The 144,179-nt window shown below is 39.8% G+C and overlaps 2 protein-coding genes across 2 annotated transcripts; both read right to left on the bottom strand.

The window, feature by feature from the left end:
• Positions 1–35,574: 35,574 nt before the first annotated feature.
• On the bottom strand, positions 35,575–108,951 carry OMA1 (OMA1 zinc metallopeptidase). The gene is made up of 9 exons (XM_036911231.2): positions 108,802–108,951; positions 94,560–95,078; positions 92,022–92,250; positions 89,740–89,913; positions 89,536–89,643; positions 86,865–86,993; positions 83,677–83,751; positions 55,492–55,641; positions 35,575–36,021 (listed from the first exon to the last, which is right to left on the bottom strand). Exons 1-9 carry the CDS (start codon positions 108,873–108,875, stop codon positions 35,836–35,838), a joined length of 1,644 nt encoding a protein of 547 aa, XP_036767126.2. The 5' UTR covers positions 108,876–108,951; the 3' UTR covers positions 35,575–35,835.
• Positions 108,952–127,297: 18,346 nt separating this feature from the next.
• Positions 127,298–129,193, bottom strand: TACSTD2 (tumor associated calcium signal transducer 2). Its single transcript, XM_036911232.2, has one exon. It carries the CDS (start codon positions 129,028–129,030, stop codon positions 128,062–128,064), a length of 969 nt encoding a protein of 322 aa, XP_036767127.2. The 5' UTR covers positions 129,031–129,193; the 3' UTR covers positions 127,298–128,061.
• Between the last annotated feature and the right edge of the window lie 14,986 nt (positions 129,194–144,179).

Consider the following 144,179-nt stretch of genomic DNA (forward strand, 5'->3'; position numbering starts at 1 on the left):
CTTGTTTAAATTTGGGATGGCTGGGTCTGGGGTTTAGGTGAGAGGCCTGAGTGGGGTATGTGAACTTGGGATTCATCACCATATAGGTGGAATTTAATGCCATAAGAATGGGTGGGGTCTCTAATAAAGTGCATGTCGAATGACGCTGAGGATCCATGATATCAGGTGTTCAACACTGTTCCATGAGCATTCCTACCTTTTTGAAACTGTCTTCTCCAGAATATAAGTAATAACAGAGGACCACAAGGACTCATAACTTTGAAAGTTAGACCCTGTGGGTGACATCATTTGCTGGCTGACTTCACTTTGAGATATTAGTAGGCAGAAGGAAAGAGAAGTCAGGGTATTTTTTTTCTCTCCTTTCTCCCTGTTTTCTTTCCCCACATCTGGCAATGGCTGCAGCCTCCGTTTTCCAGTCCTCACTGGGCTGTAACAGAACTTTTTCTTCCCCTGGTTCTTACCTTCCTGTCTCAGTCTCTATGACTGGATCATCCTTTCCCTGTCAGCTAAATGCTGGCATTCCATCTCACCGATTTTCTCTTCTTTCCTCATTCTACATGCTCTGACCTCACTTTATCCCATGGTTTTAGCTACCACTCGTGTCTTATATATTATTAAATACTAAAGCTTCAACTCTTTCCCATACCTTCCCAGTGGAGTGCTAGCCCGTGGGCTCAGCTGCTCCCTGCACACCTCCACTGTATGAAATGCACCAAGTTTCTGCTTCCATAAAACCGTTAAGACAGGCAAGGTCATTCCATTTTCCTTCTTTCTGTCATGCTTTCTGCCTAGAATTTCCTCCGACCTAACTTCTTATCCATTATTTTCATCCTGGCCCTCCTCTCTGTCAGCTTTCTCTGAAATGAGGAAGATGCTTTCCTTCTCTGCTACCATTCCTGTGGTTTTGCTGCCTCTAGCCTTGTGTCCTGTCACTAAATAGACAGTTTTTGTTATTTATATCTCAGGTCTAACTTGGTTAATCTGTTCTGTGATTTATAAGACAAGTAACCTTACCATGTCTGAGCTATTGAACAAATATCGGTGAGAATTTAGATTGGGTCCCTGATGAGCACAGGGTCTGCCATCTGTGGCACAGGCAGGGCCAGCATGGGGAGAGGATCAGACTGCTGCCTCAACGTAAACTAGCATGGTCTTCCTCCCTGGAATAGAAGACACACCCAACTCCAGCCTGTTTAACTGAGGTCCTGATATCTTGTCCAGCTCTTACCTGCCCAGTGGTGAAAAATACAAACTTTAGAATCCATCTGGCCAGGATTCGAAGCCAGATCTTCATCTTGGCTGTGTGCTCTCGGGCAAGTCACTTCATTTCTCTGAGCATGGAAATGGGGCTTATAATACCTGCCAAGCCTCCTTCATCAAGAAAATATGTCGATTATACTGAGTGCCAAGAACTTTACCAGCATTATCTCATGTAATCCTCATACCTGATCATCAGTCAGTTTTACATGGGGAACACTCACTGCAGTTGCAGGGAGAGTGAAGGAAAATAAGAAAGTATTACCCTTTGTTCTACAGGATTTTGTAGAGGGGTGAGAGAATGGGAACAAAGCAGCCAGCTTCACCCAAGATTCCAATTTGAACTACCAAAAGTCCCGGCCACCATATTCTCCATCCTTCAAGTCTCTTGGCCCTTCAGTATCATTCACCATCTCTCACCCACTTACAAAGAAGCTGACTCCTTCTTAATGGTCTCCCCATGGTAAATGAATCATACCAGAGATATAAATTAGGAAGACAAACAGTTAATACCAATCCCTTTCAACATCCAGAACCTCAAAAAAAAAAAAAACAGGAAGAGGAAAAGCAAAAGAAACAATTAAGAATTTTTTATTCACCTGCTGAAGAATCAAATGACACCATTGTAACACGTGTCTCTAAAACCACTCAGTGAATATAAAGTAGTTAAAGAAAGAAGTGCAATGTCATGATGTCCACAGTTCATTGTTCCTGATGATCCCACTACCCCCGAGCGCCCAAATCAGAGCATAGGGACCCTCTGAACGCTCCGTCTCCTTCACCTCCACACCCTGCCGGGCTCTAATTCCTGCCAGGTGACCACCTGAGCTTTCTCTTCTTTTCCACCACTCACAGCTCCATGTTCTCTCTGTGTCTCTGAGACCTCCATACCTGCCCAGTCTCTGGGCCTCCAGCCCATCCTCCATGTAGCCTCCAGGGTTATCTTTCTGAAACACAAATGAGATCAACTTTTTTCCCTGTTCAGACCCTCTCACATCCCTCTACTGCCTCAGACTGTGGTTTTCAAACTTGAATATGTGTAAGCATCGCCAAGAGAGCTTGTTAAACATACAGATTATTAGGTCCCACCCCAGAGATGCTGAATCTGTGGGTCTTGGAAGATGCCTGAGAACCTGCATTTTTAACAAACACTCTGCCCTCACTGGGCATTCTGATACATACAGTCTAAAGAATACATTTTAAGAAAACCTGGGAAAGAAGGAAGAAAGGGAGGGAGGAGGGAGGAAGGAATGAAAGAAGGCAGGCAGGCAGAAAGGCAGACAAGCTGACAAGCAGGCCAGGTGTGAGAACTTAGTTCATATCCCTCCAAATGGAGGAAGAGATTTGCCAATTTTTGGCACCTATCAATGCCATCTTCCAAGCTGCCATCTCTGACTACCCTATAGAATATAGTGCCCCCTCAGCATGCCCTATCTCCTGTACTCTGCTTTGTTTTTCTCTAGAACGTATTTCAACACCTGACACATTTGATTATTAATAGGCTTATTTTCCATCTTTCCCCACTTAACAATAGAAGCTCTAGTGTAAACAAGTACTTAATGTGTTTCTTTACTTTTGTATCTATTACCTAGAACAGTGGCTGACACACAATAGGTAATATTTGTAAATACTTGTGGAAGATATACCATAAAGTGAGACTGATCTGCACCTCCAGCCCCTCCCCCGATTCCTTTGGGAAGTAGCACTGCGCCTTTAAGTCGTGTAACTCTGGGGGCGCCTATCAGTGGCAGGGTCCTGATCTCCGCTGAGCTGAGCGAGCCCATGATTAAGGCCTGGCCAATCACATGGCCCATCTCCGTTTCCTCTGTGGTAATAGATCAAGGAATGGGTGTATGACTTAGGCAGGTCAGTTGGTGTTTTTTCCAATAGTTACAAGAATGTGAACCTACAAGTATCAGTGACCATGTTCCCTCCACAACTTCAGTAGCATAAAAGGAAGCCAAGCAAAAACCGAGTTTAGAAATAGGAGAGTGAAGAGCCTGGCTGTGTGGAGGCTTCAGGTCCAAGCCTTGAAGCCCTGGAGTCTGCAGACTGTCTGTCCTTCCATGTTTGAATCACACTCCATGCCCCCTCCAGCTGCAGAAGACATTCCCCTTCTTTTGCTTCAGCTAGTCTGAGTTGTTTTTCTGTCATTTGCAAATGACAGAGTTTTGCCTAATACATAGGGACTAATTACATACATAATTAATTACAATTTGTTTTGAAGTGCTAGGAAGGAAAATGTAGGGTGCATTGAGAACAAACAGTTGGTGGGCCTAACCCAGTCTTGAGGGTCAGACAGTTTCTCTGAGGAATGGCATTTAGCTTTGGTCTGAAGGATGAGGGGAGTTAGCCAGATGAAGGAGGGGAGAGAGGGTTCCAGGCAGGGGAACAGCAGGTATGAAGGGCCTCGGGTGGGAAGGAGAGCACTGTGAGCATTCAGGCCATGAAATGGATACTGCTGGTCCTCAGCCCTGCCCTCACGCTCTGGGGTCCTGTTCCTGTGTCATTTGCTGTGGCAGATTACCTTTCACCTGTGACCTTCAGAGGCTGGAGACACTTCACCTGTACAAAGAGCCAGCAACGCCTGAATTTACATCCTCGTCAGGGGCCCGGTCCCAATAACTGTGTCGGAGAATCAAAGCTGGACAAACTCTGAGGTATAATTTACACTCCAGAGCCTCCTGTGGGATCTGGAACCATCTGGAACTGCACCTGTAATCACATTCCTACTCAGTTTCCTCCTGTCACCAATCCTGTTTCTACTGCTTCCTTACAGGTTCCTCCTGGGAAAGCTCAGAAAAGAAACCACCTGTGTTGAGTCTCTGGCTCAGCGTCTGCATTAGGGGGAACTTAACCAAGCCAGCCAGTGTGGCTAAAGCGGTGAAGTGGGGGGAGATGGAAGGAGGTAAGACTAAGAAGGGGGTAGGGGCCACGAAATGGGACTTTCATAGGTCACATTTGGGTCCCGGTCTGTGTCCCAAGGGCCATGGGAGACCACAGAGTGTAACCCTTCCCCACTCACCCACTCAATGCTATAGACCCAAGCTTTTCAACAGTCCTCAAGTGCTCAGTCCAGTTGTCAGCACTGGCCCAGGGTGTCCCCTCTACCTGGAATCCCTCTCCTCCCTTCTCTACTCAGTTAACTCTGATGTGTCCCACGAGACTCACTTCAAGAACTGCCTCCTCCAGGAAGACTTTCCTGACCCCAGGTCACCACCCTGCCCAGGGCTAGTGCTAGATGCTGCTTCTCTATGCCACCCCAGCACCCTTTCTTACATCATGTATCTCCCTTCGACAAGAGGATATTTACTGGGGGGACCTGCTCAACATTTTATTAAACATGGGGCACATAATCAAAAAAGTGTAGTGGCCTCAACCTTAGATTCTGAGCTTCCTGAGACAAAAGCTGCACACCCTTTATTCCCTAGAGTCTTATTCAGTACCTGATAAAAACTACCAGTTGCCTCCTTGCTCTCTGTATGGTAGGCCTCTGGCCCAAGCACTTCACATGCTAATTTATTTGTGATAGTCCTGTGAGGAAGGTGTGTGTTATCCTCATTTTATAAATAAGACAACTAAGGCACAGAGAGACTAAACAATTTGCCCAAGATCACATAGCTAGTGACAGAGCAGGATTCAAACTCAGGCAATATTGACTCTAAAACTTGGATTCTTAAACAATATGTTTAAGCCAAAATACAGCACAGCCACTCAGAAAAGGGAGGTATGGTGATCATTATCACTGTCATTATAAGATCCTTGCCTTTCCAGTCTCCTTTTGGTCTCTCCTTCCCCAGTGGACATCATCTAGTCATGCCAATCCACTGCTCATCTCCTGCCTGCCTTTTCTCATACTGCTTAACAGTCCTTGAAAGCTTCTGGGGTGCCACCATGGCCTCAAGATAGAACAGCTAGTGGGACTGGATTCTCACTTATCTCTGGGTGGTGACATATGAGATCCTTATCTTCCTGACAAGATTTTAGGAAGGACTAGATGCCTTGATGAAATTTTGGAACCCCCAAGTGGCCCATCAACCACATTTAAAAATCTTCTCTGAAGCAGGAATGAGAGGAGAAGAGTATTTCCTGGGAAGATTTCCAAGATGATTCCAGTTGAAATATGAAGACCTTGAGGCCCACACATAGACTCACACCCGAGGGTTTGCTCTGGGCCCCACCTCCCCACCTTGATTGCTGGTGTCTCCATTTGTGCGCTTACTCATTCAGGGCTCACTAGAAACCTACTTGTGCAGGGCATCAGGCGGGATGCCGAACTTACAGAAATGCTTGCAGGAAGGTCCTGGGCTTTAAGGAGCTGGAAACCTAGGGGAAAAGTCTGACAAGCATGGAAGCTATTTTAATACACTGGGGCAGGTGCTCTGACTGAAGTCAAAGGAGCACCAGAGGAAGGACCCTTGACCTTGACTCAGATGGGGAGTGGCAGGGAAAACCTCCTGGCAGAGGTAAAAATGGAAAGAACTTCAAAGACGGATTTGCATTTGGATCTTGCCATTATTCTTTACTAAGCTGCTTGACTTAGAGAAAACTACTTAACCTCTCTGAGCTTGGATTATCTTATTTGTATAATGGAGTAATTGTGTGTAAAATATGGAATTAATGAGATAATTAATGAGATTGGTATTTATCAGCCACATAGCTATTTGTTGAATTTTCACTAAAGATCAAGCACTGTTCTTTGATTTTTAGCCTGTTTAACCTGAAAAAGAATTCTTTGATATAGAAACTATCATCAACATCATTTTATAGATGAGAAAGCTGAGGTTCTATCAAAGCTTGAGATGCAGATCCTGAGACAAGGGTTTGAATGCTAATAGTTTGATTTGAATGCAAATAGGTGCAAAATACACAGGTAACTGGGAAAAGGAAGGTGGCAATCACAGATGCATTATTAAACCAGCTACTACAATGGGAAAATAGAGCTAAATTCTTCAAGAAACATGGTGCAAAACACATGCCTGGGAATTATCCTGGCAAAAGGCAAGGAAGTTGGGGCATTTATAACCCCACATCTGTCAGTCATTGGTCAAAGGCTGCCCCAGGAGACTCTGGGCCTGCAATGCACATCAAAAAAGTAGGTTCTGGAGGCCCAAGGGTTGCCATCCAATAAAGATGGAGCTGGTTGATGTGTAAAGTTGGGCTGGAATAGGTGGAAATACCAAGGGGATGTGAAGGGATAGGCACCAAGAACTACAATGTCTGTTTAAGGTCACAGAGGTTAAGCAACTTGCCCAAAGTCACAGAGCTATTAAGTGACAAAACTGGGATCTGAACCCAGGTAACCTGCCTCCAGAGCCCATTCTGTTAACTCCACACTGACTGCCTCTCCTACATTGCTGGTCATGTGCAGTGTAGCTCTTGCAGTGGTTGTCATTGTCATCATGATTATTGTTCTTTGGTTCTACCTCTAGAGATTAAACCCAAGGGCAAATAGTCTTGGCATTCATTTTACCTGGTGTTGTGTTGGAAAGATAGAGTTTGGGAATTGGGGTTCTTCATTTCAAGTCCTATCTCTGCTCTGCCTAGCTAGACAGGTTATTTCCTCTCTCTGGCCCTTATTTCCTCATTTATAAAAGGAGATGTCAGATTGGATGATCTCCAAGGAAGTTTCCCCATCTCACATTCTTTGCTTCTCTCCTATGGCTTTTCCACAAAAGTGCAGGGTGCCCTCTTGGTAACTCCAGGTCAGTGGGTGTCTCTGGCCTGACCGTCTCCACCCCTTCAGACAGCAAGCTCCTGATTAACCAGGACTGACAGTAATTTATGTACTTACAAAATCCTCCTCATTGGGAACAAGAGAAAATTAAATTGCTCGCTGGAGTCGGTAACAGATGGTTGGCTCCATCTTCTTCTGACTGGGACCCCCCCAGAGAGAGTAATTGAGGGCATCCTGTCACACAAAAGGGACTAAGGGGGTGAGGGAGGTGGAATGATGGTCGGGAGTCTTCTCTTTGGCACATAAGTCATTCTGATGTCTCCCCATTTCTCAGTGAAGGAGAAAATCAAATACAACTCAGAAGAACTAAAGCAGTTTGTAAATAGGGCACACTGGGGTGCCTCCAGCTTTTTAAATCCACTTCATTTATTTTGTTTTCATGTAACTGCAAAGCCAAGTTGGAGGTTTCCCAAGCATCTGGCCCAGGAAACTCAACTTGGCCAGTCCCAAGGAAACCCCCCAGATGGATCTGGAAGTTGAGTGGGCCCTGCTTATTCCTACCAATGCTGGCCCCACTCCAAAACGCTTGCTTTAACTGAGAGCTGACACGGGATTCCTTATTATCACTTAACTAAGGAAGGAGAGGTTGAAATCTGTGCTTCAGACAAAGGTTTGCATCCAGCAACACAGCTGACAACATTCACATGCACAACCACTCTGAATTTCCTGAAACTTCTGTCTCCCTCCCTGGGTTCCCCTTCAGGCCCCTTAACCAAATTTTGCTTAGCAGGATAGAAGGTCCTCATCTGATGCCAAACTCCAAAGGGGGTTTTTTTTGAGAGGATGTCAAAAGAGTACCATTTGGGGCATAAAAGAACAATAGCATCACGTAGACACGGGTTCTAATCTTTAATCTGTCACCGACAAGCTGTATATCCTTGGGCAAGGCACTTAGCTTCCTTGACCTCACTCTTTTGATCTTTAAAATGGAAGTAATACCATCTTTGAGGTAAAGCAGCCAACAGAGTATCTGGCACACTATTGATACTTAATAAATCATTGTTTGAAAATCATAGAAGCTCAAAATTTTAGAAACCTTTGAAGTCACCCTCCTAGATTTCCAGTCACTGGATTATGGACCCATTAGGCAGAATTTCAGTGCATTCAGTCTCTCCTTCTTCTTGTCCCTCCTCTTAACAATGGTGGTGGCTCAGCTTCCCCATCACCTGCCTCCCTCCGACACACACATACATGCTTCTTCCTTACTCCATGGGGGCAGCAGATAATTTAAAGACGTTTCCAAGCCACAACCTGGTTTGCACTGGACAATGCCAAATGCTCACACTATAGGAACCTTCCTGTAATAACATTTTCCATGTAGTTAATGCAACAAGGGTGTTGAAGTTTGAGCATAGGAAAAAAATCACCTGTATTCTACTGTCCTAATATCAAATCCTTATTCCCTTAACAAACAAGCTTTTCTGTAATTGAAAAGGTTTTTCTTCACTTTGAATTCGGTAAACCCTGGATTGGATCCTGGGATAGACAAAGGACATCAGTGGAAAAACTGGTGAAATCTGAAAAAAAATCTGGAATTCAGTTAATAAAAATGTTTCAATAATTAAGACTAATGTACCATGGTACTGTAAGATGTTAACATTAGGGATAGCTAGATGAATGAGAATTTGGGAACCCTTGTAGTATCTTTGCAACCTGTCTGTAAATCTAAAAATATTCTAAAATAAAAAGTTCATTTGTTAAAAGGCAAGCGGCAGGTGAGGAGAGTCCCCCAAGGTACACAAATCCCATGCAAGTCTGTTCTTTGGGCTATGGGGCAGGCACTGCCCTGGCCCCACCTGCCCAGAGGCCCGACAGCAGGTAAATGTTGCTGGGAAAGGTTTGCTTGCAGCTCCTTATGGTTTTCCCTTCCGTGGTTTATGCTCCCCCATTGTGAGCTCACGCCCACGTTCCTGTTCTTGTATCTGTGGAAAACGCCTCTTGTTGGATTTAGAAGCCTGGATAAGTGGCTAGTGAGGCTCACCGAGAAATCTCTCCTGGAGGAATGGGGTCTTGCCTTCAGGAAGTGAGGAACTGCAGTTCTCCTGGAGGAACAGTAATCCCTGACACTTAGGAAGCCCATGATGCCTGGCAAACCCTTCCATAATAATCACTCCACTTGCTATTCTCAAAACCTGTGAGAAGGTAGAACAACCAACCCTGTCACTCCTCAGCTAGGGAAGGTGAGACCCAGGGAGGTGAACCAGCTCCAGAACACAGGCCTCCACCTTACCAGAGTTCCCTCTGCCAGAGTCAGATCCTCAGATAGTACCTGAGAAGTCACACTCTGCTATGGTGAGCAACCAACCTGGTTTACCTGAAACTGTCCCCATTTTAGCAGTTAAAGTCACCCAGCACAGGGCACCCCAACTCCTGGGCAAACCAGCATAGTTGGTCCATGGCTTCCCAGATTGTTTCCCAAACTTCCAATCTTATCTTGTTATTTAAATGCATATGCATCCTTTGCTTCTCTCTTAAAGCACTTATCACAGCTGTAATTAAGCAATCAATTGGTAAACTTGTTTTTTAATTTTGTCTTGTCCACTAGACTGTAGCTTTAGGCAGGCATTGATCAAATTGGCACCCCTTGCTCCTGGCCCATTATATTGTGCAGAGTTTTCTCTCAGTGGATCTTTCTCAGATAAATGAATGATTACATGAATGAATGAATGGATGAGCTAGTTAATTAACTAGCACAGTAAATGTTTGTTACATAAGAATACTTAGTAACCACCCTTGCTCAGTTCTGCATTTCCCAAAATGTCTTCCTTCTAGGAGTTGTTAATATTAGTTACAAAAAATAAGGGTTGCCTTGGTGAAGTGAGCACCAGAATTCTGGGTTAAACAAAATCAGTGGGGTTTGTTTGTTTTGCAGGAAACTTTGTATTTACTAAGTGAAGTACATACTGTATTTTCCAAATAGTTAACCATGAATTCTTAGAGCAAAGAGCATTTGAAGGACTTAATGCTCTGCAAACTTTTGAGAAATGCTGGACTAGATAACTAAAAATGTATACTTGCTTCCAACTCCCATTCCAGTCTCCTATGAAGCTGCAATTATTATTATTGTTGTTATTGGTGCCATCATTGGTGTTCCTTGCCAATGGATAGGGGAAAGCTGAGGCTAATCTCTGCCTCTCTCACTATAAGCCCTGACTCTCCAAACTCCCACCTCTTCACCCTCCAAGGCAAACTAATGCTTCATAATAATAAATCACATGCTATGCTGGCTTGCCTCCCCAAAATACTCATTAGGGATGACAAAGCTGTTCCAGACTGTTCTTCCCAAAGGCCCCATATCACCCTCCAACTGTGAGCGCTCATGATCCCTATTAGTGAAAGGCAACTCTTTGGATACCCCATTAGGATGCTGTCGGTGACAAAACTGCCTTCACTCCACCAGCTAAGAGTTGAGAGCTCAGTGGTGAGGTAGTCAGATTCCTACATGCTTTACAACCTCCCTGGTCATTATTCACAAGTAATGACTGATCAGACTCCTACAGCCTGTGGAAGAAGAAAAATCAAAGAAGGGGTTTGCTTAGCTGTCATGAATGCTACAAGAACAGGAGCAAGGAGAGGGGGTGGGAAATAGCACCTGTTCCTGAGGGGCTGAAATAATGGTGCATTTCAAAGTAAATTTAAAACTGTCTTGAAATAAATCAACCAATGATTGGGTACAAAGTCACTTGTCAAAATGAAAACTAAGGAGAGGCTGATCACCTTTTCAGTCTCAGAAAGGGCAGGAAGGTAGACTTTTCTGGTACATGCCAGCTCTTTACTACATATGTTCATATTTTAATTCATTCTTTCATTCGACAAATATTGATTGAGGTTCAATCATATGTTGGACACTCTACTATCCATGGGAGATACAATGGTCCTCAAAAGGAACACTGCCTCTGCCCTCACAGCCCACAGATCACTGAGGGAGGGTGTAAATAATCAGGTAAACAAATGGGAACAAGTGCTGTGAAAGAAAAGACAGAAGAACACATGAGGCTAGTGACTAACGGGATGACATGACCTAGTGTGAGCAAGCAGGGGAGGCTTCCTTGGTGATGTTTGAGCTGAGATCTAAGGGATGAGAAAAACTCTGTCATTTAACACTTTCAAGACCGGCATTATAATACCACATACCTGAATGGTTTGGGCTGCGAGGAGCAGCAAACTCAACTAGAAATGACTCAAGCAAAGTCCTCTCCCAAGCCCCCAGCGGACCTCCCCGCATGCCTCATTGGTCAGGATTTCACCCCCTGACCTTTCCTACCCAATTGCTGGCAAGACAAAAGGAATCTCCCTGATCTGCTGAGACCAAGATTAACTCACTAGAGGCTTCAACTCCCTGCAAGTCTGTGATTGCTTAATATGGAAACAAAAGCAGGGTTCTATGAGCAAGGTAGAAGACCAGAATTTTGCCCAGAACCAATTTTACAGTTAGAAAACTGATATCAAAGAGTTAACTTGTCTCACGCAATTTTAGATAGGAACACAGATGAATTTAATCCCAAATTCATGCCTTTTTTCCCCCTCCATCTTTAAGCATTCAGTGAGGACTGAACCAGATCTGGGGCCCCACGGTGCTGATACTGTGTGCAGCGTGTGACGCTCGTCCTGGTATTAAGCGTGCAAGTGCACAACTGCAGGGACAGAGGCCACTGGTTGCTCATCAGAGGTGGAGGAAGGCTTGGCCACAAAGTGGCACAAGGGAGTCTCTGAGGGGATGAACTGTTCTGTGTTGTGGTTGTGATGGAGGCTACATAAGCCTGTACGTATATTAAAACTCACAGAACTGCAAACTCAGAAAAACAATTTGGCTGTATATAAATTTGTATAGTCATAACAATAACAATAATAATAAAGCACGTATTCATATTTCCATGTGTTTGCTCACACTGTTCTCATCCCGAAAAGATTTTTTTCCCTCCTCTCAGCCCACCTGAATCTATAGCCATCTCCACTAATTCCCTGGAATTTCACCTCTCAGGATTCCTCTCTTTTTCATGTAATCTGTCCCTATAACCTGAGGCATGCTGCAAAGACTCTGGGAAGACCTGGTGCAATAAGCTCTCTGGAATCAGCTTCTCTGGGATGCTACTGGGAGTCCATGCTCGCCTCCCTAGGGCCGCTGTCCCAGGCTGCTGCATGTCTGTGACAAGCCACCCTCTGGTTCCCATCCAGACTGGACTGTATGGAAGAGAAACCCACTCGAGCTGGGCAGGGCAGAAAGCACTTACCATAGGTCTTCTCAGAAGCCTCACAGAGCCTGTGGTAGAGAATTCAGCAGAGCCAGGAGGACTGAGAACTGACCTCCTTCCCACAGGGCCTGCAGGTCTCTGCTTCTCTCAGTGGGTCTGCTCCATTCTCCAGACCCTCCCTGCTTTCTTTTGCTTGCACATCAGCTTGTATATGCCCCTCACAAGTCCTCCAGCTCCTGGTCTACACAACCATCCTGCTCTAGCGCCTACCACATACGGCAGCTGTCTCATCAAGTTTCCAATTCCAAACTTAGGGGAAAGAAGTCAACAGGCTCAGTGCTACTTTTTAAGTCTGCCACACAGTTCTGAGCTTGAGTTCTGGTCCACTTCTGGCCCAGTGAGCGACTGGGTGAAGTACAGAGTCAAATGGCTTAGGAGGTCCCCTTCCAGGGGCTGTGGCAAGGGCAGGCACTTCAAAAAGTGCCTTTTCAATTAGGGCAGGGGTATATCAGACCATTAATACACAACACTCTCTGGGGCACAAAGTAATGGCCATGCATCCAACTACAGGGTCAGCTGCATTTGGGGACAGCGAGTGAAGCCTCAGTATTAAGACACACTGTCTAGCTACCTGACTGGTGACCAGAAATTCCCGTCTGACTAGCCAGAGCAAGAGGAGTATTCCGAGAGGGTGAGGCCAAGAGGCTTCTGGTGCCAGAGGAGGCTTGGAAGAGTCGCTGATCCAGATTCAAAGTTCACCTTGAGCAAGGTGGCCAGGGTGACAGAGAACAGCTTTGCAGACAGATGGAGGGGCTGGTGAGGGGAGGGTGCAGGCAGGCCTATCTGGGAAGGGCAAGCAGGCTCCAGGACCCTCAGGGAGGAAAGGAGAGGAAACCAGCCTCTGAGGGTTTCCTTTCAGAGTGTCAGCCTCCTCCTACCCACCACTTCGGGGCCCTCCCTCCTCACCCGAGGCTCGATGCAGAGGCTCCTGCCCTGGCACCTCTGTTCCAGACCTTTCCGAGCCTTCCTCAGGTCTGCCTGCTCCTAGGCACAATCCCCCAGTTTGTGACAGTAACCTGCTGTCTGCCTTTCTGAGGGAAGGAAATATTTGTCACACACTCTTCCAACCTTCACTTATTTGTTTATTCTGTACAACTCAAATCTCTCTCCTTCCCTACCACCTGCAACGCAGAGCTCATCTGACCTGCCCTTGGCACCTTTGGACCTGCCTCCACAGTGACTCGCTTGGACCATCAGAAACACCAAGTGTGTTTCCCTCTTTCTTACTAGATCATGAGCTCCTCACAGATAATGCAGCCTCTTCATGTTTCCCCACCACCCAGCGCACTTCTGGGGAGGGTCTGCAATTGGGTTGCTGCAGAAGTGACTCCGAGATACGGCTTTGCAGGCAAGTAGTTCATTTGGGAGGAATCCCAGGAAACACCTGTAGGGAATAGGGAAATGAGAGAGGGAAGAGCAGGTGGCCAAGGAGGGGGTGTTAAAACCCAGCCGCCACTGTGACAACAACCTTACTCCTGCTGGGAAACATGGGGAGGGCAGGATGTGCATCTGTTAGCCCAGCAGAGGGGTGAGGAAGCGGACTTGCTATACGCAACACTTACCCACCACTGGGCCAGGGCTGCTTCTAGGGGCCTTATTCCCTGGCATTACAGCCCACCAGTGGGACCAAGCAGGCTTCAGTGGTGAGAGAAAGCCCTCAGCAAAGGTTTGTGAGCACTGGCCCATGGAACTTGGTGCAGCTGAAAGTGAAGCAGCGAGGAGGTGGGGATACGGGCGAGGTACACAGCCTAACAAACGTCTATGGAATTATGCTCAGTTACGATCAGTCACAGCTCTTTGGGAATTGGATGTTTATCTTTTCTACCACTACAAAGTTATATACAAAAGAAAGAAGGAATACTATTATATTTAATTTTTCATTTAATTCTGTTGCTATTATATATTAATTTCTGGGAAATCTCAGGCTGGTTCCTAAGGAGTTCTATGCCTTCCTACCTGTCCTTCCTCAAAAAGAAAAAAGAAAAACCACACACACATAAATATATCCCCCAACTTGATACCTGTTTCCAGATGACAGTTGATTCAGAAGGTGTAGGTGAGCAAGGATCCGCACCCATCCATGCTGCCAGTACCCCTCCCAGAGCTGTGAGGTCTGTCACAGCAGAGAGATGTCTGCAAAGGGATGGCTTTTCTTCCATCAGAAGCGCACAGACTCTGGAGTCAGACAGGCTAGGGAGGCCCTGGCTCGGCCTCCACCCCTGCCTGACTTGGGGCAGGTTAACTAACTTTTCTGTGCCTTGCTCTGTCATCTATAAACTGGGCATGTCTGCCTCACTTTTGTGGGCATGAAATGATAAAAGGTAAGAAAACATTCAACATTGTGCTCAATACATCTATTTCTTAATTTTCTTTCCTTCCCCTAATCAAATAACACTGTAAGAGGGTCAAATTAGGAAGAAAAATTGATTTCAAACAAAGAATTTTGGGGTTTCCAGTAAGCTGATGAAGGAATTGAGGACAGAGAGGTTAAGAATATCATTCAAGGCCACACAGGTAGTAAACGGTTCAGCTGGGATTAGAACCCAGGCAGTGTGGCTCCAGAGTCTATATTCCTAACTATAATGTCTTACTGATTCACCTGAGAATGAATACTGGAAGGGGGAAGGTAATCTAATAGCCTACTGAAAGAATCCAGAAGTGCAATACTGATGGCCAAGTGCAGAGCCGGCCTGGGTGGGAGTGGGACGGAGGTGTGCATAGGGGAGGCATAGCAATGGAGGAGGCTGGGTACTGGGAAAGGGAGAGGGAAGAGGAGGAACTGATAGGAGTTGGATTTTATAAGCCTAGGGCTGTTTTTTGGCTTGTGTAATCTATAGCCATAGAACCAGGTTTGGGGACAGATGGTGACACAAATGATCTTAAAAATATCCATTGAATAACCAAATACTAAGTTTCTGCTTGATATGAACTCCCACCCAAATAGGCCCTGATTCAGAAGCACCTGAGAAGTTTATTTTTAAAGGTCCAGTACTTAGACCTCACCACAAACAAATAAGTCAGTATCTCTGGGGGTAAGGCTGTGGACATTGTTGTATTTTAAAAGCGCCCCAGGTGATTTTACTCTGAAGCCAGGGCTGAGACCCCTGAGATCATCTCATTTACTCCTTGCAGTATCCCTGAGGTTCTGTTATCATTGTGTCAGAGATGCTGGGTAACAGCTAAAAAGGAACAGAGCCAGAGTTCAAATTTTAGTTTATGTAAATGCAAAGTCCATACCGATAACCACTATGCAAGCTTAGTGCTTAAAGGGTTCTTAATGATTGTCACATCCAGTCCCCTCCTTTTTGCAGGGTAGAAAACTGAGGCCCAGGAATGGAAAAGGAATTTCCAGGGCCCTACCTGTACTGTGAGAGTCCAGACTCCTGACTGATTCTCCTGACTCCCAGCCAGAACTCACTGTTCCCAGCCATTCCTCATTGTTGTAGGTGAGAATATTGATCTAAACAAGAGGTAGCAAGGAAAAGCACCCCCGTGCTGGGTCACAGATTCAGACAGCCGTCCCTCACTCCCAGAGCTGCAAGGACAGATGCTGTCTTACAGGGAAGCAGCAGGAAGGAAGCCCCAACAGGCCACCCTCACCCAAGCACCTCTTCATGTCTGCACAAGAGCTGGTGCTCAGTGACAGCCAAACCCCTTATTAAGAGGCCTGTGCCATCTTGTCACTTGGCCCCGCTGAACTTACACTGCTCATGTTGTAGGGATTGGGGGAAAAAGTCCCTCCACCCCGAGGCAGAACAATAACAACATGGAAGCTGACTGGGAAGGCAGTTCGTGGTGTTGGCTTGAAAAATAACGAAGCTGACATTTAGGGGGCTGCTCTGGCCTCCCTGTCACCAAGCCTCATCATTAATTTCACCATCTCTGTTACAGACAAACTTTCTAGTCAGCCTTGGGGGGATGAGGAGGGGGTTTCCTGTCCTCTGTGGCCCATTAGAGATGTAGGGGGCTACTCTCCCTCTGTCTCCCAAGTCACCTGAAATCTAGTCTCTCTCCAATTCCTGGCTCAAATGACATTTCTGCAAAAGAGCATAACTGGCTGCTGTTGACAAGGAGAGAAAAGGCAAGAAGCACATGAGTGGGAGGGGTCTGCTAAACAGTGTATCAGCCCAGCTGAACGACACTATTTACTGAAAACCCACAACGGATTACCCATGCATTCATTCATTCAACAATGAACCACAGGTGACTCTTTTATTCAGGTGCTGTGCTAAGTGCTGAATTTGCCATGTGAGCCAAACAGGCATAGCCCCTGCTTTCCTAAGGCTTATAGTCTGGTGCTATGCTCTCCAATATGGTAGGCACTAGCTGCAGATAGCTACTTCAATTTAAATTGATCTAAATTAAGTACTATAAAAAATTCAGCTCCTCATTTGTACTAGCCACCCTTCCAGTGTTCAATAGCCACACATGGCTAGTGGTTACCATCTTGGATAGTTAGGATATACTTCCATCATCACAGAAAGTTTTATTGAACAGCACTGGTCTAGGATGACAGGCTGACACTTTGTATATGTTCTTGCATCTAACCCTCACAGAACATTTTGAGGTGGGTTTTGTTTCCCCTATTTTAGAGAAGAGGGAACAGTGGTCGTCTGGTCAGTTGTGGAGCCAGGATTTGAACCCAGGTCTGTTCTACTCCAAAACCTATAGGTAAGTGAAAGGAACCAGGATCAAAGATACAGGAAAATGGCAAAGTGGTTTAGAGCATACGGATTGCAGTAGGACCTATCAAAGCTTAAGTATTACTGTGGGTCCATTTTTTTTTTAACTTCTCTGAACCTCAGTTTATTCATCATGTGGGGATAATCATATGATCACCCCATATTCTGGTAGATGAGTGGCAAGATGATTTATGTGTGCACATCCCTGGAACGGGATAAATTGATCAATATTTGGTAGCTGTTATTGTTTTGGATGAGGAAGCTGAACTCTAAGTAAAAGAAGTAACAACAGTAGTTTACAACCACAAATAGGAGATAAACTCAGAAATCATTGGATTTGGAAAACTCATGAAGGCAAAAATTAAAATCAGTGAGGAACAAGGAAAGTGGGCACGGGATTTTGAGCATTATATTATTTATCTATTGTTGTGTAACGAATTACCTAAAAACTTGGCACCTTAAGACAATGAACATTTATTGTCTCATTGTTTTTTGAGGGTCATGAGCCTTGAAACAGTTTAAATGGGAGGCTCTGGCTCAGGGTCTCTTATAAGGTTGCTGTCAAGCTGTTGTCTGGGGCTGCATTATCTGAAGGCTTGACTGGGGCTGGAGAATTAACTTGCAGGAGGACTTAGTCACAAGGCTGTTGGCAGGAGGCCTTGATTTCTCTCTGGCTGTTGGCTGGTCATCTTGGATCTTGGATCTTCAACATATTTGGGCCTCTATACAAGGCTCCCTGAATGTTCCTAAGACACAGACTTGGCTTTTCCCAGGGCAATTGACCCAAGGGGGAGAGAGAGTGAGTGAGAAAGAGAATCTAGTCTTTTTATAATCTAGTCTCACGAATGATATACCACCACTTCTGCCATAGTCTATTCATTAGAAGTACGTCACTAAATCCAGCCCAGACCAGACTGAGAGAGGAATTAAGCTCCACACCTTGACAGGAAGAGCATCAAAGAATTTGCACAAGCATGAACTGGCAGAATGTGTGGATAGATCAACCAGAGTTAAAGGTGCAAAGTCTAGGCATGTGAATACCACTTTAGCATCCAGAAGCTTGAGTCAGATCTAGGAAGGCAGCAAAAGGCCTGACCTTATCAGATGAAGAAATCGGCACCCGTGAAACCTATCAGCAGTATATATGCATACATGTGGAAGAGAGGAAGAAGAGCCATCATCTGCATTAAAATTGGATATAAACTTGTTGTACATAAAGATTTTCTCCTCACTGGGGCATTGTGTTTGGGGAGGGCAGTACCAGAAATACCTACTAGGAAACACTTTCAAAATTGCATTGTTTTATTTCCCGCCAGAACATCTTCCCTTAATCCATCTCCTTTCCTTCACTTGGCCTAGATTGAACAGCAGGGAAGGGGAAAGAAGGAATTGATATTTACTGAACTCTTACTATGCCATTTTATTTATTTCTCACAATTATCCCATCAGATAGGTATCACAAGTAGCTTATTAAAATATGGTGCTCTCTCACTTGTGTGTGTGTGTGTGGCTGTCCATAGTGCTGAATCTCATTGTTTTCTAGTGGAATGGTCTCCAAAATAATGGTTGACCTACTCAGACAACAGGCATGATTGATCCCTAGGAGCTCTGAGGGAAAATGTATCAGCCCTTTATTTACATACATAAATTTAAAATAAGTAAAATATTCAAGTTTACTAAGATGTGATATACAGACAGAAACTCATGCTCTTATTAGGTCTATTTGTCACCTCCTCTCTATGAGGGATCCTGAGGAAAGTGTAAGTGTCCCACAGTGCAGAGGGCCTACACATAGAGTCCTCATTCAATTTCTGGCTTTCAGCATTACATGGTTTATTGTAGTTGGCATATGCACAGTTAAGTGGATTTAAAGATTATATTATCTGAAATACTTGAGTTGGGTGAAAATGATAAAACTCTTCTATACCAAATAGAGGCTCACTAGTTATCCTAGAGTTGAGTACTTAAGAGTTGTCTAAAATAAAGATGAGACATGCAGTTTTTTTTCAAAAAGACAAAGGTTTGCAATTTGCTGAAATTTGCTGTGATGAAACCAGCTGTTGGTAGTTAGGTACAGCCAAGACAATGATTAAATCTGACCCCTGATATAAACTGACTTCGGACTAGACCTTTGAATAACTACTTCATAAAGTATTAAACCAAGGTTTTCAAAAACATAATATTTTAGTATAAGCAAGCATTTTTGTCTCATTAATAAATTACTTTGGATAATTGTTTATCTCATGCTTTAAAAAAGTTTCCATCTTACAGATCTCCATTTATGTATATCTTACACATAAAATGTTAGTAAAGAAGTAACTATATAATATGTAAATGAAGAAATGTATACATTTGTACTGGATGCTTAAAATTTCCAATGCTGATAGAGGCTCATGATCCAAAGTATAGATCTAGAACCTTGGTGCTTCTCCCAACACAGTGAGACTTGAGATCACTATGTTGGAACAATTCTATGTAAGGAGAGAGCAAAGGCAGAGACACAAAAGAGATGGAGGCTTTGGAGAGCCAGAGCCACTCAGCGATTGCCATGGGGACTGTAAACTTGTTGCAGAAGTTGTTTGCACATAAGCACGGTGTCCAAGGACAAAATCACAACTGATCCCCGCTGAACTACTCAACAGCTGAGGAAGAGTCAGAGAGTGTATGCCAAGGGAAACAGAGGCAGGCAGCACTGGGATGAACAGTTCTGTGGGCACCCCAATAGAGCACCCATGAAAACAATGACCTCTCTGTGGCTGAGTTACTCCAAAGGGCTCCTGGTTTTACTCTGTTTTCATTTTTCTATCTTGATGAGAAATGTGCTGATTTCCACCCTGTCTTAGGACAAATAGAACTTTGACATACTGTTCACAATTTACGTAACTGATTTCATATACGTCTGCCAGGTGTATCATGTTTCTGACAATTGCACATATTTCTTTCTTTACCCTGAGGCATATGGGGCATCCATGGCCATCCTTCTGTGCCCTTGACATTATGGGTGCTATTGTTTCAATCTGACACTGCAGGGAAGTAAACTGAGGCTCAGCCAGGTATGTTGCTTGCCCAAGGACATAATAAATGGCAGAGCCAGGACTTTGATGGAAGTCATTCTGAGAAGGTGCCTTAACTAAATTCTCTTCCCAATCTCAAGGCTCTCCAGCCTGGATCCCCTTGATCCCAAAGCATCTTAGCCAGTAGCAATGTTTTGAAATTCAGAGCAGTCCCAAACTGTTCTTAAAACTGCAGAAAATCTCATTTTAAATGTCATAAGGCAGGCTACTTCCTAATGACTGCAGAGTTCACACTTGATAAAATCTTTCAAAAGTGGAGTCAGTGATGTGTGAAAATCACGTATGGTCATTGGCAGTTAGAATATGGCAAGTCATTGCTTTAGATTTTTGCCCAAAGACCCTTTACCCTATGTCAAGTCCCTTCAACTTCACATAGCATCTGATGAAGCCATAGTAGGTATGTGACTTCAGGCTGTTCATATGACCTTATTGTGCCTCAGTTGCCTCATCTGTAAAATAGGGATAAGGACAGATCTACCTCTTAGTGTTATTGCAAGGATTTTCAAAAATTAAAACATGCAAATACTTAGAACAGTGCCTGAAACATAGGAAGTCAGTGACAATTGTTATTTTAGTCTCATTTCCCTCATCCATAAAATGGGCTAATTCATATAACTGGCTACCCTACAGGCTTACTGCGAGACAAATGAAATAGTACACAAGGGCCTTATGAACTATAACATGCTCAAAGATGAGAGGATGCTGTAATTTTTACTCTTATGACTCATACATGAAACAAATCTAAGAACAGCACATTCCAGCTGGGAAATTAAAAGCTTTTTTCCTTTGGAGTCAGAGTGTGTCCCCGTACAGATTAATGTTGCTGAAGTCAAAAGAGATTTAATTACCTTGAGCCTTAGCGCTTCCCCACTGAGAGCAGAGGGCTCCTGGTGAGAGGAGTGGCCGAGTGTGGAGGGGACAGGCCATCGTGTGTGGGCACTTGGGGAATCCTAGACCACAAGCTCTGGCTCTGTTCTTAGGGCCAAATAACCTGCAAAGGCAGAACTGACTCTAAGGAGAAGGTGTGAACTAGTGTCTTTGAAAAGGCCAGAAGCTGTGATGGAATCCTCTGTGGGGAGAAGGCAGCTAAGGCTGCCTTCCTTGCCCTTACGTGCATGTCTCCATGTAAGGGCACATGGTGCTAGGTCTGCATACACTGGTATCCACATACAGAGGGGTATGAGCACCACACTCATTCTCAAACACATGGACCACGTGCACACATTGAAGTCTGTGTATGTGATGTACCTGAGCATCTGGGCACACCTTGCATGCAAACATTAGTGGGTTTGCAAGTGGACCCTGTGTCTGCCCCTATGGGCACAAATCCCTATCTGTGTCTCTGCTTGTGACCCAGTGGACATGGATCTGTGTGGCCAGGTGGACCCATCTGTGCAAGACTCTGGCGTCATGGGCATAGACAAGCTTGTACATACACTTGCTGTGTGTCTCAGTCATGCCTGAGAATCTGAGACTGGCAGACTGTGGGGTTCCGCACAGGACAACTGTGAATCTAGGTCTGGGAGATTCTTGGTGAATGCCCCAAAGCTAGGAAAAGGCAGGAAAGTTTAGCTGGGAGAAACTGAGCTCACTGCCAGAGGGTCAAGGAGGAGTGGATACTAAGTGAGAGGAGATGTGGAGTCTGGGCTCAGGCAGGTGCGAACAGAGCAGAACACAGTGTAGAGATGGGAAGCAGGGCAGCTGGCTAACACATCCACACCCCCAGGCATGCACAGGCAGGGAAGCCTTTTTTTTTAACCAGAGACGTCTCCTCAAAGTGTCACACCAGCTGCACTGTGTGCATGATAGAAGGTATCAGCTTAAGTGATGTCATGCATACACAGGGTCTGTATTTGCACAAGGCTTTTTGGGGGTTTGACATATGATGTGATTGTATCTCAAGCTTGTTGGCTTTTACTTAGACAACATTTAGACAGCACCTGTTCTGTACAAGAAGTGTTTGGGTGGGACTAGTCATGGGTCCTGTGCTTGAAGTTCTATTCTAAATGGAGGAATGAAATGCACAATGCAAAAAATAAAAAATTGTAAGCAACATAAAGTGAGTAGGAATTCCACTTTCTAGATTTGTGTTTAAGTCTGAACTCTGTCTTTTACTAGCTGTGTGGTCTTGGGCAAGTTATTAGCCTCTCCGAGTGTCACTTCCCTCATCTATAAGGTGAGACAACACCACCAGTATCACTAGACTGTTGTGAGAATTACAGGAAGTAAGATATATGAAGTCACCTAATCAACTGTCAAGTATGAAGCCTTGGTCAGGCAGGCGCCTGCGAGAAGGAGGTGAGAACTGAGCAGGGTGACAGACAAGGCTCACCCCAGCCGCAGAGAGGATGTGGGTGACCTGAACTCCACATGGGGCAGTCTTGTCCTCCCACCTGAGCAGGATCCAAACACCTGGCTAACTTGAATCCAGGAATGTCAGGGCAGGAGAATGCCTTAAAGGAACATGAACTCAACTGCTCAAGTTACAGAGGCAGAAGCAGATTCAGAAGGGCTCATCCAAGACTTTCCAGAAGTTCCAAGAAGAAGCTGACATGGTGTGAGACAGTGTCATGCTTTTGCATATGTTTTAAGCCCCACTGATTGGCGGAGCTGCTGTTAGCTGACATAGCACCTTTGTCAAAGAGAAAGGCTCTCCTCTGGGTAGGTGCAGCCCAGTGGCGCCCAGCTTGGTGAGCAGCCAGCAGCTCTGTGTGAATGCAAATTAGAACACCATGCCTTCTTCATTCGGGCAGACAGCTCAGCATGCAGAGTTTGGGCAAGACTGCACCCTACTCCCCTCAGGTATGTGCCCTGCAAGACTGCACAGAGTGGCCTAGTGTCTGAGGTGTGCTAGGATAGGGAGAACATTGTCCCTACTCCACAGGAACTCTCAGTTTAGTGGAGGAAATGACAATGACAAAATTGCAACCAGTCACTGTGACAAGTTCCACGGGAGAGGGAGACTGCAGAGTTACATGAGGACCTCAAACCAAGCATCAGGGTCAGCAGAAGCTTCCCAGAAAGATGGACAAAGGGTCAAGGGCAGGGTGAGGCTTGGGTGTGTCTGGCACACAACAGCGGTGGGGGTACAGTGTTTTTACATTTTGGTGCAGTCCTGTCAAACTGATGCATTGAAATAGCCTCTAAATCAAAATGGCTCCATGAAAACAACAATGGATAACATTTATTGAGCACTTCTCATATGCTTTAATCCACTGAGTCCTACAGCAACCCTATGAGAGAGGAAGTGATATTTTGAACATTTTCAGATGAGGAAACTGGAGAGTTAAGTAGCTTAACTAAAGCACCCAGCTGGTAAGTGGCTGAGCTGGGGTGACAGCTCCAGGTTATACTCCAAACCACTGCCCTACTCCTCTGGTCAGACGTGCTTCTCTTGTCAGAGCTCAAGCATTCAGGCCAAAGGAGGAGCCAGCCTGTGGGATGAGCAAACCTAGGGCAACGTGGTGCCAACAAGAAAGTGCCTCCCTCGTGTCTAACTTCAGGGAATGTAACTGACCAATGGTCCCACACCAACTGCTCTCTGAAACCCATGCCTCTGTGCCACACTTGCCCCTGCCAACCCCCAGCCAGTGGCAGAGCCGGATAGAGACACTCAGGCAGAGCCATTCAGGGGAGACCTGGCTGTCTCACAAGTAACTGGCTCAAGGACTCCCAGACAGCCTTGCCAAACAGAATTGCCTACGACATTTCCCCCCAGCCTTCCTCCCTTCCTTCTCTCCTTCACCCAGGGCAGCTCTGCATCACAAACTACAGCGCCCCCCACCTCCCAGTTTCTCTCACAGGCATTTGTCCTTCCAGACTTCCTGGTGTTTAATCCTGTCTCCATTTCTGCCGTCTGCTTCCTCAAAGGACCTGGATGAACACAGATGGGGTGGGTAGTCTGAGCAGAAGTATTGTGGGTACCTAGGGAAGGTCCCTGAAACAGGATTCTGAGCCTCAAAGGCAGCCAAAAGGGATGTTTCGAGGATGTCCAAGTGGTTGTCACTTGAAGCCCTGTCACTTTACTCTCCAGCCTTCAGGCCTCAGAGAGGCTGTTCTTTCTGAAGGAACAGTCTCCCTCCTTGTCCACACACATCCCCTCCCTTGACCTGGCTCCGCCTGGGTCTCATCTGGAGACCACTCTTCCAGGAAGTCTTGATATCTTGACACTGGCTTATGGCCGCCTCTTTGTGCTACCGCTGCCTCTGACCTTCACCTACCATGCAATTCACCCTACAGCCCTGGCAAGTTGCTTATGCTTCTGTGCTGCCCCCTGCTAGATCCGGGGTCCTTGGGGGTGGGTCTGAGTCTGCACTGTTTACCACTGTGTTCTGGGTCTGGCACAGCAGGGCCTGGAACACAGGAGAGCTGGGAAAATGACATATTAACAAATGGAATCAGAGCCTCACAGCAGACAGAGGCATTCCTGCCTTATGTAAATCAGACACAGTCACTGGATGCAGGGCCCATAGTGGACAGCTGGGACCAGAAAGCCTTTTCTGTGAACCTGACTCTGCTAACTAACAGCAGGGTGACTCTGGCAAATTTGCTGACCCTCAGTTTCCTTATCCATAAAAAGGGGTGATAATGCTCAAATTTCCAGGTTGGGAAGATTGAAAATAAAACACAAGAAGCATTTAACAAAGTGGCTGGCACAATGGTAGCAACTCAACTTAGACCCTCAGCCCCGCCCGCAGTGGCACCTGTCACTCCATGTAGCAGGGGCTGCATACAAGCAGAGGCTCTGCCTTCCTGGCTGTATGGAAAAAACAGTTACTTATGCTCTGCTGTCTGCTCCACCTGCCTGCTCTCTACAAAGTCCTTAGTTTTCTTATCTCCTGAGTATTAAAGACATTCATTATAAACAGATATTGCTCCCCTGTTACTGTAATAGCCCCTGGGGGTTCACAAATAAGGAGTTGAGGGTCTTCTTTCTTAGAGTTTGTGGACCAGTGAGGGTTGGGGAGAGAAAGAGAGTAGAAACAAACATAAAAATAAGTAATTGTTACTCAGTTCAGGAAAAGCCATAATAAGACTAAGATTCAACAACTGCTGGCATGTGACAACCTAGATAAGATTGTCTACAACAAATTCAATTTCAAATCACTTTTGTATTTTTTTGAAAGAGGTAATTTGTTGGATATGATTTCATAAATGTATTAATTTTTTTCATTATGAAATATTTTAGGCATATAAAAAGCATAGGTAAGCAAACAACCATGTACCAACCACCCAGCTTCAAATAGAAACCTGATTGCATTCTCCTTTCTTTTTATCCCTGGTGGTAACCTCTGCTGGATTTGGTGTTTATCATTCCCTGGTGTGAGTTTTTTTTTTTTTTTTTACTTTTATTACATATGGGTGTATCTACAAATGATGCATTGCATTGTTTTAGATGTTTTAAAACTTTATATTATATATATAAATATCACACACTGTATGTGTCACTCTGTACCTTTTTTTTTTGTTCAACATTATTTTTTGAGACCAGACTGATGCTTATATCTCTAACTCATCCATTTTCACTGCTCTATCATATTCCATTCCATGCTATTGCAGTATTGACCTATTTTCCTGGTCAGAGACACTGGGGTGGGAAAATAGAATCGCTATACCTGTCCACAAAGTCCCCCAAGAAGCAGACACTAAGACGGGATTGATTCTTGGAGAAAGTCATGTGAATGGGGAGGGGGGCAAGAGTAGGCAGGGCGTGCCTTCAGAGCATGACAGTGGTGTGACACACATGAAAAGAGTGGGGAGGAAGGGAGATTGAGTCAGAATTGCTTCTGATACAGCACAGTTGTAAGAAAGTCTCAGCAAGGCCACCAGGGAGTCCCTAAGCAAAGGTGGACACTAGAGGTGCCTCATGGGAGGCAGGGATACCCCTGCTCAGCCAGTGACTGGGAGCAGTGTATGAGGCATCCCTGTGGGCCGGCAGGTGTGGCAGCTGGGGCATTTGCCCTCCATGCTCCCCTCAGTGGGTTCTCTAAAGGGAGTGCTGGGTGGTGCTGTACCCTCTATGGCTGCCACATAGAGCATATGTTCTTCCTCTACCTGAAGACTTTTATTCATTCATTCATTCATTCATCCACTGTTTGATGAGGTCATTAGGAACAATGTCATGAAAGCTGGGCCCTAAAAGAGTTTCAGGCATCACTGCTGGGACCAAGTCCCAGTAAGCCACTTTCATGTATTTCTTGGTGACTACATGGAGCTCTGCTGCCAGGGATCTACAGCCAGGTTTCCAAGAGGCTCCACTGTAAAGTTTTGCAGTCACGCAGGCCTACGTTTCATTCTCATCTCTGCCATACAGTCATTTGTACAAGTCATTTCAGTGCTATAGGCCTCACTCTTCTTATCTGTGAAGTGAGGACAACCAGACTGATCTCAAAGTGTTGTTCTAGGGATTAAAAAAGATGATGAAAGTGTAGTGCCTGACACACATAGTAGGTGCTTTAAAAAACATCAGTTCCTGCAGGCCATTGTTAAGGTATAGAAATGCTTAGATGCAATACTTGTTCTTAAACTTCACGATGTTTAAAAACTTAGATCCCTAGTTCTGCAAACTCCAGCTATCTACAGCAATCGGGGTGAATCGAAATGATCTCCACTGAACCTTCTTATTCACACCCATCACTCTTTCTAAAGCAGCATTTGTGATTAATCTCAGTCTGGGGCTAAATCGGTCCCAAGCGCTTCCAAGGCACTTGATAAAGAAGCTCTCTGATTTATAGCAAACACCATTATTGAGCGGTGGCAGAGAGAGGCCATCGGGGGATTTGTCTTGCTGGAAAGTGTCTGTTGGAGCCATTTCTTCTATTTTCCTGGATAAGAGCTCAATTTATTTCAAAATAGATGAATGGGGTCCTTTATTTCCCCTAGATGGGGTAGGAAGGAGAAAGAAGTTGGACAATTTTTGGAAATAAAGAATAATTCTTACTATTTTAAATATGGGGAGCTCTTTACAGCTTACCCAGACATCAAAACTCAGCAGAAGGCCAGGCATATAGTACGTCCTCAATAAATGTTTGTGGAAGCATATAGTCATCTCATTTAATCCTCGTGGCACTGTGAGGTAAACCAAGTTCATTATTCGTATTTGACAAGGTGGAACCTGAGGTTCAAAGCTAAACGTGGCAGAGCTAGGACTCTGCTGTGGACCCAGATCTGACCTTTACCAGTCACCACACCATCACCCTCAGTGGTCCAGAAGCAGAGCCATCACACCCATTCCTTGAGCACATACTCTAAGACATGGTGTCAGAGTGAAAAGCTGGTTAGCTGAGGCTGTGACTTCATTTCAACCCAGTCTTTGGGCCCACTTGGCTATACTCCAGAACACATTTATGGAACATTTGTCTCTCACTTGCAGCCCATCTTCCTCACTTCCGTGCTCTCACAGTCTGACTCACCTTTCCAACAACTCTTATGGGTGGTCATCTTGTCTTTGCTTGAACATTTCCAGTGAAGGAGCACTCCCTACCCAGTGGGCCTGGCCCAGCACACTGCCTCAGTCCTAATAGGAGTAAAATAGTTCTTTCTGTGTCACCTGTCTTCACCATACCATCTTGCCCCAGAAGTGGTCCCCTCCTGCCCTTGGTATATTTGGTTCTAATATAACTTAAGTTTTCAGTTTTTTTAATTTTTATAATCATTACTTCTCTTAAGCCTCACTTAGAGGCTTAGCCTGAATCAACATCTTGGGTCAAAAGCAGGAGAGGGACTTCCCTTCAAGGAAGAGTCTGTGACCAGTCATGGTTATTGAACATGACTGTGCGAGCCCCTCAGACGTCCAAGGGGCTGGGGTAGGGAGGGCCCTCCAGCTCTGCTGGAACATGTGAAATAGTTCAAAGAGAGACCTCACCATCAGAGGACAAAGAAACCAGGGCAGGAAATGCCTGGTTGTCATCTATGTCATCTTGAATAAAAAACAAAAGACTGTTGAAAAACCCATCTTACATTTGTATCTTGACATTCTCTGCCTAACCAAAGAATCTCTTAATTTGAAGAGTGGCAAGGAGTAAATCTCCTCTCAGATTTTGGCCCCAAACTTTCCTTTGTAGATCATCTTTGGGCATAAGTGGCCTATAAGCCACAAGGCTGAGAGGGAAAGAGAAATAACAAGTAGTGCTCAGTTATTGTGTGTCAGGCACTTACATGCCTAAATCCACTGCCTTCTCACAGGGGCTTGGGCAGGTAGATAGATTCAAATATTTGGTAGAAATTAAATGAGTCCTAGAAAGTGAAGTAATTTGTCTAAGGTGTATCTGATTTGAAAGACATTTTTTCACATCATGCTGTACTTTCATGCATTATAAACCAACCAAACCACCAAAGAGCCAACTTACCTCACACCTCCAGATGGCCCCCACAAGCTTAGAAGGGCGAGGCAGTGGGAACTGCCGGTCAGTGACGAACGGCGGCCCTTGTCACTGCTCTGGCTGCTGCCTTCGCTATCAGTTCCTTGATCTTGCTGAGCCCTTGGGACCACATCTTTAGAAAGGTCCAACCTGAATATCCCCTGCAGAGTAAGTTTGAGTGCTGCTGAGCAGGCTTCCCCAAGACGGGTTTGTCTTCCCAACCTGCATTTCCCTCACATTTCAACTCCTGACAGATTTCTCTGTTCCGGATGAGGCTGTTGAGTGTTACTCTGCAATCTGTTCTGGCTGTTAAATAAACTTCTGCTCCTGGATGAGCTGCCACATGTGTGTAGACACGGCTCTGTGCCTGGTCTATGATTTCTAAGTCAAACTCCCAGGGCATCGGTGGCTATTAGGGTCACTCCAGATCCAGAGCCTATGAATCACAGACAATATGCTCAGACTTGTGAGGCTGCTCTGGGGACTGACTGGGCAGCCTGGAAAGGAATGATTAGCTCTTATACTTGGGTGGGCTTATGGTTACTCTGGGCATCAGAGGATCACTTTTCATGTGGCTATCATTAGAAGAGGTGGCGCTATGAAGGGACAATAAACAACTTGTGCCTAGTATTACAGTTTATGAAGCCCATTTATATCTGATAGTTGACATAATATTCTCAAAACAATCCTGAGGGGTAAGGATTATTAGAGCTATTTGTTGTGTAACCATGGGCTAGTTACCTCACCTCTCCGAACCTCAGTCTCTTCGTCTGTTAAACAGGGTTGTTATGGGGATTCAGTAAGTTTGATAGTGAACTTCACAGTTTGGGTTCCCCCAAAAGCAAGCCCCAAGACAGGCAGTAAGGTAGGGTAGGTAGGTACTAGGTTTTTTATTTAGCAGTGATCTCAGAAGTACATGTGAGCAAGTGGACAGAGAGGGAAAGGAGAGAAGCCCATACAGTATTAAGTGAGTGGGTTAAAGCTGTGGGCAACTGGGGCTCAGTCCCACAGGGAACTCTGACAAACTGTGGAAGATGTCCTACAATCATCCCTAGAGGATGAAACATTTATCTGCCGACTCTGATCCCCCAGTGGTTGAAGGACACCCTGGGGAATTAACCCCCTGCACTTCTGGCATGCCCGTGTGTGTGGCTAGAAAACGGCTGAGATCTGGGCATAATTTGGTCCTTGCACCAACCCCCATGTTACTATCTCCATTTTCCAGAGGAAGAATCAAGCCTTCCAGTGAAAAGCAACTTGCCCAGAATGAGCCAGCCTCAAATCCAGGTCTGTTTGACTGCAGACGCTGCACTCTTAAGGGCAAACATAAGAAGAAAATTAGCCTGTTTCAATAGAACTGTGGAGACACACACTGTGAAGCCTTGCCTGGGCAACATTAAAAAGTAATGCTAGTTACCACTCTTCATATCGATTTAAGAAACACATATAGAGCAGTGCTTTGGGTCAAGAATGAGAAAGATGACTGCGACAGAGCTCCAGCCCTCCAGGAGCTCCCAGGCAATGCAACGCGGTTGGTGCAACAACGGACACGTGAGGATGAGCTGAGGCTCTGAGAGGCAGAGCAACTTGTTCCATCACACAACTAGTGAGGAAGGCAGGATTTGAACCCCTGTCTTGATCAGTTCCTCAATCCTCAGTGGTTTCCTAAACTAATTCTCTTGAAAGGAAGAGTATGCTCGTTGTGATTAGCTCAGGTCAAAACTAGTGGCCCAAATAACTTTGGTTAGCCATAGAGTCAAGTAAAGCTATGATTTCAGATGGAGGTAAGTGCTATGAAGAAAAATAAAGCAAAGAATAGGTTAGTGAGTGACTGGACGATGCAGAACTAGAGGGATTTTCTGATGCCCGGCATGGAGTGTTGGTGGAGTGGAGGCTTACAGAACCCGGGGTACTGGGGAGCAATGATACAGAAATACCCCTGGTTACACGGGTGAGACTCTCTTCACTGTTACAAACTTCTCCAAAAAATTATCTCAAGCATTCAAGTAACTCCTATTGCTTGCTGGTTTGTATCCACTCATACATTCCTTCCTTCATTCTTTCAATCCTTGGACGTGAATCCATTGAGCACTCATGTACCTATGTGCCAATTTGTGTTCCTGAGGATCACTTGGCCTTTGTTACGAATACTTTCCAGTTAGCTGGTTGGCGCATTCAAAGAGATGGTGTCGAGAGATGAGGTCATGGAAAGTTTCAGGGATTATGGACCAGGAGAAAAGGCTCAGGCAGTAGAACAAGGAAAGGACCCCAAATGTTTCCTATGTTGCCCTGATGACTGTTTTCACTTTCTGTACATGAGAGGAAACATGTGAAAGTCAGTAAGAGTCTCATGGACCTAGTCAAATTCCTGGACCATCTGTGTGACCCCAGCCAAATTACACAGTCATGTGTAATTTTTCCTTATCTGTAAATGGGGAAAGTAACCCAAGCCTTGAGTAGATGCTGTGAAGAGTAAAAGGTGAGAATGGTTGTGGTATCTTGCCCTTGGTAGGGATGAACAAACATTAGCTCCCGTTCTCTGAGTCCATCACCTAGAGAACAGACTGGCCATTCTGGGAAGAGATTAGCCTTCTTTCTCTAGATTTAGGCATCAGAATATAGAAATTGATGAAAACCAGGAATATTCTAGACCAGAGCCATTACAGAATAATAGAATAAGTAAGTAAACCACACACAGATACATACATGCTCAGAGGTCAAACTAAAACACTTCCCTTTTTTTCACACTTGAGTAAGAGCATATCATCATCAACTCTGGTTTATATCAGATCAGGCCAATGGCCATCCTGTTAGAAATAACCTCTGCTAACTAATAATCTCATAGCCTTGACTAAAGCAATGCTGGACTATAAGAATCAGCATGGATATAGTATTTGGGATGTTGTATAAAGCATATACACATTACTATATTCAAAACCCATAATAATCCTGCAAGTAAGCAGGGCAAATGTTACCATCCCATATCACCAAAGAAAAAATAAGACTAGTCATGTTATCCTCAAATCTCTCAAGGCTACTATAACATCAGAGGGAAATAGTTGTGGAAAAAATTAAATTCAACTTATTTTTGTGCAAAAGCAAGTTACTTTAAAATATATATCCTTAAATACAAAACAACATAATGCTTAAGTAGACCATCCATCACCCCTTGCAAAAATTTCTTCTACTTTGATATACTAGTAAAAATTAATACAAGGTAATTTTCTTTTCTTTTACATTCTGAAGAGGAAAAAAATCTGAGTTTAGCTCCATGCTGCCCAGAATGAGGTCTCAGGCCCCCTTGCTGGTGAAGATGGTCCTGGGAATCTGTCAGCTATACTTAATATTTCAAAGAGCCTATCTAAACATTTTACATTTTATCTCACATAAGTAGGCCACCCAGATTAATTAAAAGCACACATTTTTCTTTCAGATAGGACTTTGGTAATGCCAGGGATCGCATGGCTGTCAGACATCCTTATGATGTCTTGGATGATAGAGAAATTCTGAGACCTGGAAGCGTAACCACACTGTGACTCAGATTCTGTGCCCAGAGAGCTCAACTGCTAAACCACCAGCACAGCAAGAGCTTTGGTCATGAGTCTCCACACTTCAGCCTTCCAAGACAGAGAACTTGGTGATGTAAAAGTCCATGCACACAGAGCCACGTAAATGTGAAAGGAGTCCTTGGTGATTAAAAGGCCTGCCTTTGAGGGCTACTGGTTTTCTGATGGAAGTTAGGGGGTAAGGTGTAAACGGGGTAGTACACTGATAGGGCTTTCTTTCCAATAACGAAGTGAGAGAGATTTTTCTCCACAGATTAAGAAACTCCCTAGGCCCTAGTGAAATGCTATGAGACAATTAACAGGAATTTTATCCTTCCCATATATGAATATACTTAAAATGAAAATCGTTACCACTTGTCAGAATGTTAAAATGAGTGCTTTTGAACACAATAGGGTATTGGCCCTGTTGTTCACAAGTGACAGGTGAAGGAAAATGAACTCTTCTTATTTCCACTTCCTTTATGAGATTTTCCAACTGATGTGGCAGAAAATGGATGAAGAACACAGACTTTGGAGTCAGAAGATGAGTGTTTGAATCTCAGTTCTACCATTTCAAGCTGAGTAGTGCTGGACACACTGTTGCTTAATATCTTTGGGCTTTGGTTACCAGATAAAAAATAGAGGCACTACTTCCGTCTCCGAAGAATATGGTATTGCTGCAAGAGCACTGGATTACAAATCAGTGAATCCTTTCCTTCTAATCCCAGTTCAGCCATTTGCTTGAAGTGCATTCTTGGATAACTTGCCTAATTCCTTCAAGGTTTAGTTTTCTCCCCTGAGTAAATAATGCCATTTGTCCTTCCAATTGCATAGGTTGGTCTTGAGGATATGAGATAATTCAGGTCAGAAAAAGCATATCATGTAAATGGTAAAGCAAATCTACAAACGCAAATTCCCTCTCCTATCAATTTCAAATTTATGCTTCATTGTTTTTTGCTCAAAATCATCAAGGAATTATCTTGTTTCTTTGCCTGATCCAAGAGGACAAATGTAACAGGTCTTTATTCCAGTTACTTAATGGACCCTGTGGTTACATGGCTCCTACCATCTGCAGTCACTCTGTTTGGGTGGTGCCAACTGTAGCCATCCTCAGCTGCAGGCAGTCAGGAAGTCCCATCCCCTGCCATGATGATTGCTTCTGAGATGCTCTTTAGGGCATGCAGTTGGTATGGAAGGCCTTATTCCAATAGTTGTGAGTCAATATTCTTTGGAGTCTCCCCACCTGGGTGTGAATGAAGCACATAACCCTGGCAGCTGCCAGCAGCCATCTTGATATCATCAGGGAAGGGTGAAGCAAAAGCTAAGAAACATTGCAGGGAAAAGAGCATTGCTCTGATGCTATCATGATCCTCCGGACTAAACTGTGTCCAAAGCTAGTGTACTTCTGGGCTTTTCTGTTAGATGAGGCAACAAATTTTCTTAACTGAGTTTCAGGTGTTTTTTTTCTGTTCTTAAAAGTAAAATAATCATAAGAAATACACCATCTAATCTTGAACAACGTCTTTAACCCTGTAAACTTCAGTTCCCTGGTCTATGGTGGAAAATAAAATACTATCTATCATATATAGAGTTGCTGGGGAGCTCAACAGTGCTTGAAAATGCTTAGCACAGTGCTTGTTACAAAGAAAGCATTCAATAAATTGTGGCTACTTTTATTGTTTGGGGCTCTAGACATTTGCTAAATGCTTTCAGTACATCATTTCCTTTAATCATCACATCAACCCATGAGGGGTTATCCCCATTTTACAAATTAAGAAATGAGGGTAGAGAGTTTAAGTGACTTGCTCAGGGTCCCATGGCTACCAAGAGGCAGAGATTTCACCAAGTATGAGTGTTTCTCCCATTTTTTAAATCCTTGGCCAGATGATGTTGAGTATATAGTATTGGTAAAATACTAGCTGAGTGTTGATTATGTGCCAAAAATTATTAGGTACTGGGTACCTAGCAATAAATATACATATTCTCTTTGAGTTTCAGAGGACACAGTCTTACAACTATCTGCATTATACGGGAGATGGGGTTGAATCCAGGCCCTGGATTTACTGGCTTCATGCTCCTAACACCTGAGCTAACCAGGCAACAGCTGAATCCTATGGGCACATGACAAGCACTGACAGTGTTATGCAACTAAATGCAGAACAGAGGTTGTTTCCATATACAACTTAGAGCATATGTATACATATGACATTCCACAGCTATCTAAATTCTTGTAAAACCCTGAGCTGAAATGTAACATTTCTTTTACATTTATTGATTATATGAGCTGAAAAGTATCTTTTTCATTATATCCTATAAAGGTGTTATCTGTATTTTCTCTGCTCTTTCTGACATGATGTCAACTTGTATATGTTTTCTAGGAAGTCTAAACAATACGATTAGAGGTGATAATAGGATGAAAGAGAAAACAGACTAGGGTCTCCACTATACTATTTTCCTAAGAAATTGACAGGGAAATCTAATGGTGTGTTTTACTGTTTACCTCTGGGTGACATTCTCCAAATGTCTGTACATGTAACAGAGTGCATCTGACAGAACTCCAATCACTAGGAGTGTAAAGAATGACTACATGGAGAACACTTAATCTGAGCCTCCTCTTTAGAAGTACTGTCTTGTGTACAGATCAAGAAATTTCTTTCAAGCAATCTAAAGTAGGCCCTGAAAAACATAAACAGACTCTGAACTTGTCCTCTAACAACTAGGTAAATATTTTGTCTAAGAAAATTGAATAGTGTCAGGACACACCCAAATGAGAAGTCACAGGCTTTCACAGGCAGGAGAAGAGGCTCCACTCTCCTATTCTGCCTCAGTCCAGGCTTCTTATCTGAATTTTCAAAGAAGGGTCTGAAAGGAGGACCTGGAAAATCATCTTGCAGATATACTATAAGTGATCCCTGATTTCATAATTTTCATAATTTTTGCCTATATTGAAGACATGCATAAGGAAGCTAACAAACTGAGAGTTTGTCCCTTGTCTTTTTGATAACTTAGTTTCAGATACCTGAGAGTTGTGGAAATGGACAGATTTGTAGTCAGATAGATCTAGCTTTGTTCTTTCTAGGGTGAGACATTGGTTATATTATTTGACTTCAAGCCTGCTTCTCATTGTAAAATGATAATAAAACCTACTCATAGGGTTTTGTAATACATGAGCTCAACTCATAGTAGATACTCACTGAATAGTAGTTTCTTTCCCCTTTACTTCTCTAGGAAACCATTTATGTAATATAATGCATTTCAAGATAAAAGTCCCTCTTAGGAATACACCTCAACATCACTAGATTTCACCAGATTGGGAGTACAAATAATATTATATAAATAGTGATACATTTAAAAAACTTACATAATAATTTCTGAGCAGTTTCTTTAGCTTCTGCTTATATAGCCTTTCTCCCTCACTGTTCATAAGGGTGGACCAGGCAAGTCTCTATTCCGGGATCGCCTGTTCACATAACCCCACCCCAGTGCAAACCAACTTCTGCAAACAGATGTTTCAGATTGTCAGTTTCCCAGTTCATCATAACCATCCAGACTCTGAAACCAGTTTAGCCTCAGTTGGAACCCTCTCTACCTTAACAATTACTTAGCATTCTGATTTCTCATCCACTAGAGATCAGCCTTCCAAACAAAAAGCAAGTATGAGACAGAGTAAAATGTGTAATAGAAATTTATTCTGTGACATTTTCCTCATTGAAGATATTTTAAAACAGATTAAAATACATCAATATTTCATGAAAAATAAATACCCAGAATTTAGATAATACGCATAATATACATGATTTGACCCTGAATATACACTTATTTCAAACATTTTTTTTAAAGTAACAAAAATAATAAGGACTGATGCATTCTTCATATATCCTACGTGCCATGAATTTTAACTTCAGTTGCCTGTTCTTTTCTCAACTATCTATGTTAATGGTATTTGCTTCTGTTTTTGAATGGGCAGAGTATCCATTTTCTGTTTCTTAACAGTGATATTTAGGTCATCTGTCTCTGATGCTTCAAGAAAATGCTTCATGTTGAGTTTGAATAATAATCGAGGGTCTGGTCCAGCAAGTGGTGGGCAATTACAGATCTCTCTAATTTTAAGAGCCTATAAAGAAAGAATACAATACAAAAATACATACACATATAAATTTATTGAGATTATTCCAGTTATCCCTAATATGTTCTATATAAAACAATGAAATACAAAAATACACTCTATTTTTGGAATAAAAGCATCTTTATTACAACATATGAAAGAGAACCACAGATAAATTCATGGTGAATAGTCACATTATTTTTTGCATAGTAGTATCTTTGAAAAAAAAATGCATGTGCAATGACTGCTCAATGCCCTATTGAAGGCCAGGTACAAAATCGTAATTCTTTGATTTCAGAACGTGTAAGGTTGTGGAGAGCCTACCCAGCTCCTGCCATTCTCTTCTCCTCTCCCCTTTGGCTTAGTTGCCACTTTGAGTGGCCTTGTATGAAAGCATCCAAAGGAAGAGGTCCATGCAGGCCCTAGAAACAGTCTCCAAAGTATCTGGATGAAGAATTCCAACCAAAACACCCATAGTGCCATGTGGCGGTGGCATAGGTTCTTAGATGGGAATGTTCCCTTACAGTCCACAGGAACAGAAGGCATGCAGCCAGAGGCAAGCCAGAAAAGGGTTTTCTAAATAAGACCAGGGCAGCGGCATGGGTCTAGGAGCACTTCTGACTCTGAATCAGGCTATGAGTTACCAAAGTAAACTAACAAGAAAAAGGCATTAAAGTCAAATTCTTTGGTGACAATGGCTTTGTCTGAATTTCCTTTGTCTCACAGTACAATAAATTTAAGATGTTTCTTACCTCCACTGAGTGTTCAATTTTTTAAACTAAACTGAACTGAAAAAACAAGGAAATGTTTCACAACTATAGCGCTACAGTAAACAGAATGTCAGCCCCTCAGCTAAATGGTGACCTACTGTCCAAAGCAGGAGGGCCTCAAGAGTGAAAAGAGATATTGCTAAGCTTTACACAGAGACATCAGGCGTGAACCAAGGCAGCTGAATTGTAGCAACGAGCGATGGAAAGCAGCAAAGGGAAGAACAGAATGCCACCACTCTTTCATATTCTGTAAAAATTATTCTCTTTGCCTTAAGTTCTTTTATTCACTATTTTTACAGTCAACAAATATTTAGAACTTCACACTGAGTAAAGTGCTATGTACACCTAGTCAGAATAGAGTCATGATCCCTGCCCTCATGAACTTTTACTTTGCATTTCCCCAATACTGGGCATTTGATTGTATCCACAGTTTTGTTTTATTTGGCTTTTAGAAATCACCTTGCTATAAATATCTTTGTTTTTTAAAAAACGATATTGTTTTCTAACCTCCATTTGGGTTTACTGAATTACACCCCTTTCAAAATAGAATTAACTGATCAGAATACAACAGAGAATGTATAATTTTTGCTATATAGGGCCTGACTGCTTTCAACTAGAGAGGCTTTATCAACTTACAATGTCATCACCATACAGGCAATTCCTGAGTTATTCCTAATCAGTATAACATAAGATTTCATTTTTTTAATCTAGATAACAACATAATTTCAAACATCAGAAACCTTGAAATCATCAACTAAATTTTACACTTAAGAAAATTGAGCCCCATAGAGGTTAAGTGACTGGCAGGAAACAAAACCTGCTTGGTGAATGTTTACAGCAGCTTTAATCATAACTGCCAAAACTTGGAAGCCACCAAATGTCCTTTAGTAGGTGAATGGATAAACAAACTGTGTTACAACAAGACAATGGATTACTATTCAGTGCTAAGAAGAAATGAGCTATCAAGCCATGAAAAGACATGGAGGAAATGGCAAGATTAAAGATGGCGGAGTGAGAGGTGAGCCAGAGGCTGCCTCCTAAAACCACATATAATACGAAAATATAATCAATACAACTAATCCTGAAAGAGCAACAGGAAAGAAGGCTGCACAGACTGCATACACCTGGAGAAAGGGGCAGACCTCACAGAACAGGGTAACATACCAAAGCCATGACCTAGGAGATCCAAGCCCTTCCCCCACCCCAGCTCACGGGCAGGAGGAAGAGAGACGGAGCAGGGAGGGGGTGGAGGCCTAGGACTGCTGAACACCCAGTCCTGGAGATATGCTCTGGAAGCATGAACCTACACTGCATGGTGCCTTGCTGACTGGTGGGGTTGGAAAGCTAAGACAGGTGGAATACCTGGAAAGAATGAGATTCCAACTGCTTGTGGAAAACAGGGATCCATATCTGGCTGCTCTGGGAGGGCAGTGTGAGAGACTTCCTAACAGCGAGAGAGGGCTGCTAAAGGGGCAAGGATTGAATGAAACTTACTGCTCAGGAGAAAGGACAGGTAAACAAGACTGTCCGGGTGCACTCTGCCCAGCAGGTTGGGAACTTTCAGGATCTTCAGGTACTCCAACCCCCTGACTGGCTATGCACCTCCAAAGACCCACACAGTGATATGCAGCCTGCTGTGCCTTCCTCCTGGCCAGCCTGCACCTACCTCACAAACCAGCAACCCCTGCACCAGCGTCAGGCCAGCCAGAGGGAAGCCCCACCTACAGCAGCTACAAACACAAAGCATAGAGGCTTACACCTGTATTTTCAGCCCACTAGTATGGCAATGGAGACAGACATAGCAGCTGGAAAGCAGGGAACAGCTCTTTCCTCCTCCCTGGCACCAGCACCACTCCCCTGTAAACCCCAACATCGCTCTAGGGGCTGAACAGCTCCAGAGAGTAGAGAATACATCATACACTAGGCCATAAAAAGTGCCAAAGTGAATTCAAAAAGATTGAAATTGTACCAACCAGCTTCTCATACCACAAAGGTATGAAACTAGAAATAAATTACGCAAAGAAAATGAAAAATCCCACAAATACATGCAGGCTTAACAACATGCTCCTAAATAACCAATGGATCAATGACCAAATAAAAACAGAGATCAAGCAATATATGGAGACAAATGACAACAATAGTTCAACACTGCAAAATCTGTGGGACACAGCAAAGGCCATGCTAAGAGGGAAGTATACTGCAATACGGGCCTACCTCAGGAAAGAAGAACAATCCCATATGAACAGTCAAAACTCACAATTAACGAAACCAGAAAAAGAAGAACAAATGAGGCCCAAAGTCAGTAGAAGGAGGGACATAATAAAAATTAGACCAGAAATAAATAAAATATAGACGAATTAAACAATAGAAAGAATCAATGAAAACAGGAGCTGGATCTTTGAGAAAATAAACAAAATAGATAAACCCCTGGCCAGACTTAATCAAGAAAAAAAGAGAGTCTACATACATAAACAGAATCAAAAGGAAAAAATCACTACAGACACCACAGAAATACAAAGAATTATGAGAGAATACTATGAAAAATTATATACTAACAAACTGGATAACCTAGAAGAAATGGACAACTTTCTAGAAAAATACAACCTTCCAAGGCTGACCCAGAAATAAACAGAAAATCTGTACAGACCAATTCCTAGCAATGAAACTGAACTGATAATCAAAAAACTGCCTAAGAACAAAATTCCTGGACCAGATGGCTTCCCCACTGAATTTTATCAAACATTTAGTGAAAACCTAATACCCATTCTTCTTGAAGTTTTCCAAAAAGTAGAAGAGGAGGGAATACTTCCAAAGTCATTCTATGAAGCCAGCTTCACTCTAAAACCAAAACCAGGCAAAGACACCACAAAAAAAGAAAATTACAGACCAATATCCCTGATGAACATAGATGCAAAAATACTCATCAAAACATTAGCAAACTGAATTCAAAAATACATCAAAAAGATCCTCCATCATGATCAAGTAGGATTTATTCCAGAGATGCAAGGATGATAACAATATTAGAAAATCCATCAACAAAATCCACCACATCAACAAAAAGATGTACAAAAAACATGTGATCATCTCCACAGATGCTGAAAAAGCATTTGACAAAATTCAACATCCATTCATGATAAAAACTCTCAACAAAATGGGTATAGAGGGCAAGTACCTCAACATAATAAAGGCCATGCATGGCAAACCCACAGCCAACATCATACTTAACAGTGAGAAGCTCAAAGCTTTTCCTTTAAGATCAGGAACAAGACAAGGATGCCCACTCTCCCCACTTTTATCCAACATAGTTCTGGAGGTCCTAGCCATGACAATCAGACAACACAAAGAAATAAAAGGCATCCAGACGGCCAAGGAAGTAATTAAACTGTCCCTGTTTGCAGATGACATGATACTGTACATAAAAAAAACCTAAAGAATCCACTCCAAAACCACAAGATCTAATATCTGAATTCAGCAAAGTTGCAGGATACAAAATTAATACACAGAAATCTGTTGCATTCCTATACACTAATGATGAACTAGCAGAAAGAGATATCAGGAAAATAATTCCAATCACAACTACATCAAAAAGAATAAAATACCTAGGAATAAACCTAACCAAGGAAGTGAAAGACCTATACACCAAAAACTACAAGACACTCATGAGAGAAATTTTAAAAGATACCAATAAATGGTAAGACATCCTGTAGTCATGGACAGAAGAATTAATATTGTCAAAATGGCCATCCTGCCTAAAGCAATCTACAGATTCAATGCAATCCCTATCAAAATACAAACAGCATTCTTCAACGAACAAGAGCAAATCATTCTAAAATTCATATGGAACCACAAAATAACTTGAATAGCCAAAGCAATCCTGAGAAGGAAGAATAAAACTGGGGGGATTATGCTCCCCAACTTCAAGCTCTACTACAAAGCCATGGTAATCAAGACAATGTGGTACTGACATAAGAACAGACCCATAGATCAATGAAACAGACTAGAGAGCCCAGATATAAACCCAAGCGTATATGGTCAATTAATATATGATAAAGGAGCCATAGACATACAATGGGGAAATGAAAGCCTCTTCAACAACTGGTATTGGTGAAACTGGACAGCTACATGCAAGAGAATGAAACTGGATTATTGTTTAACCCCATATACAAAAGTAAACTCGAAATGGATCAAAGACCTGAATGTAAGTCATGAAACCATAAAACTCTTAGAAGAAAACACAGGCAAAAATCTTCTGAATATAAGCATGAGCAATTTCTTCCTTAACGCATCTCCTCAAGCAAGGGAAACAAACGCAAAAATGAACTCATGGGACTACATCAAACTAAAGAGTTTCTGTATGGCAAAGGACACCATCAACAGAACAAAAAGGCATCCTACAGTATGGGAGAATATATTTGTAAATGATATATCTGACAAGGGGTTAACATCCAAAATATATAAAGAACTTACATGCCTCAACACCCAAAAAGCAAATAACCCAATTAACAAGTGGGCAGAGGATATGAAGAGACAGCTCTCCAAAGAAGAAATTCAGATGGCCAATAGACACATGAAAAGATGCTCCACATCACTAATCATCAGGCAAATACAAATTAAAACCACAATGATATATCATCTCACACCAGTAAGAATGGCCAGCATCGAAAAGACTAAGAACAACAAATGCTGGTGAGGATGCGTAGAAAGGGGAACCCTCTTAAGCAGCTGGTGGGACTGTAAGCTAGTTTAACCATTGTGGAAAGCAATATGGAGGTTCCTCAAAAAAAACTCAAAATAGAAATACCATTTGACCTGAAATCCCACTACTTGGAATTTACCCAAAGAATACAACTTCTCAGATTCAAAGACATATGCTCCCCTATGTTTATCGCAGCACTTTTTACAATAGCCAAGATCTGGAAGCAACCTATGTGTCCATCAGTAGATAAATGGATAAAGAAGGTGTCGTACATATACACAATAGAATACTACTCAGCCATAAGAAAGAAACAAATCCTATCATTTGCAACAACATGGATGGAGCTGGAGGACATTATGCTCAGTGAAATAAGCCAGACAGAGAAAGACAAGTGCCAAATGATTTCCCTCATTTATGGAGTATAACAATGAAGCAAAACTGAAGGAACAAAACAGCAGCAGACTCACAGACTCCAAGAAGGGAGTAGCAGTTACCAAAGGGGAGGGGTGGGTGGTGGAGGGAGAAGGGGATTGAGGGGTATTATGATTGACACACATGGTGTCAGGGGGATCATAGGGAAGACCGTGTAGCACAGAGAAGGCACATAGTGAATCTGTGGCATCTTACTACACCAATGGGCAGTGACAGCAATGGGGTATGCGGGGAGGGGACAAAATAATACGGGTGAAATGTAATAACCACATTGTTTTTTCATGTGAAACCTTCATAAGACTGTATATCAATAATATCTTAATAAAAAAAAAGAAAAGAAAAGACATGAAGGAACCTCAAATGCATATTTTAAGTGAAAAAAAGCTAATCTGAAAAAGGCTACATAGTGTATGATTCCAACTACATACATGATATTCTGAAAAAGGAAGGCAAACCTATGGAAACACTAAAAAGATCCATATTTGTCAGAGGTTGGGGAAAAGAGAGGGATGAATAGACAGAGCCTAAAGTATTTTTAGGGCAATGCAAGAAACTAGTCTATGTGATACCAGTGAATACATGTCATTACACATTTGTCAAAACCCACAGAATGTACAACACTAAGAGAACCCTAATATAAACTATATACTTTGGGTCATAATGTTGAGTCAATGTAAGATCATCTACTGTAACAAATGCACCACTCTGGTGCAGGATTTCGAACAGTTGGGGAGACATCTCTGTACATCTTCCATTCAATTTTGCTGTGAGCCTAAAATTGCTCTTAAAAGCAGTTTATTAAAAAAAAATGGTGGCGTAGAAATGAAAAGGGTTAGAAAACAGGGATTAGAACACACTTGTTATTTAATGCTTTTGCACAACATGCTTTTGCACTAATTTTTTTTGCACCACATTTTATGTATTTTGAGTAAATCTTACTAAATAAATGTACTTCGGAGATCTCTGAGCTTTAATTGCTAGAAAAACTATATGTTCTTTGTAAAAATTTTCCATTAATATCTCTTCATGTTTGAACTGTTTCTTTCTTTTATCCAAGCAGAATCCTGTTATATTTATTTTTATCAAATCTTTATTTTGCACAGTTAACTTTATCACATTATTTTGGTAAAATATTTTTTGTCTTTTCAGTTTCCTTTCCACATTTATTTTATTACATTTCAGGGTGTCAACATGTTTTAGTTTTATTAACTCAAACCTATCTTATCAAATATACCTTTATCTCTTTAAAAGTGAGCAATATTTTCCTCCTGTACAACTAGAATATGCCTTTCCATTTCCTTTCCTTTGTTTTCATTGTTTAACTTCATGCACTGCACATAATAACTACTTAATAAGTGCATGCTGAATTTTAAACAAACATTTATAAAATACAAACTATGAATAAATTATGATAAATATCATAGGAAAAGCAATCCTAAGAGTTCACAGTCTAATGGAAAATAAGAATGTACTCTAATAACAAAAATATATAGTTCTGAGAATTCCAAGGAATATTTGGAGTTAAATATGGAATTAAGCCATTCTAAAGATTCCAACTAGAAATAAAAGGAACTAACATTTACTGTTCACTTTCTATGTGTGTAGCATTGTGCCAGGTATTTTACATATTATCTAAATTGATGTCATGAACCACTTATGAAATATTGGGCCTAGTGTGGAAATCTTGGGCCTATTGTGGAATACTCACTATTAAAGTGTTTCATTAAGGGAGGGAGGGAGGAGCAAAGGAAGGAGGTCCTTACACAAATGCCCAAGCATGTACATAAAATGCTTAGGAGATACTGCTATCCCAGTTTTACATGAAGAAAGCTGAAAGTTACATTAAGTAATTTCTTACAAGTTAGGTGAGTGAGTCAGAATTAAAATGCAAAATTCCTAAGACCATACTACTTCCCATAAGCATCCTTTCCCCATTATCAACTATTAATTTGCTACACGCTAAATTTCTATGATGGAAATTTAACTGTTATTTAATTGCATTGCCCAATTTTTCCATTTTTAAACCAATACTGTATTACTTATCTTTCCTATTATAACCCTCATGCAATCATTTAACAAATATTCACAGAGCATCTGATAGACAATGACTGCAATACAGGGGATGAGGACTTGACAGTATGTGCGAATGTTGAAACCACAGTGTTGTTTATGTTAAAACCATCATAAGATTGCATATCAATGATACTTTAATAAAAAAATATTGACAGAGCATTTCAGGAATTGTCACAGCCACTAGAAATACAGCAGTGAACAGAGGCCTTACATCCGAGGGGAGGAGATAAACAATAAACAAGATAATTTCCATTAAGTACAAGAAGAAACTAAACAGTGAATCATGTTGGAGAATGACTGCATGGAAGAGAGGCTATTTGAGATTGGGGAGATCAGGGAAAGCCCCCTCCAGGGAGGTGGTATTTGCATAAAGAACTGAGGGAAGAATGTTGGAGGCAGAGAAATAAGCAGAGAGCAGTTGTAAGGAGGAAATAAGCTCAATGTGAAACAGCTGGAGTCAAGGAAGAGTGACAAGTGAAATAGCTGGAAAAGTACATCTAAAAATAAAATATACATCTTTTTCCAAGCATTCAGTTTCTTATGTTAGTTAAATCTTATTTTTCATGCTTTTTAACTCAGTTGCTTATTAATTCCTTATTTGATTTGTGGTTTTCTAAGACTGGAAAGGTATGACCTACCATCATAATCATATGTAAACTAACTGAACTATATATTTTATCTAATTCTTGGTTGTCAGTGGATTCTAGGAAGAGTACTGCTGCTACTTCACCAACGTACTGTTTAATATGCTTCATTTATTAAGGGATCTTTCATCTTAAACAAAGAAAGTTGGTTTGACTAGATACCATACCAAAGTATGTTACTTCCATTGTTTTTTGTTTGTTTCTTTCCCCCTAAACTCTTACACTGAGAAGTCTGAAAAGATCCAAAGTTATTTTTACTCTTACGTATCTTTAAATTGTACCTTTACCCTTGGCAGCTTGTAAAATCCTATCTTTGCAAGGAAGTTTAAACACTTAATTAATTTAAATGTCTACACATCATTATTTCAGGGCTTCTCAGGCATGATACTCTGAAATTCTTCTAAAAACCCAACTTAAGAAATGCCATCTAAATAAAAAAACATGATGTAGAAATTATAGCCAAAGAAATAAAGACATGAATGAATGTACTTCTCTTTACCACTGTTCTATGCAGTTTGAATTTCCTTGTGTCTTTTCAATGTTCTTCCACTTTTTAGTCTTTTTTTTCTTCGGGTGTTTTAATTTGGTTGTGCTATGTTCTGCTATCTGAGGCATAATTCTGCTCTTTACAGCTTTCACTGAAAGTTTTACAACTTTTCTGCTGTATTCACAAGTTTAGCAATCACCTGAAATGGATAATCTTACATTTGTACATTCTTTCTTCTTCATCACTTTCAATGTAGTTAAACCGCCTTTATTGTGCCAGCTTCAGATGGTGCCCCCTCTGTGGCTCTTGGCACCTAGGCTGTCCTCTTCAGTGTAGTAAAACTTTTAAATTAGACCTGAGATTTGACAGTTGTTTTTTTTTTTAGATTTTTCTACTCTTTGAAGTTGGGGGAAAAACTCTGCATTTCAGAGGCTCTTGTTGTTATTTTGCTATTTTGGGGTTTAGTTTAGATGAGGGCCCTTGTGGTGTTACTGGTAAAGAACTCAGACACTGTGTAAGTCTCGTAAATACAATTACCTGTGATCACCTTTCCTTTCCTTTCAACTCTTATATACTTATGGTCATTCTGATTTTTTAAAAAATCTCTCTTCCCTACCTCTTAAATCTACTCTTGAATCGGAGAAAAATGTGGCTGCCACAGCACTTATTCCAATAGGTTTGATTTACATAAATTTCTCCTGGAGACACACATTCAGGTTAGCCTTTTGAGACAGGATGACAACAGTTCCTTAATCAAAAAAAAAACTTCTCAGGTTGCTAGGGAACTAGATATTTGCAGTGCTAGTCATTTCTTCACAAGCACTTGCTGGCCATAAGAAGGGGAGCCACATTTACAAAAAGGGCGGGGGCTAGGCCACAACCATTCAAACCCCCTGATGGAAAGTGGCATCAATAAATGAGAAGCAGCCAGATTAAGAGAATCCTCAGACTAAGCAATATGAAGCATGGCTACATCACCTATAAAATATTCTTGCCAAGTCTAACTTCCACTTATAGGTATACAGGAAAGCCACTGTTAAAAAAAAAAAGGGGTGGGGGGACAACAGGCCCCAAATGGAGTCACTTGTACTAAGCCTCACATCAGCAAACCAAGACTTAACACCTAACCTAACTGCAGTTTCAACCTCCCCCAGGAAAGTAATTTTGTAACAGTAAATCTAGAATTTCCTGTAGTGCTGACCAGTAAGTAATCCACCTGACAGACTGCATTCATCACCCAAAAAAAGATACGGTAACCCCTCTTTCCTTGCCCTTGTCTCCTTCTCCCTATAAAAGTCTACCATTTTGTTCAGCTCTTTGAAGCTATTTGCTAGACGGAACGCAGCCTGATTTCATTGCTGAATATACCCAATTTTATTTTTAAATTTACTCAGTTGAATTCTGTTCTTTAACACAAGTTAGACAATAGCATAAAGAAGCAATCAGATAAATCTAGAATATAGAATTAAGTGTATTCAACAAGACAATGACATGTTTAAAAACAAACAAAACAAAGAGTAGAGGTGCTATTCTAGAGACTTAAGGGACATAAAGACCAAATGCAATATATGGATCTTGACAGATTATCATGTGAAGAAACCAATCATAAAAATTAAAACAGAGAAATCCAAATATAGACAGGATATTTAATTTTATGAAAGACTTAATATTAATTTTCTTCAGTATGATAATGGTATGATTATGGGGAAAAAATGATGCTTTCTAAAATGCATATTTAAGCAATTAGGGAGAAAAGCCCTTACGTCTAGAATCTGCGTTAAAATACTTTTAGGGAAAAGATTAAGAGATGATTCAGATGAAGCAAGTGTACAAAGACGTTGATACTACTGAATGAGTGAAAAATGGGGGTTGATTATTCAAATTATTCTCTATTCTTACATGTGTTAAGATGTTATAAGTAAAACTAATAAAGTTTTTTAAAAAACTTTTCCTTCTCTAGCCTCGTCTGTCACTTTTGAATTTCTGTGATTTCATTCTTGATTTTACATTTTATCTTTAGTTCTAAACGGCTCATGAGAGGTTTAAGTTTTCTCTTGAAAAGTGAAAACAGTCTCTTTACGCTCCTTTATTTCCAGCTCTCTCCCTTACTTTCTGAAGACAAGTGTATATTTTTCAAAAGGCCTAGGATTTTAACATCAATAACCTCAATCCAAAAACTCACTAGAAACAGATTTAACAGAAAGTAATGTGAATAATAGATTACCACTTTAAGAGAAAAGAAATACAAGGATAATGCCTATGTGACTACTTAAAAATAAAACAAAAAATTCTTTTTATATATTTGTCTGACAGGATGATTTGACTTGGTACCTTTACTTGAAATACAAATGGATGACAATAGAAAATAAAAACAGAGAAAACTGACAGAGACTTTGAAATGGGCAAAAAAAGTCATTGGTGTCCTGTCAATGTCAAATACATTCTTCAGTGTTATATCTGCCTTCCATGGCCTTAGAGATAGTTCACAATTCTGTAAATTGTAGAAAACTGATAACAATGCAAATGATACTTGTCCACAGAAAAGGCAATGAACTGTCTGGTGGAATACAGTTGATAATTGTCCTATAAATGGATCAGTTTTGTATCCATTTGTAAAATCATTTCGGCATTCCTGATTGCTTATATACCTATGGTTCTTGAATTCTCCTTTGAGTTAGTTATACCATGTTACTGGCTCCCTCACTAATAATAAGCTAAATAAAATCTCAGAAATAGTTCATTTTATATTTGTACAAGTCATGATTTTACTTAAAAAAAATTTTTTTACCTGATTTCCTTTCATAAACTGAAATGGAAATTAGAGTCTGACTAGTTTTTGAACTGGTCTAAAAAAATTACATAAGAACAAATAACCCCCAAATTTTTATGGAACCACAGAAGATCCCATATAGCCAAAGCAATCTTGAGAAGTAAGAACAAAGCTGCAGGTATAATGCGCCCTGATTTCAAACTACACTACAAAGCTACAGGAATGAAAACAGGATGGTACTGGCACAAAACAGACACACAGATCAATGGAACAGAACAGAGAACCAAGAAATAAACCTATACTTATATGGTCAATTAATCTATGACAAAGAAAACAAGATTATACAATAAGGAAAAGACAGTCTTTTCAATAAATGGAGTTGGGAAAACTGGACAGCTACATGCAAAAGAATGAAACTGGACTGTTTCGTCTCCCACCATATGCAAAAGTAAAACTCTAAATATAAGATCTGAAACTATAAAGTTCCTGAAAAAAATAAAAAGAAGGCAGTAAACTCTTAAATATCAGTATTAGTAATTTTCTCCTGGATATGTCTCCCCAGGCAAGAGAAACAAAAGAAAAAATAAACAAGTGGGATTACATCAAACTAAAAACCTTCTGTATGGCAAAGAAAACCATCAACAAAACAAAAAAGAAACCAGTTGTATGGGATAGTATATTTGCAAGTGATAAATCCAATTATCCAATAAGAGGTAAATATCCAAAATACAGAAAAAACTCACACAACTCAACACCAAAAAAACCCAAATAATCCAATTAGAAAATGGGCAGAGGGCCTGAATATTTTTCTAAAGAAGACTTACAGATGGCCAAAAGACACATGAAAAGATGTTCAACATGACTAATCAGGGAAATACAAGTCAAAACCATAATGAGGTATCACCTCACACCAGTTAGAATAGCCAACACCCAACAAAACAAGAAATTAGTGTTAGTAAGACAAGAGTAAGTTTTTTTAGATTTCTCAAAAAACTGAAAACAGGAATACCATATGACCCAGTAATTCCACTTCTAAGAATTTACCCAAAGAACAGAAAATCACTACGTCAAAAAGATACATGCACCTTTATGTTTACTGCAGCATTATTTACAAGAGCCAAGATACAGAAGCAATCAAAGTGTCCATCAATAGATGAATGGATAAGGACAATGTCTGTACACACACACACACACACACACACACACACAATGGAGTATTACTCAACCATAAAAAAGATGTAACAACATGGATAGACCTAGAGGGTATTATGCTAAGTGAAATAAATCAGAAAAAACAGAATACCAAATGGTTTCACTTTTATGTAGAATCTAAAAAACAAAAAATAAAGCAAACAAAACAAAAACAGACTCATAAACACAGAACAGACTGGTGGTTGCCACAGAGGAGGAGGGTAATGAGATGGGTGAAATAGGTGAAGGGGATAAACAGGTATAAGATTCTAATTATAAAATAAATTAGTCATGGGGGATGAAAGTGTAGCATAGGTAATACAGTCAGTAATATTGTAATAACTTTGTATGGAGACAGATGATAACTACACTTTACCTCGGTGAGCATCTTGTAATATATATAATTGCTAAATCACTATGTTGTACACCTGAAACTAATGTAATATTGCATGTCAGTTATTTTTTTATTTAAAATTTAAATCTAAGTAACTGAAAATTTTAAGAAAATAAATATATAAAAATGAAAAATTAAGGCCACCTTGACATATGTCAACTGTCCTCTGGAATAATAAAACCATAAGGAAAAGTTTTCAAATAAAATTTTGAAATCTCACACTGCTAACATGTGAGAGTGATATAGTAAGCAACAGCCATACTATTCCCAGGAATGAGTAAAGTATATATGGAGCAACTGATGGCACACATCAGGATTCTTCTACACATTACATAACAAGTAAAGCAGCAATTACTTACTAAAAAAAAAACCTAAAATAATCAAGTTTAAAAAAAGAAAAAAGGAAAAAAATGCCAGAGAAACTTTATGATTAGATTAAAAGCTTCCTTTAAAGTAGAAATCAAGACATTTCAAGAGTAAAGAAAATTATCTCTATTTTTTAAACATGTTTGTCTAAAAATATCACTGCTTTTCTCGCCTTCCCCCATAAAAGCAATTGTTTTCTAATAGCCCATTTATTTCAGCCTCTAGTAGGTACATATCACATGCACCATAATATTTTTTTTAAGGTTTTAGACAATGTTACTGTCAGCTTCCTGGCTTTATATGATTCAGAGGCCAATCTAATTACAGTAGCTGCTATAATATTTGCTTTTTCCTCAACACTCTCCATGTCAGACAAAATGAAATTCTGTGAGATGAACACTGTATGTCTGTGTACACTGGCCAATAACAATTCACTTCAGTGTTAAACACTCATATTTTCTACCCATGAGATGTATAATGTTAATGATTTATGCATTTACTTTGTCCAATTATAAAGGCATAAGAATGATTTACACATGAGTTCAAACTCCAGCCTCCTGAAAGTTTAAAGAATTCAAAATAAAATGAGATTAGAATGAACACATTTACAGCCTGCCACTGAGTGATTCTGGTATCTAAAAATTGGATGTAGCGAATATGAACATCAAGACTTAAAAACTACTTTACAAATAAAGCTGACATTGAAACTTCTAAGAACATTAAAAAATAAATCCCAATCAAAATTATGATTATAACAACATAATCCCAAGCAACAAATAAGTCCTAATTAAATGTTTTTCCTATATATTCTACCATTCTCCCAACCCCTCCCCACCCCTGGAAGGATGGTAGACAGAGTTGGTGAGAGAAGTAGAAAATAAAAAATTTAGTCTAAATGTCTTGAGTTGTAAAATAAATCTTTCAAGTAAATTTCCACCCTGAGTTATCATACAATTTCCCCTATTCACATCTATTCATATTTTTAAACCATTCCTATAGAAAGAAAGTTAAATAAGGTTCTCTTTCAAGGACAACTTATGGTATACATAAAGTCCAGACTGTGGAACCATAATTTTTTAAACTGTCATACTATTAAACATCAACAGGTTGACATAACATCTGTTCTTCAATTTTTCACCCAAGTTGTTATGGTAACCAAAATACGTGGGATTTGTTTCCTAAATTTAACTGATTATTTCAAGTAAGTAAAATTATATCATCTTATTAACTACAAATAATATTATTACTACAACCCTATAATTATGCTTTTTTAAATGTTAGTGGATCACAGGATTATATTTAGCTAGGCATTTATCCATGTGTTACCTCAGATTACATATAAAAAATAGCAAGGGTATATTTTTTTCTAATATGGGGGCTTTTTAAAAATTTAAAAACAAAAAAAAAGAAACTAGTCTATTTTCTTAACAGTATTCTATACTAAAATACTTCAAAATGATTGGATTGTACTGCTTTGTGAGAAGTGTAGAACACATTATTTTCAAACATAAGTCAGATCTTCTTACTCCTCTAAGTCCTCTGCTCAAAACACTCCAGTGGCATTCCATTCTGAGCAAAAGCCAAGGTCTTTACAGGGGCTACAAGACCCACACCTTCCAACCGCCTTTGCTTACCCCATCCAGCCACATCAATTTCCCTGCTGCTCCTCAAATACACCAGGCTCACTCCTGGGTGAGGGCCTGTACTTAAGTATTCCCTCTGCCTGGAAGGCTCTTCCCCCAGGTAGCCACGTGACTTATCCTCACTTATTTCAAGTCGTCGTTCAAACACAACCTTCTCAGTGAAACTTTCTCTGACCAACCCCGTTTCAGACAGCTATTTCATCACCTCTACCATTGCTGCTCACAGACTACATGCTACGGACTGAGCTGAGTCACTCTCTCTCTAAATTCATATGCTGAAGCCCTAACCCCCAATGTGATAGTATTTGGAGATTTGGCCTCTGGGAGGTAAGTAGGTTTAGATGAAGTCATGAGGGTGAAGCCCTTGTGATGGAATTAGTGCCCTTATAGGAAAAGGAAGAGACACCAGGGCGCTTGCTCTACCACATGAGGACACAGTGAGAGAACAGCCATTTGCAAGCCAGGAAGAGAAACTTCATTAGAAACCAAATCAACTTAAACTTTTTATTTGACTTCTAGCTTTCAGAATTGTGAAAAAATGAATTTCTGTTCTTTAAACCACCTACTCTGTGGTATTTAATTATGGCAACCCAGGACAACTAATACAGTGTTCCTCTTTTATTTTCCTCCTTAACTCTTATTACTAACTAATAGACAATAAATCAGTGATTTAGTCTATATATTATCAATGCATTAAATGTATTGTCTGTCTCCCTTTACTGCAGAAAAAGCTTCATGAAGGCAGGGTTTTGTCTATTTTGTTCACAATACCTACAACATCTACAATCTGGTATATAACAGGTAATTGATAAATATTTGTTGAATGCATGAATTGATTCAAACATCTTAAATGTTGATATGCTATGGTAAGGAGTAATACATTTCTGTGATGATATTCAAGGAATTCAGTAAGAAATAAAAATATACAATTTTCAGTAAGTTAAATTACTAAAAAATCAAAATTACCAAAGATTTGTGTTCTCATAGAATCAAAGAATCCTTCTGAATTTTCTTGATCTTTCTCCTCTTATGAATCTGATCTACTACAGGCTCTGTCTTTCCCCTACCAATTAAAGTGGAAACCCCTAATACTGTTGAGCAGGATCTTTTTCTCTGCTTACTCCCTGAGTGAACTCATCCACTCTCACTGCTTCAACTATCTCCTTTATTGGGTAACTCTGAAATCCTCATCTCTGGCCTAGACTTCTCCAGGCTCTTGTGCTATATTCCCAACTACTTTTGAGATGTACATCATTTCAGGCATACTATCAGGAATATCAAAGGAAAGAAGCTTTCGGTAGAATACAACACTGTACGCCCTTAAATAGAAAAAATATCTTAAGTAAAATCTAACAAAAAAAGATGTAGTCTTTAATAGCAAGTCTATATACTCACACAATTCTGTATTTTTTCTCATTATAGAAATTACACCTATGATAGCAGGGAATCCCAAATCTCTAAATTATGACTGTGTATTCTAATTAACAATATCCTCGTGCACTATCGGTTTCACTTCACCCACTAAATTATTCCCAGTATTATAGTAGAGTTTATTACTTTCAAATTGAATTTAATCACTTGGGGGAATATAAGAAAGTATATGAGGTTTTCAAAGTGCATTTCTGAACTGGAATGGTTTATTTTTAGAAGAAAAATACCTCCCAATTTTTTTTCTTTGTCATTGGTTCCCAAATAACATATGTTTCTTTAAACATTTTTCTGCATACTCACTAAACAGTTATTTTAAAGACTTCTCTAAAGTACATTATTTTACTTTTCTAGAGATCCTTAGTTATCTGATGATGAAATGAAAACTCAGAATTTAAGACAGATTTCAGATGAAAGTTGGCTACAACTCACTATCCAGTTTAAGCAAATCATATACTTTTAGTTTCACTGAGCAAAAATAAAAATAAAGGAAATTCTTAGAGAAAACCATGTGGTTACTATGGCTTTAGGGATTGGCTAAGCCTCTCAAGATGTTAGAAGGTCCCTGGGCTGTCAGTAACACTAAGAAGACTCTTGCAGTCAGTGATCTTTAGTACAAACCAGTTACTAATATGAAATGCATATTGTCTTAGTCCCATGTTTTCCTTTTAAGATGATTACTACACATTATATCAACTAAATTTTACTGCAGTTTCTTTCCCAAGTATTTTTCCTTCAAATTAAGAATATAAATGAAATATATTTAGGATAAATCTGAAGAACTCAAGTCTGATCGTCCCCAATGCTCATGAAAGGCACAAAGTATGCCCAAACAATCAACAAATGCTGTCAGCATTCCTTTCTAAATATATCCAAAATCTGACCCCTTCCCTCCTTCTCTTCTGCCTCCATAATCTCTTACAAGATTATTGTAAGAGCCTCCTAATGAGTCTCCTTGATTCCACCCTTGCTCCACTACAGTCCACTCTCCACACAGAAGCCCCAGTGATCACTGTAAAACAAGAGTCAGATCACAAATCAGATGAAGTCACTCCTCTGCTTAAAACCTTCTCTACTGGCTTCCCACATCACCTGAAATAAAATTCCTTACCATGGTTTAGAAAAATCTGCTTGATGTGGTCCCTCCCTACACCTCAACGATACCCCACCTCCCTTACTCCATTCAGCCCCTATGTCTTCCTTGAACACACCAAACATACTCTCACTTCAGGTCTTGTGCACTGGCTGCTTCCTCAGTCTGAAAGGTTCTACCCCCAGACATTCACAGGACTTGTTCCCATGCTTCCTTCCAGATCCTCTTCAGGAAGGCCCCCTGACAAACGAACACACATTTGTATGTCTTCTCTACTGACCAGCCCTCTCTACTACCTCTAACCTGCTTTATTTTTCTCTAATGTGTATATTACTGCTTGACATACTGTATGTATGTATGTTTGCTTATTATTTGCATTACTTAAGTTGAATGACAGCTCCAAAGAAAGCAGAAATTTTTCTGTTCCTTGCTCATCCTCAGCAACAGAACACAAAATTGTGGATAAGCAGTAAATATCAATAAATACTGGTCACATGAATGAATGAATGAATCTTATGGTAACTTCTTATCCCAAACTACAGGCAAGCTATTGGCCCTTCAAATTGCATACCACTATTTCTACTTTTTTTATATATCATATTCCTTCTTGAATTAAGAATCATTTTGTGCTTAGCACCTTGAAAATATCAATACCATGTCTTATTTGAAGCTGATTTGAAGTCATTCTGAAAGATACTTTTATAATACATCTGAATCTGTTGCATCATCCTTTAGCAAACAGACCAATATCAATTTTTAAACTGAAAAAGAGTATTTTGCTTTCATAACCAACCAGCAAATTAATGCAAGTGAGACAGAAGAGGGCTTGGTTTGTAGACGTCTTACATTCATTTTGTACTGATGTGGAAACCACAGAAAACACTCTGAATGATGTAAAATCAACATTTTGAAATATATTAAAAACAACATGAGAAGGCTGCTTCAGCTTTACCCATTAATAAATTCTAACAAAAAAACAAGCAACATAGCACATCCTTTACTCTACCTTATCAAGAAATAAGTAACCAGAAAGACAATTAATATGAAAATATTTTTTTTCTAAGAGCAAATTTCATCATCAGTATTGGAATTAATACCCAGTTGACCCAAAATTTTTGCATAACTCATTAACTGGTATTTTAACAAAAATCTTAAATCACCAAGAAAAGATTATGTTATGATTAATATGTTGACAAAATATACCTTGAGTTTTATTTAGACTTGCACTAAATTAGTTAAAATTAAAACGTATGATACTAAAAAGGTTAAACTTTAGCCATCAAGAAAAGTCAACTGTACACAGAAATTTATTGCCCAAGACTTGTGGAACAAGCAGAATTTTACTTTTCAATCAAATCCTTTGAAAACTGATAAATCATAATTACAATAATCAAAATAGTTGACAACTAGAACTGTTTTTCTAGCACAAGAAATAAAAGCATTAGAAATAAATGATACAGTACAAATGATGTCTTCCCTTACATTAGCTCACCTGAGGTATGAATCTATCCAAGTGCTCAGCTCGATTTCCATGAGAAGGGTGGGTAGATAACCATTCTGGTAACTTTGGGTGACCTAGGAGGCTATCTACAAATTCCATCTGCTGCCAAAACACTGAACTGGCTCTGACATCCATACAAGCCTAAAATCAAAATTAATAAAAGCACAAAATGAGCTTAGTTACGAGGACATTTTTTAAAATTAACCTTTATGGTATTACATGTTTTAAAAATATTTTCTATCATCATTTTAATAAAGGTAGAATATGCCCATTGCTTTAAAAAAATCAAATAAAACATTATGACATTTTTACTCAAAAAGAGAATGTTCACCCTCCCTCCTTATCCCTTCCCCTACACAAAATTCCCACCAACCCCACATCCAAAGATAACCCACTATTTTCAGTATCACAATTAGTAAGAACATGTATTAAGAGCAAAAATCTTCCACATAAATGAAAATTTTCTGCTTTCATGAAAATGAGATTTTCAAATCAAATCTGTTATTAAAATGTACTATAGAAATTTAACTCTATACCACTACAATAATTAAGAAAATATTTTAAATAAACATGAAAAAAACACTCATATTTGATGTGCACATCATATATACTTTTCCTCAATATATATGCTGAAGAACATATTTAAATCATTCAAGATTCCTTATAAGAGTATTAGACTTTTTTTTAAAAGACTAGGCTAGGATATATGAGTCTTGTGTGCATGTGTGAACAAGTCCATCAAAAACTCATACACATGGAGATCACGGGAAGATGGTGGCATGAGTAGTTCAGTGGACATCTCCTCCAAAAAACATATATATTTATGAAAATACAATAAAATCAACTATTCCTAAAAGACACACCAGTGGATATAGTACAACAGTCAGGATACATCTACATCTGCGAGAACTCAGCATCACATGAAGGGGGTAAGATACAAGCCGCGGCCAGGCGGGACCCGAACGTTCTCCCACTCCAGAACCTGGCGGGAAGAAAGGAGTCGGAATAGGGAGGGAGTGAAAGCCCAGGACTGCTAAACAACCAGCTCTAGAAATCTGCACCCGGAGCGCAGACACAGTGCATGGGGTGCTGGATATTACAGAACAGAAACAGAAAAGCAAAACCTGTGGGCAGGTCCCCGCAACCGGCGCCCCTGAGACAAAAGAAAAGCAAGTACTTTTTGCAAGTCTTAAAGAGACAGGGACCCCACAGCTGGACGAAATCATCCTGGCACACTTAGCCAGCAGCTGGGAATCTCGGGGAACTTTAGGCACCCTAACCCCCTGGGTGGCAGCGCAGCTCTGAAGCCCCTCACAGCGCTAAGCACCCTGCCAGTCATTCCCCCAACTGGCACGGACCCCGACACACCAGCCCAGTAGTGGGAGAATGGCAGTGCACACCGGGGGCAGCGGTGCCAGAGGGGACCAGGAATGGCCGTGTGAGCCGGTGGTGCCAGAGGGGACCGGGAGCGGCTCGTGCAAGCCTGCTGTGGCGGCGACTGAGCAGCCTGGGAGCGGCCCAGGAGTGCCAGTGGCAGTGGCACCAGAGGAGCCGGGAGAGGTCTGCGCGAGCCTGCAGCGGTGGCAACCAAGCGGCCCGGGAGCTATCTGTGCATGCCAGTGGCGGCAGCGCCAGAGGGGCACGGGAATGGCCCACGTGCACCGGCAGCAGTGCCACAGGGAGCAGCCGCACTCCCAGCAGCCGACTGGAATCCCAGCCCAATGCACAGCCACCCGGGCCAGACCCAAAGGCTGCTGCTGGCACACAGATGCCCTGCAGGGGCGCCACTATCGCAGAGGAGCACACCTGGCGTGCCTGCCACTCCCCGCAGGGCTCCACGCTACTCTGACGGAGACCCTACCCACAGCAGCTTAGGGGATTAACCCGGTGGCTGCTCCATGAGTGTGGGTAACTGACACAGGCAGTGGAGAAGGGCAAGGCATCCAGCAAGCAGGAAAGGACTTTCTTCTCCCAGCTGACACACCAGCAACCTGCCTAGAGCCACTGCAATCACCATGAAAAGGCAAAAAAATTTAGCCCAGTCCAAGATAGTTCAGACAACCCCTGAGAGAGGAACTGCAGAGACAGATCTAACCAGTCTCCCTGAAAAAGAATTCAAAATAGAAATCATAAATATGCTGACAGAGCTGCAGAGAAATATACAAGAGCTAAGGGATGACGTCCAGAGGGAGATTACAGAAATGAAACAATCTCTGGAAGGATTTATAAGCAGAATGGATAAGATGCAAGAGGCCATTGATGGAATAGAAACCAGAGAACAGGAACGCATAGAAGCTGATGCAGAGAGAGATAAAAGGATCTCCAGGAATGAAACAATATTAAGAGAACTGTGTGACCAATCAAAAAGGAAAAATATCAGCATCATAGGGGTACCAGAAGAAGAAGAGAGAGAAAAAGGGATAGAAAGTGTCCTTGAAGAAATAATTGCTGAGAACTTCCCCAAACTGGGGGAGGAAATAGTTGCTCAGACTATGGAGGCACACAGAACTCCCGAGAGACAGGACCCAAAGAGGACAACACCAAGACACATAATAATTAAAATGGCAAAGATCAAGGACAAGGACAGAGTATTAAAGGCAGCCAGAGAGAGAAAAAAGGTCACCTACAAAGGAAAACCCATCAGGCTATCATCAGACTTCTCAACAGAAACCTTACAGGCCAGAAGAGAATAGCATGATATATTTAATGCAATGGAACAGAAGGGCCTTGAACCAAGAATACTGTATCCAGCATGATTATCATTTAAATATGAAGGAGGGATTAAACAATTCCCAGACAAGCAAAAGTTGAGGGAATTTGCCTCCCACAAACCACCTCTACAGGGTATTTTAGAGGGACTGCTCTAGATGGGAGTGCTCCTAAAAAGAGCACAGAACAAAACACCCAACATTTGAAGAATGGAAGAGGAGGAATAGGAAGGGAGAGAAATAAAGAATCATCAGACTGTGTTTATAATAGCTCAATAAGTGAGTTAAGTTAGACAGTAAGGTAGTAAAGAAGCTAACCTTGAACCTTTGGTAACCATGAATCTGATTTTACAGCATCTTACTATGCTGATGGACAGTGACTGTGAAGGGGTATGTGGGGGGGACTTGGTGAAGGGGGGAGCCTAGTAAACATAATGTCCTTCATGTAATTGTAGATTAATGATATTAAAAAAAAAACTCATACACATATGCTTATCTTAGCATAGATAATTTCTGGAAGGCTATTTAAGAAACTGTTACTAGCTGCCTCAAGAGAGTAACTGGGATGTTTGATAGTGGAGAAGGAACAGGACATTTACTTCTGAACTTTATTAATACAACACAAATTATTCCTAAATCATATATAATGTGATTGAGTGGATATTATTATAAGCCTGTTCAATTTATTCATATTTCTTATGTTTCAAGAAATGATTGGGAAAAAAGTGATTATATTTCACTTCCCAACTAGTTTACTTTTGATTAAACAATTAAGAAAAAAATTACACTGTATTGAATAAAATGTGCTATCAAAAAGCTTTAATGTGCTATCAGCCTTAGAATATTGTGTTATTACACACAAAAAGGCAAATACACAACATCACCTGCTGATATAATGAGTCAACTACCATGACACAGCATTTTTAACAAACACCATTAAAACATTTCAAAAGTTGGGATAATGAAAAGAAAAACTAATTTGAAATCCAGGTAAATTTTACTCAGTATTTAAAGCAATATAATTCTGTTTTTATTGTGGTAAAATACACATAAAATTTACCATCTTAACCATTTTTAGGTATACAATTCAGTGGTATTAAACACATTCACATTTTTGTGCAGCCATAACCACCATCCATTCCCACAGGTCTTTTCATCTTGTAAAACTGAAACTCTAGACCTATTAAACAATAACTCCCCATTCTCTCCTCCCCTCAGCCCCTGGCAGCCACCATTACCATTTCTGTCTTTATGATTTTGACTACTCTAAGTACCTCATGTAAGTGGAAGCATACAAAATTTGTCTTTTTAGACTGGCTTATTTCACCTAGCATAATGTCCTCAAGGTTCATCTATGTTATAGCATATTGCACCATTTCCTTACTTTTGAGGCTGAATAATATTTCATCATATGTAAATATACCACATTTTGCTTATCCAGTCATCTGTTAGTGGACATCTTATAAGGGTGGATGCTTCAGTTGCTCCCACATTTTAACTATTGTGAGTAACTGTGGTATGCACATGGGTATAAAAGTATCTTTTTTGAGACCCTGCTTTAAATTCTTTGGGGACTACTCCCAGAAGTGGCACTGTGGATCATACAGTTTATTAAAAATTTTAAATTCTGGAAAGAGGGGAAAATGGAGGCATGAGAAGTAAAGCAGAAATCTCCTCCCAAAACCACATATAATAAGAAATACAGGAAATACAACTATTCCTGAAAGAGTAACCAGAAATAAGAATGCCCCAGATGGTCTACATCTACAAAAAGAAAAGATCTCACAGAAAGGTAAAGATATAAAACCATGACCCAGCAGGACCTAAGCACTACCCCCACCCCAGCTCACCAGCAGGAAGAAGAGAATCAGAGCAGAGATGGAGTAGAAGCCCAGGACTGCTAAATACCCAGCCCTAGAAATCTACTCCAGGAGCACAAACCCCCATTGCACGGTGCTCTGGAGATTAGAGGAGCTAAAACTTAAGTCAGAGACGAAGACTGTGAACTAGTTCCCACAACCAGCTGCCCTGGGACAAAAGACGGGCACTTTGAAAGGCTTCCCAACAGTGAGAGGGCTGCTAAAGGGGCAAGTATTCAGGAGGAGGAAAAGGTGGACAAAATCGTCCCAGCACACTCATCCCAGGAGCTTGGGAACTTTCAGGAGCTTCAGGCGCTCCATACCCCTGGCCAGTAATGCAGCCCTGAGGACCCCACCGCGATAAGCAGCCTACAGCTTTCTCCTCCACGTCGGCACCTGCACGCAAACCTGGTGCCCCCACCATTGCTCCAGACCAGCCAGAGAGCGGCCCCACCTATAGCAAATACACTGCTTAATGCAGAGGCTGCCCCCTGCATGCAGCTCACTGGCTGACAGGGGAGAGGGACAGGCACTGCAGCTGCAAAGCAGGAAAGGGCTCACTCTTTAGGGTAGGCACCAGCACCACTCGCCTGCGACCACTGCCATCGCTCCAGGTATTAGGCAGCTCCTAAGAGCAGAGATTTGGGGCACTAGAGGGCACTGCCTACACAAACCTAGTATTTCTCACTATCCAATAGGATTATGAAAAGGCAGAAGAACCTTGTTTAATTCAAAATCCCTCAGACACCAGAAAGAGGGCTAAGTAAAACTGAAATCACTAATCTTACTGAAAAAGAATTCAAAATAAAAGTCATAAGCATTCTAATGGAGTTATAGAAAAATATTCAAGAACTCAGGGAGGAATTCAAGAGGGAGACAGACAGCTTAAAAAATACAGTATCTGAAATGAAACACACAGTAGAGGGATTTAAAAGCAGATTAGATCAAGTAGAGGAGATGTAGAGATTCACCTACAAAAGAAAACCCATCATGCTATCACCAGACTTCTCAGCAGAAGCCTTACAGGACAGAAGGGAGTAGCAAGATATATTCAGGGCAATGAAACAAAAGGGCCTCAAACCAAGAATACTCTACCCAGCAAGATTATAATTTCAATTTGAAGGAGGGATTAAACAATTCCCAGATAAGCAAAGCTTGAGGGAATTTTTCTCCCACAAACAATCTCTACAGGGTATTGTAAAGGGACTGCTCTAGATGTAAGTGATTCTAAGGCTAAATAGCTTTCACCAGAGAAAAGAAAACCACAGTAAAGGAAGTAGACCAATTAATTATTAACCAAAGGCAAAATTATATCAGCTACCCACAAAGTCAATCATGGGATACACAAACAGTACAGAATATGACATCTTACATATAAAGAGTGGAGGAGAAAGGAAAAAAAGGGAGAGAAAAAAGAATTTTCAGATTTTGTTTATAACAGTATAATAAGTGAGTTAACTTAGACTGTAAGATAGAAAAGAAGCTGCCCTTGAACCTTTGTTAATCACAAATCCAAAGCCTGCAATGGCAATAAGTAAATATCTATCGATAATCACCCTAAATGTAAATGGACTGAATGCACCAATCAAAAGACACAGAGTTACAGAATGGATAAAAAAACAAGACCCATCTTTATGATGCCTACAGGAAAATCACACCAAACCCAAAGACATACAAAGACTAAAAGTGAAGGGATGCAAAAAGATATTTCAAGCAAACAATAGGGAGAAAAAAGCAGGAGTTGCAGTACTTGTATCAGACAAAATAGACTTCAAACACAGAAACTCACAAGAGACAAAGGACATTATATAATGATAAAGGAGTCAGTCCAACAGGAGGATATAACCATTATAAATACACGCATTCAACATAGGAGCACCCAAATATGTGAAACAAATACTAACAGAATTAAATGGGGAAATAGAATGCAATGCATTCATTTTAGTAGACTTCAACACACCAGTCATTCCAAAGGATAGATCAACCAGACAGAAAATAAGTAAGGAGACAAAGACACTGAACACATTAGAACAGATGGACCTAACAGACATCTACAGAACACCCCACCCAAAAGCAATAGGATACACATTCTTCTCAAGTGTACATGAAACATTTTCCAGAATAGATCACATACTATAGGCCACAAAAAGAGCCTCAGCAAATTCAAAAAGATTGAAACTGCACCAACCAACTTCTCAGATAACGAAGACATTAAATTAGAAATAAATTGTACGAAGAAAACAAAAAGGCCTACAAGGACATAAAGGCTTAATAACAACATGCTCCTAAATAATCAAAGGATCAATGACCAAATTAAAAAAGAGATCAAGCAATATACGGACACAAATGAAGATAACAGCTCAATGACCCAAGTTCTGTGGGATGCATCAAAGGCAGTGATAAGAGGAAAGTATATTGCAATCCAGGCCTATTTAAAGAAGGAAGAAGAATCCCAACTCAAAAGTCTAAATTAACAATTAATGAAACATGAAAAAGAAGAACAAATGAGACACAAAGTCAGTAGAAGGAGGGACACAATAAAGATCAGAGAAGAAATAAACATAATTGAGAAGAATAAAACAATAGAAAGAATTAATGAAACCAAGAGCTGATTCTTTGAAATAAACAAAATAGACTTATCAAGAAAAAAAGAGACTCTATACACATAAACAGAATCAGAAATGAGAAAGGAAAAATCATTACTGACACCACTGAAATACAAAAAAAAATTATTAGAGAATACTACCAAAAATTATATGTTAAAAAACTGGATAACCTAGAAGAAACAGATACTTTTCTAGACAAATACAACCTTCCAAGGCTAAGCCAGAAAGAAACAGAAAATCTGAACAGACCAATTACCAGCAAGGAAATTGAATTAGTAATCAAAAAACTATTCAAGAAAAAAAGCCTTGGACCAGACAGATGCACCACTGAATTTTATCAGACATTTCGAGAAGACATAATACCCATTCTCCTTAAAGGTTTCCAAAAAACAGAAGAGGAGGGAATATTTCCAAACTAATTCTAAGAAGTCAGCATCATTCTAATACCAAAACCAGGCAAAGACACCACACACACACAAAAATTACAGACCAATATCCCTGATGAACATAGATGCAAAAATACTCAACAAAATATTAGCGAACCGAATTCAAAAAATACATCAAAAAGATCACACATCATGATCAAGTAGGATTTATTCCAGGGATACAAGGATGGTACAACATTCAAAAATCCAACAACATCATCCAACACTTCAACAAAAAGAAGGACAAAAACCACATGATTATTTCCACAGATACTGAAAAAGCATTTGACAGAATTCAACATCCATTGATGATAAAAATCTCAACAAAATGGGTATAGAGGCCAAGTACCTCAACATAATAAAGGCCATGCATGACAAACCCACACCCAACATCACACTGAACAGTGAGAAACTCAAAGCTTTTCCTTTAAGATCGGGAAAAAGACAAGGATGCCCACTTTCCCCACTTCTATTCAACATAGTACTGGAGGTCCTACCCACGGTAATCAGACAAAACAAAGAAATAAAAGGCATCCAGACTGGCAAGGAAGAAGTTAAACTGTCCCTGTTTGCAGATGACATGATATTGTACATAAAAAACCCTAAAGAATCCACTCCAAAACCACTACATCTAATATCTGAATTCAGCAAAGATGCAGGATACAAAATTAATACACAGAAATCTGTGGCATTCCTATACAGTAACAATGAACTGGCAGAGAGAGAAATCAGGAAAATAATTCCATTCACAATTGCATCAAAAAGAATAAAATACCTAGGAATAAACCTAACCAAGGAAGTGAAAGACCTATACACTGAAAACTACAAGACACTCATGAGATAAATTAAAGAAGATATCAATAAATGGAAACACAGCCCATGCTCATGGATAGGAAGAATTAATATTGTCAAAATGGCCATCCTGCCTAAAGCAATCTATAGATTCAATGCAATTCCTATCAAAATACCAACAGCATTCTTCAACGAACTAGAGAAAATCGTTCTAAAATTCATATGGAACCACAAAAGACCCCGAATAGCCAAAGCAATCTTGAGAAGGAAGAATAAAGCAGGTGGGATCTCGTTTCCCAACTTCAAGCTCTACTATAAAGCCATAGTAATCAAGACAATTTGGTACTGGCACAAGAACAGAACTATAGATCAATGGAACAGACTAGAGAGCCCTGATATAAACCCAACCATACGGGGTCAATTAATATGTGATAAAGGAGCCATGGACATACAATGGGGAAATGAAAGCCTCTTCAGCAGCTGGTGTTGGACAGCTACATGCAAGAGAATGAAACTGGATTATTGTTTAACCCCATACACAAAAGTAAACTCAAAATGGATTAAATACTTGAATATACGTCAAGAAACCATAAAACTCTTAGAAGAAAACATAGACAAAAATCTTCTGAATATAAGCATGAGCAACTTCTTCCTGAATGCATCTCCTCAAGTAAAGGAAACAAAAGCAAAAATGAACTCATGGGACTACATCAAACTAAAAAGTTTCTGTACAGCAAAGGACACCATCAACAGAACAGAAAGGCATCCTACAGTATGAGAGAATATATTTGTAAATGATGTATCCGACAAGGGGTTAACATCCAAAATATATGAAGAACTTACATGCCTCAACACCCAAAAAGCAAATAACCCAATTAACAAATGGGCAGAGGGCATGAAGAGACAGCTCTCCACAGAAGAAATTCAGATGGCCAACAGACACATGACAAGACGCTCCACATCACTAATCACCAAGGAAATGCAAATTAAAACCACAATGAGATATCACCTCACACCAGTAAGGATGGCCAGCATCGAAAAGACTAAGAACAGCAAATGCTGGCAAAGATGCAGAGAAAGGGGAACCCTCCTACACTGCTGGTAGGAATGTAAACTAGTTCAACCATTGTGGAAAGCCATATGGAGGTTTCTCAAAAGACTAAAAATAGAAATACCATTTGACATGGGAACCCCACTTCTTGGAATTTACCCAAAGAATACAACTTCTCAGATTCAAAAAGACATATGCACCCCTATGTTTATTGCAGCACTTTTTACAATAGCCAAGATATGGAAGCAACCTACATGTCCATCAGTAGATGAATGGATAAAGAAGATGTCGTACATATACACAATGAAATACTATTCAGCCATAAGAAACAAATCCTACCATTTGCAACAACATGGATGGAGCTGGAGGATATTATGCTCAGTGAAATAAGCCAGAGAAAGACCAGTATGAAATGATTTCCCTCATTTGTGGAGTATAACAATGAAGCAAAACTGAAGGAACAAAATAGCAGACTCAGAGACTCCAAGAAGTAACTAGTGGTTACCAAAGGGGAGGTGTGTGGGAGGGCAGGTGGGGAGGGAGGGAGAAGGGGATTGAGAGGTATTATGTTTAGTACACATGGTGTGGGGGATCAATGGGGAAAACAGTGTAGCACAGAGAAGGCAAATAGTGGATCTGTTGCATCTTGCTGCACTGATGGACAGTGACTGCATTGGGGTATGGGTATGGACATGATAATATGGGTAAATGTAGTAACCACATTGTTTTTTCATGTGAAACCTTCATAAGAGTGTATATCAATCATATCTTAATAAAAAAGAAAAAAAGAAAAAAGAAAAGCCTGAAAGTAAATAAATAAATAAATAAAGGCCATCCTGCCTAAAGCAATCTACAGATTCAGTGCAATCCCTATCAAAATACCAACAGCATTCTTCAATGAACTGGAACAAATAGTTCTAAAATTCATATGGAACCACAAAAGACCCCAAATAGCCAAAGCAATCTTGAGAAGGAAGAATAAAGCAGGGGGATCTCGCTTCCCAACTTCAAGCTCTACTACAAAGCCACAGCAATCAAGACAAATTGGTATTGGCACAAGAACAGACACATAGACCAGTGGAACAGAATAGAGAGTCCAGATATCAACCCAAGCATATATGGTCAATTAATATATGATAAAGTAGCCATGGATATATAATGGAGAAATGACAGCCTCTTTAACAGCTGGTGTTGGCAAAACTGGACAGCTACATGTAAGAAAATGAAACTGGATTACTGTCTAACTCCATACACAAAAGTAAACTCGAAATGGATCAAAGACCTGAATGTACGTCATGAAACCATAAAACTCTTAGAGGTAAATATAGGCTAAACTCTCTTGAATATAAACATGAGCAACTTCTCCATGAACATATCTCCCCGTGCAAGGGACACAAAAGCAAAATGAATAATTGGGACTACATCAAACTAAAAAGGTTCTGTATGGCAAAGGACACCATCAGTAAAACAAAAAGCAACATATCTGAAAGGGGCTTACATCCAAAATATATAAAGAGCTCACACACCTCAACACCCAAAAAGCAAGTAACCCTATTAAAAAATGGGCAGAGGATATAAACAGACTCTTCTCCAAAGAAGAAATTCAGATGGCCAACAGGCACATGAAAAGATGCTCCACATCACTAATCATTAGAGAAATGAAAATTAAAATCACAATGACATAACACCTCACACCAGTTAGGACAGCCAACATCCAAAAGACAAGCAACAACAAGTGCTGGTGAGGATGTGGAGAAAGGGGAACCCTCCTACACTGCTGGTGAGAATGTAAATTAGTTCAACCATTGTGGAAACCAGTATGGAGGTTCCTGAAAACACTAAAAATAGAAATACCATTTGACCCAGGAACTGCACTGCTAGGAATTTACCCAAAGACAACAGGATCACAGATTCAAAGACATATGCACCCCTATGTTTATCGTAGCACTATTTACAATAGCCAAGAAATGGAAGCAGCCTAAGTGTGCATCAGTAGATGAATGGATTAAGAATATGTGTTATATATACACAATGGAATATTATTCAGCCATAAGAGGAAAACAAACCCTACCATTTGCAACAGTATGGATGGAACTAGAGGGTATTATGCTCAGTGAAATAGGCCAGGTGGAGAAATACAAATACCAAATGATTTCACTCATCTGTGGACTATAACAACAAAGCAAAAACTGAAGGAATAAAACTGCAGCAGACTCACAGAACCCAAGAATGGACTAGCGGTTACCAAAGGGAAAGGGGTTGGGGAGGGTGGGTGGGAAGGGAGGCATAAGGGAATTATAGGGTATTATGATTAGTACAGATAATATGGGGGGCACAGGGAAGGAAGTATATCACAGAGAAGACAAGTAGTGACTCAACAGTATCTTACTAGGCTGACGGACAGTGACTACAATGGGGTATGTGGTAGGAGTCGATAATAGGGGGTAATGTAGTAACCACAATGTTGCTCATATGAAACCTGAGCATTAGATTGTATATCAATGATAGCTTAATAACAAACAAACAAACAAACAAACAAATAAATAAATAAGTCAGTCAGTCAGTCATGGAAATGGAAAGTAGAACATAGGGAATATAGTCAGTAATATTTTGATATCTTCATATGGTGATAGTTGGTAACTACTCTTATTGTTACAAGCATTTTGCAATGTGTTTAATTGTTGAATCACTACATTGTACATCTGAAACCAGTATAATATTGTGTATCAACTATACTTCAATTAAAAAAAATAAAAACGGAAAGCTGAAAAGAAAAATTTTCTGTTATTTTGATAGTATCCATCCCAATGGCTATGATGTAGTATATCATTGTAGTTTTGGACTTGCATTATCTAATGATTAGCAATTTTGAGCATCTTTTCATGTGCTTATTGGCCATTCATATATCTTCTTTAGAGAAATGTTCACTCAAGCTTCACCCATTTTGTAATCAGATTTTTTGTTGTTGAGCTTTAGAAGTTGTCTATATAGTCTGATATTAATCCCTTATCAGATATACAATTTGCAAATATTTCCTCCCATTCTGTGAGTTGTCTTTCTACTCTGTGGATGGGCTCTTTCGATAAACAAAAATGCTTAATTTTCAGGAAGTTCAATTTGTCTATTTCTTCTCTCATTACCTGTGCCTTTAGTATAATATCCACGAAATCATTACTAAATCGAATGTTGTAAAACTTTTGTCCTATGCTCTTTTCTAAGTCTTATTGTTTTAGGTCTTAGATACTTAATCCATTTGAATTCATTTTTGAATACGGTGTTACTTAAGGGTCCAACTTATTCTTTCGCATGTAGATTTCTAGTTCTTCCATCACTGTTTATTGAAAAGACTTTCATTCAACTATTTTCCACCCTTATCAAAAAATCATTTGATCATATACAGGAGGTTGCATTTCTGGGCTCTGTATTCTATTCCATCAGTCTATATGTCTCTTCTGCCAATACTACACTATTTTGATTACTATAGCTTTGCAGTAAGTTTTGAAACCAAGAAGTGTTGAGTCCTCCAGTCTTGCTCTTCATTTTCAAGATTGTTTTGGCTATTCAAGTCCTTTAAGATTGCAAGGTACAATAAACCAACTAGATCTAACAGACATACGCAGAATACTCTATCCCAAAACAACAGCACACACATTCTTCTTAAGGAGATATGGGACATCCTCCTAGATAGACCCATATGTTAGGGCACAAATTAAGACTCAGTAGCTTAAGATATTTAGGATACAAAGGCAACATCAGCAAGATGTTGGAATGAGAAGCACTGGACTCTTCTTTCCATAGCCAACACACTGATTCAGTAACACACAAATTCCCTTTGTGAAGAATCCAGAATCTAGTTCAGGGGTTCCTGAACTCTGGGCAAGTATGAAACCAGTCACATTAAAGCCAGTAGAAAATATGAAACAGCTTATTGCCATAGTACTTACCCTCAATATAGTGCCACACAATCAGAAGCAAACCTCAGTTCCCAGCCTCTCCCTAGAGAGGGAAAGAGCTGGGCTACATATCCAGTGTTTCAACTTTTCCAGGGCTTCCCAAAGGACTGGCTTCTGCTTTTTGTCAGAGCACAGACAAAATTCAGCATACACTAGATGCCTAGGGACCAGTGAGAACAAAGATGGCAGTTTGAACTAGCACAAAAGGAGTCACCATAGCCCCTCCTTCCCACCTCAGTAAGTAATGAGCAGGCAGAAAGTCCCAGATCCCAGCTTCTCCTCCCTGAGAATAGAGGTGAACCACATGTTCCAATATTTCTGGAAGCTGAGCAAGGTACTTGGCTACTGTCTCACCTATGGCAGAATACTGACAAGACCCAGCATACTTTAGATGATTGGAGACCCCTAAGAAAAAAGACAAGGGTTTGGATTAGCACAAAGGCTTAGAGACCCCTAAAATCTCAGGCTGGGCTGATTGGTGAGGATCTTCTGTACAAGACCAATCCATGAAGACTGAAAAAGGTGGTTGTTTTTCCTAAAGTGAAGAAACCAACAAAAAGAATCAAGAAAAATGAGGAAACAGGGAAATATGCCCCAAAGGAACGAGTTATATCTCCAGAAACCAAAACTATGAAACAGATATATGATTTACCTGACATAATTCAAACTAACCCCAATAAAGATGCTCATCCAGGTCAGGAGAAATACATGACCAATGTGAGTACTGCAACTGAGATTGAAAATATTACAAAGTACCAAACAAATCTTGAAGCTAAAGAATACAAAAAATAAACTGAAAAATTTACTAGAAGGGTTCAACAGCAGACTAGATCCATAAAGATCAGTGAAGTTGGAGACAAGTCATGAAATTATCCAGTCAGAGGAGAAAAAAGAAACAAATAGAGACAGAGTGAAGAAAGCTTAAGGAATTTATGGGACATGAGGCAACAAACCAATATATGGAATACAGAAATTCCAAAAGGAGGGGAGAGAGAAAGGGGGCCAGAAATTTTTTCAAATAAATAAGAGCTGAAAACTTCCTATTTCTAGGGAAGGAAATGGATATACAGATCCATGAAGCCCAAAGTATTCCAAAAAAGATGAACTCAAAGAAATCAACACCTAGACACATTATAATTAAATGGCAAGTCAAAGAGAATTTTGAAAGCAGCAAGAGACTAGTGAGTTGTATGTACAAGAGTACTCCCATAAGACTATCAGTTTTCTCTGCAAACACCTTGCAGGCCAGAAGGGAGTGGGATGATATATAATCAAAGCAATGAAAGAAAAAAATTGCCAACTAATACTCTCAAAACTATCCTTCAAAAATGAAGGAGACAGACTTCCTCAAACAAAGGCTGAGAGAGTTCCCACCAATAGACCTACCTTACAAGAAATACTAAAGGGAGTTTTTCAAGTTAAAGCCAAAGGACTATGAACAGCAATATGAAAGTTTGAAAGTATAAAACTCACAGGTAAAAGTAAATATACAGACAAATACAGAATACTGTAATATTAGTAAATAAATCATTTTAATTCTAGTATTAAAGTCAGTAGTATTAAAGTGGTATAACTGTAAGAATATGCTAAGGGCATACAATATAAAATTATGTAAATTGTGACATCAATCACAGAGTGTGGGGGGAGGAAAAGTAAAAGTGTAAAGTTTCTGTATGTAACTGAAGTTGTTATCAGCTTCAAATAGACAATTATAATTACATTTTATGTAAGCCACATGGATAATCACAAAGAAAATACCTATAAAAGATATACAAAAGAAAAAGAAAAAGGAATTAAAGCATATCAATACAAAAAAAACCAACAAACACAAATATAGCAAGAGAGGAAAAGGACAAAAGAACTGGACACAGAAAGGATGAAAGTGAAGGTCTGGAAAAAGGTATTCCAGGCAAATGGTAACCAAAGGAGAGTAAGGGTGACTGTACTTATACCAAACGAAGTAAACTTTAAGACAAAACTGCCACAAGAGGAAAAAGTACATTTATATAATGATAAAAGGATAAATAAACCAGGAAGATATAACAATTATATATATGCATCCAACATCAGAGCATCTAAATATATAAAGCAAACATTTACAGAAATGAGGGAGAAAACAGACAACAGTATGATAATAGTAGGAGACTGCAAGACCCTTCTTTCCAAAATGGATAGAATATCCAGGAAGAAAATTAATAAGGGAACAGTGGACTTGAACAACACTACACAACACTACAGACCAAATGTATCTAACAGACATAATTGGAACATTCCACTGAATATCTGCACATTTTCTCAAGCACACATGGAACATTCTCCAGGATAGATCACATGTTAGGTTACAAAACAAGTATCTTTTCCAGCCATGGTGAAATGGAACTAGAAATCAACAGCTGAAGAAAAACCGAATATTCACAAATATGCACAAATTAAATAGCACTCCTGAAAAACCAATGGGTAAGGGAAGACATCAAAAGAGAAATTAGAAAGTATATTGAGACAAAAAACAAAATACTAAAACGTATATGCAGCAAAAGCAGTATTAAAAGGGAATAAATGTCTACATTAAAAAAGATCTCAAATTAACAATCTAACTTTACACTTCAATGAACTACAAAAAGAACAAATCAAGCCCAAAGTTATCAGAAGGAAATCATAAAAATTATAGCAGAAATAAACAGGAAAGAGAATAGAAAAGCAATAGGAAAAAAAATCAATGAACTAAGAGCTGATTTTTTGAAAAGATAAAGTTGGCAAACCTTTAGCTAGACTAAGAAAAAAAGAAAGGATACTCAAATAAATAAAGTCATAAATAAAAGAAAATCATTACAATGGAAGCCACAGAAATAAAAAGGATAAGAGATTACTATGAGCCACCATATGCCAATGAACTAGATAAACCAGAAGAAATGGATAAGTCCTAGAGAAATACAATCTACTGAGGTCAAATCATGAAGAAGTAGAAAATCTGTACAGACCTAAAACTAGTAAGGAGACTGAATCAGTAATTAAAAATATATATATATATATATATATCTCAGCAAAGAAAATCTCAGGACCAGATGACTTCACAGGTGAATTTTACCAAACATTTAAAGAAGATTCAATGTAAATTCTTCTCAAATTTGTCCAAAAAAACTGATGAGAAGCAAACAATTCCAAACTCATTTTAAGAGGTCAGCATTGCCTGATATCAAGCTAGACAAAGACACTAATAAAACTAGAGACCAATATCCCTGATGAACATAGATATAAAACCTCAACAAAATACCAGCAAATTAAATACAAAAACCCATTAACAGATCACACACCATGATGAAGTGGGATTTATCCCTAGGATACAAGGATAGTCCAACATACAAAAAAAATCAATTAATGTGATATACTACATTAACAGAATGAAGGATAAAAATAACATGATCATCTCAATAGAGGTGCAAATCAAAATCACAATGAGATACATCACCTCATATCTCTTAGGATATAACTTACCAAAAAAAAAGATAAAAGTTGGCAAGGATGTGAAGAAATTGGAACCCTGGTACACTGTCAGTGGAAATGTAAAGTGGTGTAGCCACTATAAAAATGGCATGTAGGTTCCTCAAAAAATAAAAAATAGAACTATATATGACCCAGCTTATAGGTATTTATCCAAAAGAACTGAAGTCGGGATCTCAAAGAAATACTGGCACTCCCCATGTTCACTGCAGCACTATTCATAACAGCCAAGGGCAAAAACAACCTAAATGTCTACCAGCGGAAAAACGGATGAAGAAATGTGGCATAATCACACAATGGAATCTTACTCAGTTTTTAAGAAAAATGATATCCTGCCACATGCAAGAATATGGATGAAACTTAAGGACATTATGCTAAGTGAAATAAGTCAAACACAAAAGGACAAACAAGGTATTTAAAATAGTTAAACTCACAGAAGCAGGAAATATTTTCAAAATAAATATTCAGTCTATCACAAACCTAACTCACATGCCTCAATAAAAGTAATGGCAAAGTAAGGAACTTTTATTTATCAAGTGTCTGGAAGTACATAAAATAAGGATGCAACACTTTCCAAACACTTCCTTCTTAAAATGAGTAATGGCCTTAATTAGCCAGGAAAACATAAAAAAATATGTTTAGTTCCCTAAAAATTTTGTTTAGTTAATATGTTATATGATACTATTATTCTAAGTATATTATAAATATTCATTATATTAATTCATTTAGCCATCGTAACACCTCATGAGGTATTATTACTACACTCATTTTATAAATCAAAGAAGGCTCACAGAGGTCAAGTAACTGACCAAAGGTGACATAGCTGATGAGTAACAAAGACACAGTATGAACCCAAGCTGACCCAGAGTTTGTGATCTTAGGCCAATAATTTAGTCTCTTAGTCTCCACGACTCAGATACATCTGTAAAGATGAAATTAAAGTGGTGGAACATTAGGATTAAGGGTGATAACTCTTGAAAAGTAGCCAGCCCAGAATCCAAAACACAGTAGATACCATTTCTACTTTTCCTTTTCCCTGGTGAACAACCAGAGGCCTATGGTTATATTGAAGGTTGCTAGATTTGGTCATGTGATGATGTCATGAATTTACAGCTAAAGGATCTAGTTTAATTGAGCCTATAATATCAATATGCATGAATATGCATTAAGGGACATATTAATTGACAAAGAATTTGCTACTATTCAATTAGAAACTCAGTGGGATATGATATGCATAGGAGAACAGTAGTATAAGTAGTACAAATGAACATTTCCCAATGCGAAAACATTTCAGAAATGTTAACAACCATTACTATGATTGTTGTCATCGTCACCATCAGTGTTATCAGCACTACTGTCATCATTTTGATCATCTCCCAAGGAACTGATTCATTTCAGTCTCTCACTTCCATAGGTTCTTTATCCCAATACCACTGATGACTTACTTGTTGAAGTTCAGTATCTTTTGTAATCATCTCTCATCTAAACAACATGCATCTAGTCAATAATTAAAAATTGTTCTTTTCCAACTGAGTGTAATAACCTCAAAATGATTTCAGCTAAGCCATTCCCAATATGTGCCAATCCTTCATAAAAAGAAGGAAAATAAAAAAATGAGCTTGACTTACCTAATTATTTTATGTATAATAACGAAGAGGAGAAAGGGAGAGACTTTCATTATTTTGTAATTCATTTCAAAGTTTTTTGCATCTTTTGGTTGCTGGCATGTCAGTACATCAATTGATACAATAAGTTAACTTTTAATAAAATGTCACATATATATTTTTTCTCTAAAGTTTTATCATTAGACTGAAAAGAGCTAAAATCACAGCAACTAAAAAATTAAACGAATAGACAAAAGACTCTAGGTAACACAAAATTACACTCAAAATAAAACATAATGCATAATGTATGCATTATGAGAGTTTACTTTATAACACACCTAATAAATGAGATGTTCTCCTCACTTACTGTTTTTCTCTTTCTTAAATAAATCACTAGGCAAAGTACCTAAGATATTAACCCAAATAGAATACAAAGACAGTCAGTTTGCTATATAACAAAGGCTCAGATTACCAACCTGTTAAACACTTGAGACATGGATTCAAACCTAGGATCCTGCTACTACGTATATGTTACTGGACAAATCATTTCAACTCTTTGAACCCTAATTTCCTTATCTGTAAAAGTAGAAGGTAGATTATACTATCTCCAATCTTCTTTCCTACTGCAGATGTCTATGATTCTATAACCTCTCATTTCACAGAAAGTTTAAAATTTTGAATTTTCTGTTACTTCTGTAATGTAAGTAGACTTTGCTTATTACCTATTTCTCTCACTAGATGGTGCTACCTGCATAGTTATTCAGGCGACTTGAAGAAAAATAGCTGGCAGTGTCCCTCAACAGGGGCACTTAAAAGCTTATGGGGCTGGACAATTTGTCCCTCTGGAGAGCTCTCCAGGACACTACAGGAGATTTAACATTCCTCACATCTCAACCCACTGCCAGCCACCATTAAACACGAGTAATCCCCACCCCAATCAATGTGACAATCAAAAACAATCATATACTGTGCCCTCCTAAAAGGGCTGCCCCCTGGTTTAGAACCACAGAAAGAAAACTAGTTTTCTTTTTGACTATTTAAGAAACAGATACCCCAAAACAAAAATGAATGATTAAGTTGTTTGTGAAATAAAATAAGTAAAGGTCATTTCTATAAATGAATATAAAGTATCAAATTCTCTTTAAAGTGTCAGGTGAATATATACACAAAACAAAATCAAATACTCAACAGGAAATCTTTTTGTCATCTGATAAATGGAGAGCTAGATGTTATTCTGTGCTTAAGTCACATTTCAGTCCTACTAGTTTTTACTAACTCTATATTAGTCATTCTGATAATTTATATAAGGATAAATTATGTTATAAATGAAAATTTAAAACTATAAAAATGTAAATATACAAAATAAACTCACACTCAACAGCAGAGCAGTAGAGAGCACTGTAAGGCAAACAAGCTTTCTATTTTGAAAGAACCCTCATAAATAACTTGATTTTAATGAATTTTCCATAATCTGTTTAGCCATTGGCCTTAAAAGCTCATAAATCTAATTGGACAGCACATAACCAACAGATCCATCTTTCAGGAACAGTTTCCCACTGACCAAGTTCACAGGACTGGCATAAAATTAGAATGTCAACTTATTAACTTAAGACAATAACTATAACAGCCAAAACTACCAAAGGCACAGAGCACTTGTGTCCTTAAGTCAGCATGCATCCTCACTTTTAGGCATGGTACAAAGGAAGCCAGGCTATAATCAGAAGGCTGCCTCATAAGGACAGAATTAGGAATAAGAGAATTATGTTATGTGATATGAATATTAAATGTCAAGAAGTCAAGGGAGTCTGATGTATCAATGTCCAAAAAAAAAAAAAAAACACAAGGTACAATTAAGAATCAAGTCCAGCATACTCAAAATAACCCTTTGAGGTAGGTACCAGCATTATTCCCATTTTTTTCAGACTAGAAAACAGAGTTGAAGAGGTGAAGTATTTGCCTACAGTCATGTAGAGGATATGAGTTCTAACACAGGTCTGTCTGACTCTAGAGTCCGAGGTCGAAGGTCTACAAGATAAGGTATAAAATCCTTAAAATTGCTAACGAAAAAGTTTTTACCCAGCTTTCAGTTTTATCTCTTGCCACTGGTACTCTTGAACTCTATCTCCTTTTAGACACACTGTATTTTCAACTTCTGGACTAGGCCATTCTCTTGCCTTTGAACATGCTGTCCACCATGCTAAAAACATCTTCACCAGGATAATTACTACTTATGTTTCAGATCTCTACTTTAAATATTTCTTTCTTAATCTAATCTCTAGACTAAGTTTTCCTGATCCCTACATAATGTTGTATCTCTGCTATATTCTTCCAGGGAATCCTATGTATCTCTATCATAATACTTCACACTATAAAAATCATTTGTTGAATATGTCTCTTATTCAAATTCTGACCTCCATAAAGGTATCTTGTATCCCTACATCCTGGCAAATAGCAGGCACACACTAAATATATGTTGAATTAGTAAACAAAAATCAGCATAATAGGTCAAAGAAGAGCTATATACATCAATTTAAAGAGACTGGTGGTACCTTGGTCTCAAAGATCTGTCTTCTAATTGCTTATGTTTAACAAATACGAAAAAGAATGTGTCAATTAGAAATAGGGGGTTAGTCAGACTAGCAACTGAAAAATCTGGTGTTGAATACAGGCCAATATTCATTTCAGTCTTAGCTTGGCAAAGTGAGTATCCAGCTTACTGGAACTTGCGGGGTGGAGAATGGAATGGAGAGGGGTATAGCTGGAGTTCATGACTGCTATAATGAGGCTGGCACAGAAGTCCACATAGTAAAAGATGCTAATAGGGGAGACGGAAACATATTGAGATACATTCTATTGCTAGAGCTACCAGGACTTGGTGAAAGATTTTACATGTAAATGATAAAGAAGAGGAAGATACTAAGGGGTACTCTTTTTCCAAAAGTAACTGACTAGGAGGTGGTATATTTATTAGGAAAAGGAGATAAGTGTGAGGGAAATCAGAATTTAATACTGGATATATTAGGTTTGAAATTCTTATGAAGTAGAAAAACAAAAATAATAGGCAAATATTTTAATATAAATGATTATAAGATACTCTTTGGACTTGAACAGGATTAAATCTATGATATAGGTCTTATTATTGTTCCTATCCTACAAATCAGGAAAACTGATAAAGAGAGGATAGACAACTTCCCAAGATCACCCAGCTAGTACTCTAGTCTAGCAAAGCAGATTCTCAAACCCAGGCAGCTTAGCTCCTGAGCTCACTCACTATCACTATTATCACACTATATTGCTTCTTTGGCAGCTGACTGACACCCGCATACTGTGGGGACAGAAAGGTTCAGTATTTCGCACCCAGGGAAGAAGGGCTGAAGTACAAGGGTCAAATAGAGAGTTAAGTAAGAGTCTCATAATGAATGGGCAAACCCCCACCTCCCTCTCTGCTCTCATCCTCTAACCAATGACAGCCAGTTTTACAGGATTCTTCTGCAAAGACATTTCAAGAGCCACAGAGAAATGGCCTATATGTATTCCATGAGGAAGCTCTGAAAGAGCCAGCTCATTGCCCTATAATCTTACAGTGAAGTCCACTCTCCCAACCTATGCATAAAGAGTATCTGAAAAGTTTCTCAGTGTCTTCTTATAAAATATACACAATTATGAATCACACATTTGGGGATTTATACACTTCCTGCATAATAAGAGTAACTGATACCAGGCTTCTCTTCCCACCATAAATAAATATAAAACTGGACAGAATACATAAGGCAAATGTTCTCAAGTACTGGATAATAGGCAGGACAAAACTGTGACCCTTGAGAGAAGAAAAACACATAATATGATCCCCAGAGTTGCCCCTATTCTCTGTCTAGGGACAGTTTCCTCACCACAACAGAGACAGACAGAACCTAAGCAGAGCATGGTGACCTTGAGTGAGCTGAGGAGTCAGGAGACAGAAGATTAGGGCTGCAGGAGTGGCTGGAATTTGTGGAGTAAAGTAAAATAAAGAAGCTCACTTCAGACATTGGTGTAAAGTTTCCTTGGAGGTTTCTTAAACTGGATTACATCAAAATTAAAACATTTGCTCTATGGGAAAAAACTGTTAAGAGAAAGAAAAAATGAGTCACTTATAAGGAAAAACTGTTTCAAATCACATATCCAACAAATAACAAATAGAATATAGAAAGAACACTCTAAAGCCAATAGTAAGGAGAAAAAAATCCAATTAGAATATTGGAAAAAACTTGAACAATACTTAACCAAGGAGGAATACGGATATCAAATAAGTATGTAAAATCATTAGTATAAAAGACTATATTGACCATAACAAGAAATCAATGCCTAAAACTAGTAAGTCAAGAAATTATAAAACAAATCCATAATCATAAAGATTTCTTTGGATAAGAAGCATTAATAGAGACAAAGAAAGATTTCATATTGAGAAAAGGATCAATCTAACCAGTAAGATCTAACAATCCTAGATGTGTATGCTAATAATAGCATTAAAATTACAAAGCAAAAATAGAATTGAGAAATAGAAAATCCACAACCATAATGAGACTAACAAATCTCTTAATTACTAGCAAAAAAAAGCAGAGAAAAATATTCACAAGGATAAAGGTGATCTGAAACAAGAGAAAGATTGACAAACTTGATAAAACTGACATATGCAGAACACTGTAGCCACAATGGTGGAATCCACTTTCAAATGCATACCCTTTTAACAAACCTGATCACATGCTGAGCCATAAAACAAAACCCACAAATTTCAAAGGATCCGAATTATTCAGCATTTTACAATCAGAATATAATCAAGCTAGAAATAAAAAACAAAAAGTAACTATAAAATCATCAAATGTTCAGAAACTAAGCAATACACTTCTAAATAACCCAAGGGTCAAAGAAATTACAATAAAAACCAGAATTTATTTTAAACTGAAAAAAAAATAACATGTCAGACAACACTTGCAATATGACAAAGATGTTCTGAGAGGAAAATGTAAAAATTTAAATGTACATATTAGAAGAGAAAATGACAAATCAATGACATAAATGTCCATCTTAAGAAGTTAGGAAAAAGAATAGTGGATAAAACCCAAAGCAAAAGGAAATAAAACAGCAATTGAAATAATATAAAACAAACAGAATAGAGAAAGTAAGCCAAAAGACCTTTTTGAAAAGATTAATAAAAGTGTTAAAATCTAGCAAAAAGACAAGGCATGTATCAATAATATCAGGAACAAAGAAAACATTTAAAATATACTACAGAGAATAAAGAGCCCAGAAATACATGCCCCATACTTATATGACCAATGATCTATTACAAATGGGGCAAGAATATGCAATGGGGGAAAGACAGTCTCTTTAGTAAATGGTGTTGGGAAAACTGGACAGCTATATGCAAAATAATGAATCTGGGACACTTTCTTATACCATACACAAAAATAAACTCAAAATGGATTAAAGACCTAAATATAAGACCTGAAACCATAAAACTCCTAGAAGAAAACACAGGCAGTAAACTTCTGAACATGAGCAGTGGTAATTTTCTGTTCTGGGTATGTCTCCCCAGGCAAGGGAAACAATAAAAAATAAACAAGTTGGACTACATCAAACAAAAGTCTTCTGCACAGCAAACTCAACTATCAACAAAATGAAAAGACAGCCTATTGAATGAGAGAATATTTTTCAAATGACATAGTAAGGGGCTAATATCCAAAATATAGAAAGAACTCATACACATCAACATGAAAAAAAAGAATCCAATTAAAAAATAGACAAGGAAACTAAATAGACATTCTTCCAAAGAAGACATACAGATGGCCAACAGGCACATGAAAAGATGCCCAACATCACAAATTATCAGGGAAGTGTACATCAAAACCACAATGAGACAGCCCCTCACACTAGTCAAAATGGAATAACAAGTGTTGGTGAGGATGTGGAGAAAAGGAAAACCTCACACACTGTTGGTAGGAATGTAAATTGGTGCAGCCACTATGGAAACAATATGGAGGTTTCTAAAAAAACTAAAAACAGGAATACTATACAACCCAGCAATCCCACTTCTGGGAATTTACCCAAAGAAAACAAAAATCACCAATTCAGAAAGATACATGCACCACCAATATTCACTGCAGCATTATTTGCAATAGCCAAGATACAGAAGCAAACTAAGTATCCATCGATAGATGAATGGATAAAGATGTGTTAAAGATACATATGTGTGTGTGTGTGTGTGTGTGTGTGTGTGTATGTATACACCATGTTGCATATATATACACCATGTTGCAAAAACATGGATGGACCTAGAGGGTATTATGCTAAGTGAAATAAGTCAGACAGAGAAAGACAAATACCATATGATTTCACTTACTATTGGTTACCATAGGGAAAGGGAGATAGAGAAATGAATGAAACAGGTGAAGGAGATAAAGAGGTATAAATTTCAAATTATAAAATAAATTAGTCACAGTGATGGAAGTACAGCATAGGAAATATAAGTCTATAATATTGTAATATCTTTGCATGGTGACAGATAGTAACTACACTTATTGTGGTAAGCATTTAGTAATGTATATAATTATCAAATCACCATGTACATCTGAACCAATGTAACTTTGTATATCAACTGCATTTCAATGAAAAATATTTTAAAAATCTGTAGAATGCAGATATTCTTCAGACATTAAAGATACAGTAAGAGAATATTAAAACAACTTTACACCAATATTAAAATTTTAAACAACTTAAGAAAATTGACATAAAAAAATCTGAATAGTCCTATATTAAAGAGATTGAATCCATTATTTAAAGGCCATCCCACAAAGAAATCTGTGGTACTATATGGCTCCACCCATGAATTTGCCAAACATTTAAAAAATAGGTATCATAAATCCTACACGAACTCTTCCAGAGAAAATAAATAGGGAACACTTTCCAACTTATTTTATGAGGCCAGCATAACCTTGATACCAAAACCTGACAGAACACTACAGAAAATTGCAAACCAGTATCTCCTATGAACATAGATACAAACATTCTATACAAAACATTAGCAAACCAACTCTAGCAATATATTAAAAAGATAATACATTTGACAAAATTGGGTTTATTTTAAAGTAAAAAGCTGTCCTGATACCATATGATTTCACTTACAGCTGGAATCTAAAAACAAACAAAACAAAATAAACAAAACAGCAATAGACTCATAGACACTGAGAAGTGACTGGTGGTTACCATAGGGGAGGGGTTGGGATGGCTGGAAGAAATAGGTGAAGGGGATAAAAAGGCATAAAATCCCAATCATATTATAAATTAGTCACAGGGATGAAAGTACAGCATAGAGAATATAGTCAATAGTTCTGTAACATCTTTCTATTTTGACAGATAGTAAACCTACCAGCTGGGGAGGGCATTTAATAATGAACATAACTACTGAATCACTATGTTATATACTTGAAACCAATATAATATTGTATTTCAACTATACTTCAATTTTAAATAATCAAAAATAATTAGTTGTCCTAATGTTTAAATACATCAATGTAATTTGCCACATTAACAGATTAAAGAAGAAAAGTATATAATCAGTAAGTACAGGAAAAGTAATTTAGTACTTATATGTAATTTTAAAAAATCTGTTATTATAAATAGAAGGAAAACTCACATATGACAAATGTCAGATTTAAGATAAAACTTGTAACAAACATCAGAAGTAAATGTATAATTGTCAGATCACTATGTTGTACACCTGAAATCAAAACAATCTTGTTTATCAACTAAACTCAATTAAAATATAAATTAAATAAAAAATAATTTAAAATTAAAAAAAAAACCTTCAGAACTAATGGTGAAACACTGAATGCTTTTCCACTAAGATCAGGAAGAAACAAAGGTCCCCACCATCAACACTGCACTGAAGTTTCTGGCCACTGTAATAAGGTGAAAAAAAGAAAGTATATGGATTGGAAGGGAAGAAACAAAGCTGTCATTATTCACAGGCAACCTAACAGTGTATATGTAAAATCTAAAAGAATCTAAATGAATTTATCAAGGTTGCTGGATATAAGGTCAACTATAAAAACAAACTTCATTTCTATATAAATGCATTTATTTTTAAAACAACACTATTTATAACATCAAAAAATGTCAAACACTTAGCAATAAATCTAATAAAATTATGTGTAAGTCATCATTTATTTTTATTTATTTTTTTCACAAAAGTCCAAAAACATCACTGAGATATTTAAGAATATTTAAATACACAGACAAGTCTGTTACTCATGGATTGGAAGACTCAATATTGTTGACACTAGTTAATAGTCCCCAAATTAACCTATAGTCAGTGTAAGCAATTCTAATCAAAACCCCAGGTATGTTTTTGTACAAGTGTGTAATTTGATAAGCTGATTCTGAAATTTATATGGAAAAGCAAAGGACCAAGAATAGCCAAGCCAATCTTGGAGAACCATATTGAAGGACAGAAGCTATGAGGTATCAAGAGTAATTACCAACAGTGACAATGTGCTATTGGCTCAAGGATAAGTAACAGGCCAAAGAGATACAAGAGAGTCCAGAAAAAGAGTTCCATATGGTGTCTCACATTTATGACAGACATTGAAGTATAGTGGAGAAAAGATAATTCTTCAATAAATAGAGCTAAGTCTATTAGATAACCACTTGAGAAAAAGGTTACCTTGACTCTTCCTCATATTATATTTCAAAAGATAACAGAACAATAAAGCTTATTAGAAATAAAATAGCAAAAATTTATTGAAATAGGCAAAGATTTCTTACCTGAAATAAAAAACACATTTACATAAAGGGAAAATTTCATAGACAACACATAAAATTAGGAATTCTTGATATAGCCAATCTGTGACCCATTATTTGGGAACCTCTTAATCTATATAGTCTGATAATTCTCTCAATTCCATTTATGTAATATTTAAAGAACTACTTTTGCTTTTGTGATTAATATCTTGATTTGTGAAATTAAATCTATAAGACCCAGAAAGAGAGGTTCAAATAATCGTAAATTTTAATAGTTAGGACTTTTAATAACTACAGGAAACTCAACAAAGAATCAAACATAATTTTAACTTAATATGTGAAATAGTATTATTTTCATTCATTTTTAAATATGCAGTATTACTTATAATGTTAAATCCTACTAACAATCCTCAGTTATGACAGGTGCTTAGAAATAGCAGCCAGGCATGAAGTGCTCTGTTAAGTAGGCATGAACAAAGTCAACTGAAGTCATACTAAAGGCCCAGAGTGCTCTCTGTGGCTGGAAAAATAAGCCATCTGATGCAACAAAATTAATCTGAAAGATACAGAGTAATAAGCATGCTCTTCTCTTATTTATTTAAATGGTAAAAATTCAGTTTGCTCAGCCAGGATCATAGGTACAAGAGGAAAAACCTTTCTCCACGTGGGGAAAAACAGCTACACATTATCTTAGTCACTCAAAAAACCTCCTTAAATCAGTGAAACAAGGGAGAAGAGTAAAACAAGCTTAGTGCTTCCAGAGGGCACAGATTTGAAAAGGTATTAATGAAAACTTGTATACTATCCAACTCTCATTCTCTGCCCATGACAAACCTCACTGAAACAACACACATTCATTCATTATGTGAAGGACATTGTATTCTCACTACTAAACACTTTACCTTTGCAACAAGCTGTAGTCCAATTTTATCTGCTTCAGCCTCCAATGTTCTACTGTATGGTCTAGCAAACACGTACTAAGAAAAAACAGGAAAGAAAAGTTCAATTAAGGCTATTTATTTTAGAAGGAGTAACAAAATGAGATTTTTAAAATTAGTTTCACGGAGTATTTGGGATAGTTTTTATGCTCTCCATTACAAACATTTAAAGAACACTATGGTATAAAACATAAAGACAGCCTTTATTTCCTCCAGCAGAGACTAACATTTTTGAAACATGGAAAGAATACAAAAAACTCTTCCCAACAAACTTCTGGAGAGTCTACAGTATTAGAAAGAGTACTTCTTTTTTTTCAATTATAATCTCCATGTAGTGTATAGAGGATCTCTAAGAAAGCCTATTGATTCAGGCTTTTAATATAGCCAAGGAATATTTTGATCCTGCAGTTTTAAAAGAAAATTGAAAAAATACAACTATGTAATAACCAGTGACACTACTGGAGGATTTATTTCAGTTAGAAAATCAACCACAGAGCAGAATACTCTTTCTTTGATAAAGTATCTTAATTTCCTCTTTCTTTTCTAAGTATTGATTAGTTAGGAAAATGAAATTTTCTTCCAACTTCAATAAAAAAGTACAAATAGATATTGTAACTTTAATTTTCCTAATTACTTGTATTTATGTGAATGCTTTCCAGTTAAATTCTAATTTTCAGTAACTACTAAAACTTTGTAGAAGATGGATTAAAAGGCAGACTTTTGAGAAAAGAGCTGTTAATTGGGGAAACAATTTTTCAGAAGTAGCTACACATCAGTGATGACTAGAAATTATTTAATCAATGTGATCCACAGTATGTGACTATTAGATATGACTCTTGCTTTTCGATCATGTCTGTTCTGGGTTGCTGAATTATATATTGCCTTTACTCTCCATGAGCAGTCTGCAGATGTCACATCAAGTCTACTGACAGTATAACTGATTAAAAATACTGGCTTTAAAAGGAGAGACTTATGTCAAGTCTAAATGCTGACACTTATTAACCTTTGACCCTGTTTAACCCCTCTGAGCCCAGGAGCATCATATGTAAAGTGGAGCAGTAACAGTACCAACCTCTGAGTTGTAGAGAAAATAAAATGAGCAAATAGTCATAATGGGTCCTATGGAGTCCTTACTTTGTACCAGGTACTGTGATAAATACCTTAAATCAGTGGTTCTCAACAGGAAGTTATTTTGTACCCTAGGCACATTTGGAAATGTCTGGAGATCTTTGGGACTGTCACACCTGGGGGGATGAGGTAGGGGAGGATGAAGTGCTACTGGCATCTAGTGGGAAGAGGATAGATGTTTAGAGGTTACTAAAACATCCTGCAGGGCACAGGACAATTCCCCACAATAAAGAATTATCCAGCCCAAAATGTCAACGGTGCTTAGACTGAGAAATCCTGTTGTAAATATATCATTAAACCCACAACAGTGCTTTGAGTTACTCAGTATTATTATCCCAATTTACAGATGAAAGCTGAAACCTATCATAAATGAAGTAGTCTGCACAAGTTCTATAGGATTTAGGTCTTCTGGAGCCTAAATTCAAACACAGATCCATGTGATCAGAACCTATATTCTTAATCCTTGTACATAATTAATTTATAGTGTTTATCCTAGTGCCTTACATATGGTAAGTACTCAATAAATTTTGGCCACTATAATTATTACTAATAGCTCTCAACATACTAGCTGGTAGCACTCTATATGGACTGCTACATTATACCCAAATCTTTAAGATTACAAAAACAGGACTCCCCAGCAGTTACTGTGAGGGCCTCTACCTCTTCCTTTCTCTCTTCATTTCTTCAGCAAGTAAATGTCAGCAACACCCACTTCTTAATGACTTATTAGCATTCCCTTCTACTCTCCAATCACAATAAGCAAGGCTTTTATTTCCTTGTCACCAAAATTATTGAGGACCTTGATTTAGGGAAAAAGAGTTCAAGCAGAAGTAATCCCTTACTTTATTTTCATTAAATTCAGGAATTTTAATGAAATAGAGGATTCATCAAGTACTTCAAGGGAAAAACAGCGACAAGTTTTCTTTCTTAAGACCAAATCTTCAGATTCCATTATAGAAAAAGCTATTTATTGAAAGATGGGTAAAAGTTATTTATTAACAGGCCAGTACAGTAATTCCTTTGACTTCTCAGCACATCAATGACATAAATAAAATTCAAAATATGAGACTCTATAACCTAAGCAATAACCTTTCTGTTTTTCCTTTATTTCAATATAAATGAGTCAAATGATATAGTAACACTGAATAAAAGACAGTTATCCAATTTCAAATGCAATTTGTCTCAAAGAATTTTACACATTAAATTTAAACAGCACCCAGATGGCACTCTGATGGGTGCTCCACAAATCATTAAATAAACAAATAACAGATTGTTCCTAAATAACCAAACCTCCCAGGACAAAAGGAAATATTTGAAGAAAGATGTAAAACAAAATAATTAATCATAGTTAACAAAGCAATTATCAAGATTGTAAAACCTACTTTCAGTAGGGTAGTGTTTTAAACAAAAAGAGGGACTTAATAAATTGAGATAATTATTATTATACATAAGTACTAAAAACAAAAGTTAACAAACATCTAGTAATACTGTCCTTTCAATATTTTCCAGGAAGTAACAGTTTAACTGGGAGTGAGGAGGTGAGGGTAGTAAAGCAATTTCAACCAGCCTTGTGCCCATAAAAGTTTATAGGTTTTGTAAGAGTTTCCCGTCAAAATGCAGATATCTCGAGGGAAAGGGGAGTCATCCAGTGAGGACATCACAGTCATTATGAGACAAAAACGGAAAGCTTGAAGGTAAAGTGGCAGAAGGAAAAGAAGGGTTTGTGACTGGGTTTTTCTCTGTTAGGACCAATAACCATGACAAAAAAGAAAAAGAGAAATTACGGTAGCCAAAAGTTGCTAAGCCCTTCAACCCATCTATCTCTATCATTTGAGAGATGTATTGTTTTCTAGTTTGAATGCATAGTATTAAGTATAGCCCCTAAAAATGAAAAAGTGTAAGATACTAAAATCAGTACTCATATTTCATGGTAATATGTTAAAACATCTCTGGTGTTTGCTGCTTTATAATAATAGAAAATATCCTAACCACAGGCCAAATTCAAGTTATTGTCTCAGACTCACCTCCTGTAATTTAGATTGCATCCACTGGCCCAGAAGTGCCAAGCTATCTCGAGGACAAATGGCCCAAATCATTGTGAGAAAAATCAGACCTAGGAAATCCAATAAATGGCCCAAGCTAGCCTTTTCTGCCTGGGAATAGTCAAAATAATGAAAATTACATTTAACAAGTTGAGACAGTATATGCTTACATTTTCTAGTTTATAATGTGTAATCATATTATATAATTACATATGTTTACCTGATCTTCACCGACTAAGATGGCACTTTTTTTTTTCTGTGTGCCTTATCCTTTCTCAGTCTTTTTTCCCATCCCTTGCTTACATACTTTTGTATTCATTCATTCATTCATTCATTCATTAAACTAACATCTACTGAGCCACCTTTCATCATTCAGATATGACACGTTCATTAACCTACATATTCTTATATTAACAAGCATAATAATGCTGTGAAATAAGTACAATTACCTCTATTTTATAGATATAGAAATGAAGATGGAGAACAATTAAACGAGTTGTCCAAATTCACACAGGTATTAGTAAAAGGACTCAAACCCAGGAAGTTTTAGTTTCTGATAGAGTTACTAAATCTCTTTTAAACTCAAATAAATGGGCTTATTATACTTATAAACACTACCTAACATATGAAATAGTTAAAACAAGGAATAATTTAGGAAAAGATTGAAAATTTATTTTAAATAAAAGTCTTTTGGACTTCATGAAACCTAATACATGAAGTATGATTCATTTATTTAAGTTTGCAATTTTATCAGTTTGATATTTCTCACCAGGAAATTGAGTTCTATGAATTTTTACATTTACTTTTAGCAGTAACCAAAAAAGGTCTTACTTAAAATAATTGCTTGGGGTAGATACTAGATAGTTCATTGTTCACCATTAAGATTAATAAATGCTAATTTAATGTTGATATTGATGATAGAGGAATCATTACTTGAATGTATGAAACATGACTGACAACTAAAAAAATCAACTAGAATACTTCCATTAACAATATGATTTGCCCTCATGAAGTACTCTTTCCTTTATGGTAAGAACTGTGTGCCATAAAAAACAATTATGGAATTGTTCAAGCACAAAAAAAATGAAACTCCAAATGATAAAGTCATTATAGAAGAGAAAATTCTTGTTATTAATTACTAAAGAATATAATTGCTATTACAGAGTCTTAGAAAACTAAAACTTAAAACAAATCTATATTTGTGGGATAAAGAAAACAACATAAAAGGCTAGATCAAAACAAAATGGAGACTCCTAAAAAAGAAAATACAGTGTTCATAATGTCTAGGACCTCAACAAAGAAATATTAGTGATTATTTTTCTGTTTTTAAGGCTATTTGCTTACTATGTCTCATTTAATTATTATTCTTGCACTGATAGAAATGACAACAATATGCTGAATGAGTTACTGAACTAGCCAGAAAATAAATGTCCTGAGTATGAAAGCCTTTTAAATGCTAGAAATGGCCAAAATTGATTGGTTTTGTGGTTATGAAGTCACTTTTTGGAAGATGTAATCTATATCAACTGCTTAATTTTTGTATACGTTTGCTTAAAGAAAATATTTAAACTCAGAAGAAACAAAGGAGATATTATTTGTGCTTCAGAAGAGAACATGGGCCTACCTTATTTTATTAATACTCTAAGGAATATATTATTTGTGTTTCAGAAGAGATGACTTTTAGAGGGACTAATAACATTATTACTTCCACTTAAAGTTCATATTACTTGCATTTCTGATACCACATGTTGCAATCCACTATTACCCTCGTGTCTTCAATTAGAAAATATCTCTTTCTCTAATCATGTGGACAAAAGAGCCATGCATATTTTTAATAAATAAAAATAAAAATATGAGTAAACAAATATATTACTTTTCTGGAGTCATATCAAGTCAAACAGATGTGTATTCATAGGAGCATAAATTAACCCAACTTCTAAGACCGTAAGAAAACTGCTGGCAGCAACCAGGTCTAACTGGTAAAAAGCAACAGCACTGGACTTGCAAACAGAAGTCCTGGGTTAAAGTCCCAGTTCTGCCAATTTGTCACGTTAGTCAGGTTACTTAGAGTCTTTTTAAACATCAGTTTTCTTCATGTATAATGTAACATACCTCAAGAAAATGGTATTATAATTATGAATGAGAAGGTACATAAAAAAGTTCAGCAAAGTAAATCAGCAAGGTATTATTATTATTATTATTACTCTGCATGAATTATATATGGCATTTCATTCTAGACATTTTCAAAGATGCTCCAAGCTTTCCTCTGAGAATGAATAAAAAAGCAAGAAAACTCATTTTCCCACATAAATAGTAATATCACTTTCCTACAGTTAATTTCTGACTAGATTATAAGTATGGTAATAATTATGGGAACTTTAAAATCTAATTTGAAATAATTAGAGGTTGAGCATAATTACTTCTTAGCAAAAGAGACAGGTGATAAAAACAGTATTTAAGAGAAACACTAATTTTTCAGGATCAAAATTAGCCAATTGTATTTTTTCAGGTAACGGAATAATCCAATAACTAACAACTAAAATTCTATCATTTAAGAAAAGAGAAAACTGAAAAGATTCAGTTCTTTAAAGGACTTAACTTCTTAATTTCAAAGCAGTATTTCAACAACAGAACATTCATTTTAGGTACTTACAGCATGCCCAAGTACTGCATGTGCTATTTCATGGCCCAGAAGGAAGGCAAGCTGATGCTTATCAGTCACACTATTTAAAAGCCCAGTAAAGACAAACACTTGTCCATTCTGCACCAGAAAGAAAATCATGTAAGTAAATAGAACACCGTAAAAAATAAGGATGTTAAACTTAATTAAAAATTAGGTTTGAGAACATTTACTTACTGGAAGCACAAAGGCATTTACATCTGGAGAATCAACCACATGAATAATCCAGTTAATCTCTGAGATCCCTGGAATATCTTTATTGCATTCAATTAAATGATAAACCACTTTCTTAACAGTCAGGTATCGGGGGTCTTTCTCAGTTAGCATATCATTTTTAAATTCTTCCATCCACTGAAAGATTAAAAAGAAAAGTATTCTTTAAGAGTTTTAGCTCTACAAAATGTTTACATTGCTTCATTGAGAGTTATAGGACTACTTATTGTTGAACATTTTAATTTTTAATTGTATAAAAATCTGCATATATTAAGCACTCAAATTTCTCAAATTTGAATTATTCATGCAAAGGCAATATGGTTTCTCACAAATTGAATAAACTTTAATAACTAAGATTTTTCATATAAATTGGTTGAAATAAAAATTTCATTCATCTTTTCTATTAGCCTATAAACAAATAAAATGCCTAAATATTTCTACTTTCCTAAGTATTTTAGAAAACAAAACATTACCTGGAGAACATAAAGATTACAAATAAACTAAAAGAAAAAATAAAATTACTTTCATAACCCACTGCATAAAAAAACACCTTATAATTAATAGGAAAGTTGAACTCCTATAAAAAAAAGGCATTTCATTAATTTTTAGGGTGCTTCATTCACAGATTGAAAGGAAATTACTGAAACTTTAGAAGTAATGGAGTATCATTCTCTCTATACTATGCTGATTCAGACTAGCTATCATATTCATGAGAAACTCAAGTGGACTGAGAAAATTAAGGATGTTGTGGAAATTACTTTAATTTCCATAAAATGTATAATCTCTTTCACATATGAATCAACAAGTTTATAACCTTCCTTGAAATGGCACTAAAAATATGATTTTGTAGAATATGATTTTTAAAGTCTTTATGTCAATTAGAATTTTTAAAAAGCACAAGTTACCAATGTAAACTGAAACAACAGAAAACACTATTAAATTAACCCTTCTTAAGGAGATAAAACCAGCAAGAGTATATGTAACTATACTACCTCATAATATCCCTATGAGAACATGTTTGAATTTTCATATTACATTTGTAGGTTAAAAAATAAGAATATATCTGTACATACATATAATTTTTATAAATTTCTTACTCATATGAATGGTGGAAGATGCATTAATTTAACACTAGGCCTGTCTCAGTATTTCTAGAACACTTTCCTCAAACTTGCTTTCAGCTAGACTCTTCTAAGACTTCTCAAATCTCTGGTATAAACTCTACTAGAAAAGATTGGCCATATTTTTAAGAAGGGTAATATTTTTAGTGAAAAACCATCATTACTTCTTTTCTTAATGGTAACGTTCTATTCACAAACTCAGAAACTCAACTGAAACAAAAAGATATAAAGATCTAACCATGCCAAAGCTTTCAAGTTAGGCTATGAGACTTCAAATCAACAAATATTATTTGAACACATACTATGTATGCGCCAAGAACTGGAGAGAGAAAGATGATCTGTGCTCAAGAAACTCACCAGTGGTATAAAATGTTTAACTACCTGAGTTATTACATCTTCCAACAAGTTGAGGCTTCTGAATTCCAACTTTAATTTGCATTCAAAAAATGTAATAAATTGATATAACACTAATTGATGCTTAGGAAAAAAGACTGTCTTATTCTACTTTACTTTCAAGGTATAAAAATTTAGATAACAGATCTATTTATTCAAAAATATATATACTAAGCACTACTTTGTACATTGCGCTACTACTCAAGATAAAATGATAAAACTGACAAGGTGTCTGCCCCATGGAGCTTAGCCTCACAAGGGAGACAGATCAGCAAATATATAATTATGCAAATAATTACATCACCCTCATGATAAGTGCTTTAAAAGAAAAGTACAGTATGCAAAGAAAAAATAAAAGTAAGAGACCTAATCCCAACATAGCCAAGCACTGGGTACAATTACAAATTAGCTGATTCATAATTCAGTGTGTATGAAGGATACCCCCTAGAGCCTAATATAACCACCCTTCCTAACTAGGTCTGGATAATCAAGGAAGGCTTTCTGGAGAAAGGGACATTAAGGTGATGTGATGAGCAGGAGCTGGCTGGAGGAATGGAGGGAAAGCAATGTTGACAGTAGGAATACTAAGTATGAAAGGTTTGAGGCCTTTTGGAAAAAATGCTAATTTCTTATCAAAGACTAAAATAAAAAGGTAGTGCATCTTTCATATGTAAGAAACTTTCCTACCTTGAGGATTATTATTAAGCAATAGAAACAATTCTTACTACTTACTGCATCATATTCCAGTTCTGATAAAAGTCTGAAATGTTCTTTCTTCAATAAGAGTAGCTTGCTCCTTCCTGTGACTGGACTCACTTCCAAGTGGGTAAAATAAAACACTATAAAGAGCAATCCAAAACTACTCAAACAAAGGAGTAACTTCCATTTATTCGTCCTTAGACTTTCTTTAAATAATTCCTTCTTGTTAGGAGGAAGTGCTTGCCACCATTTCCTTATGCCCCTAGAGCAAACAGAAAAATTCAAAGTTCTGATAATGGTATCAGCACATATCCCCAAAACTTAATGCTTATGTTAAAATTTTAAGTTATCAAATACTTGATTTTTTTATGATGTACTTCTCTGTATAGATGACTTTTTCAATTTATAAAATTCTTAGCTAAATGATGAAAAAGTAATCAACTGTATAGAGGTATAGTTAAAAATTCTAATGCTCCTTTGAATTTTTCTTCTTAAACTATTTTAAAGGTAAACACTAAAATAGAAGCTATTTTAACTACAACTACCACTAGTTCACATTTACTGACTGTTCATGACATGTGAAGTACTCATCTAATCGTTATACATGTCACCTCATTTAATTTTCATAATAACCATTACAGAGGACACAAGTGAAAAGAGAGAAGTTAAGCAACTTGTCCGAAGTCACAGAGGTAACACAAGGAAAACTAGGCAAGGAAGGCACTATGATCCCAGAGTCTGAGCACTTAGCCACTTCATAGGGATGAACTGTCCAAATAAACACCTGAGAGGGTTATGGTACAATAAATCCGTACCTTTAACCACCATTCTCCCCATGGCTCATCGGACTTGTGGCACAGCCAGTACTTCGGCAAGGTACGAGGGAAACTGCCTCAGCATTGCTTTTAGAAATGAATATTGCAGTAGCAGAAATTCCACCAACCCCTCAAGAATATGACCATGAGAGGTAATAAAAAGAGCATAAGCACTATAAGTAAGGGAATGAGAGATTTTATACATAACATCTGAGGAGGTCCAAATTCTACCAGGCAACAGAATTCTCTGCTGCTCGTCAGGGATCAGAGACATTCTGACAACACTGTTTTCAATACTGGCATAAAATGTTTCCTTGTGAGTTCATCTGCGAAATCACAAAAAAAATTTTAAATATATATATCATTCTCTTGACAAAATATATTTTATAAAATAACACCTAAAATGCCTTTAAAGTACTTTAACCTAACAAAACTAAAGAAAACTATGAAGTATACTTACCATTTAAAACTTTATGACTTACTGTTTACAATGAATGAAAACATGTCCTAAAAGAAAATTTTAGATGATTTGCAATAACAAGTTAAAAATAAATAAATAATTTAAAAGGATAAAAAAGCTACAGGCCTAAGGACATGGGCTGAGTTACGGCAAAGATTCTCTTTTCCACTAAATTCTACTCAAGCTCCCCTGAACTCTTTTTCAACTTTGAACTTCCATATTCTATGCGCTGTCCAATTTCAGCAAAATTCCAGATAATTCAGCTCAGCCAGAAGCCCCCATCCTCCATATCTGATCACTCTTGGTATCTAATCAAATTTCTCATCATTCATCATTCCCCCAAGTGATGTCTGACTGCCTTCACCTACCTGAAGCAAGAATCCTGGTAGGTTGGTTTAGGCAGAATCCCCCTTTACTCTTCCTGATGTTTCCTTAGTAAATTTCTATCCACCAAACCCCACCCACTCCTTGGCTATGAATTCCCACTTCTCCATGCTGTTTTTAGAACTGACTGGTTCTATTCTGAAGTCTCTTTTCCTTTACTGCAAAAGCCTGGAATAAAATCTGTTTCTACTGCTTTAACCATTGTCTAATCTGGTTTTCTTTTTCAGCTATACGCCTTCTGGGTACACATTTTCTGGGTGCCAATGCCGAATCATAAAGAACACAGTAACACCTTACAGAGTACAAGTTCTTAATTTTTGATAAAAAGATTATTGAGTTGGTTAGTATGGACATAAGAAAGCTAGAAGGGACTTCATAGTTACCAAACATAACTTTATGAGGAGACAATGTTTAACCTTTCTTTAATATTCATGGAGTGAATAAGAGAAACAGGATTAATTATGGAGGAAGGTTTAAATTAAATATAAAGTACTATTAAGCTGTAAAAACATTAACTATTATGAGGGACTACCAAGAAAAAATAACAAAGATTTGTTGGGAATAGAATAGAAAAATAAATAAATATTATTTATTTTAACCTGGCAAGGAATAAGTTCACTTTTAAATAAACAAAATTCTTCAATTTCATGATCCATTGCCTTAAATTCCATAAACTAAAAAGGAATGTTTGCAAGTACTGCTCTTAGAAATTTTTAAAGTATTTTTATACTATAATATGCAGTAAATTATTTCAAGACTATTAAGTCATATATAAAAAAACTGGGTAGAACCAACTGTTTAGAAACTTAATTCTGAGATAAATATGGTTGGGAAATCTACAAGTTTTCTTTAAAAGCAAAATTTTACAAATACCTTTTAATATAAAAGTTCCCTTTTTAAAAGGCTTTTTACCTGCCTACAATGATTGCAAGTAGTTTCTGCACTGGTTTAAGAAGTATCAAAAAGAGAGGAACCGGAGCAGCTTGGGACCGTGGAGAAGCATGGAAGCTCCTGATGTCCCTTGAGGGAAAACAGTGCAGAGGACGTGACACTGAAAGGGCAGTGTTGACTGCAACTTCTTTTATCAATAGCTGTCTTGAAAAAGCATCATTCCATGCAGTACGTTTTCGGGTAATCATCCAAATTTCATTACTTCTGGTGCTCAAGAGGCATCCACTTCTTTTGTTACAAAAAGTCGTATAGAAGTGAAAGTTTTCAGGCAGAAAAGTCAACCTATCACACTGATACACTCCTAGGCCCTGGTATTTATTCACTATATGGTTAATTTGTACTTGATGACAGTCCAGGGAGGTTGCAGCTAATGTGTGACATTTTCTCCAGTTGACCAGTAAATTAAATCGGAAGAAAACACAGCTTCTAGTAGCAGCCTGCCATCCACAGACGAAGCTCATCTTTCTTTCCCTTGATTTTCTGGAACACACAAAAAACAAAAAACTATAAATATCTCTGGAAAATACTTACTGACCAAAGTGGGAATATAACACTTACAAAATAGGTATGTCAGTTGGTCTTCCTTTAATAGATCTCAAACTAAATTACATTGGGTTTCTTCTCACCAACCCCACAGCAATGCCTGTTAGCAAGACAAACCAAAGAGGTTTTTGTTACTTTTTTTTTTACTCTACAATATATACTTCAATAACCCACACTTTTCCTTCTTTTCATTTTCTACTTTAAGTTGGGGGAAATCTATTTTTATTTCCACCGCTAAATGATTTGGTAAATAAGAAAGATTAGACAAAACAGCAGTAAGTTTTAACAATTAGCAATAACTGGAGTAAAAGAGAACATGGGATTAAATCTAACTTACAAAATATACATTTAAAATATAAATTTGTTCCTTTCAAATATAATCCTGGCACTTCTGAGTAGGGTCCAGATGGAGTAAAAGGCACCAGACTTATCCTCCCACCAGAAACAACTGAGAAACAGGATAAATAAAACAATGGTTCTGACATACTGGGCATTAAACAATGAAGAACAGTGATCCTTGAGAGAGGGGAAATGAATAAGGTGGGCCCTAGATGCTGCTGCTTACTGCCTGGAGAGTTTCTGGGTCACCATGCAAAGAGACGCAGGGGCCTAATGAGCCCCCTAAATTGAAGAAATTAAGCTGGGAGTTCAAGAGGCCAAGGGAACTAGAGCTCATAGAGCACAGTACAAGAGAAGACAGAGCTGCAAAGAGAAAACTCCAGAGGACTGCAGAAATTTCCCCTCTTGCACTTAGTGGAGTCCTGATCAGGGCACACTTGTGAGAAAACTCCCTGCAGCTAGGAAATAAACCTCCTGACAGGGTTAGAGGGACAACATGCAGGGCTCACACAGGGTAGAGTATATTGCTTGTTCCCACCCTTCAAAATGGAAATTTTTTAATTCTTGGAGCATTGGGTAGAATACTCAGAAGGGTTTTGCTTCAATATTAGAGAAAAATTAGTCCTAGACTAAAAGCTACTCTGGCCCTAACAAAAATTAAAAGCAACAGTAAAAAAAAATCAAGCTGTTTCTAAGTAACTTGACTGTATTCTAGAAAAAAGCTCAAGAACAGTTACAAGAGTATAAAAATATCCACTACTAGACAAGGTACAATTTATCATTTAAAAATCAACAGGCATGTAAGAAGCAGGAGGTGTGATCTATAACTAGGAGAAATATCCATCAATAGAAACTAACTCCCAAATAACACAAAGAACAGCATTAGCAGACAAGTATATTAAATAATTATAACTATATTACATATGTTTAAGAAGTTAAATGAAATGTTATGTAGGGACATGGATATATTTCTTACAAATGCCTACATTAAACTTCTAGATGAAAACTACAATACCTTAGATGAAAAATACACTGGATGAATAGCATATTAGACATTGGATGAATAGCATATTAGACATTGCAGAAATAAAAGACTCATGAACTTAACATATCAATAAAAACATCCCAAATGAAATGCAAAGAGAAAATAGATTTAAAAAAAAATACACACAGCCATCAGAGAGGTGTGTGGTAACTTCAAATGGCCTAACAGATGTGTAACTGTAGTCCCTGAAAGGGGAGGAAAGATGGTAGACAGCAAAAAACTTTAAAAAATAATGTCCAAAATTTTCCAATTTGATGGAAACTGTAAACTCACAAATCAAAGAAGTTAAACTGTAAACTCACACACAAAGGAAACACAAAGGAAACTACTCCAAGCTTTATCATGATCAAATTTCTTAAAACTGATGAAAAAGAAAATCTTAAATTTGACATCTTAGATAAAATGGATAAATTCCTTGAAAAACCCAAAGTTCATTGAAAAAGAAACAGACAACTTGAAGGGCCCTGTTTCAGTTTTTTAAATTGATTTGTAGTTAAAAACCTTCCCACAAAGAAAGCTTCAGGCCTAAATAGCTTCACTGGGGAATTCTACCAAACATTTAAAGACGAATTAATAATAACAATTTTATGCAAACTCTTCCAGGAAATTGAAAAGCCAGTGGAAAATAAAATAAAATCACAAGACTACAGAGTAATACCCCTCATGAACATAGATACAAAAAATTCTTAACAATATTTTTAAAAATCTAATTCGACAATAAATTAGAAAGACAATACATCAGAGGCGGAGCCAAGATGGCGGCGTGAGTAGAACAGTGGGAATCTCCTCCCAAAAACATATATATTTTTGAAAATACAACAAATACAACTAATCCTAAAAGAGAGACCAGAAGACACAGAACAACAGCCAGACCACATCCACACCTGCGAGAACCCAGCACCTGGTGAAAGGGGTAAGATACAAGCCCCGGCCCGGCGGGACCCGAGCGCCCCTCACCCCAGCTCACGGCGGGAGGAGAGGAGTCAGAGTGGGGAGGGAGAGAGAGGCCAGGACTGCTGAACACCCAGCCTCAGCAATCCGGACCAGAGCACAGACACAGTGCATGCGTGGGGCCCTGGATACTAGGGAAACAGGGCAGCAAGACCTCTGAGCGGGTCCGGAAGCCAATGCCCCTGTGACAAAGAAAAGTGAGTGCTTTTTGAAAGTCTTAAAGGGACAGGGATGCCACAGCTGGATGGAAACATCCCAGGTCACAGTCCAGCAGCTGGAAATTCCAGGGAACTCCGGGCGCACTAACCCCCTGGGCAACAGCTCTGAGACCCCTCACGGAGGAAAACAGCCAAACAGCCCCCCGTCCATTACCCGTCCGGGGCCCTGCCAAAGCAGAGAAGAAGCCTGAGGCTGGCAACGCCCTCAGCAAGGGAGCTTCCTCCATACCAGCCAGACAAGATACAAAAACCCAGTCTATACGCAATTGCCCAACACAAGCCACTAGGGGTCGCAGTTGTCCCAGTAAAGAAAGGCCAGGAGCCAAGTGGAAAGGTGACAGACGCGTCAATAGCACTCAACTGCACCCATCAACATGAAAAGGCAAAAAAATTTGATCCAGACAAGACTAACCCAGACAGCTTCGGCATCTGCTACATCTTCCCCTGAGAAGGAACCTGGGGAGATAGATTTAACCAGTCTTCCTGAAAAAGAATTCAAAACAAAAGTCATAACAATGCTGATGGACTTGCAGAGAAATATGCAAGAACTAAGGAAGGAGAATACAGAAATAAAACAAGCTCTGGAAGGACTTCAAAACAGAATGGACGAGATGCAAAAGACCATTAATGGACTAGAAAACAGAGAACAGGAACGCAGAGGAGCTGATGCAGAGAGAGATAAAAGGATCTCCAGGAATGAAACAATATTAAGAGAGCTGAGTGACCAATTGAAACGGAACAATATCCACACTACAGGGGTACCAGAAGAAGAAGAGAGAGAAAAAGGGATAGAAAGTGTCTTTGAAGAAATAATTGCTGAAAACTTCCCCAAACTAGGGGAGGAAATGGCCTCTCAGACCACAGAGGTACACAGAACTCCCATGACAAGGGATCCAAGTAGGGCAAAACCAAGATACATAATAATTAAAACGGCAAAGATCAAAGACAAGGACAAAGTACTAAAGGTAGCCAGAGAGAAAAAAAAGGTCACCTACAAAGGAAAACCCATCAGGCTATCATCAGACTTCTCAACAGAAACCCTACAGGCCAGAAGAGAATGGCATGATATACTTAATGCAATGAAACAGAAGGGCCTCGAACCAAGACTACTGTATCCAGCACGATTATCATCTACATATGAAGGAGGGATTAAACAATTCCCAGACAAGCAAAAGTTGAGGGAATTTGCCTCCCACAAACCACCTCTACAGGGCATCTTACAGGGACTTCTCTAGATGGGAGCACTCCTAAAAAGAGCACACAACAAAACACCCAACATATGAAGAAGGGAGGAGGAGGAATAAGAAGGGAGAGAAATAAAGAATCATCAGACAATGTTTATAATAGCTCAATAAGCGAGTTAAGTTAGACAGTAAGATAGTAAAGAAGCTAACACTGAACCTTTGGTAACCACAAACTTAAAGCCTGCAATGGCAATAAGTACATACCTTTGAATAATCACCCTAAATGTTAATGGACTGAATGCACCAATCAAAAGACACAGAGTAATACAATGGATAAAAAAGCAAGATCCATCCATATGCTGCTTACAAGAGACTCACCTCAAACCCAAAGACATGCACAGACTTAAAATCAAGGGATGGAAAAAGATATTTCATGCAAACAACATTGAGAAGAAAGCAGGGGTTGCAGTACTAGTATCAGACAAAACAGACTTCAAAATAAAGAAAGTAACAAAAGATAAAGAAGGATATTACATAATGATAAAGGGCTCAGTCCAACAAGAGGATATAACCATTATAAATATATATGCACCCAATACAGGAGCACCAACATATGTGAAACAAATACTAACAGAACTAAAGGAGGAAATAGAATGCAATGCATTCATTCTGGGAGACTTCAACACACCACTCACTCCAAATGACAGATCCACCAGACATAAAATAAGTAAGGACACAGAGGCAATGAACAACACACTAGAACAGATGGACCTAATAGACATCTATAGAACTCTACATCCAAAAGCAACAGGATACACATTCTTCTCAAGTGCACATGGAACATTCTCTAGAATAGACCACATACTAGGCCACAAAAAGAGCCTCAGTAAATTACAAAAGACTGAAATCCTACCAATCAACTTTTCAGACCACAAAGGCATAAAACTAGAAATAAACTGTATAAAGAAAGCAAAAAGGCTCACCAACACATGGAGGCTTAACAACACTCTCCTAAATAATCAGTGGATCAATGACCAAATCAAAATGGAGATCCAGCAATATATGGAAACAAACAACAACAACAACACAAAGCCCCAACTACTGTGGGATTCAGCAAAAGCAGTCCTAAGAAGAAAGTATATAGCAATCCAGGCATATTTAAAGAAGGAAGAACAATCCCAAATGAATGGTCTAATGTCACAATTATCGAAATTGGAAAAAGAACAAATGAGGCCTAAGGTCAGCAGAAGGAGGGACATAATAAAGATCAGAGAAGAAATAAATAAAATTGAGAAGAATAAAACAATAGCAAAAATCAATGAAACAAGAGCTGGTTCTTCGAGAAAATAAACAAAATAGATAAGCCTCTAGCCAGACTTATTAAGAGGAAAAGAGAGTCAACACAAATCAACAGAATCAGAAACAAGAAAAGAAAAATCACGATGGGCCCCACAGAAATACAAAGAATTATTAGAGAGTACTATGAAAACCTATCTGCTAACAAGCTGGGAAACCTAGGAGAAATGGACAACTTCCTAGAAAAATACAACCTTCCAAGACTGACCCAGAAAGAAACAGAAAATCTAAACAGACCAATTACCAGCAACGAAATTGAAGCGGTAATCAAAAAACTACCAAAGAACAAAACCCCCGGGCCAGATGGATTTACCTCGGAATTTTATCAGACGTACAGGGAAGACATAATACCCATTCTCCTTAAAGTTTTCCAAAAAATAGAAGAGGAGGGAATACTCCCAAACTCATTCTATGAAGCCAACATCACCCTAATACTGAAACCAGGCAAAGACCCCACCAAAAAAGAAAACTACAGACCAATATCCCTGATGAACGTAGATGCAAAAATACTCAACAAAATATTAGCAAACCAAATTCAAAAATACATCAAAAGGATCGTACACCATGACCAAGTGGGATTCATCCCAGGGATGCAAGGATGGTACATTCGAAAATCCATCAACATCATCCACCACATCAACAAAAAGAAAGACAAAAAACACATGATCATCTCCATAGATGCTGAAAAAGCATTCAATAAAATTCAACATCCATTCATGATAAAAAACTCTCAACAAAATGGGTATAGAGGGCAAGTACCTGAACATAATAAAGGCCATATATGATAAACCCACAGCCAACATCATACTGAATAGCGAAAAGCTGAAAGCTTTTCCTCTGCGATCGGGAACAAGACAGGGATGCCCACTATCCCCACTGTTATTCAACATAGTATTGGAGGTCCTAGCCATGGCAATTAAACAAAACAAAGAAATACAAGGAATCCAGATTGGTAAAGAAAAAGTTAAACTGTCACTATTTGCAGATAACATGATATTGTGCATAAAAAACCCTAAAGACTCCACTCCAAAACTACTAGAGCTAATATCGGAATTCAGCAAAGTTGCAGGATACAAAATTAACACACAAAAATCTGTGGCTTTCCTATACACTAACAATAAACTAATAGAAAGAGAAATCAGGAAGACAATTCCATTCACAAAAGTATCAAAAAGAATAAAATACCTAGGAATAAACCTAACCAAGGAAGTGAAAGACCTATACCCTGAAAACTATAAGACACTCTTAAGAGAAATTAAAGAGGACACTAACAAGTGGAAACTCATCCCATGCTCTTGGCTAGGAAGAATTAATAGCGTCAAAATGGACATCCTGCCCAAAGCAATATACAGATTCGATGCAATCCCTATCAAATTACCAACAGCTTTCTTCAATGAACTGGAACAAATAGTTCAAAAATTCATATGGAAACACCAAAGACCCTGAATAGCTAAAGCAATCCTGAGAAGGAAGAATAAAGTGGGGGGATCTCACTCCCCAACTTCAAGCTCTACTACAAAGCCACGGTAATCAAGACAATTTGGTACTGGCACAAGAACAGAGCCACAGACCAATGGAACAGAATAGAGACTCCAAACATTAACCCAAACATATATGGTCAACTAATATTCGATAAAGGGGCCATGGACATACAATGGGGAAATGACAGTCTCTTTAACAGATGGTGCTGGCAGAACTGGACAGCTACATGTAAGAGAATGAAACTGGATCACTGTCTAACCCCATACACAAAAGTAAATTCGAAATGGATCAAAGACTTGAATGTAAGTCATGAAACCATAAAACTCTTAGAAAAAAACATAGGCAAAAATCTCTTAGAAATAAACATGAGTGACCTCTTCTTGAACATATCTCCCCGGGCAAGGGAAACAAATGCAAAAATGAACAAATGGGACTATATCAAGCTGAAAAGCTTCTGTACAGCAAAGGACACCATCAATAGAACAAAAAGGTATCCTATAGTATGGGAGAATATATTCGAAAACGACAGATCCGATAAAGGGTTGACATCCAAAATATATAAAGAGCTCACACACCTCAACAAACAAAAAGCAAATAATCCAATTAAAAAATGGACAGAGGAGCTGAATAGACAGTTCTCTAAAGAAGAAGTTCAGATGGCCAACAGACACATGAAAGGATGCTGCACATCGCTTGTCATCAGAGAAATGCAAATTAAAACTACAATGAGATATCATCTCACACCAGTAAGGGTGGCTACCATCCAAAAGACAAACAACAACAAATGTTGGCGAGGTTGTGGAGAAAGGGGAACCCTCCTACACTGCTGGTGGGAATGTAAATTAGTTCAACCATTATGGAAAGCAGCATGGAGGTTCCTCAAAATGCTCAAAATAGAAATACCATTTGACCCAGGAATTCCACTTCTAGGAATTTACCCTAAGAATGCAGCACTCCAGTTTGAAAAAGACAGATTCACCCCTATGTTTATCGCTGCACTATTTACAATAGCCAAGATATGGAAGCAACCTAAATGTCCATCAGTAGATGATTGGCTAAAGAAGATGTGGTACATATACACAATGGAATATTATGCAGCCCTAAGAAAAAAACAAATCCTACAATTCGCAACAACATGGATGGAGCTAGAGGGCATTATGCTTAGTGAAATAAGACAGGCGGAGAAAGACAAGTACCAAATGATCTCACTCATATGTGGAGTATAAGAACAAAAGAAAACTGAAGGAACAAAACAGCAGCAGAAGCACAGAACCCAAGAATGGACTAATAGTTACCAAAGGGAAAGGGACTGGGGAGGACGGGTGGGAAGGGAGGGATAAGGGCAGGAAGAAAAGAAAGGGGGCATTACGATTAGCATGTATAGTGTTGGGGGGGCACGGGGAGGGCTGTGCAACACAGAGAAGACAAGTAGTGATTCTACAGCATCTTACTATGTTGAAGGACAGTGACTGTGAACTTGGTGACAAGTAGTGATTTTACAGCATCTTACTATGTTGATGGACAGTGGCTGTGAACGGGGATGTGGGGGGTACTTGATGAAGGGGGGAGCCTAGTAAATATAATGTCCTTCATGTAATTGCAGATTAATGATCCAAAATTAAAAAAAAGTTCAAAAAAAAGACAATACATCATGACCATATGAGATTAATACAAGGATTAGCAGATACATAAAATCAATGTAATTCACCCTTTTAACTGAAAAAGAAACACCACATGATCATCTCAATTAACATAGAAAAAGCATTTAATAAAATCCAACATCTATATCTGATAAAAATTCTCAGTAAACTAGGATATCTACAGAAACCTATAACCAGCAGCATACTTACTGGTGAAAGATTACACTTTCTTCCTAAGAGCAGGACCAAGGCAAGAATGTCTACTCTTACCGCTTCTATTCAACGCTGTACTGGAGGTTCTAGTCAGTGCAATCGAATTAATTAAATACATAAAAACTAAATAGGTAAATGGCATCCAGACAAGAAATAAACAAGAAGAGGTCTTTATTCCTAGACAACATGATTGTCTATATAGAAAATCTACATGAAAACTACTACAATAAGTTTAGTAAGGTGACAGAATACAGAAGCAATACACAAAAACAATTTCATTTCTATATATAAGCAAATGATACAAGCCAGAACCTACTCCTCTAAAAGAGTACATACTGTATGATTCCAGCTCTATAAAATAAACTGCAGAAAATGCAAATTATTTTATATTACACATAGATTAGTAATTGCCTAAGGATAGGGAGGTAAAGAGGAGTGGGGAAGGGATTACAAAGTTTTGGGGGTAATGAATATGTCCACTATCTTGACTGTGGTGTTGGTTTTACAGGTACATATGTCAAAACTTGTACTGGGCAGTTTAAATACATGTAATTTATTATATACCAATTATACATTAAGCTATTTTTGAAAGATACTAAGAGACAACAACAAAGTTTAACATGTGAACTTTGATTAGATCCTAGTTTGAAAGCCAAAAAATCAGCTTTAGAAGACAATTTGGACTATTGGGGGAATTTGAATATGTATTTGCTTTTTAGGTTACTTCAGGTATTGCTTATTTTCTTAGGTGATATGATGCTGTAGTTAGGTAGGTAAACATCATATACCTGAGATACTTGCTGAAGTATCTTTTCTTGATGAATAAAAGTTATTTTCCAACTGTAACAAATGAATACACATACAGAGAGAGAGAGAGAAAGGACACAAAGCCAATGCAGTAAAATGGCATCTAAGTAGTGGCTATATATGTGTTCACTAATTTTTTTTTCAATTTTTCTAAATGTTAAAACTTAATAATAAAAGCTGAAGATATATAAATCTAACTCAACCTAGGCTAAAATAATGTTATCTAGAAAAATGCTGCAGAGTATCAGTTTTAATAAATAGCATTATCTATTTTCAAACTATTTCAAAATTATCATACATTATACATTCCACCCTTGCACTAATGTATGTGAATAAAGTGCATGCTAAATAAATATTAACTTCAAATTAACCTTTTTATTGTTACCAATTTTAAATCGAGAGTCCAGACTGATATATTAACAGTTTGACATTAACAAGATATTCTAGTCTTCTTTTTTCAACCTCGTTGAAAAGTGATAAAAATAATTCAAGTCTGCAAATTGTTTCAAAATTAGTATTTGAGTAGCTAGTAAGGTTCTTTATTGGCTAGGTGGCCTGTATGCTACAGATGCAGCATAAAATTCAGTCCCTGCCCTCATGAAAGTTGTAATCTAGTTAAGGAGAAAAAATATATACCTAAGTAAGACTATCAGGGGATCATAAAATACAATTATACATTAAAAGCTATATACTATATGAATTTTAAAAAGAAATGATACTCATGACTAGCAGAATAGTTCAAGTATGCATTTTTTAAATGCCACTTGGCAGATGCAGAAAAAACTATTTTAAATAATTGTTTCATGCACTAGTTGGGGTGAGGATTTAATAATGTGGATAACTGGTGAACCACTGTTTTAAACTTGAAACTAATGTAAGATTGTGTATTAACTACACTTCAATTAAAAAAATGTTTCAAGTGGGAATGTGTACTTAGAATTTGAATACATAAAGTCTTCTACTAGAAGTCAAACTCCACAAAACACAAACCTACTTTCCTTTAGGGTGGTAGATAAGCTTCAGGCACTTGCCCAACCATACACCCTTTTTGTAAGTGCCTCCTACAGCCTCAATTTATGGGATAAGCCTAGACTGCATGTTTATCTCTAGTGACCCCTCCCACTGGCCACAGAACTAGTAATGGTTATCTGACCTGAAACAATGTTTGGTGAGACAGTATCAGGCACAGAAAAATAAAGGCATGTATAAGTTGGGGCTATAGTTGGAGCTATGGCAAAACAAAGCAATATGTAAAAACCTTTGAAAAAAAAAAATGGAGCTACAGAAAGGACAATGGAATTAATGAATGGAAAGAAAGTGACAGACCAGGAAGACTCAGAGGAAGAAAGAGTTACACCTTCCTGGTTCCAAAGAGACTGTTGTACTTCCTACATTTAATTGAGCTTCATGAGCTTTCACTTTCTCCCTAATATAATTCCCTCTCTTCTAGGAGTTTCTGTATCTTGTAAATAAATGATCTCTGATTTAAGAGGTCACATAGTATAAAACAATTATACATTTCATATAAAGCTGATAACATTTTAATACTATACACATTGTTCACTGGACCTGAACTAGTAAAGGTTCCTTCTGTATTTTGCAAAACCAAGTTCCCAATTTTCAACATTGAATCAGTTCCAAATAATATTGGATTATCTCTACAGTGACTTTAGCATCCAAAAGATCTCAGCCCACATTAACTTAGTCAATGTCAGTTCTGCCTCCTCAGTATGTCAACCTAGCCCTTCCTAGGCTCTGTAGCTTTAGGATGTAGATTACTATATACTTCCAATCTCTGCCTTATCTCACCACCAACCCCTAACTCTCTTGTTCTTCTCCCCAAAGGAGAGCTAAAGCAATCTTTCTAAAATGCAAATTAGAAAACAGAATCCTACTCCCACAACTGACATTAACTCCTACACTGCTAAAATACTTACACAGCCATTTAAAAAATGAGGATTTATGTAATGATGGAGATATGCAAATTTAAAAAATAACAACAAATGCTACTTGCAAAAATCCTGTGTATCAGGCAAACCCAAATGTGTAATTCAGCTCTGCAAAACAGAACTTTGTGCAATGATGGACATGCTCTGTTATCTGTGCCACCCAATAAGGTAACTCCTACATGTGGTTACTGAACACCCGAAATGTGGCTGGTTCCTCTTAGCAACAGAATTTTTAATTAACTAAATTTTAGTTAATTTAAAACTAAATGGCCAAACATGACTAGTGGCTACTGTAATGGAGAGTGCAGATTTGTAGGATCCAAATTTGTAATTTACCAGCAAAGATTCATGCCCACCAAAAAGAAGTGCCACAAGTAAAATGGAATTTGGGCTTGTGTTGCCAAATACTTCAATATTTTTAAGGACAGAAATTCAGATTTTATGTGATAGTTGCCAGTTTTTAAATAGTAGCAACCAACTTAAAAAAAAGATTAATCACTTTGACAAACCACATACCTACAGACCCCCAGTTTTTGTTCTCTGAAATGTTATTTATTCATTCATTAAATATTTAATGAGTGCCTACAATGTGCCATAACACATACCATTCTGGATGCTAGGAATACCACAGAAAACACAACAGACAAACTCTACCCTATTTGCAAAAACTAATGCTAAAATATCTTAGAATATACAAATAAAAATAAATATAAAGGAATATATGCTTAACTATTCATAGTGGTTCTTTGGGGTGGCAGGATGGTAGCTATAAGGAATTTTGAATATCCATTTTATTTATTTCCGTGCTGTTTAAATTTTTATAGGATGTAGTACTACTTTAGTAAGCCCCCAAACCAAGAAAGGCAACTTTTTGTAATTTTCTTTGGTTCCATGGGCTTCAATAAACTCTTCACACTGTAGACTAGGCAGCTCATGCTGCTGTCTCCCACTACTGCTCCTGGTACCTTCGGCACCCCTCCTCACCTGTTCCTAAATTCCAGACCCACTGATTTACTTACATCCCTCAGAAAATTTCTATCCCCTCTTTCTGTCTATACACATCTATTACCTGCTTAGCTCTGCTCACTGCCAAGAAAACTCTCATGACTTAAATTTTTAAAAAGTATTCTACTGATAAAGAGGTATAAGCAAAAGCGCCAAATGCTACAGGTACATAAGTAAAACTACTATCGTTACAGCACTGACATTCAAGTGTCATTTAGAACAGATATAGAGCCTGATATTTTGTGATCCCCGGTTTATCCTTAAGAAAGGATAAAAGAATGGGAGAAGAATTCTATTTATACATGTTCAAAGAGCCCATCACTAGACTACACCGAGGGTAAGAATCAGGGCTGACAGATCTTCAAAGAACTATAGCAGGCAAACAACATAGCTGGCAAACTTGGAGGATTACTGAATTAAATGATGTAAGAAAATTAAACAATTTGGATTGTTGTCCTCTAAGAACATTTCGGATCCTTAATTCTTTAAGTACCAGCTCAGAATGAGCAAGTACAGCACTCACTGGCACTCAGCGCTGAAGCCTGGAAGACCGTTTTAACGACTCTGCTGAAAATGACTATTTCTTCTCGAGTTTCTATGGAAACAGCTGTCAGACTGGCAAAAATAGGACATGTGCTTTAAAATAATCATTCAAGCAAAGTACACATATGATGGAAGACTTGAAAAAAAAATAAATTGGAAGGCAACAGGCTTCCAAATGTCAGACTGCACCCTTCACCATGCCTTGAGATGACGAATATAAACCGAAATCCTTTTAGTGAGGGTTGCATGGCAGTAGCTGGAGTCACTACAGCTGATCAATTCCTGAATTCCAAATGAAGTATTTTCATCTCCCTGGATTAAAATTTCTCACGGAGGGCCTCAGTACAATAAAACTGTCGCTCCATTTTATACAGGCAAGTGACATTACTTGAACAGTATAAAAAGTGATTCTTGTAGACAAGTTTGTGAAGAAACTATCAAAACTCCCTACTGTTTAGACAGGAAATTCTCGATTTTTCACCGCAGGGTTCAGTAGAAAAACTTTCACTTTCTCTAAGAGTGAGGAGGTAAGAGAGATTGACTCTCAAGATGCCTTGAGCAGCTAGAAGCGGTTTTCCACAGATGACTGTGTCCGTGTGAGGCACACAATACCGCCTTAATAAGAAGCACTACCTTAAAAAGGGCGCCGCTAACGGGAAGGCTGAGGAGTAACTTCCCAGAAAACACAGCCACCTGCCAATTTGCAGCTCCCGGGCTGCAGCACCCTGGGGTCCTTGCATTTCGCGCCAACAGGAGAGGAAGGGGGAGAATGAGGCTTTCCCCGCACCCCTGTCTTTTCTACTCACCCCTCCCCGACTCCACGCGCCCCGCTCTCCCCATGGCCGCCCAGGAGCCCGTAGGTCCCCTCCTCCCGCCAGGGCCTCGCCACCCTAACCCCGCCGGGTTCTCATATGTCCCCGCTCCTCACCCCAGCGCGCCTCGAAGTCCTCCCCACTGCAACTCCCGTCCTCTGCCCCCGCCCCTGGGCCGGGTCCCACACATTAAACTCCAGAGGCGTCCCCACAAGGACAAACCCCAGCAGAGAACGAAGCGAAAGCCACTGCTCCGAACCGAACTCTGCGCAAGCGCACCCCCCCAAGAGGCCCCGCCTCCTCACTTCCTGCCCACTGCGCGGACCGGGGCACCTTTTGCTCCGCCCATACCGGGAAGATACACCAGCCCAAGAGTCTTCCGCCCAAAGGGCCCGGAACCAAGCTCGGACTGTGGTGTTCTAGCGCCTCCTCGTGGTCAAAAAAGGGATGTGCTCTAGGGCTGGGCTGGTTGCCTGGGTACAATCTCTAATTCCTGTCCTGGGAATCGAACTTGGTCCTCTAAAAAATGATCCAGGAAGGCTGCGCCCGCTGTGCACTCTAAGGCAATGCTGGTCAAAAGCAAAGAGACTCCAGGGCTGACAAAAGACTAACGTTTCTTGGTTTTAAAGTTGCCTTTCAAGGAGGCAACTGAAGATAGAAGTAGTCTTTGGAGTTGTGAGAACCCTGCTTTAACGTGATTCTAAAGTGTCGCATTTTAAGAAAGATTAAGTATTACCGGAAGCATCTGGAAGTTAGTTGAAAATAAATGGCTATAAAAACCATGTGTATAGTATGCTTCATTCATTCCACCAAAAAATCTTGCTTGAGCACCAAATGCCTTCTAGATGTCAAGGATACAGCAGTGAACAAGACCCAACTTTGATGAAGCTTCTATCTCAGTGAGGAAAGATAGACAATAAGCAAATAAGTAAACAATATATTGGATAGTGATATTATTCCATGTTAGTTTGCTATGTTTATGCAGAATGAAAAAGGTATTGCAGGACATAAATACTATGATCAAGTTTAGGTATCACTTTTAGAGAGTTTATAAGTAATTTTTTTCCTTTTATATTGCTTATTTGTGTTTTATAATTTGCCTTTTACTTTGAAGGAGATATCTGGGCAGGTCCTCGGCCACTGGTTCCCTAAAAACTGAAGTGGCAGGTCCCTGAATGTTCATAGGTTTACCTCCCACCCTTTGAAGTGTGTATGTCTTACCAAAGTTTCCAATATACTCGCACTTTTTGCTTATCCTGCTTGATTAGCATGATGTAATCAATGTAATGGTGTTCTGTGGTTTGACCAGGTGATCCAAATCCTTTTGAACTGTATTATAACAAATCACAAGGCTGGCACAATGGCTGGGATCAGGGCTACTATGTAGTTAGGTCTGCAGGAGTCAATAAGCTATTCTCCTGGTTTCTAAAGGGGCCAGGCCAGCAACTTATATGGAGATATAACAAGGATGACCACTTTTGCATCCTTTAGGTGTTTAATGATGACATTAATCTCCATCATCATACCCCAGCCCCCTTGAATTGAATATTGGTTTTGATTTATCATCTTGATTTGGTAGGGAATTAACAATTTCAGAGGCTTTTACTTGGTCTTCCCCACCATGAGAACTCAAGGTCAAGGACCTAATGTGGAGCTTGCTCCAGCTGCCCAATATATACTCCCAATTATGCACTCAGGAACTGGAGAAATGACCACTGGATACGCCTACGGACCTGTGGTAAGCTGGATGTTATTTAGGACTCTGCTTGTTACCCGGCCCCCAAAAACCTCCACCCGTACAGAGGGGCCAAAGATAACACTTTGGGTTTCTGAGTAACAAGATCCTTTCAGACCCTGCAAAATGTCTGGGTATTCCTCTTTCCTCAACATACAGTTAGCTGAGAAAATGTCATATGCCATGGAGTAATCTACACGTAGTAGTAACTACTTGTAGGCAGGTTCCTTCTTCGTAGGGACCCAGCCACCTTTTCATTCAATGGGTTCTGTGGTCTGAGTCTGCAAATTGACTCAGATCTGAGAATTGAATAAGGAACATAAATTTTTATTGGGGAAAGCACCCTCAGACACTTGCTTCTCCGTTCCTGCCTTTTTCTTCTTGTGGATGTGAAGCAGAACCCAGTTGGCTGCCCATCTATTTAGCCCCTCGGGACACCTTGTACTGTTCAATACTTTCATAAGCCCCCTAGGGTGCCACTCTGAGCTTGTCAGCTGTTACAGTAATTACAGCCTCCAGGATTCTGGTGATTAAAGCTCCCACCTGGCTTCTATTACTTCAGGATGCTATCATCCCCTGGATATTATCAAGGCCAGCCCTGGGATTGCAACTCTATCATCCCGGCTCACAAAGGAGAGCCCCTTGTGAATTTCTTAGAGAAGCAGGTGCTTCTCTCACCCATACATTCCCTGTTGCCTTTGTATATGGTCTGTCTTTTAGGCCTCCCATGGAACATAACCCTCTGTCTGATCTAGCTTCACACAATAAACCATTCCAGCAAGCCCACTTCCCTCATGGTCTCTTTCCTTCCTCTACAGTTTGCCAAAGCAACTCAGTTGCCTTCCTCCCTGGAGATTTCCCTTGGTTGAGGCTGACACAACCTATCTCATTCACAAATATGCCTTTTCCAGAAACAGTCTGCATCCAATGACCAGCCAGTCTGAGGTCCAAAGGCCAGGCCCCCATGCTTCAGTTGAGGGCAACCCTGCAGGGCCATCCCAGCTCCAGAGCTTTCCATGGAACTGGCTCTCTGTTCAGGTACTCTTTCCCTAATAGATGTTGTCCCTGAGGACACCCCACACCCCCACCACACACACACACACACACACACACACACACACACACACACACACCACAAAATACCTGCATGCAAAGACTTAACTCAGTCTGCTTCTGGAGAACCCAACCTAAAACAACTCAGGTTTCTCCAGGAATGGAAGCTGTACTGTTAAAGACTTTCATTCACACCTTCTAGAGGAACTCCTAGAAGCTAAAAACTGAGCTAAAGGAGAGAGTAACCCTGAATTATGAGGCATGAATTGTTCTAGAACCAGGTGAAGACAGAAGCCCAACCCTGGTGATCCAGATTCAGGTTGAGAACTTGGTGAGATGGCCACAGGATTTGATGAGGGTCACGTATACTTGGTAGGCTGCAGTGGATGAGTGGTACCTTGCCTGAAGTGGACTGTCATTCTTCTTGAATATATGCCAGGCATGACTGCTCCAAATGTTGGAAATAATTGGTTCTGAATCTGAAATTGCTCCATCCCAGACAATTGCAGCATCTTCATTTGCATATTCTTCTCCAGCAAAAATTAGCTCAGCATTTTCTTCATGTACAAGTTTGACTTCGTTTACTTTCTTCTTCCGGCATCCCAGTGCTTCTTCCTACAGACCGTAAACAGACATGCCATTTATTTATTTGTTTGTTTGTTTTTGCTTGAAGAGGGGTCATACCAAGTTCTGGTTATTTTTATAAATTGCTGCCTGGATCGTTACTGCACTAGCTTGCTATCTCCCTGCCTCTGTCTCATTCCTCTTGTCTGAACAGCAGCCACCTGGACCCAGTTCTTGAAGTTGGGGGTCAAGGCGAAGCAATATGGCTCCATGAGCTCCAGGCTGGGCCCAAGAGGAAGACAACAGCTTGGGCACATCCTTGCTCACTCCCAGATACTAGTTCTCCAGAAATTCCAGTTGAGCACTTTGCTAAGAGTCAGTACATGCTAGTATTTCTTTGTTGCACAAGTGAAATATTAACACCACAGAAAAGCAAAATGAAAAGAAGGCACCCTTTCCCCCACTACCCAAAAAGAATCACTGTTAGCATTTTGAAATGCAACCCTCTTAAAATGCAAGATTAAAATTACATCCAATATTTAAAATCTTGAGAGGATGAAATGTTTCTCACTGTCATTTTAACATGCATATTCCTTTGATTCCTAACAATGTAAAAATTTTTTCATGCTTATATGCTGTTTGGATTTCTTAATAAATTACCTGTTCATTTAAATACTTTTTCTATAAAATATTCATTTTTTATTGTAACAACTTGGTATGGTGATAGCTGGTACCTAGAATTATCATGTATATAAATGTTGAATCACTGTGTTGTACACCTGAAACTAATGAACTAATGTAATGTAATACTGTGTGTCAACTACCCTTCAATAAAAAAAAAAATAATAATAATAATAATAATAAATTCATTTTTATCTTATTGACTTAACCCATTTTTCTATAAAATATGCATTTTTATCTTAGTGACTGTGAAAATATATACTTAAGAATTGTCTGTCATGTATGTAGCCAACACTTCCCCTGCTTGACATTTATCTTTCAACTTTGTTAATTCATGGAATTATATATACATAATTTTTAAAATTTTGATTTAGACAAATCTATCCATCTTTTCATTGTGATTTCTGCCTTTGAGATTGTATTTAGTTTCACTCAGTCCCAAGATTATATATTTACCAATACTTTCTAACCCTATTCTTTAACAAGTTTGTTGTTTCTTAATCTTACTCTACCAGGGTTTTTTTTTTGGTGTAAACTAAGAAAAACATAGTCTAAAATATTTCCCAAATAATTAGGCCAGGGGTTCTTCTACATGTGCACATGCCCTTCCCAGGGCCAGGACCACCAAGGTGACTCTGTTCCAACTATTTGTTGAGTAACCCACTGTTTCCTGACCAAATGGTCACTTTTATTATATAGTAAATTCTTATAAACATCCACATCTGTTTCTGTAATTTCTCTTGTCCCTTTGTTCTGGCACTAGCACATATTTCTGATTATTCTAACTACAGTATGTGCACAGCTCAGAGATACTGCCAAGTGGTTCCAGGCCACTGCAATAAAGGAGACATGGGAATAAAGTGCGTTCATACACACTGGAAAACCAAAAAATTCATTTGATTCACTTTATTATGGTGCCTGGCCCATTATGTCTAAAAAAGCAACATACATACCTTAATAAAAAACATACTTTATTGCTAAAATATGCTCACCATCATCTGAGCTCTCAGCATGTCAAATGACCAATGACAGATTACTATAACAAATACAGTAATAATGAAGAAGTTTGAACTAGCACGAGAATTACCAAAATGTAACAGAGACATGAAGTGAGAGATTCTGTTGGAAAAAAATGCTGGTAGACTTGATTGACACAAGGTTGCTAAAAACCCTTCATTGGTAAAAAATCCAGTATCTGTGAGGTGCAATACAGTGAAGTAGAATGAAAGGAGGTGTGCCTGAACAGATTTTATTTTCAAATATTTTCTGACTCTTCTTATACATTTGATCTTTAAAATGAACTTTGGAACAATTTCTCAAGTATTCTCCACCAAAAATGCATTGGGCTTTTGATTTCGTGGCTGCTGTTGTTTTTAAACTTAGGTTAATTTTGAGGAAGTGTCTATCTTTGCAATGTTGACTCTTATCAGTCCAGGAATCTGACATGTGTCTCCATTTACCCAGGTCTAGTTTATGTCTATCCATAAAGTTTTACAGCTTTCCTATGTGGGTCAAAGCAGTATATTTTTTAAAGTCACTATAAACTTTGACTCTAAGGATTACAGGATGTCAGAACTGGGACTTAAAAGCCATCTTGTCACCCCATCCGATCTATTGCTGAGTCTGCCTCTTAAACAACCAAAGATACAGAATGTTTTGTTGGTGTTCTTTTTAACTTGATGACATCGTACTACATGTACTCCCGGTGGTTTCCAGTTTATCACTTCAACAACAGGTCTTAAGAGAAATTTCCTTATCGATGCATATCAATCAACTTAGTCCATTTTAATCACTGCATAGTATTGTATGGAAATGATATTGCATCATTTAATTTATAATTCTCCTGTTTATGGAACTGAAGCTATTTCTATCATTTTACTGTTAAAAATAGCACAGCTTACAACCCTGAACCCTTAAATCAAAGTCCCCCAAATTCGAGAGTGCACAACTGTGCCTGCAAAGGCCCCTTCTCAAAATCACCACCAGGTGGCACAGCGCCCATTCAAAGAAAGACTTTTCTTTGGCTTTCCACGTGTCCTTCAGCGTGTTCAGCAAACATTTACTGAAGGTGCATTACATAGAAAGCACTCGAATTTTTCAACGCACTAATTTCAATACAATAAACAAGTTCATTAATTCAGAAATATTTATGGCGTGCACACTGTATGCCAGGCACTGTGTGGGTCTGAGGACTCCAGGGAAAATGAACAATCCCCTGCTAGCCTTCTGAATTCCAGTAATTTCTAAAGTCAAACAGGTCTTTACAACAGGGTACCCATTTATTTCTAAGCCCCAGATAATTCTTCATCCATTACGCCAAAAGACCAGGCAGCAGGTTCTCTAATAATCTGGACAACCCCTTAAATTTGTTGTGAGATTTCTGGGCTTATTTTCCCATGCCCTGGTATATGCTGTTCTTTCTGTGTGGAGTACTATCTAATGTAGAGTTTCTTGAGAAGGCTAGCCTGAGAAACAGATTCAAATAAAAGTAATTTATTTGGGAGGTGATGCCAGGAAGCACAGGTTGGGGAGTAGAGAACTGAGACAGGGAAGAGAAGGAAGCCAATAAGTGATGCATTCACAAACTATTTACAAATGGGTGCAAATGGAGTGGAGTCACTCTGATGAACGTGGGAAAACTGTAATACTCTAAGTTTTTCCAGCTGAGGAATGAAGTTGCTGAGCTATTTATCCACCAACTCTGGCCAGTCACTAGTTGAGGGCTACCCTGGAGAGTGGTGAATTCTCTGGCACTTCCAGCCTCCTGTGTGTGCTTCTGGGGACCCAGAAAAAGCCTCAAGCAAAGGGATTCAATTGCTGGCAGACGCAAGTTGGACCAGCATATGCAGAAATATGGGCCAGGCACCAGCATTGCAGGGAGATGAGTGGGCACCAGGAGCATCTATGCCTTTCCTACCATCACCTGGCTAATTCATTCTTCAAAATACAGGCAGAAATAGGAGTACTTAGTGCTGATGTCATTCCTACTAAAAGATTGTAAATGGTGGCTCTGAGACCCCAGCTGGACTGACTTTAAATCCCAGGCAAACCCACTAAAAGGTCTTCATACAAATAAACCCCTTGTCTTATAGATGCACTACTCAAGTCTCTGCCTGTTTCTTCATATTGCCATCTTTGTTTCTGTGTGTCCTCTCAGAAGGCCACTAGGCATTGGAATTAGGGCCCACCCTAGTCCAGGATGACTTCCTCTCAAGATCCTTAGCTGAATTAACATCTACAGTGAATCTGTTTCAAATGGGAATTTGAAGGAGGTAGAATTGCTCTGTGTGGCTCTTAAATTAGGAGAATATGTAACTGGAGCTGCTGGTGACCATATTGAGGAGAAAGTTAGCCTAGAAAATTAGTCCAGGCCAAGAGCAGAATAAACATATGAAGAGAGAAACAGAAACTTGACTTTATTTGAATCCTTGGATTCAGCCACACCTGACGCTAACACCTACCCCTTCACTTCCCAATTAAATGAGTCAACAAATTTATTTTGCTTAAACTAGTTTGAGTTGAGTTGCTCCCGTTCACAACTGAAATAGTGCTTATTAACACACTCAAGCATTGCACTTCGGCGTTCCTGCTCAGTTGGCCCTTCCTCTTCTTATACTTTACAAATTCCTATTTATCCTCAGGTCTCAGTTAAAACATAACTTTCTCAAGCAGATCCTCCCTAAATTGATCCCCGTCTCCACGGATGTTCTTATAGACCTGTATTCCTTATCATAGCCCTTACCACACACTATTGTAATCACCTGTTTACTTTGTCCCCCTATCCCAATACAAATATTGCACTGAAATGGAAGAAGGCAGAAAAAAAATTCATTTATTGCTTATATTCCTTTTTCTAGCATAGTGATGAAACATAGTAGGTGGTCAATACCTATTCATTCACAACTTTGAATCTTTGCTCATTTTTCAGAAGTGTGGTAAAGTAAAATAAAATAAATTATGGTAAAATAAAGTGTAGGTGTTTTTGTGTGGCTACTAGGCAACTGTAATTCTTAGCATAAGAGCTAGTAATTGCTTTTACTTAGGGATTTCTTAATGAACTTGTAATAAAAATTTTCTTTAACTCCCCAGGCTGATCAAAGGGAATAATTCGAAGAGGATAATTATACTCATGGAGGATGAAGATTATTGCTTTAATAGTATTTAGCAGTCTGATTAAACTAAAGAAATGGCAAGTGCAGTTTGCCATTTGTTTAACATTTTCTGAAGATCTGGATTAAAGTTTAAATAATGTGTCACCTTGAAATGCCCTTCTTGTAAATAATTTTTGCTTTTTCCTGACCATTAAAATAAATTATAATCATTGTGGAAAATTTGGAAAATACATAGAAGGATAGTTGCAGACAATGGAAAGCCCTAGCATCCCCATTGATGATCCTTTGGGTTTTCTTTCTGTGTGTATCTGTAACCAGATGTCAGCTCAGATCCTGGCTCCTGCCCCCAGGGACACTCCTGGCCTTACCTCCTCAGGGTCCCTCTTACTGGATTCCTGACTTTACTCATTGTTGTTCCCTTTTTATTCTGCAGAAAGAGATGCCTTTTCCTTGATTTCCACACAAAGGACACTGGCCATACAACACATTTGCATATCTGGTTTATACTGAAAACGTGGGGGTAAAGACAAGGAAGAAATTTACACCACAGTGTGAGTAGACAATGAGCAGCAGCTGCCTTCGTAACCTTCGTCAGGGACGCCTGAGAACAGAGCAATGCTTGGACCAAAATGGTGAAGGTACCAGTGGGACCTGGCATGGGTAGAGACCAGGACTACTGAGCTCCCCAGCCCCAAGGCCCACTGGGTGGGAAAACCCACCTCACCGGAATAGGTCACAGCACACTGTGTACCCAGAAGACAAGCTCTGAGCACAGAGACCTGCCCTCTCCTACCCTACTCCCCCATAGTGTGGTTAGCTAGTGCCGCTGTGATTGGAGGCTGCCTGGGTGGTGTAGTTCCAGGAACCAGGAAGGAGCCCACTATATAAGCTGTAACCCTGCCTCAATAAAATTAGACCTGAGCCACGAGCCTCCTCTCTGGTGCCTGCTTTTTGGGGGCATCGTCATCCTTACCATCCGAGACCCCTGACCTTACAACACCACAGTTCCATAGTCGTTGTTCATTTATCCATGCAGCTGACACGGCCTTTAAAAGAAATGGAATATTAGAATTCCCTTTTCTTAGTCAAGTCACACACTAGGCAGTCTGTACTGTGTTCAATAGTATTCCCCCAAAATTCATGTCCACTTGGGACCTATAAGTGTGACATTATTTGGAAATAGGGTCTTACTCAAGTTAGGATGAGGTCATACCAAACTAAAGTGAGTCCTAATCCAGTGACTGGTGTTTTATAAGAAAAGGGAAATTTGGACATAAACAACACATACAGGCAAAAGACAGCCAAGTGAAGGAGTCAAAGACTGACTTATGCTGCCACAGGCCAAGAACACCAAGGATTGTCTGCAACCATCAGAAGCTAGAGGATGCAAAGAAAAATGCTTCCCTAGAGCTTTAGAGAGAACATGGCCTGCTGACATCCTGATACTGGACTTAGCCTCTAGAGCTGTGAAAAATTATTTCCTGTTATTTTAAGCTGCTAAACTTGTGCTTAGTTAATTTAAGGCAGCCCCAGAAAACTAACATAGGTTCCAAACCTCTGACAAGTGACTCTTTTTCCCACCCTCAACTTTCAATCAACTCCAAAAAATTTCCTTCCACTTCTTTTTTTCTAATACTAACAACTTAATTGGAAACTGCCCTCACTCCAGCACTTGATTACTATTTTTATTGATATATAGTTGACATATATTATATTGGCTTCAGGTGTATAATATAATGATTTGGCATTCATGTATATTATGAAATACCAAAGTAAGTGTAGTTACCATCTGTTCCCATACAAAGGTATTACAATATTACTGACTGTATTCCCCATGCCTGTCTTTTCATCCCCAAGATTTACTTATTTTATAAATGGAAGGTTGTACCTCTTGATCCCCCTCACATATTTTGCCTATCCCCTGCCCCTCCCCTCTGGCAGCAACCAGTTTATTCTCTGTATTTCTGAGTCTGATACTGGGTTTTGTTTTTTGGGTTTTGTTTCTGTGTATGTGTGTTTTGTTTTTTAGAATCTGCATATAAGTGAAATCATCTATTTGTCTTTGTCTTATTTCACTTAGCATATGCTCCCTAGGTCCATTCATGTTGTCACAAGTGACAAGATTCCATTCTTTTTATGGCTGAGTAATATTCCATTGCATATGTGTTTCACATCTCTATCCAGTCATGTGTTGATGGACATTCAGGTTGCTTCCATATCTTGGCTATTGTAAATCATACTGTGATGAACATAGAAGTGCAGATGTCTTTTCAAGTTAGCGATTTTGTTTTCTTCAGGTGAATTCTCAGAAGTGAAATGACCAGGTCATGTGGTATTTCTATTTTTAATTTTTTGAGCCACTACATGTTCCTCTGTACAGGCTGCATCAGTTTACTACATTCCCACCAAGTGCATGGGTTCAAAAAGGGTAAACCAAAAAGAGTTCTCCTTTCTCCACATCCTCACCAACCCTTGTTATTTCTTGTCTTTTGGATAGTGACCATTTTGATTTATGTGAGGTGACATCACATTGTGGTTTTGATTTGCATTTTCCTGCTGATTAGTGATGTTGAGCAACTTTTCATGTGCCCGTTGGCCATCTATATGTCTTCTTTGGGAAAATGTCTGTTCAGATTCTCTACTCATTTTTTTAAATCAAACTATTTGTGTTTTGGTGTTGAGTTGTATACATTCTTTATATATTTTTTATATTAACCTCTTACCAGATATATCATTTGCAAACATATTCTCTCATTCAATATGTTGCCTTTTCTTTTTGTTAATGGTCTCCTTTGCTGTGCAGAAACTTTTTAGTTTGATATAGATCCAGTTGTTTCCCTTGCCTAGGGAGACAGATCCAGAAAAAAATTGCTAAAGCTCATGTCCAAGAGTTTATTGCCTGTTTTCCCTTAGGTCTTTTATGGTTTCAGGTCTTACATTTAGGTTCTTACTTCATTGCAAGGTTTTTTTTGTGTACAGTGTAAGAAAGTGGTCCAGTTTCATTCTTTTGCATGTAGCTGTCCAGTTTTCCCAGCACCATTTATTGAAGAGACTTTTTTCCCCATTGCATAGTCTTACCTCCTTTGTGGTATCCTCCCACTTCTTTACACAAAGCAGTTTAGGTTATTTTGCCCCTCTCCCAAGCAAGGGGCCTTCTTTTGCATATCCAAAGGTTCATTCACTGCTTCACCAAACCGAAGGTGGCCAAGGAGGGGTTCTATTTCTTCTATCCCAGCAGGCTGTTCAAAGAAAACTGAGTGCGGTAATGACAGTTCTACACTGATGAAAATTATACCATTCCAGTTGATAATTGAAAAAAGAAAAAAGAAAAAAAAAGAGGAAAACAAAGGCAGTTAGAGTCAGTTTGAATTCAAAACAGCAAATAGTGCATTTAAAATCACAAATTTGTTCCCATTTTTCTTTTTTTCAAATGGAGTGAGTCATTCTGTAATCCCCACACACCTTAGCAATGTATTGTGAGCATTTTCCCATATTAAAAAGTCCTCAAGGATTAAATTGTAATGTATACAGACCCACAATCCCATATCTACAAATCCAAAATGGTCTGAAAAACAAAAGTGTTTTGAAAGTTTGGTGCCAACTCATAGGGGTGGTCCATGGCTATTGATGGTCTATTTATAACAAATAGTGTGCCTATCAGGAAGTTTCATGGCAGACATCTGGATGTGTTAAAGATGCTGCCACAGACCCTACTGAGGGTGCTAAATAATGTACGCCCCTGAGAAGGAAAAAATTCTGAGATGAACTAAAATTTAGTGCTATAAGAGACAGAGAATGGCGAAGAAAGAGACAAGGGAAGGTAATCAACCAACAGCTGTGGGCTATAGCCAACCAGAGACACCATGTTCCTGAATGAAGTCATTTCAACAATGATCTAGAAGGTCCCAGAACCACTTCATGCCTCTTACGTGTGAACAGTCCCTGACAATCCAACAACCAATTTGCATGCCTTCTCTATGTACTAAGTACCTAACCTCGGACTTTCCCCACTTCCCATTAGCCCATCTTCCTTATCATAGGCCATATAAATAAAACAACTCGCTTACCATGAGGTACCTTATAAATGTTCCCTGTTTCTTGAGTCTAGAAGACGTTTCTGGTAACTGGCCTGGCCACTGGTGAAGCAGAAACGTCTTTTCCCAAGACTCAGTACTTTTTCTGGCTAGCACCGGTAACAGCTCAATAAGCACTTTTATTTCAGAGATATCTCCATCTCTAGAGTATGGATTTGTCACACCATATTATCCTTCTAAAATACAAAAATTCTGAATTCTGGTATACACCAGTTCTCAAGGAGCTGTGGGCCTGTATAACCATCCCCCTGTTATTGGACATTTAAATTATTCCCATCGTTTTGCTATTATAAAATTGGGGCAGGAACATGTCTCATACATGAATGAACCTCTGTTTGCACTGCTGTTCACTTCCTTACCATAAATTCCTTGACATGGAATTAGGAAGTCAAAGAAAATAAACGTTTCTAAGGCTTGGTAGATTTTGTTAACTTGTTTTCCAGAAAGGTTATACCATTTAATATCTCCCTCACCAGCACTAATACCAGTTTTATTAAGTTCACAAAGGAAAATTTTTATCCCAGTTTCCTTTGAACTGATTTGATCACTGGTGATGTTAGATGTAAACGATGTTTATTGTCATTTGCAGATCTTCTTCTGAAATTGTCTATTCATAATCTTTGTCCATTTTGTACTGAAGTCAGGGCTGTCTCATAGGTTGTTCTGTGTATGCACTGCACGGAAGCCCAGGGGGTGCAGTGGTCAAAATCAAGTCTGACTCCAATCATCTACCTATGACCCCTTAACCGAGAAGGGCACATTTTTCTTTATACAAAGGTACCTACTTACTTGTATACTTGTTGAGCTTGCACTGCAAGACTGGGTCCAACTAGATGAGCGCCTTTTTCTAATTTATCTGCCCAGAGAGGGGTGCCCTGCCTAATTGGCACAAAGATGCACAGCTGAGGCCTTAATTAGATAATTGTTTTTCTAATCAATTTCTCTCAGGTCTTTATATAGTAAAGCTATTAACTTTTGGCATATTACTTTGTGCTGTGTTTTCCTTGCTTATTGTTCTGTATTTGTTTCACTCATAAATTATTTAAACGTGTTCCATATTGGTTTTCCTTAAAAAGCCTTCATGGAGTCCTAAGTAGCTTTCTTTTTCTTCCTTTTGCTTCTGAATATTATTTTTACTGGTGTGATATGGATAGAAGCATATGAAATTTAACTCCTTGAATGTTTCGTCCCAAATGTCAAAGGGATATATTTGGCCTGGTTTAAACTCCCAGGCTTAAACTAGCCCTTCAGGGAGACATCCACACCCATCTCATCAATCCAACCATTTAATCAGCATTAATTATTAGCACTAATTATTGAGTACTTCCTATGTTTCATGAACTGTGCTAGACTTTGGGAAGGCAGAGGTGAATAAAATGAACCTGCTGTTCCCTTCATGGGGCTTGCTTTGGTCATTTATGAGTGCTTGCTGTGTGCCAGGCACTAGTCTAAGTCCTTTACATGTATTAATGTACTTACCTCTCTCACCAACCCTATGAGGAGGTAGGGTTTCACTGTCCCCACTTTATAAGTGAGGAAACCAAGGAATGGGGAGGTTAAGTAACTTGATCCGTGGTCACACCCTGACAAGAAGCTTTGCCAGAAGCTGCACCCAGGCAGACTCAGTCACCTGCATCCCCACAGCACCCTCACTGCTTAGTCCCTTGAACTGTTCACTCCAACCCTCTCCTTTTTCCCAGCTGGCTGCCTCCAAACACCAGGCAGGGGTGGACAATAACCGTAAATGTAGAAAAGACACTCAGGTCTCTCTTGGTTCTGGGCTCTGATTCCACCAACACTCTCCTCCCCAGCCTGGTCAGCAGCCCCCAACTTCTGACTTAGCCTGATCTCCCTCCTGGTGTCAGTCTGGGCTTGCTCTTTCATCCCTGGCCCCAGCATTGAGACTTCTTGGTTTCCTTGAACAACTCATTCTCCTCTTTCTGGCCCTGACATGCAGGAGTGTTCTGAAGCATGGCACTAGTTCTCTTCCCTTTTCAGTCTGTACCTTTCCCTAGCCAATTGCATCCCTGTTCATGTTTTCTTTAAGTACTACCAATATGCCAGTGCCTCCCAAATTCCCATCTCTAGCCAGTAAGTCACCAAATACATCCAAATCCTGGCCTAACTCAACATGTCCGAACTATACTCACCATTTCACCCCGACCAGTTACGTTCTCATTCCCGTGTTCTCTGTCACAGGGACTGGTTATCAAAGCGAGAAACTTCAATAGCCACCAATCAGTTATCAAACCCAGAAACCTGGGAGCCATTCTTGCCACCTCCTCTTTCTCAACACCCCCATGTAGAATCTTACGATTTTATTTGTTTGTTTGTTTATTTATTTATTATTTTATTTTTATCCCTCTGTTTAATTTTTTTTTAGGAGAGCAAGGCAGAAGCTTTTATTTAGAGATAAAGTGAGAGGACAGAGCTCCTGGCTCAGGCCAGGAGGGGACAAGAGAGCCCCAATCCTATGGTTTTATGTCCTAAGTGTCCCTCTGATACACCCACTTCTCTCCATCCACATCACTCCTCTGTTCTAGCTTTCAGTCCAAAATACCTTTATCTCTCACTTGAGATTCTTTTTCTTTGGGTCTTCTCTCTTCCCTTTCCTCTACTCTTGCCTTCAGTCTGTTCTCCATGCTCCAGTGGGAGTGATCTTTTGAAAACACAATCTGATTATGTCACCCCCTCTGTGACAATTTGTTTTTCAATGACTTCCCTATGCTCTTGACTGGTGCGGAGACGGGGGAGGGGAGATGAGGCTGTGTCATCACTGAGAAGAAGGCCCCTTTACCATCACATAAAGGTACCCACCAGCCCATTCATCAAGCCCTGCACGGCAGGGTTCATTCCAACTCTAGATAGGATGTGCCTTTCTGCTTGTCTACACAGAAGACATGACCTTTGCTAGTTTGCACAAAAAATTTGCATCAAAATATTTAATATGCCTGAAGGGGCTTCCATGGTCTGTCTTCAGCCTATGTAGCACCACCATCCCCTCTTATCCACATTCCAGCCTTGCTGGTCTACTTCCAGGTGCCCATATAAGCCACACTCTCTCTGCTCCAGGACATTTCTACAAGCTGTACTCCCTTACCAGAATGCTTCTCTTCGTGCATAATTAATATCTATGCATACCTTGCATCTCAGATCACACACATCGATTCCTTAAGGATGTGACTCCCCCTAAGACTGTCAGAACTCCAATATATGCTTGTTTTCTTTAGAACATTTATCTCATTTTAAAATTATGCCTTACTTAACATCATATGTATCACTTCACTTAGATGTGTGCCATAGGCAAGTAATTTAACTTTCAGTGTCTTAATTTTTTCATCTGCTACAGGAAAAGTAATATAGCTATTCATACTAGTTCAGGTAAAAGAGCATGCTGAAAGGTTGTTAAAGAGACCCAATAATAATGTAATTGGAAAAGGCATTTTTTTCTTTCTCACATCATAGCTAAAGATGAGTGTCCCATTTGGCACTGGCACCTGTTTTATACAAACCAGGTGGACCATGACTCCAACTTTGTATATAGGTGACTTCCAAGGTTGTTCGAATCCCCCTCATGAAGAAGTTTAGGGACAGAGATGTCCCTCCCCTTGAGAAAGTGTTGTGGTAAGTGCTCTTCACATTGCTTTGTAGAGAGGGCGACCATTACTAGCTATTTTTTTCCCTGGGTTCTTGAGGCCTTTCAGTCATTTTAACAAGAGGAATCATTTATGACACACATACTCAGTCTTTCATAGCTTATATATGATTTTTAAAATAAAGCACATTAGATAAAACTCTATTTTACAAATAAGAAAAAAGAAGATGAAAGGCCAGGTAATTTCAAGGCCCATACATTTTACATTTAACCAAAGTATCTCTCCTATTTAAGTGATATTAAAAAGCTGAAGAATATCCACAACAATTTAAGAACAGAAATGATTAAAGAAAAAATAAAAATAAACAGGAGACTAGGTAGGCAAGTAGAAGAAATACTAGACAAGAAAGACGTCATGGTATTGGCACTCTAGGGTAGCTCTGCCACCATCTGCCTGGCTTGAGTAAATCCAGTCTCCTCTCTGGGCCTCAGTTTCTTCATCTGTAGAATGGAGGTGTGGACTAAATGATCCAGCTCTGACATTTCTGTGGTTCTGTTTGGACACACTGCAGCCAAAAAAAATATTTAGGCAGGGAGAAATGGTGGGATTTTTAAAATTGCTTCAATTAAGGAAATAGCAAGAGTGGAGAAAGCCCCCGTAACTGAAACGAGGAAATAAAATGAGCCTCCCACAGGATTCAGAAGACAAGCTGCAACCTGCTGGGTAAGCCACACCTGTTCCTCATATTCCTTCCAAAGGCAGCCCCCAGGCCTATGCACAAAGAAGTGAATGGAAATTTTCAGGTGAAATCCTGGGTGTGGAAGCTAGACTCTGAGTAATAGCTAGTTCTGGCTAGTCCTGTCCTCAGCAGAAGCAAGCTGAGTTTCAAAACACAAGTATGAGGGGCTCTTCCTTGAAAGACGTGAATAAGCAAGGTGTCTCAAAGGTGATGCCTGGAATAGCAACCTGGGCTATGGAACCAAAGTTTCTAAACCCTGGCTTTGGCACATGGAGGATATGTGGCCATGAGTTACTCAACCTCTTTGGACCTCAGTTTTTGACATAGGAAATGGATATAATCTATAGGAGAGGAGAAAATGTAAGATACACTGAACTCTAAGTGCCCAGGCTATTGTAGGCACTGTTATCCATTACTTCACTTAATCTTTACAATTGTGAGAGACAGATTTGTAGTTTCATTCAACAGATGAAGGAACAGGGGAGTTTAGTGACTTGCTTGCCCAGTGGAGCAGGATTTTAACTCGTTTGTAAACACTTGGATTGTTTCCAGTATGCCAGTGTCTCAGAAATGGTGTATGTACAAGTGCTGTGGAAACTGTGAAGTACAATAAAGTGCAAGGACTCAGACCCCGAATTAGTGTGGAAATTTAGAAGTTATCCCCAAACTGTCTTCTGATGAAAGAATGGGCTCCTTCCGGGTTTTTTTCTTTTTTTAGCCACCACTCAATCCTATTTTCTAAGGCAGTCAAGTGATAGTTTTTGAAGTGACTCTTGAAACAAGGGCAGCCTGATGGAGTGAAAACAACACCGCACTAGGAATCAAGGGACTTTCTAGCTCCAGCTGTGCCACTTTACCTGGAGAAATCACTTGCCCTTTCTTCCGCAAAATAAGGGGTTCGGTTCCAGGTGATTGCCAAGGTCCCTCTTCAAGCTCATGCACTTCAGTGACTCCGGGAAGCTGAAAGCACCCAGGGAGCCAGAGTTAACAGGTCCCATTGTAACCTCGGCGCTGGGCGGTCATCCCCACCGCGGAGAAGCCAGCCCACATCCACCCTCTCCCCTTGTTAATATCCCTTGTTAAGTACTGAGAGTACTTTGGGGGACAGAGGAGAATGCTTCCCTAGCAAGAGGGGTTGCAGACTTCAAAATGTCTGGCGATCCTACTTGCCCCAAGCTTCCAGTGTAGGGATAAGAGCTCCTCCCCACAATTCTTACCGCTATTTCCGTCTTGGAGGGAGTCGCCGACCAGAGTAGGAAGGAGGGGGAACTAAGGATGCATTCCAGGGGAAGAAACTGAAGTCCTGGATTTAGGTATTACCTGTTGGATTTACCAGCCACTCCCACCCTTGTACACGCCCACTGTCGCAGCAGATTTCTCTGTAACTGCAGAAAGTATTTATCTGTGGGCTACCCCACAGGGACCTTCTAACACACATTGTCTCACATAAATGAATGTGAATGAGTGAAAACCAGGATATAAGTGTGAAGGAGACAGGTTGTTACCTTTTACAGCTTATAGGAAGTAAACGTTTTCAAAGCACATTACACGTAAAAGCAAAACGGGCTGCCTGTTGCTCGCGCGCACATAACACACACAGCCAAAGCATAGGGCCCACCATAACCTGGCTGGAACTATGTAGGAGTCATTTAATCTCTGAGAGAGTCACAATATTTGGGGATTAAGTGTATGGCCAAAGGCTAAAAGGGAGTAGTATCACCTGCTTCTCGTACTGCAGGGATTCAAAGGAGATGCGGGTCCTGAAACCGTATTCCTTCTCTGCTGGAGAGATTGCTTAAGGCTCCTCCCCTTTCCCAACAAGAGCAGCTAGTTCTAACCTCCTCCCCCAAACCCACCCTCCTGCAGTTTGAGGGAGATTTCCAAATCATCTTACGTAGAAAGACCAGGGTTTGACCTGACATATCTCAGGAAACACCAGACTGGCAGTATGAAATGCCTGCTCCTGCAAACAAGTGTTAGAATTCGAAATAAGAAATCTGAGTCGTGGAAAATCGGAAGAGACCAAAGTGATACAAACCTGGGAAAAGTTTTCACAAACTCCATTTTTGGTTTGTGCCGTTTCCATATTTTATTAAATCTGTGTTTAAAAAAATCACAGCAGCATTATCAAAGACGACATATGTACAAACATTTTACAAAAGAAACATTACTAATATCAGCTGTAATAAGGACGAGCAGACCACCAGACGCTGAGTTTCTGGGGCGGAGTCTGCCCTCAAACGCAGACATCTAAAAAATGTGTTCAGTAACTGAAACAGACTTCTTTCCAGGTGACAAGCATATGTGGTCCGTCAGACAAAAGATAGTAAAATGAGGACACTACAGGGGCTCAATTAGCTAATTCCTCTTCTCATCAGGAAGGCCAGGATACAAGCGGAGCTAATCAAGTAACTTAAATCCAAGACAGTAAAAGCGCTGTTTCCCACCTAAACGCATATAATAAGCCTTCAGCACCGACGAGTCACTTGAAAACGACGCTGGGTTGTCACACAGACTCTTGGTGCTCATATGTAACCCTATGCCAAACTTCATAGCTCTTCGAGTCAGGTTTCTTGTTGGACCGAAAGGGAAGGAATTTTAGAAATGCTTCCTTCAAGACGGAAGTCAGAAAGAGAGGTGACCCTGAAACCATAATCTATTAAACTTGATGGGGCAGGAGAGGCAGGAATATGGGAGAACAAATGTCTTCTTTGGGCCAAGAAAGAAGAAGCGTCCGTGCCTCACTTTGGTCTGGGAACCTGGCGCAGTCCGGTACCCCACCACCCCCTGTCCCGCCGGTACCTACAAGCTCGGTTCCTTTCTCAACTCCCCCAGTTCTTTGACCTCCACCTTCTTGTACTTCCCCGACTTCCTCCGGTTGCTGATCACCAGGACGGCCACGCCGGCGATGAGGGCCACCACAACAACCACGATGACGGCTATGACGCCGGCCGTGAGGCGCTTCATGGAGAACTGGGGGGGCTTCTCGTCTAGGTAGTAGATGAGGGTCCGCTCCACCAGCAGAGGCTCGCCGCGCACGCGCATGTCCAGGTCCCCGCGGCCCAGGAACAGCGACTCGCCCTTGACGTCCCTTTCGAAGTAGTAGGCGGCGTCCGCGATGTCCACGTCTCCGGCGAACTTCTGCGACGCGTTCTGCTGCAGCTCGATCTGGACGGTGGGCTGCTCGTAGTGCACGGCCGCCACGAACCTGGGGGGCAGCTGGTAGCGCTCGTGGAAGAGCCGCCGCAGCTCGGCGTCCAAGTCCGAGTGGTTGAAGGCGTGGGCGGCCGGGCGGTGGCGCAGGTCGATGAGGATGTGGTGGGTGCGCACCAGCTCGTCGCAGCGCAGGCTCAGGTCGCCCTTGTCCGTGCGGCGCACGCCCACCGAGTTCACGCACCAGCACACCGACGTCTGGTTGCACTGGCGGGCCTTGAAGCGGCCCTCGTGGTCGCAGTCGGGGTCGTACAGGCCGTCGTTGTCCACGAGCGCGTGCTCGCTCGGCCGCACCAGCCCGCGGCCGCTCTTGGGGGCGCCCATGCGCGCCTTGAGCAGCAGGCACTTGGAGGTCAGCGTGGAGCAGTCGACCTCGAAGCCCGAGCCGATCGCGCGGCACTGGCAGCGGCCACCCGGGCCGCCCCGGCTGCAGACGGTCATCTTGTTGGTGGGGCACGTGCAGTTTTCCTGCGCGGCCGCGCGGCCGGTCACCACCGCCAGAACCAGCAGCAGAAGCAGCTGCAGCCGTGGCGACGGCAGCGCGAGGCCCGGGCCCATGGCGGCGCCTAGGAGCGCGGACGGGTCTTGGGCGGAAGAGGCGCGGGGCTCTGCGGTTCGGGCTCTGCCGTCTGGGACAGTCTTCAGGCGTCTGCCGCGGGCCGCCCCCTCCCGCTCTTATACCGGCCCGGCTGGTTCGGCCGCCGACTCACCCACTGGCACTTGGGTGACACATCCCGCCCTGCGTCCTCCTCCAGCGGAAGGCACGGCCCACCCTACGCCGCCCTCGATAGGATCAGGGGAGCGGGCAGCTCCCTCCTCCTCCGCACCGAAAGCCCGGGAGAGGAAAACCGATACTCACCTGGGCTGCGGAGGCCCCGCCCGGGGCCCCGCCCCCGCCCCACCTGGGAGGGACGGCCAACCGCGAGGTCTCTAGCGGAGGACCTGGGGCATCCCCGCTGCTCTCCAGGCCTGGAATTCTCACGAATTTCATTGAAAAGTTCGGCGCGCGGATAGGCGCGCTTTTGTCCCCTGCCCCTCCCTCCTTTTCTCCCTCCGGTTGGTTCCTAGCCCCGCGCCTGCCTTAAGTTCTTTCACTTCCCGCTTCTATCCCAGTTCTCGTAAAAGCACACGTTTCTGTAGCTTACAGTTCACAAACCGTGTCTCATGCTCACCTCAGTCCTGACAGGAAAGGACTATCAGACCCATTTTATAGGTGATGCAAATGAGGTTTAGACACTTAAAGTCGACCAGCCCTCAATTTCCTAATTGCTCAGAGGGGTCTCTGGTACTCTGCCTGACTGTTAGGAGACTTTAAATAAATGTTTATGGAAACGGAGTGGAGCAGAATCTGAAAAAAGATTAGGAAGCCATTCTGTTACTCACCAAGATGTGAGTAAAACCCAGGAGTCCTTCTGTCCAGGTCTGTTGAACACTTTTATTCTCTACATACACACATAATATTTATGCATATACTCAGAATAGGGGGATGAAAAGGCATAAATTCTCAGAAAGAACCAGCAGGACTATAAAAAGTTCTTTGTGCAATTTGATTTGGAAAGAGCAAACCACTGCTTTCTTTTTCTGTAAACCATTATAAGTAGCTGAACCACTGCAAATAATGACAGAATGGAGCCTGTGGGAAATTTCTGGTCTACCACTGTCTGGCTACTTTAATGGGATGGAGGGGTTACAATCTCTTTTTTGAATCATTGAGAAAGTCCAGGGTTTCAAAGCTGTGGTAAAATTAACAATAATTAGCAAGCTATAATTATTCCCAGCTTCTCTGTCAAAGCACATTTTATATGTTCAGCATTTAATGAACACCAGCAGTAGTACAGGGTGTTGTTTAACACATGAAAGCCAGCCAGGCCTCTAGCCTATTAATTTTCAAGCAATTCCTGAGGCGGATAGGTGGAAATATATTATTCTGCCTTTAAGAGAAAGCAGAGATGGGGATGGGGGGGCAATTTCTTACCCACAAGCACCAAGTGTTGTGGGAATATTCCTCTGCTCTCTACCCCCACTGTCTCTGTTTATGTTCTTGAGCCAATAGCCTAATTAGCCTAATTAGGTTCCAGTTTCTTTTCTCCTTTCCAAAACTCAATCCAGACTCTGTCAGAGAAGGCTTTCTAAATCACAAATCTGTGCTCTTCTCCTCTGCTGAGAACCCTTCAAGCACAGAGCAGGAGGTGCTCTTGGTTCTTAGGATAAAATTCATACTTCTTAGGTTAGCACACAAGATCGTACAAAGTTTCTACACAAAACTGGTGATTGTGGGAATTGCTGAAGATAAATCCCAAGAAACTTGGCATAAGGGAGGGGAATCTCTGAGAACCCTCATCTACCTGACCCCCAGGTTTGAGGAATATGGAAAATATCTAGATAACATTCCTACTCATTATCTGCTGAAATCCCTGCAATAGCCTTGGGGAGTAGGCAGTGAATATATTATCCCTATTTTGCAGATGTGGAATCAGAAGCCTTGGGAGGAGAAGAGGGCTTGCTCATGGTCACACGCTTGTAAGTGTGAGGCCAGGCCTGGAATCCAGGTCTCCTGACTACAAATGCACACACCAATTAACAAAGATGGAAGAGGACTGAAGGGGTGAAGAGGTTAGAGTCTCTTCGTATGTCCTTTGGGTTCTCTTTTATTTTTCTTTCTCTCCTTTAATTATACAAATGTGTTTTAGAAAGTTCAGGTTTTGTGAAGAGCAAAAATAGCTAATCGTGTAGGGCACAACAGTGAGCCCATGCCTGAAATCCTAAGACGTAGGCCTTGAACTACTGGTTTGGAGTGGAAGTGGTCCCCACTGTCTCTGCTTTGCCACGACACGACAGCCTGGTTTGAGTCTCTGCACTGCCAGGCCATGGTGAGGTCCTTACGCTTGGTTTCTTTTATTTTATGATAATGGAGACGCTGTGGGGATTATCCTAAATGAAGCTGCCTGGACCATGTTGGGAAGAGCACTTGCTCTTCTTTCTGGCCTGACCACAGTCATCTTTGGCCTCTGAACAGAGTGGCTGCTGAGGCCGTGGGCAGTGTGAGAAGGCCAGTCAGGGGTTCCTTTCCTCCTCAGAGAGAGCTTGGAGCCCCAAAGGAAGTAGCTAGAATGCAGAACATGCAAAGAGAGACGTGGGCTGTAAAGGAGCTCAGGATGGAAGCAGGAGGTCCCCAGAAATGGAGCATAGAAAGAATGGGAAGTCAGCCCAGGATCTGGGAAGCAGAGATGCAGAACATGAATAGATAAGGTACACAACTGTATCTTCAATGTGATAGGTATTACTCTACCTAAAAAATAAGACTAAAGTATTGCAAAGAGTTAAAATTCAAAAGAGCCAGGAGATGGCTATACCCTCTGTATTTCCTTATTTGCTATTGCTAAAATGTTTATAATAAAATGTTAAATCAAACCAGTCCCTCCAGTTAAGCTTTGGAAGAAGTATTTGGGGCAAAGTTTTTGATTTGCTTCTACTTGTCTTTTTTTCCATTTCCATAGTTTCTATTATTAATATGAGCTGCCATTTATTGATTACCAACACTGTGCCAGACACTTTGTGAATAAATTCCATATTCCTCCCAGTAACTCTACAAATTGATTGCTCTTATTCCCATTCACATAATGAAGAAACTGAGGCATAAGGTCACACAGCTAGGAATTAGCAGAGGAGGGATTTGAACCCACATCTGAGGACATGAACATCTACACTTTCCCATGACACAGTTTAGTCTCTTTCTGAAGAGTCATGGAATGGTAAACATGGGTGTGGTCTGGGTCTGGCTGCCTAATGTCTGATCTTTTCACTTTTCTGGAAAGACAATGCGTTCCTCTGTATTTGCTCATTTGGGTGGGCCCTTGCTCAGTTTTTTTGAGAGGTTGGCTGTGACGTCTGTGGTTCTGTTTGGTTTTTGTAGTTCATCAGGATTTGAAAAGTGACTGTGATTTCTTCTGAAAAGTGTGTGTCATGACAGGTTCCATTTCAGGATCTCCTGTCCATGATTCTCTCTTCATGATCTTGTCATGAATTGCAAAGCATAAAGGGCTCCCTTCTCATTCTGGTCTCTTCCTCTAGGGGCAGTTGGCTTCTTTTCCAAGGCTTTATGCACTTGGAGAAAAGCCAATAAAACACCCAGTCACTTTGTTACTTCGTAGTAACTCACTGGGTCTTGGGCCCTTCAGTTTCTGGAGAGCTGGAGCAACAGATGAGGAGAGATGAGGAAATCTTGTCACGACAGTCCGAGGCAGCCACAGTTCTCAGACCCTGCATTCATGAGCCACCATGCTTCCTTTCCCAGAGCTAGCCAGATGATGGGGATGCCCCGTTGAGGGGGCAGGAAGTGTTTGCTGTTTCTGAGCACCTCCAGCTGTTCTGGAGGAGCGGGCCGGTGGTGAGGGGTCTCAAATTCGTGGCTGCCACTCCCAAACTAGCCTGCCTTTCTGGGCAGGCCCGGCCCAGTGACGCTCCTTAGAATCATTGAAAAGGATCTCCAAGGTCATTTATTCCAGTCTCCCATCCTGGAGAGGTAGGAGAAGGGGAAAAAAGAAACCCCTTCTCCAAATCCTAAACAGGTGCTCATGTGTGACCTGGGTTGATAAAATATCCCTCCCTACAAGGCAGCCCATCCCAGTCCCGACCAGCTTTATGAGAAAGTTTGTCATGCTATCTAGGGAAATTCTCTGCCTCTATAATTTTCATAGGACTGATCCAACAAAGACTAAGTGATTTGCACCTTCCATTCGATGGTTCCTCAGGTATTTATTTGAAGCCAGCTCTCTTGTCCTCTGGTTCTCCTCCTCTCTGCTTCCTGCCCCTTCCCTGGCCCCTCTCTAGGTGAAACGTCCCTAGACCCTCATCCTTCCTCTTGTGCCAGCCTCACATTCTGGGTTGTTGCATCCTTTTTCACCAGTGGCCCTGGTTCAACAAGTGAGGTTATGTAATGCACGGCCTCAGGAGACACCAGCAGACGATCCCTGGGAGGCTGGGAAGGAAGGGCTTTGGCTCCTGTTGTCTGCCTTCTCTACTCCTTTGCCTACATAGGTAGATGTAACCCAAACTGTTCCCTTATCTGTCTACTAATTTCTTCTTTTTAGGAACAGATGGTTTCTGGGCAATGCTTATAATAATCTACATTTTATTGTGAGCCTATTGTGGGCCAGCCATTCAACATGTGTTACCTTTAACCCTGCACATCTGAGGTTGCTTCTGTTATTCTCACTGTGTAAAGAAGGAAACTCAGGCAAAAGGGCCCCTGCTTGAGAATATATAGCTGGTGCCTGGCAGAGCTGGGGCTCATGTCCATCTTTGTCTGACCTGGGATGACGCTCTTGCAGCTGCAGACCACGTGAATTTCCCAAACCCATGTTTTAAACTCCACCGCACCTTTATTCAAGTTCACCAATGTACACATTCAAACTGCATCCCAACCTCTTTTTCTTCTACAAATGCTGAATCAGAGCATCAAAATTATCTCTCAACTGAATCCAAGTAAGGATATAGCTTCCATTTTACTGGATAACTTTATACAGTTTTGGTACCTGACATCTTGGTTGAACTCACCCTTGTAGGGGAGCAGATGAGGCATTATCAGTGCTGTGCAGGTGAAGAAAGGCCAACCCAGTGCAGGTTAGTGGCTGGTCCAAAGTGCCAGAGCAGGACAGAACCTTCCAGTCTCCTTGGAGGTAGAGGGTTTCCTTAGCTCTTGTGCTTCCCTTACCATGGGCACATGGTAACCCAACCCTGTCCCCCGCTGAGATTGCCTTCCCACTCTTCCCTGCTTCTGTGGCTCCTCATCTTGAGATCAGTCCCGTTGGTCCAGGAGCTGAGTGTGCCGAGGGCCTGCTCTCTACTCCTACTCTCAGCAGTTGTGAGTCACTAGACTCTCACTGTGGATGGAAGTAGAGGCGAGAAGGAGTGGGACAGAGGAAAAGTTTAGAAGCGTAGGGAGCAGGCACAGGTGGGAGAGAGAAGAATTCATTGTTCTCTAATGCAAGGATGTAAGGGTCCACGACAAAGGGCGGGAAAGCCCCCATTGTTTGTCAGGCCTCAATGGGATGCAAGAAATTGGACTCATTTCTTTGGATTCCTGTGGGAGGTTCTGGCTCTGCCAGCTGAACTTTAGCTATCCCCTTTCAAACCGTGGCTGGTGGGAAATGAGGACTGCCCTCAAAAGCTCCTCCCTAATCATGGGAGGCTGATGATTAAAAGGCAGCCAGCTCAGCGCCCTGCACCCCCTTGACCTCTCACACTGCTGATTCCTAATACATCCATTTGCCATCTATTCAGCCAGCCAGCCAGGCATCATTTATTCATTTCGAACCCTTTCTGAGTACCTAGCATGTCCCAAGCCTATACCAGGCAAGGGGATAAAAGGCAAATAGCTCGAAACCCCTGACTCTGAGGAGCTCACGGTCCATGTAACTATAACTGCCTAGTGGGGGCTCTGGACATGTTTGTTTAATAACATAGAAACATATAATTACAACAAAGGGTTATAAAACACAGTTCCTGTCCTCCACCACTAACGTGGATTATTCACCTAGAATTACAGAATATACATCAGAAGAAAACCCTAACTTACTCTTAAGTTTGTCTGTTTTTTCCCATTTTTCTCAATGATGAGTTTGTAGAGCTTCCTTTGTGGGGGGGGAAAAACATAACCCAGTAGTTAAAATTTACATTAAAAAGTCCACTGAAATAAATAACATTTGGGAGAAAGATAACCTAAAGAGATAACATTTGAGGAGTGAAAATGACAGTCCAAATGAATAAAATCAAAGAATGTTAAAACTGGAGATGACTTTCCAGAAAGATAGTTCAGTGCTGCAGCTCTGATCTGTTTTGAGCTTTGGAATCCATTTCTGAGAAAAGTGATGGTTTCTCTCCTCAAATAAATGCAACTGTACACAAACACAAAGCCTTGTTCAGCTACCAGAGGTTGTCACAGATTCCCTGCAGTTTATTCATTTCAAGAACTCTCCCACCCCAAGTCCAATGCCTTGGCCTCATTTCGCAGACAGTGGGAGGATGGCTGCAAGGTCACAGAGCCAGTTCGTGCAACCATTAGGCAGTTTGGTTTTGAGGAGGCACTCAGAAACCAGCTGCCTGGGTACAAATCCTGACCTCATCCTCTACCGGCTGTTGGACTTTCAATAAACCACTTAACATCTCTGTGCTTCTGTTTTGTCATCTGTAACCTATTCATAACACTATCTTGAGGCTTAGGAGTTCATACATGTTAAAAACTTTGAGCAGGGGTTAGCAAACTGTTCTTGGAAAGGCTAGATAGTGAATATTTTAGGCTTTGTGGGCAAAAGAGCAAAATTCAAGGCTATTATGGATGTACCTAAAGAATTATTTTAAAATGTAAAATCCATTCTTAGGTCATGGCCACACAAAAGCAAACTATCATACAAAATATAGGATTTAGCCCACGGGTTTGTAGTTGCTGACTCTTAGAGCAGCCCCTGGCACACAGTGCTCAGTAAGGGCTAGCTGCTGTTATCCATACCAGGGCCCTGTCAGGTGCCAGGATTACCTCCATATAGCATCAGTAACAACGGGAAACCAGGTACTGGCTGACCAGCTAAGCCAACCTGTTCACTACAAATAAGCCGAGGTGCCAAGGTGTACAGAGCCTCCTTGCTCCTCCCTGCTGCAGAGGCCTCCTATCCACCTCCAGCTTGAGTAGGCAAAGCTGCCAGAGCTCCAATTATTTTCAGGGAAGCCTCAAGTCAGGTGCTGGCATCATGGGACAGAGGCAGCTAGGAGAACAGGTCTTGGTTTCTGGTCAGGGAGCAGACATGGGAAAGAGAAAGGGCCTATCCCACGGGTACTAGTGCTCTGGGCTCTGGAGCCCTCTGCCACCTTCCCTCCATGCGGTGTTGGGAATGTCCTGACTTGTGCCTGTAGGAGGCCTGCTCAGCCCAGTCAGTTGCTTTCCTCCCACGCTTACCTGACTTCTAGAGCAGCCCTATCTGGGGCTGCTCTGCACACAAATCAGTCACAGTTTGTGTGTTAGAGAGGACCCCATCATCTATTCCCAGTTGGTTCATTTCACCAATGGGAAAGCTTAGGCCTAGGCTAAGGAAGTGATTGTCTGGGGTCATACTGCAAGCACAGTGCACTGGGATAGAAACCTGGGCCTCTGCCTTCCAGGTGGGTGCTTTTTCCCTGCCTGTGATAGTGCAGGTTTTTGTCCTTGGTACATGATGGAAACTACTGGAGGAGTTGTCCAGTCCAGTCTGTTATGCTCATCAGGGTGCAGCTGGATTCAGCCTGGGTACAACCCTTGCAGAGTGCATTCACTTGTTTATCAGCATTTCTTGAGCTCCTTCTGTGGACCAGGCTTGTGCTCCTGTGAGAGATAAGAAGAGACCTGCTTTCGAGAAGCTCAAGTTAACAATTCAGTGTGATTATTGTTATTCATTAGTAATTGGAGGTCAAGAATGGAGGCAGCCAACCATCTGAGTCCCAAGGGGGGTGGGGAGTCCACTCATGGTATTTATAGCAGCCCAGTACTCTGGGGAATAAAAGAAGTGTGTCCTCTCCAGAATCCTGATGTCCTGGGGTGCCTCTTCCTGGCATGTCCCCTCTCTCCATTCAAGTCCTGCTCTCAACCAGGGGTCTCATTCAGAATGGAGAAACTCACATTTGCAGAGCATCAGCTGGCTAAGCATTTTTCCCTAGTGTTAGGCCCTACAGTCCACACAGCAAGACTATCAGGTAGGAGCCATCACAACTTGTAGGAAACTGAGGCTCCGAGAGAAGGGCCTTGCCCAGACTCACATAGCAAGTGAGTTTTACAACCTGGATTCCAATGCAGGTTTGTCTACTTTACAATCTGCATTCCTTCCCCTGGAAAATGGGGCTAATGTTCCACACAGTAACATGGGGTGGTTGTGTGGCTCAAGGGACAGAACTCTCGGAGACATGCCACCACAGTAACGTCATAGGTGCTCAGTACATGCTAATTCCCCTTCTCTCTCTCTCCCTCCACTCCTCCTCTAACCCAGATAAATGCATGACCTGACAAAGGGCAGAAGTTCTTGAATAAAAAAATGATATTCAACATTTATTGAGCTCTCTGTGATTTAAGTTCATGGATTATCTCATTGAATTCTCACAAATATGCTCTGAGTTAGGCATTCTTATTAGCTCTTTACAGATGATGAAGTCAGGGTGCAGACAGATAAGTAACTTGCCCAAGACAAACAGTTAGTGATTGTGGATTCAGGATCTAAAACCCAGTCTATTTGACTCCAAAGCCCATGCCCTTAAAAGGTGGAGGCTGCTTTGGCCACTGAACTGGGACTCCTATGCCAAGTGCATGCCTGGCAGGCTGCCTGATGGAGCAGGACTGGGCAGGCTGCTTAATGAGGGGACTGACCTGGGTAAGGAATGAGGTCACATTCCAGGAGACTGAGGCAAGGTAGTCCATGCATCACTTCAAAAGACTCACTCTCTGGGGAAAAAACCAGCAGAGTGGGATACCTGTGCCAAATAAGAAAACTGGATACACAAAGGGGCTATCAGGGCTGCGCAAAGGACTCAGACTTCCAGGGCCATAGGCCTAAAGGGGACCAGTCACCCAGACTCCCATGAGGTTGGGCCCTAGAGCAGAAACCACTGCCATCATGCACCAGGGCCTTGTTCCTCCCCTGCCCCCTCCCCACCGCCACTCCTCAACTCTGGGAATTGGCATTTCCTTCAGGCTTAACACCTCTGTATGTGCCTTAGGCACTTCTCATGTTATTAATTAATTCATTTACTCTACAAAAATTTTTGAACACCTACTTTGTTACAGTCACTGCACTAGAAGTAGTGAATATGGGCTTATGATCTAGTGAAGAAGCTAGCCATTACACTAGAAATGAACATTATGACAGGTCAAGTACAGGATGCTATAAACCAAATTTCCTGTTTTTTCCCTTCCTTCCTCTGTCCCTCTCCTCCTCCTTTGCTTCCTTCCACAGATATGTATTAAACACTTACTATGTTCTTGGCCTGGTCTTGGTGCTAAGGATAAAACAGTGAACAAGAGAGATAAGATGACTGCTCTCTTGGGTTATGTTCTCGTGATAACTGGGGATTTGACCCATGACAGGGAAAACTTGTCAGCCATACTGATGAGTTTGTATCTTATCTGGTATTTGGAAGAAAAATTAATAATGACTTTAGGCAAGGGAATGGTCTGAGCAGATTTGTGTTTTTTCATAAAAATCACACCAGAAAACAATAAGATGAGAGGCAGTGGGGAAGCCTGGTGGCAGGAAGTTCTGGAGGCTGCTGGGATTCCACGGGATACCCTCAACCAAGCAGGGCTGAGGAGAAGGGAGGAGACCCCACAGCTCACACAGCAGGCTAGCCAGGGACACTGGCACCCTGAACAGTATGACAAAGCAGCACCTCTTCAAAGTGATAACCTTAAAAATGCACATGCCTATTTAGTGCCCATGGACAGAAAGTATTGGTAAAAAACTGCATGGCCATTCTTTTCTGTTGATTATGTATACTGAGTGTAACAGTTCAAATCATTTGGAATCACCTTTTATTTCACTATTATCCATTACTTACAGCTGGGTAGCAAATTAAGCCATCATGTGAGAAGTCCCACTCCTCGGCTGGAGAGACCAGCTGCGGAGGCCCTGAGACCACACAGAGAGGGAGAGGCCCCCAGCTGAGCCCAGGGTGCCAAGCATGTGAGTGAGAACCTCGCAGGACCCTCAGACCAGACCAGCTGCCTGCTGAATACCAATGAGTGACTCCCGTCAAAGCCACATGAAGCTGAATTATCTCCCAGCTGAGCCCCTCCTGAATTCATGACCCATAAGTCCTTATATATAGTAAAATGATTGTGTGTTCAAGTCACTAGGTTTGGGGCCACTTGTCATATAGCAATAAATAAACAGAACAACCCCATTTGCTGACATTCAAGAACATGAAAGTAGGGAAGCCCTGGCACCATCTCAAAGTCTCTTCTTATGATCCCTACAGAGGCTGCAGTGACAAGATTTCCAACATCCATTCCACCCCAACTGATGGGCCTGCACAAGCCATCGTAACACCATCCTCCTTTCCAGGTAGGTATGGGGAGACCTCTGAACTGTGAGGAGAGGCTCCTGTGGATGTCAGTAATTGTTCATGGGTGTCTAGCCCCTTTTTCTCCCTCACTGGTTGGGAAAGATGGCACAGATGTTCTGACTGCCATTGGTGGTCACCCTATGAACACCAGGGAACCAGATGAGGCTGATAGTATAGAGGACAGAGGGGGGTGGATGGAAAAAATCTAGGACCAAAATGGCATCATCAAATCTCTGAATCAGCCAACGCTGAAGCCCACTTGAATGCTGGACATTTGCTTTGTGAACTAATTCATTTGCTTCTAGCTTAAGCCAGTTTGTGCAGGATTTATTGCCTGCTGTCCAAGGCAACCTAATTAATGTTATAGATCCTTTCTCTGAGATATGGGCATTTGGTGAGCAAATTCAATTTCTCCAGTTCCAACTCATCCTGAGATCAACCTGTGCTCACTTGCTGGATTTAATGCCCTAGAATGGAGAATGAAAGGGAAATAATTTGGATCCAGATGTTATTTAAACCATACATTGGATTTACTGCATAAAATCCACGAAATCAATGCCTCTAAACAGTAAAAGAGTGCTACTAATGAATATTAACAACTATAATTATAAGAAGGATAATGAATATCATTGAGGGGTTACAATATGCCAAGCATTGTTTTAAATACCATATGAATTACCTCATTTCAATTCCCCAACAATTTCTTGTGATTAGAGATATTTTCATCTCCATTTTACAAAGTGGAAGCTTTAGATTTAGATTAATTTTCTAAATTATCTAAATTTTCCTTTAGATTTCCTTAAGATTAAGGAAAATTATTTTCCTAGTTCACACTGCAACAAGTGGTGGAACTGGAATTTAAACTGAGTAAGTCTGATTTCAGAGCTCCATCTACCTCTTAGCGACTATTCTAAACTAGGAAAGTAGTAGCATTGAAAAAAAAAAACAAGTTTCATAGATTTGTTAGCAAGAAAGAAGGAGGCCCTGAGACCACACAGACAGGGAGAGGCCCCCAGCTGAGCCCAGGGTGCCAAGCATGTGAGTGAGAACCTGCTTGGTTGGATTTGGGGATGGATTTGGGGATGAATGAGTCAATCATGAGATCAAGGAAGAATGAGGCACAAGTGGACCCTCAACATCTTACCTGCCCATGACCACTATTTCCTGGTGTTTTGGAAAAAGCTGTATTCCATATTTACATATATATATATACATATGTACGTATGCACACACATATGTTGTATGTTTCTTATCCATACCTCTTTTCTATGTGACCCTGATCTTGCAAACTTCAGTTTTTCTGACCATGGTAGTATATCTTGAGGAAAGTATGATCCTGGGCCACAGGTGTCAAAACCAAGCCTGTTTCTCTCCTGGGCTTTCCTTCCTCTGGGCTACCACAGAACTCACTCTGCTAACAATTTCAATTGTAAAGTCAGTTTTTTGAGCAGGAGACAGAGGAACTGGAAATCCCCAAGTGGGCTCTGTATTCATTTGACACAAGACCTTGGTCCTTCCAATGTCACTTGGTTCTTCAATGTTACCCATTTAGAGGAAAGAAACTTCTGATAGCTTCCAATTTCGTGCCAGAGTCTAAGCATTACTGTACCAAATACTAGCCACCTTTCAGACTCTTTCTTCAGAGAAGTAAAACTTTTCAGTATTACTGTTAGTCTTCCACCCAGATCCAATGCCCACAGACAAACAGGTCAGGTCAAATTCTAGGAGAAATAAGTTGGTGTTCAAAACAGACCCAGCCAATAGATGCATGGGAGATGTTCCTCTCTGAGATTCAGTCTATTCTGAGGACTTGGCAGGGGACAACCTCTGAAAAAGGACCATTTCTGCATGATCAGATACTGTTGTGTTAGTCCTGGATTTAAAATATACTTTATACATCAATACTCAGTTCCATACTGAAATACTTATAGCTAAGAGATTCTTAAATTTATTTTGTATGAATTAAATCTTCCTTACCTGCTCTCTATTTTATTCCAAATAGATGACCACTATTCTAACATCAGTGTACAGTATTTTTTGCCTACCTGGTTGCATCCTTCAGCCAAAATTCAGAGCCCTTGTCATCAGGTCCTCCTCACGTAGTTTGTTCTCTCTCTCCCTCATTCTGTCTCCCTCTCTTTCTCATTCCCTCTCTCTTTTCCTACCTTGTCCCTCTCTCTCCCCCCAGTGAGCTCCCTCCTTTTGTCCCTTTGTCCCTCTAGGAGTGATGTCTCTGAAGCCATAGTTAGCTCTGGATTCTGTGTTATCCCTTGCTCCCTCCTAGTTCCCCTATATCTCACTCAAATCTTTGTAAATTGTCCTTTTGCTAAGCCCTCCTCAAATTATTTAATTTGGGTAATCCATCTGTTTCCTGCTGGGACCCAAATGAATAAGGGACCATTAGTCTTATAAAATTGTCCTACATTCTGGGTTTGGCTGTCCATTTCTTTGTGATGTCACCCCCTCCACCCATATTTCCTGTCAACTGGTAGTTAGACCTAGAGGCTTAAAGAGATTCAGATTCGAGGTGTATTTGTTTTGGTGGAGGGATGGAAGGAGGCAACACCATTTCATGAGTGGCTGCTGCGTACTTCCTATAGCATCTCACTAGGAGCTACATAACGTCCATTGTCCAACTTGTATTGATATAAGGATTGATCTGTCGGTTCAGGTGTCTCAGTCTTATTGATCCATTTTCAAGTTCCCCATCAGTTTTTCACTTAATGCTGATTTGCAGCCATTGAAGATTATTGACTAGAGCTATTATTTCATTAGGGAGCTGGAAAAGGGTGGTTTTCTTATACTACCCTTCCTTCTGCATTTACTAGCTGAGATTCTTCAATAAAGAAGAACTTACTTCCCGTCATCAACTGAGGGACTACCTTTAACATGTTCTCCTTGGTTTCCTGCAGTTCCCTATATGACTAGATAGGACTAGATTCCAGGACCTCAGTGCGCTTTCTCTCTATTGTCCTCTTATGTACATGCTATTGTAATCATGTATTTTCATTCTTTATATTGTTATTGTTGTTTTCATTTCAGTGCTCATTTAGATAATTTGTGAAAAATATTGCCTACAGATGTATCTTTTTCTTTACTCTGTCCTGCATCTCTGACTTCCAGTCTGGGATCTGATCACCCTTTTTAATTCCCAGTCCTAAATTTATTGGCTACAGTGTGAACAAGTCCTATTTTCCCATGGAGAGCAAAAAAGTGTCTGACTAAGCCCAAAGACTCCATTTACTTTTTTCAGTCTTTTATTTGCCTCTTTAGGGACTTTATCCAAGTAGCTCTAATGGGGTTTCCTTCACTCTCCCTGTAACAGCCAGAGCACACATAAAACATCCAGACTGGTGTTTCCAGGCCATTGTAGGTGTGCAGTAAATACTTTCTGCTGACTTTGTTTCGCCATTCTTCCTCATCAGATTATCTCTGATACCTCAGTCTCAGATATAAGCCTCTATGCTTTTGTTTCAGTTAAGACTTATAATAACTGCAAGTAACAAAAAGACTCAATCAAGTTTTACCGTTAGGAGTTACACACACACACACACATACAGTCTAGAATTAATAATTCAGTGGTTTGAAACGATCAGGACCAAGAACTCCACAATTTTCCTGGCACTGCCCTAATGGTTGTAAAATGGCTAGTATTGCTCCAGCCACTCCATCTACATTCCAGACAAGAAGTAGAAGAAAAAAAAAGAGAGGAAGTGGTAACACCCATTTCAGGAATAGAAACATTTCCAGAAAACGATTAGTTATCTCATTGGCTACAACAGTTACATGGCTGCTTCAATGTGAATGAGAGGCTGATAAATGTATATATATTTCTTAGTTGTGTAGTTCCTATCCTAAACAAAATTGTAGTTCTAGTAAGGCAATATTGACTTTCGGTTGTCAACCAGCAAAGTTTGCCCTCTCCTTCTGTTCCCTGAGCTTGGGATCCTCTTTACCTATTGAAATCTATTTCATTTTTTAAGATTCTAATGAAATGTCACCTCTTCTGAGTTCTCCCAGATTATCTCAATATGAATTTCCTTTGAATTCTTCAGTTTAATAAGCAATATCTTGGATGCCTAGTAAATGCCAAGTACTAACAGAAGCTATGGATAGAGATGATATAATTGCTGTTCTGATGAAGCTCAATTCACTTTTGGTGTTCAAAAAGCAGACTCAGATCAGTGTTTAATGGGCACAGCATTTCTGTTTGGGGTGATGAAAAGTTTTGGAAACAGCATGGGGATAGTTGCACAACAGTGTGAATATAATTCATGCCATTGAATTGCACACTTCAAAATGGTTAAAATGGCCAATGTTATATATATTTTTACACACTCACACACACATCAGACTCAGAAACCAAAAATATCAATGCAGTGTGGCAAATGTAAAGACAGAAGTAGGGACAGTGGGTTGGGGCACACAGAGAGTTATCTACACTGCCTAGGCATTGGGTCCTGCCTCTGCCACTGTGTCCTTTGAGTCTATGGGAAGCAATGCTGAGATGCAGTTAGGGACCAAGAGGTTTATGGAGGAGTCACCCTATGAAAGGAAAAGAGTGAATAAAACTGGACAGAGGAAGCTGCTAGACTGTGGAGGAGATTGGTAAAGTCTCTGTTAGCCTA

This window comes from Manis pentadactyla, chromosome 4 (assembly GCF_030020395.1).
Source record: "Manis pentadactyla isolate mManPen7 chromosome 4, mManPen7.hap1, whole genome shotgun sequence".
NCBI classification, from domain to species: Eukaryota; Metazoa; Chordata; class Mammalia; order Pholidota; family Manidae; genus Manis; species Manis pentadactyla.

Bases quoted from the DNA above. Each gene is read 5' to 3' on its own strand.
- OMA1 (XM_036911231.2), bottom strand. From the start codon at position 108,875: ATGTGTGGGACCCGGCCCAGGGGCGGGGGCAGAGGACGGGAGTTGCAG. The intron at 89,914-92,021 runs GTAAGTAGTAAG...TTAATCTTTCAG, and splicing joins CAGAACTGGAATATGATGCA to TGGATGGAAGAATTTAAAAA. The intron at 89,644-89,739 runs GTAAGTAAATGT...TTTCTGGTGCAG, and splicing joins TAAATGCCTTTGTGCTTCCA to AATGGACAAGTGTTTGTCTT.
- TACSTD2 (XM_036911232.2), bottom strand. From the start codon at position 129,030: ATGGGCCCGGGCCTCGCGCTGCCGTCGCCACGGCTGCAGCTGCTTCTG.